Below are 127,021 nucleotides of genomic sequence, written 5' to 3' on the forward strand. Positions count from 1 at the left end.
CAGATCCTTTCCACCTAAATCACATTACAAAGCCCCTAATTGGCATCCAGCTTTGTACCCTAAAACTTCAGACACACCAGGAGCGTGGTGGAACATGCCTGTCTCTGTGGTCCTCTGTTAATGGAACAAGCTTGTCTGCATGAGACCGGTTAATTCAAGGCGCTGTGTGATAATTTCTTCTGGGTCTCTTTGGTGCCAGGCCAGCAGGTAAGGACTACACAGCCGGAGCATCCTGCCCCATTATCCAGAGACGACCTCGACTCTGGTTCCCACAACATTTTTTTTTTTTTTTTTTATAAATAATTTGGCTCATTTCTCAGAACTCCCTTCAAACATGCAGATTTGACTTGTTTTTGTGAAGAAACAGCTACATTTTGCAGACTTTACAGGCAGCCGTGAAGTAAGTTTTCAATGTTAATGATTTTTAAGTGTTTTGTATTTGCATTTTTGATTTTATTTAAGTTATTAAACATGAAGTTGCAGCAGCGTTTCAGCAGCAGATGTAGAAAACGTGACAGAGGTCATCAGCTGGAGTCAAACTCACCACTCCACCAGTACATGATAACAGTATGTGCTGAGCTAAGAAGAGAAAAAGGCCCTGAACCTTATAAACATCACTCAGCGTACTGCTACAGAACTGACGCTCTTTAGTGGAACTGAGGCACAAGCATCCCTCTCAGCGGGACAATGTGCTTGAGGATAATCAGCTCAATAAAAGTACATGCCTTTCACACTGCTGTATACTGGGACTGCACAGGGACACAATGTCCTGTTTTTTTTTTCATTTTATGTTTCTCTCCCCTTGACAAACAATTTCATGCTGGAGGATGAACATAAATCTATCCCTCTACATTTTCTCCTCTTTAAAATTATTTAAATGATTTTAGGAAATGTTCATTGCTGGGTTTATTAAAGGGAAACACCAACTGAATTTTAGAAGAAGTTGTTTTCATATTTCTCAACAGCCTTGTCTGTCTTACCTTTGTAAAATAATTTCATTGATTAACCTTAAATGGCTATAATCAATATTGTTATGTGACGTCGCTCATAGAGATGAATATACAAAGGACATATATCACATAAATCTGCAGCTCAGGTTTAAACTTGTGTTGAAATATGGTGAAGTGAGGAAACTAATAAGCTACAGTAATACTGTCACAGTGTTCATTTTCAAAGTAAGGCCATTGAATTTATAAAGCATGTTTGCATTAAAATGCAAACCACACTGAATAAAGAAAATACATTAACAAAAAAGAAAGAAGACAAGGAAATTTGACAACATACTGGAGCTTTCAGCCACATCTTGGCCTTTATCAGCAGACTCAACTCACCCTCGCTGCAGTAATATATTATCACATGACTGAAATTTCACACTCATGTCACGATAATCATAACTGATAATAACTGAACTGTCTTTATGACAACTGAGCAAATCCATGTCTGCTAATAAAGGCCCAGATGTTTGGCTGAGATCCAGGGAAAATTTCTAGTATGTGTATCTTGTGCTAAGACAGTTTTGTCAAATTGCAGTATTATATCAGCATTATTTGTTTTGCCACAGGTTACATCATATTGATTTCATGTTAAAAGAGCAATCTTGAAAATTTGAGTGTGTCAAACAAGTCTCAGTGCACTGCAGTGTTACTACAGTCTGTTCAGGGTAATTACTTTTTATAGACCTCTTGCTTAGAGACTGGTGTTGAAAAGTGAAGATTCAGCCCCTGCTATGGAGGATTTACTTCCTGTCTGTGTGTGTGTGTGTGTGTGTGTGTGTGTGTGTGTGTGTGTGTGTGTGTGTGTGTGTGTGTGTATGTATGTGTATGTGTGTGTGCTGCTTTGCCGAAAAACACTCTTCACTCCCATGCCTGTTGCTGCTTGTACTGCTGATCTCAATATGCGTCTCTGAATATGAGGAAAAAAAAAAAAAGAAAATGCCAAACACTATAATTTGTCAACTAATTTTTACAATCAAGCTCATTCAAAGTTATTGAATTAGCTCTGGCCAGACACACTGTCTTGACACAGAGGAGAATTATTTTACTGAATTATTTTTGGAGAAAGGTTTTATTTGGTGGAGAGCAAGTATCCATCAGCATGTGATGCTGCAGATGATGGGAGGAAGACTGGTGAAAAATGGTGTACAGAAGCCAGACTGAAACTCCTGGACTTCACCCACAGAAGAATAAGTAAGAATGAAAAAAAATGTTTAAAAAAAACCCTGAAGTGAGTGCCCAAGGCTGCCAAGGTGCCACTTGATGTCTGAAAAATTGCAAAGCCAGTTTTTTTTTTTTTTTCGTTTTTTTTATGAGGATCTGCAGCCAGTCAGGCAACTGAGGTTGAGATGGTTGGATCTTTGCAAACTTTTTTTTTTTTTTTTTTTGTATTAGACTTGTCCACTTTGTTCACTGTGGTCTAGTGTGTCAGCTCTGAATATAATGGTTAATATAAACATCTGAGCACAAAGGCCCTCTCAGAGTATTTAAAACAAGCTCAGTTATTTGATTATATAGCTGCAGACTAGATTATATAATTACACAACAGAAATGAGAAAGAACTTTTTGCTCGACTACTGTATATTTACACTCCACAGTAGTAATCCAGATGACACCACATATGAGGCTGCCAGACCTGTAACAATATTTTTGGGGTTTCCTGATTTTTGCAATGAAAAATATTTTAGTTCTCAGAAGCTAATTTTATCCATGAAAATACTGAACAAGTACATTTGGCAAGTATCTATTTATATGTTTTGCATTAAGCCCACTGCGGAAACTAACAATATTGGCTTCCCCAATTTTGTAAATTACATGGCAGAAAGTACAAGGTCTTAAATCTAAATTTGGTTGCTTTTGGCTTAGGTGAACATATATTGGCAGAACAAATTGTAATAGCTTGTTTTATGAAAACACTTTTTCAGGACACAGTGCCATGGGAGCAGAGACGAGCAAAGTAAGCTCACACTGTGTGGGCAGCAAAGGGCCAACCTCAGGGTGGGACAAAGGTCTGAATGTTTTCCTACATGGACCAGTCAAAGGAGTGTATGAAGTTTCATTTGTCATAAGACAGTGTCTTAACACAATCAGCTAATCAAATTATATTTATAGTCATGTTGATTTCCAGGACAACCAAACCAGACCATTGCTTTTTAGTGAGGTGCTGTCCACTGATCCAAAACTTTGAGCCAGACTGAAATGCCTTTACAACTATTGGATGGATTGCCATGACGACTTGTTAATTGCTAATACTTAAATACTTTTTTCTAGTACAACACTTTAGTTTTAGACCAAATACCTGCAAAACTAATAACATTCCCATCAGCGTCAGCTTTAGCGTTTAGTGCTGATTAGCATGCTAAACTATAATGAATATAGGAAACATTATAACTGCTAAACATCATTAGGTTTGAATTATCACCACATTTTAGCATGCTGACATACAGTTGTGTGTAAGTGTGTGTGGGATGGTTATAATGCAGTATGATCAAGCAATGAGAACTTAGAAAAATGTGGGGAAAAAAAAGAAGATACAAACTTGGCTGGCATCAACCTCTCAGCTCAAATGTTTCCAAATCTACGTTTCAGTACAGCCAACCAGGAGCTCGCCAAGGACACTGGACTTCAGTCTTCCTCACTGGGGGTTGAAAGGTCTTATAGCTTGTCATGCCACTAAACCCCTCCTGATGCCTGTAAAGTGATCAGGCATAAAAGTATGAACATGGTTTCCTTCAGTCATAAAATCTGGGCAAACACAGCAGGGTTTCTGGGATGCAAGCACAGTCTTTGGCCTTCTTGGAGTGTTGTGGGCATAATCAGTGAAACACTGGTGAAAGAGGGTGTCTGCCTGCCAAATCCATCCACTGTAGGTAAGTGAATGTTGCTGTAAACAGTAGTATTAAAAGATTTAAAAAGTGGCAGATTTTTTCTTATTCTTTCGCATGGTCCATCTGGACAAAGACTCCAACTTTGACTTTGAGCTCTGGCACACAAAGATCCTGTCCTGCATTTTGACCCATTTAAAATGATTCTTTATCTGGCTGTAACTGTAAAAGTCTGCATGCTTCTTCCTGTCCATGGTAGAACAGTGCAGCGTCTCATGTCCTTGGTCTCCCCAGGCCTGTAAGTTGCACCTGACCACTCCTCCCATCTGCCTGACCCCGTCTGTCTCCAGCTCGTCCCATGGTCGAAGCAGCCCACCCTCCGCCTGCCTCAGCTCTGCTGCCGAACAAGTCTGGATCTCGCCTGGGAGGAAGTGGAATGTTTTTACTGGGAAGTTTGGGATTAGACGACCATTGCAGGATTTTCATTCCGTCTCTCAGTAGTTGCGCTCCAAAGGAAGCCCCCATTTTTCTTACATAAGTGAGCCATCGCCAGTGTGGATTAATGAGCTTTATCCCATGCAGAAAAAGCAAACTAGAGTCTGTCCAAAAATTGCAGTACAGTGTGTCCATGACTGAATGGCCTGGGAAGAAAGGCTCTCTTCTCTCACTGCCCAGTGATTACCTACAATAAAACAATTTTGTAGTGAATTACAGTAGCCCTTTATTAAGCAGTGCAATTGGATCTGCCGGTGTTTATCCATTTCAGGCTGTGTAACCGTGTTATTTCTGTTACAGATTTGGCTTGTCACTCAACCTGTGGCAAAGCTCCTGTCTATGCTGGTGCTGGATATGGGGGTGTGAACATCCCAGTGCAGATATTATCTCCAGTTCCCGAGTTTACTGGTATTATCTTCGAACACCTACTGTGTAATCTACCCCTGAGCTCTTTCACGGCCCCCTTATCATGCAGTGTGTCTCTGTATGTAGCACTGAATACATGTGAGTTTGTGACAGGCAGGGAAAGATGGACATTTCTTTTCCATACAGGAGACCCCCGGGGAACTTCCTGTATTTTTGTAACCCAGATGAGAAGCTGTTGATAACATGAGTGTGTGTGCACCAGCAGGGAAGGTGACATTAGCGACAACTCAGAGGAAGAGGAAGTCAATCAGCAGAGTGAGAGGGAGGAGGACAATAGCGTGGCATGAGAGGAAAGCCAAGTGGGGAAAGTGGGAGTAAACACACATGCGAGGTATCTGTCTGCAGGTCAGGGGGAATGTGGGGCTGTGTCTACACGTGCACGCACGTGTGCTCATTTGGGCATGGCGTGTGTCTGTGTATTTAAGTGCATTTGCATGTGTGTGTATGCATGCCTGTGTGCACACACGTGTGGGAGTGTGTGTGTGGGAATCACACAATTGTCTGTTTCACACCTGGCCAGGCCAGAAGTGAGTCAGCAGTGAGAGGTTGAGTTGTATTCCCTGTCACACTGCTCAAAGTTGTGTTAACCTTTAAGACAAAAGACTGTGACGTGTGTGGGCCTCTGCTAATCCTGTGAGGGAAGCCATCTGAATGTCATGTATTCTTCTAGCAGCCATCAAAATCTGATTTAAAATGTGTGGTTGAGGTCTCTCGGGAAACCTTTCAGCAAGTTTAACTAAATTGTAAGGGTATTTTGGTCAATGTGAGTCTTCCTGCGAAATGTTGCCCTAATAACACTCCTATATTGTCATTTTTACTGGAGGCTTTCGCTTAAACTGCAGTGTAATTAGATGCACCCACAGCACACAGGAAATCAGAAGCTTTCAAAATGATCTGCTGCTGTTTGTCTTTCACTTTTAAATTTGACTAACACATGTGTTAGTAAAAAGCATTTGTTACCGGATATGAGGTTAAAAAAAGTCCTACTCATTTGTACTTTTAACATCTCTCTTAAATTCTCTTTAACTTCTCCGTTCATCATTTTTCTCAAGTCACATTGTAGAGTTTAAGGAAGACAAGACTGACAGCGTAAAAAATCTGAGGTTCTCCACAGATTTTGATAATGTGCTAAAATATCTATTGCCCTTGAGTTCACTGTCTGGCCAACAGCAGCTACAAAGCAAAAACACAATGAAAGCATGAAGCAGATCACTGAGGGCTCAGTTTTTGGTGGCAGTCTTTCTTTGTTCATTAACCTTGTCAAAGCATATTTCACATATGAAAGAGAAAAAACCCAAGAGTTTTTAAAGTTTCATTGCATAAGTGCATTTATTTGAAAGAGGTCAATAAGCTGGAGGCCACTACAGCACAAGTGTTGCGTAGGACAGTATTTCAACCCTGCTAAGTTTTTGGATGATGCGGTAAAAGAGAGCCATTACTAAGTGCTCAAGAAAACAGACAAAAAACAGAAGAATGACATTCTCAGAAGAGGGAAAAAACTTTAGTCAATTAATTTTATATTTTCAAAACACGCTTGCAGCATGGCTCTGGGGATGGTAATGTTGATCAGCTGGTCGGGTCACCTTAGTCCAAACTGAAATATCTCAAAAGGCGTGAGAGGGATTACCATGAAATTGTATACAGAAATGTGTGATCCCCTGTCAATCTATCCTAATGACTTTGGTGATCATCTGACTTTGGCATTTGTGCTTTTGAGCAAAATTGACGTTCGACTCGTCAGTTTTTGATCTAGCATTATCATTTGGTTAATATGTGTCCAATACCTTAGTTTTCAACTAAAATACCTGTAAAACTAATGACATTCCCATCAACTTCACCTGTACTTTGTGTTTGGTACCAATTAGTAAATGTTAAATGCCAAAATGCTGAGCTAAAATGGTGAAGATAATAAACATTAGTCCTGCTGAAGATTAGCATGTTAGTATTGTCACTGGGAGCATGCTGATTTAGTATATAGCTAAGTACAGTCACCGAGAGCTGCTAGCATGGCGGTAGAATTTTAGCCTTGTTTAAATAAATAAACATTTTTATTACAAATATATAAAAGAAAAAAGTAAATATTAAATCAATATGTTGCCTTTATATCAATTTATACTTCACAATCCTCTAAGTCTCTGAAAACATCACAGGTGACTCATAAAAACTTGCACAATAGAGTCATTTGAACAAACACGTGGCATATACGATCTTCTGTGTTTATTGTGTTTAACACTGTAGCTCATAGGACTACAAGGATGGAACAGAACTATCCATCAAATGCAAATCCGAGAGTTTTCCCTGGAAGAATAAAGGCTGCAGTGTGACGTGTGCTTTCCTGTCGAGTCGGTGACGTTACCTGGGCCGGATCATCAACACTGGCAACAACAGTAATTCTACACCTGAAAAAGCAGCCTTTCAAGCTGGCTGTGAACATGACAGCCTCTTTTTTTTCTCCTGTTTTTTCATGTGGCTCAGTCAACTCAGTGGGGAGGAAGTGATAAAGTTGCTGTAAGATGACTACATCAAAAGCCTGTAACCTGGTCCAACAGACCGCACAAGTCATGTACAAAGAGCAGCGGGGGTTAAAAAAAATGATTAGAAAGACGGGGTGGGTGAAAGATGAGTGTAATGTTTTGTCTAATGGTGACTCGTAGGCAGAAAAGTGAAGTCTGAAAACCCACAATACAGTGAATGTCAGCTACATTTGCTTGTATTTAGAAAGAAGGCTTCTATGGAAATCTTGCTAATAAATGTACTATAGGAAGGATGACCTGGGTACTCACTATTTCCACCCTCAAACTAATAGAGTTCCTCATGAATGTTTGGTCTAAATGGTGTGTTATGGTCTCAAGTGTGTGTATTTATAGAAAGCGAAACAAGAGGACAAACAAAAGTAGATTTCAGACTATGGATGCCGATCATCTAAAAGCAAATTTTGGACATGGTGTTGAAATAACGCTGATGACAGCCTAATAGGACACACAGACCTCAGATTTAACACAATTTAACTGAGGGTGTGTCCAAACTGATCAGTAAGTGAATTATGAAGACGTATTTGACCTCTGGGTGTGTAGACATAGATGTTTGAAAAAGATAGTGAAGTCAAGATGAGTAGAAAGTGGAAAAACGCCCAGAGTCACCTACTGTATTTGCACATACAGCTCATAATTCCCAGTTACGCCCGTCATGTGTACGCCAAAGACAATCAGTCCCCTAGCTCCTGCCATTGAAAGTACTCATTCACAGGGTGAGAAAAGGTCCTGGCTTTGCTTGGCTTGAGGTAAGTAGAAGCATCATAAATTCAATTTTGAAATAACAGAATCTAGGATATCCTGTGGTTAACCACCAAGGCACAGACATCCGATTGTCTAACCAAAAGGAGAACCCACGCCTGTAATCCTGTCGGCTCTGATAGATGGAATATGGATGTTTGAGTGGATTTCATGAAAACAAGAATGACTCCAGATGCCCTTTTGCCGTGAGGAAAATCACTTATTTAGCTTGCCGAATTGATTCTCGATAGCATTTACATGGTAAGTTTGTACTCAAATACAGCAGAACGTTTGTAGTTGATTCCTCTGGAACATTTATTACATTCATTGATTAAAACCGATCCCTTATACACTTGTATTTCGCTATGCATCTCACAACGCCGTCAGTGCAATACAAATTATTCGTAAGCGGGTGTGTGCACATGTATGTTTGTGTCATGACCCACACTGAAACCAGCCAGTGTTGTGACACGAGGTGAAACGTCAGCGGCAGCCCTGCAGGCCCAGCCTCGACTACACAATGAAGACATCCTTAGAGATGGCCTGTGTTTACTGGGTTGTCAGGGAGTCCTCCACAGTCAGGCAATAAGGAAGGGGATTATTTGCTTTGGCTGTTGAAGAAGGCTCTAATCACATCATTGTGACATGTGATCATGTTTGTCCTCAACGCCACCCAACTCTCTCCATCCCCGCGTAGTTTTCTTCACCTTTCACCTCCTCACCAGGGGTCTTCCTGTCTTTTTTGTACGAATGGCTTCTCAGGTTGTGTAACATGTCTGAGCGTGAGTGAAAACATGAATGACTCCCAGTGACTGCTCACTTATACACTCACTTATACACTTCTAATGTATTTGCTGTACATCAATCAGAACAAAATGGCTTAAAACGTCTGTCCTCCTCCACACTCAAAGAAAAACCTTTAATGTCTGTCACACTATAATCTTGACAGGCTGCATTTGTAATTGTTTTTTTTTTTCTCTCTCATTGGTTTGCCATTGTCTTCCCTACTACCCAGCATGTGAAAAAAAGGTACAAGATGAAGTAGATCGCTCACGTTGGGAGGAATCGTCATGGTTAATTGCCACATCTCGGTCTCTTATCTGATCTTGCAGGGCTGTTATTGTAATGAAACACCAGTGGAGACGAGCCAAGAAAGGTGAAGATTACACAGCGTGAGCGATTCATGGCACAATCCATCCCTTCATTGCTCTGGGTTTTCCACAGTCCCAGTCCAGGAAGTACAGTGGGGCATGTGAGGGCTGGATGTGGGCTCGCGGAGGATGGCAGGAGTGCTGAGGTAACCACTCTGATAAGTGATGCATCTCTGCACTGCATTGTGCATTGTGCTTCAACATGACAACCCCTTTGTGAAACAGCACGGTAGAGTTAGGATGCAACAAAGGACAATTATTTTCAGAGATAGAAAGGTCAGGTTCAATGTGAGGGTGATTTTTAGCTAGTGAGGATTTCAACACATCTTCAAGTGACAATAATTAATGATGGAGTACATTATTCCATCAGGTCTGTCCTGTGTGTCATGGCAAAATCAGTGACTTGCTTGGCTTTGTTGCACTCAGGTATTGCCCACTGTTACAGCTTTTTAAAGGCAAACTCTATGAAATCTTCCCATGGTCTGGTTTATAAGGCTGCCTTTTACTGCCCTGCCATGGTTTGAGTAGGTATTGCTGTACTTTATTTTTTCATCTCATAATTTTTAAACAACTGGAAACTTCTCTTAATTATGGTGTTTACTTTTAAACCAGTGTCAGTGGATGATTAGAAATAAAAAACTAATGCTGCCACATTTTCAAGTTGCAGAAAACAAACCTTTGTTATTTTCTAAACTTCAATTGAACTGAATCTCACAATCCCTTTCTCCAAAAGTAAGGTGGTTTAGTAATAATTTGGGTTGGCTAATGTCCAAACATCCTGGGTCTGGAACAGATGTCTGATGCATTTTTGTTCCAGTTCAGATTAAAGAAGGAATTAGTGGTTGAATTTATTGGAAAGTATCAACAATTGTTTGAATTATGGTTTGGACTGAATGAAGGCTGTCACTCATGCCTATTAAGTGTCGATTTGTTGACAGACACAACAATGCTCCATGTAAGACAAGCAATGGAGGCCACTCACTCTCATTCTGCCAAAAGAAATCCTTTTAATGACATACTGGATTAAATAGTGTGCTCAATAATCAGAGGTGATTTACTTCCTCTTTTAAGTGATGTAGTTGATCTGCTGCGTATTCTCAGTGATAACAGTTCACATCAACTTCATCTCTTAATTCGTCTCAGGCAGGAAGGCGTCTTTTGTTTGGTCCCTCACAGTTTTTAGGAAGGTCATGATACCAGAGCCACCGGTGCCCCTCTCCTCCAGTGCAGTGGGTGCTCTGCTGATCATCTCCTCCTCGAGGTCCCGGCTCTGGTCACGGAGTTGTCGTGCGCGGGCAGCAGGTACAGTGATGAAGCGGCTGACGACGTTGATGTGGTAGCTGCGCAAAGTCAACAGTCTTGTGACACAGAGTTGAAAAGCCTGGCTTAACCGCTCGTCGGCCTGCTGCTGGACAAAACTCCTCAGGGAGGGTTGCAACGAGATGTCCTGGATCAGCTGCTTGTGAGCAGGTGGCATGTAGTTCCTCATGCGGGTAAGAAAGGCACCTATAAAAAGGCATTATCCTCGCAGTGAGTGCTTTTTATTCCTCTCCAGCACTGATGCAATCATTCAAAGGACAAAACATTAGCCATCGTACCACTTTTTTCTTCATGTTTGACTCCGAGAAGTTCATCAAAGCAGTGCAGCAGGCTGCTCTGTGCAGCGCTCCCTCCTGAGTACTCCATCGCTTCTGTCTGGACCCCTTCATAAACCAAACCCTTTGGCATACTGGGGTTGTCTTTCCACCTATTTACAAGTACATGGAGACACACACACACACACACACACATGTGCACACATTTCAAAAACATGTTCCACTGTACAAATAAATGACTAAATAGATAACTAATGAAAGCAATATAAACAAAAGTTTCTGTACCCAGACAGGTAGATCCTCATGATGCCATAGAAGACTGCAGGCTCCACGTGCACTTAAGAAAAGTTGCATTGATCAAAAATATTTGTTAATAGGATAAATATCGATACATTTACGTTATATGTCTGAGTGACTACCTTGCATCAATTTGAGTGCATCTGTCATGTCTTCCATAGACTGGCTGATGTTCTCAAGAGCCCTGGCCACAGCCTCAGTGTCACCACACCCGACACCATTGACCACAGTAGGAATGCTCTGCAACAAAGGTCCAGTTACAGTGGCTTTGTCTTAAATTTCCTTGATTTATTTGTTTGTTTTAATGGAACTTTTATGCTCTTCAGTCGACAGCTCAGACACAAACACTCCTCTAGATAGTTTTTTTCACAAGTACACATTGTATGATTTGACTTATTTTTCACCCTCAGTGCAGGAACTGCTGCCAGCTCCACCAGCAGAGTGACCAAGAAGAAACCCCGCACACTGTCTCCTCCTGGGAGGCTGACCAGGAGCTCCAGGTTCCTGTGTGAGGTAAATAAACCAATACATTTTGCACACATCTAAATATTATCGTACATAATGAATAGAGGAACTGTATTAAAAGGAAAATGTACTCACTCCATGTCAAAAGGCCTGGAACAGGAGATACAAAGATGTACATGAAAAACTAGTAAAAACACTTATCAAGGACTTAATCAAACCACCTACGGATGAAAACTGGCCTCACCCCTCAGGGTCCCTCTTCCTCCAGTTAGCCAACACTCCATCAGCATGGGTGAAGATTGGGGGAAGTCCTAAACGCTGTGACACCTCCCAGAATGGAACAGCCAGATTACATGGCAGCGTCTTAATGGAAGATTATTAAAAAGGGAAAAGTATTCATATAAACTGTATGTTGTTGGGCAACTAATAGCAGTGCAGGAAGGAAGGAAGAGGGGAAAAAGTAAATATGACAACAATACAAACCGACAGACATAGAGTTACCTCAACTGTGTCATTCTCGCCCTCCTGCCAAACATAACCCATGGTCATCGCGCTGAGGGCCAGGTGGGCCAGCCGTAACTCACGGTGTTTCTGCAGAAACTTGCTGCTCAGCATCGGCATCTGAATAGAAAATGACACTGAACCATGGCTCAACAAACACAGTGAACTGTCCTTGCCAGTTTATTGTCCCTATTTACCTGGTTAATATGGGAGCGCAGCTCATGAGACTGCACAAGCTCTGGGACTCTCAGGGCAATATCCATCCATGGCTTGTAGTATGGTGGAAGGTCTTTCTTTGAATATGAAGTTGCAGCAATGTGTGCATCAGGAGAAAATGTTCAAAAGGAAATGAAACACAGCAGTGCACAGATGTGAATTTGCAAATGATGGAACAATCAGACACATTTTTAATTTGAATTTAAAGGCCCGTGAGCCTAGATTTCAATTTCATTTTATGTTGTTACGTGCACAGTGATCTTGGATTTGTAGAGGCAAATGTGATTTTGTAAACACATGCTGTCTGTAGGAATGAAGTTCAATACACAAAACAAACATGAAAAATGCCAAATTTCAACTTCTCTCAGTCAGCTGATCTCAATCAATAACATCAGCCACGAGTTCACAGTTTTATAACTGCTAAACTATCAGCACCATATTTGTGTCTTTGTCTATAAAGAATTCAGTATTATACTAATACTATATCAGTATTATTGGATTTTGCTTAATTAAAGTCCTATTTACAATATTATCCAGACCCTACAGTCTCCTGGCAGTCAGGTTTTTGGGACTGCCTGTGTAAAAAAAAAAATTTTTAAAAGTGAAAAAAAGCTTTTCCACCTACCAGAGGCTCAGGGAGAATGAAGCCGAGCTCCTCAGAGACATGGTAGGAGTCCAGAGAGAAAGGAGCTTTGGAGTCAGTTTCAACCGCAGCCATAGAGAAAGTAACAGAAACCCACAGACAGCAACAATCCTCTGACTATCTGAATAGTTCAAGAGACCCTCACCTGACTGGACTCTGGCACAGAGTTCACTTTACAGTTGTTGTCATCAATGGTTATAGCTTACACAACATTTATCCCTCACCTCTGCTGTTGCACAATTCCAAGTAAAATGTGGCAAATCATTGCGTACGCTTCACTTTGTGAATCATTAAGTAACAGACTGCAGCTGTTATACTACACTTTCACGAGCATCAAAGCTGAGAAAAGGCTTTGACCAGCACCTGCTGAATTATACTGAATTACAATCGTTTGGAGATTTTAATTCGTCTTAAATTGCTTTTAGGAAACTGTGAAGAAGTTAAAAGCCGCCAAATGCTACATATAAGCAGTAATGTGGACAGCCTGGTCCAATGAAAAGTGGCTGACTGAACATTAAAAAAACACCAATTCCCAGAAGAAGAGTAAAAGAGAAATGCCAAATGTTATCTAATCTGTCTTGTCCTATATGTCCGTGCTCTCTGCTCGCTGACACCAAATGTAGGGTTTCGTTTACTGTATGTCTCGTTTTTATGAATCAGGAAGAACCTGAAAAGAGGGAAACAGGGACAGGCTAAAACAAACAGCCATCACAACATATATTTATGTCTCAGTTGCTATTACTTCTGTTTCTCTGTTAATGCAAACTAACATTGGTTAATTGATTGACTACTTTAAAGTTAATAGAAGAGTCTTTCTTACAACAAAATTGCTATAAGAACTTTTCTTTTTATTTCTTTCATCTATTTTATTTTGAAGGAAAATATTCCAGCCTTTGCTCTCCGCTTATTATCAACTGCTTATTGCTGTGAATTAAGGGCAGGATGAAGGAAATGTAGACTGTCAGCCTCACCTGCTGGAGCAGACTGAACATTGCAGGAGTTGAATAAAACAGACTACATAGATAAAATATGTCACTCCTCTGCTTCGGTATCATCGAGTCCTCCAGAGCAACAGCAAAAGTACATTTCACTTTGTGAGTTGGCTGAGGTCATTTAGGAACATTAACATACGTTGTCCACTCAGACAAGTAACTCAATAAAATAAGAAAGGTAATAGTTTGTTGCAATCAGCTTACCAATTTGAAGCCTTTCTTTTACAACAACTGCAGGTTTGGACTTAATGCACTCTAAAAGTCGCGAGTATAAAGGTCAACTGTAATTTGATCCTCTTGGTCCTGGAACAAAGATGTACAAACACTGGATTGCATTGTTCGACTGTGTAACTTGAATGATGTGGTTGACGGCAGCAGAGAATGAGGGAGGAAAAACATACAATAACTCTTCCCTAAACTGCATCATCTGACGCTGCAGGGATGGAGTTACTGCATTGAACTGGAGTGGAAACAGCCACTATATCTCACTGACAGTGAAAACTCAGTGAAAACATGGCTGCTACCTGTGAATGGTAAGTAGCTTTTTGTTTATTCAGGAGCAATTGTGGTCAGTGATTTCTTTGCTCTGCATTGTTTGAGGTTATCTAGTAACTACATTGCCCCAAACTACAATAACTGAAGTGACTGCGTGTGTCATCGCTGTTAATGAGCCATTCTCCTAGTCATTAACACTGTACCATTAATTGTCTTGGATAAATATCATGATATATGTGAATGTAATGCACAGCAAGAAGATTCAACTCAGTAACCTGATCCTCATACGCTTTTTAGTAGAGAGAGCAGGTTTATGATTCATAGAGACTGCAAACACAGTAGCATTATTGGCCAAAACAATGATATGAGATTTTGGTAGAATACAAGAAATAACATTAAGGGGGAAAAAATTCAAACTGCCTGGTGATACTTCAATTTGATGAGGACAGAAATCCAGTTATGGTTGTTGATTGCAGTCAGTCAGGTTTATGCAATATATTTTAATCTATAATAAAAGAAGATCTACTGCAGCAGAGACAGCATTACAACAGCAAACTGGAGACTATACTTGACCTACTTCCTGTAGACGTCAAGATACCTCAGCTGCTACTTCAATAGGTCTCTAATATTTGTCTCTGTCCCCCAGCTGTATGAAAGTGCAGCACTATATCACTGGTGTAACAGCAACAAAGCTCAAAAAGGGACATCAATTTTGATCTCCTTTATGTACGCTCATTATGTTTTAATATACGAGAATTTATACATGCAAATTCACAATTATAAACAAACACTTTTAGTCTATATAATTTAACATCAATTTATTGAATACTTTTCTCCATAATGTACAGTGTAAAAGAGCCACAGAGCTCAACAGCTACTACAACTCATGCATTTTTCTTTTGAAACAGATTTGTTATTTGTGTGCTTGGCATCTGATTTCTTGGCATTCTTTTTTCTTAAACTGGTGTCATGTAGGCCAGCTGCCATGCATGTGACCACCATATGTGTAAATATAGACTATTTACTCTATGCAACGCGCGCACACACACACACACACACACACACACACACACACACACACACACACACACACACACGTTAATAACTAGTTCCTTTCAGCTGGATGAGTTCCACCTGTCCTAACTGAAAACATAGTGCAAACTCTCCTGGATACAACACTATCAATTATCGCTTAAGGGAAGTGATTTTTCATTCTGACGTCTGTACTGCAAAACTGTGCAAACTTTATGTAAGTCGGCCTGAGTGCATGATGGGTGTATGATGTATTTGATCAAACCCACAACATAAACAAGTGTGCAAAGTACGATCCAGATTCTTTTAAGGGAGAGATTTAGACAAGTGCTGGACTGCAGGCCAGTCTATCTAGGCTGCTTAGGAGACGTGGAATGGGATTTGTGCGACTTTAAAGTGGATCAGTGTTTTGTAATGAATGGGTTTTTTTTCGTCGGTGCGCCTGCCTATTATTAGCTACGGAGGCCTTACAGTAAGTGGAGGTGGTTCCATGACGGTCAGAGCTGCAGCTCTGCAACGCACCGACAGGCTCCAGATCAGCCTTCGTATTTTTGGCAATGCGATCGGACTTATCGCACTGATCCAGAGGACTTCTCCTGAAACATCTGCGGTCGGCCGCCTATTTTCAAGCCTCGTTCACCCTGCCTTGAAGATGAAGTTAAATACGAGCTGCCGTCAGGTGCAAGCCGCATCCGATGGAGCCCTGCTTTTTATCTCGTTCATCGACCAGCCCGATGCAGCACTTCCTTATGTTGCGGTAAGGGGGGGGGGGGGGAAATGACACATATCCTGCAGGGGAATCAAACTGGTTTTTTATTACCCATTCGCTGGTTTTGCGATGAACACTGAGCCAGATAAACAGGCTCAAGAGTCAGCGACGGGGTGTTACATAACGTGTAATGCAGCAGAGCCTCATGACTAGTGTCTCGGTGGTGGAGGGACTGTTCGGTCCTTCTGGTAGGATATGCACAATTTTATCATCTTTGTTATGGATGATAACTGAAGCTGCAAGCTTATTTAATGGCGATGTATGCAAGAGGATAGACCGAAGGCGCTGTAGGGCTTATATAGAATATCTGACCATATCAAAAATGATTAATTAATTCGATAGTTGCGCAGTGTAGACTGTAACGGGAATGAGCAATAGGCTATTAGAGGCGGTGTATCTCTATTGTGTCATACAGGCCCAGCCTAAGGTCAGACTGTCAGATGTTTATATATACATATATAAATAGATATAGCCTACTTATGTATATATATATATATATATATATACACCTAGCCTACAGGGATGCAGATAGGGGAGTCAATGAAAGATTGATTTCATGAATGGCTGCGAACTGCAAGTGACCGTTAGGGGGGAAAAAATCATCGTAGCCCGTGGTAGTAATCTTTAGATCACTGTATAAATCAGAATATAAGATTCTTGCTATAAGAGATAGATACTGTTTTCTCGTTGTGTCGCGTCATCAGAGAGTCAGACCTTTGGTTGTAGAGTAGGTGACCAATAGTGATGCTTTAGGAATCATAGTGAAAACAGGGGCAGTTGTGTCTTTCTAGTGGGGTCCTTGGGGTCCAGGCAGGCTCAGGGACACCAGGTTTAGCTGATCTCATTCATAAGAAGATTGCAGTGTCTGAGTTTATAAATATGAATGACTATTCTGATCAAAGGTTCCCAGTGCAGTAACTGTTTCAAGGGGAGGGGTGGAGATGCTGACGCAAAACTCAAATGGTGGTGTGGTATTTAAACACATAGGCTCTGGATCTGGGAGTCAAACAAGACGTGACTAAGTTTGGGACCCATGGATATTCAGTACACAGAGTTTGATGTCCTGTGTGCAGTGGTGGCACAAATTAGTAAAAGTGAAATAAGACAACTACACTAGTATGACATTTGATGACCACAGTGTCTACTATCATGTTTAAATGTTGCTGCTTTTTGTAGAATAAAATGAAAAATTGTTGTCAGTATAGTACATGAAAGATTTTCTGATACAGGCAGTGACACACAGAGACACAGACTACAGTTCCCAAGGAAACCAGCCCGGGTACCTAAATCATCAGCCACCATTTTCAAGAGACAGAAATAGTCCGTTTACCTATTCCCTCCATTTCATCTAATGAATTCGTATTTGTGCGTGTCAGTTTTCTAATATTCATTGCTATGAATAAGGGCTGTGTTGATTGAAGCTAAGCTTTAAGTCAGGGTTGTTAGGATTGTAATATAGGAACCGCAAACAGGGAAAAGTATTTTAGGTTTGCAGAAGGTGATGGGATTACAGAAATATGTGGATAGGATTGTATCAGCCTTGATTAACCCATAGAGGACAAACTGTTTATTTTGAAATGGGTAATTGTTTTGAAACCGGATGTGCTTTTCCCTTTTAAATTGAACTAAAGTGATGAAAATAGTTGTGTCATTTTGCAGTACAGGGCTGTTGTAAACTCCTTTTATTTTAAAGTGCCCCCTCTTTGTTTGCTTGTCCCTTTAAATTTTTTGCTATATCAGGAACAAGGACAGGGAACTTGTGAATGGGCACAGGGACGTCACGAGCCCATCCATTGATAGCTCTGCAGGCAGAAAAAGCAGTGCAGATGATAAGGAGTAGTCACAGTGTCTAATATCCATATCGATCCATGTTCCTGTACTGTTCAGGACAATAGTTTAGGATTTCTGGTGCTGATGAAGCTCTCCGTGCTCCTTTTTATTTGGACAGGTCCCAGTTGACAGATTCTGATATGGACTATGAGAGGCCAAACGTTGAAACTATCAAGTGTGTGGTGGTAGGAGACAATGCAGTTGGAAAGACCCGCCTTATCTGCGCCCGGGCCTGCAATGCCACACTGACTCAATACCAGTTACTCGCTACTCATGTGCCCACGGTTTGGGCAATTGATCAGTACAGAGTATGCCAGGAGGTGAGTATGCAAGCTCATAGCTTTACAAAGATTACCTGCATGTTTTTAAAAAATATGAAAATGTTTTTAAGGATTTAAATCACTGGTAGCTGGACTAGATTCAATTTATGAGTAAATCATATGTACCTTTTTAGCTTTGCAATCAATCACTAGCAATTTACAGAAACTGGTGGTTAAATATGCATGAATGTGTTATCTCTTCTTAGGTATTAGAGCGCTCCAGAGATGTAGTGGATGATGTCAGCGTGTCCCTTCGGCTCTGGGATACTTTTGGTGACCATCATAAGGATCGGCGTTTTGCATATGGCAGGTGAGATACTATAAGATTCTGTGTTAGTCTACCAGCACATGCTCTGGTGTTGTCAGAGTTCAGAGAATTTATTTGTCCTGCGTCGTCCCTTCAGGTCTGATGTGGTGGTACTGTGCTTCTCAATTGCCAATCCCAACTCTCTGTACCACGTGAAGACCATGTGGTACCCTGAGATTAAGCACTTCTGCCCCCGTGCTCCTGTCATCTTGGTGGGCTGTCAGCTGGACCTGCGCTATGCTGATCTGGAGGCAGTGAACAGGGCACGGAGGCCTTTAGCTAGGTAGTGGGACTTAAGTTTGAACGCAAGAATTTGAAATTTTCAAGAGATTGTTTGAGATTTGTTTTGATTCACTCTGAATTGCTTTTGATATCTTTTCTTCTTTTTCAGACCCATTAAATCGAATGAGATTCTTCCTCCAGAGAGAGGCCGGGAGGTGGCCAAAGAGTTGGGAGTGCCGTATTATGAAACCAGTGTTGTTGCTCAATTCGGAGTCAAGGACGTCTTTGATAATGCTATCCGAGCTGCGCTCATCTCTCGCCGCCACCTGCAGTTTTGGAAATCTCACCTCAGAAATGTGCAGCGGCCTCTCCTTCAGGCGCCCTTCCTGCCACCGAAACCTCCCCCACCTATAATCACTGTGCCTCCTCCCCCAACCACCACAGAGGAGCATCCAGTCGGCCTCCTGGAGGACCCACACTGTGCTGACGTCATTCTGGTTTTGCAGGAGCGACAGAAAATCTTTGCACACAAGATATACTTGGCGACATCCTCTTCAAAGTTCTACGACCTCTTTATTATGGACACGCAAACGGAGGAGACTGAAAGGCCCCCTCGTGGTCCTCTCTCTGGCCGAGAGCTGCTGATGCGTGCTGCTAGCTTTGATGTTTGCGAGAGTAGCGATGATGGAGACAGGGCCAACCTGAGGGCCTGCACTAGCGATGGGACCTTGAAAGACTCTGAGGGGGGCCGAAGGGGCAGGCTGCTCTCCTCGTGGAGCCGAGCCTTCGTTAGCATCCAGGAAGAGCTGGTAGATGACCCTCTAACATACAGCCCCAGGCCCATGACTGTAGTGCACATGGACCAGTCCATGCAGCTCGGTCCTTTCCGGGCAGTACTTCGCTACCTGTACACAGGTCAGCTAGACGAGAATGAGAAAGAGCTAATGCACATTGCACACATTGCTGAGCTGCTGGAGGTCTTTGACCTGCGGATGATGGTGGCAAACATACTTAACAATGAAGCCTTCATGAACCAAGAAATCACCAAAGCCTTCCATGTACGGCGCACAAACAGAGTCAAAGAGTGCTTGGCTAAAGGCACCTTTTCTGGTGAGTGGAAATCATTACACCATGTTTGTTCATGTGTTCTGCTTGAAATACACTGGATGCAGGTGTGAGTAAGGTGCTACCAGTGTCTCACCTCTGTATTGCAGATGTAATATTCAAGCTAGACGATGGGACGATCATGGCTCACAAGCCTCTACTCATCTCTAGTTGTGACTGGATGGCAGCTATGTTTGGCGGGCCTTTTGTGGAGAGCTGCACCAAAGAGGTAAGTCTCCTTACATCAGTGGTTTATTGGGGTGTGAAATAAAACCAACAGGGCTCAAGTACAGACCAAAGTCAGTGCTGGGTAAAACATTTATTCCACGTTGTTAATAATTTCCACTGGTGTTCTTATTGCCAGTCGATTTATAAAGCAGTAGCATTTAAAATGTAATTATTTTATAATTACACAAAGCACACTATTGTAGCAGAGATCAATACATCTACTGCCCCAAGGCGTGCACCAATGAACTACGTGGTCTGTGTACAGAGTATAATTTAATTAGAGGATTGCAGGTCTGTTGTAATACAATTACAGTGGCTTCTGTGATCCAAACATACTGTGGTTCTGTTAGCTCAGCTCCTTTTGCTTTTCTACCTTAATACTACCGAAAGATAATAAAATACTAATGCAGTTTGAGATTTAGATACTGTCATTTCAAATAATCGAAATCGTCATATGGTTCTACAAAGATAGATTTGAACTCATCAATTATCAGGCGCATGATGATTTTTCTGTTGTTGCTGTAGATTAAGTCGAAATTTTAAAAATAACCAAATTTTCTTTCATTTTATTTTCATTACATCATATAAACACAAAAGTGAAAAGTAGATTTCTTCTCACTTTTCTGTTAAATGCAAAACACAACAAACGCCTTGGGTCCAAAGACGTGACTGCCACATGTTCCTGTTTCTAAGGTGTTGTTTCCCAATACAACTCGCAGCTGTATGAGGGCTGTGCTAGAATATCTCTACACGGGGCGGTTTTGTTCTCGGCCTGACTTGGATGCAATGGAGCTTATTGTTCTTGCCAATCGTCTTTGCCTCCCCCACCTGGTTGCACTTACAGGTATTACATTTGATATAGTTATTACCCTGCAAACCACAGGATTGTATTACACAAAACCATTGTGTGTGTTTCTAAGTCAGTGCCTATAATGACCCCCTTTTATGTCTCTTTCAGAACTCTACACAGTAACAGTATTGACAGAGGCAGCGATGATGGGGGCCGACATTGATGGAGATGTGCTGGTGTACTTGGATATGGCCCAGGTAGCGTGACCTGTCAATCATCTCAAAACAAGGACAGCAAGTAAAGCACTCACATAATGCGTTGGTCAATTGTATTTTTATAATGAGGGCATTTCTCAGGGAGAACTGCTCTGGAGGCACTGAAGTGGAGAAGAGTCAGAAGTGCAGTCTCTCAGAGTGCAAGTCAGCTATTTGGCAAAATTAATGGCAAAGGATCTTTGAGGCATTGGACTTTTAGGACATAGGAGTCAGGTTCAGGACTATAGTGTATCTCATCATTCAGGCGCAGATGTGCTTCTGGTTCAGTAGTTTCACTTCAGCTCCAGCTCATCAGTGTCAAATGCAAGGCTGGATTACCAACCAAGCAAATATCCTCCGGGGGCTACATGCTCCTTTTGTAGCAGTTTGATTAATTACTAATTACATTGATTATATGCACAACTAAAGCACAAAAATCTAAATTGAAATGGAAAGGGCCTTTAGTTGTTTCCTTCATTTTTTATACTTAATCCTATAGAGGAGCCCAGTGTCTGGGGGACACCAGAGGCTTAGTACTGTGTCACCTTCAGCTGTACTTTCTCACTTTCTATGATAATGCCAAGTTTCTAAAATTAGCTACCTAAAATGTCAACTGTACTCTTATCAAATATAAATATAAAATTGAAATAAAAATAATTTATTTTTCATTTATGCATTAATGACTGTCGCTTTTTAGTGCTGCCCATTTCAGTTTCAAATAAAGAGACGTCTGCATCCAAACCAACAGTAAAAACCCCACAACAACGCTGGTCATGCACAAAAATGGTTCACAAACCAAAAAATGACAAATAATGATTTTGTATGTTGACAGTTCCATGGTGCCCAGCAGCTCACTGGCTGGTGTCTTCACCACATCTGCACCAACTACAACAGTGTCTGCCGCAAGTTTCCCCGAGACATGAAGTCCAAGTCTACAGGTAAAACACATGTGATACACTTGTTCATACTAAACACCAACCTGACATACAGTTTGGCAACAAAGTCCCTCAGGTGTTGCGTTACACGAAGACTTGTTTGTCTTGGAACACGGCAGCGTGAAATAAAAACCCAGTTTAATGGGCTTTAAAGACAGATGGTCAGTGGACCCATTCCACTGGAGTATGACTGATATTTAGTTTGTAGTGCTTCAGAAATAGTCAAGGATTCCCAAACACCATGGTTACTGCCTATGCTGGACTGGTTTGATCAATGAACAAAAAGAAGTAATTGTACTATAATGTTGCAGAATCAATAATTACCCACCTTTATCATTATGAATGCTGCTATTTAAGCTGTCGCACATGATGGGAATTAAGGTTGGGTTTCTATATTAAAGTATAATTTGAACAATCTATACAATATGTAAAATAAAATACTGTGGAAAATAAGCAAATATAACTTAAATCTTTTTGTTCCAACTGACATGTGCTGCCTTCTACATAGCATTTTCCTAAAACAGATTGTTCTGATGCAGAAAACCAAGAATACTTTGAGAAACATCGCTGGCCACCTGTGTGGTATCTTAAAGAGGATGACCACTACCAAAGAGCACGCAAAGAGCGCGACAAGGAGGACTACCTGTACCAGAGACGGCAATGTAAACGCAAGTGGCTCTTCTGGAACCTCCCTTCCTCCCCTAACTCAAACTCTCCTTCTTCTGGCTCATCCGCTGTCATCTGACCAAGTGGTAAGGCCAGGTCCACTCTGGAGTACATCAATGTGGATGCGAGTTGTAAAAGATACAAAAGAAGATAAGCACTGCTGACTAGGTACGCCCCAATTATTCAGGCACACAGTTTCTCCTCCTGTTTGTTTGCCTCTGCAGTCAAACGGCACTCCTCCAGGTTCGCAAGGTCAGCTCAATCTGGCAGTTACAGTCGAGTTTTGTTCCTTATATTTTTAGCTCGGTGTACATGAGACTCAAACCTCAGTGATATGAACCTCACTGACAAATGGCACAGTGTAACTGGCGCAAATAACAACTCACACTGATTGTTTATATGTTTCAACATCTGAGTTTTAAGTTTTAAAAGTAGGACTCTGCTGGCACAGAACTTTCCACCTATGATCATAATTATCATCAATAAACCTGAACTGATAACCAAGTGCTGCTTATCAGCTGCAACAACCAGCAATTCAACACAGAACTTAAGTCTCAGAGATATAACACTTTGCCCTTAAGTGTTTGTACAATCTACCAAACTATGTGTACAGTATGATCTCATCAACAGGATGTAACGATAGTATAGCCAGGAATCAATTACTGAAGTCATTCACTGTAACCATGCTGACTACGATCGTGTATGCATAAATGAAAATACTGGCAAGTTTTATTTTTGTACAGTCATTCTGTTTTTGAATGTTTGTGTACAGCTTGCACAGCTAAAAGTGACGTGAGTCTGAACACACTCCGCATTTAAGTATTGTGATCTTGTGATTTGTGGCCTCTTGTCACAAAAGGGCTTTAGTTTACATGAATGCATTCAGTGTCCTGAGACACAAGAGATCCCAAATCAAGGAAAATATCTGTATTTTCTGTAAAATGCCAGCAAAAACAAACCAGATCATATTATTTCCGATGTGTTGCTTGATGAGGCTTGTTGGCACACATGTTTCCTAAGTCTTTCAGATTTACATTGAATGGTCCCATTAGCATGTTCACTGTCATCCTGGAAAACTACACATCTCAGAACCAATAGCAGCATTTCCAGAGCTGAAGCGACGACATATACATTACCATTCCTCTGTGACGGTGGCGTTTGACGCATCTGTCACTGGTGATGATTTGGCCTTTAGAGATTTATCTTAGTTGATCAGAGGATGCCCCTTGACTGTCTGCAGTTGGCTGTGTGAGACTTGTACATGCAAGAGGCTTCCTCATGCCTGGGTGAAGTCATCCATATTCTCTTACACACCTCGAGCACTTTCTGGACTCTTCTCCACAGAGACACACACAAAAACCTCCAGTAGCAGGATCCTGGTGAACGGCACTAAAGACAGTATGGTGTCATGACACGCTGCCGCAAATTTTAAAAAAGGAACTGGGGAAGATACAAGACCATGATATTTAAGATGTTTAAAAAAAAAAAAAAAGAAAAAGTTGTGAGGAGGTTTAAATCAAATCATTTTCTTGATTTGTTTTGCACACCTCACAGTATATGTTCAAGATTGTCATCTACCTGATTGTAGGATGGACTGCAGCATTATTTGGATTTGTAAGCATGGTGCTCAGTGAAGATGGGTAGTATTGTAAATTGTAGAAAAAAATAGATGAACTGCAAGTAACTTGCATCACACTAATGTGCAGTTTCCTAATATTGTGCACTGCAGGCAGTGAGAAGACTCATACCGTATTACTGAGTAATACATATACTGAATATAGACTTGACTTATCCGACTTGCATTTAGTTACTGTGCAGCTACAAACTGTTGTTGAAAATAACTGAATACTCATCGTGCTGACCTCGAGTAACTTCTATTATATACTGTAGTATACATGCAAATTACAGGCAGTTCAAATGAATAGTTGACTAATAGTAAAATAGGATTACAGTGCAAAGTAGACACATGTTTATATAACTTACATTATAAAGACTTATGGTACATTCATAAACTCACCATTGTTATCAAAAGAGTAAATTCTGATTGCAGCATTTGCTTTGCAGCACATGTTAAAGAAAGGCTTGCTTTAATTCTGCATATGATTGGTTATACTTTTCCATACAGTTGTTGACTAGACAGATATTAGATAGAGCCCAACAAAGAGCTTCAAATGATTAAGTGGTATAAAACAATTCAGTGACAAAACCAATTTCTTGCTTGTAATAACTCCTGACCTAACTACACTGCATGAACAGGGCTCACGGCAAAATAGATGAAGTTGATTCATTGTCATTTAAAGTGTAAGCTATAGATAAGTGATGGTGCTGGTGCTCTAAGCAGTAGCAATTACATTAATTTTGTCTATTGCTAATGAAACATAGGAACTGTCATTCTGGATATCATAATAGTTCAAATCTTTTGGCATACATGGTCAGACATTAGGCAGAGGGATGAGCCAGCAGGAGCATGGCACTCTTTTAGAGTCAGCTTTATTCTAATTCTGAATGTTTTCATTTATTCATAAATTAATTTATTTATTTGATCTCACCAAATATATGTTTATTATAATAGTTTAACACCAGGTCTATATTGTTATAATTGTTATCATTTGCCTTGGTGGTGTGAATGACAAAGTTCATAGACATGCATTTCATTCCTCAGTGCATTGCATTTCTCACTGAATCTACTGCTGTTTTGCATCAACAACACCTCATGCCTTAATGTACAGTGTAGTGTATGGTATCGAATGTAAAGTAGTGTTACTATGGTTACTAGTTTGTTTGCTATATGTTAAGTTACCATGGTGCTCCCTAGGCTGTGTGTGTATTTGTAAATGTACATAATTCATAATTTGGATGTAAAGCAATCAGTCAGTGTGTGATTTGAGGAGTCCGATGATTGTGCTTCAGTTTGAACACTGCGTAGGGTTTATGTCGTTTTAAAGCCAAAACACAAAACTAATTAAAGACTCTGATCATCAAGGCCACATTAGACTAACACAATGACAAACCATCAATTTATGACATTAACTATGAAATGAATGCAGGGATTTCAATTTTGTTTTATTATTTTAAAGCTGCTTTATGCTAATAAACTCCATTTTTGGAGTCTGCATAGTTACAAAATGCTGAGACAGTGTGGCCATTGGAAGTTAGAGTCTAACTCAAACATGTAAATAAAAACTGTGGGATGACTTGCAAATCAGACTTGGCATAGCAATTGATACAAGCTATTGCATAGTTTAAGTAGGTACTGTTTTTGTACTATGCACACTGAAATGTCTGACTTTGAAACTACAAACTTGCACTGCTTTGTAGCACCAGGTTCTATTCAAATTGCATTAGATGGTATTGCAACATCATTAGTTAGGTAGACAACATCAGGTAAAAAAAAAAGAAAAAAAAAAAGATTAGATCATAAATTACAAAGTCACCGGGGCCCTTTTCCATACGTTTGGGTGCTAATATCACCGCTGCAGAGAAGCACAAACCAAAGGGAGCTTTAGCAGCACCAGGAATATATTATATATGCTGCACAATCACTACTGCATAGTTTAAGAGGCCTTGTTCAGAAATGGTTGAAAATTAAATAAAAAAACTATAAATGAAAAGAAAAAAAAACTTGAATGTTTTCTCAGTGTTCAAAGCCTAGATGACATTTTCCTTAGTCATCAGGTATTTTTGTTCTCAAGAGCTGTTTTTATTGTTTAGGAGCTGTAAATCTGAAATTCTGTAGCATGTGTTCTTGAAAATGTGTAAGTAATATTTACTAAATAAAAAAAAAAAAGGAGCAACGTGTGCAGTTTGGGTATGGCGCCAGTCTTTTTTTTTTTTTTAAACCTTTTATAGTTGTGTCATATGAAACTTTCGCAGCCTCATCTCATACTCAGTAGGATCCTCCACTGCGCAGAGGCGGCAGCAACGACAGCGTCTGAACCAGCTGAAGAAACCAGCTGAAAAACACAGGTGGACAACTTCTGAGATGGTAATATTAATGCAGTCTTCTACAGTTTTATTTAATGTCTGTTCACTTGACAAATTGTCGGCCACCATGTCGTCATGTAACCTAATACACTGCATAAATATAAACAAGCTAAAACAAGTGAAGGCTAAACTTATGCTTGTTACAAAAAAAAAAAATCTTCTAAAATGTCCTTCTCGTGTGAAATGGGTCACGTGTAATTTGTCATATATCCTGAAGTTTGAAAATAGTGACATGGCATAAAAGGTCTCTGGAACTTAGCCAAGTTACGTTTAAATATAGCACGTATGTAGCACGTACCACTCTTTTTTTGCAGTGTAGCGCGTGTCCTCCTATTTGTGTCACGCACGACAAAGATTTATATAGTGATTCAACTCAAGACCAGTGTTTTTTATCTTTTGATGGTGAATTAGGATTCTTCTCGTCATAAGCAGTGTCGTGTGTAGTGCTGCTGATGTGTCACCTGGTTCAACAGGTGTAGGCGGGGACAGGTGTATACATAAGCTCTGATTGGCCCACACTGAACAACAGGTGAAAAGACTTCATAGTCTCATAAGCAGGTCAAGTATTGAAATGTAACCAAACCTAAAGTAGCATAACATTTTCAGCCTAATGAAGTAAATACATCAAAGTACAGCTGAAATATTAGGGCACTCAACAGAAAATTGATCACTAATTATCCTGATAATTGCTTAATCATTTGTGTAATTTTTCAAGGAAAACTGTTTACAATATTCTGATTCCAGCCTCTCAAATGTTAAGGTTTCATCTTTTCTTTGTCTTACATTGTATTATTTTCAAAAACGTTTGGCTTTGAGTTCAGACAAGCTCCATGAAGGAGTCATCTTTTGTTCTAGGATCTTGTATCTAGTATTTTAAAGTATTTTCTGACATTTTATAGTCCAACAATTAGTCAATTTATCGACAACATATTTGACACATTGTTAATCATGAAACTGATTAATAGTTGCATGCCTACACTAGCGCTATAACTCATCACTTCAATAACAGATACTTTACATCACTGGCAAACACAATTTTTATTTACTGCTTGACAGATTAGAAATGAAATAGTGTGACACTCTTCTACCGGCCTGTCAGTATAGACAGGTCGACTACAGTATACTGCTTGGCAAAAGAACAATACTATTTGAATGTAACAGAGTCCAAAACTAAAACAATTCCTCAGCTTAATTTATTTGTTGAAAACAATTTCTTCATGCCTGACTAAGTGCTGTTCTCCTGCAGGCTGCACCAGTGTCATTTTTGATGTTACGTGCCTGCATTTTGGGGCTTTTCCATGTGGAAGCAACACCGGACACCCTGAGCTCCCTGGATTCTTCTTTCTGTCAGTAAGTAGATCATAATGCTTCAGAGAGCTGTAATCATAATCTAATGGCAATGGCAGGTAAACCGTACCACACGAAATCAACATGGCAGAGACAGAAGAACCTGATCTGAAGCTTGTTTTTCTCACTAAGTGTTGGCAGTATTTGAACATTTTTAGTAAGTTGACAATGTTTATATCAGGCTTTGAGCCTGTTGGTACAGAATGTACAGTACAGAATGTAATACAAAATTATGTAGAATGAGTTTCAGCTTTTATCTCTCTTAAATAAAGTGGGGGACTAGAAGTGATCTATCCGGAGCTGGACGTCGACGAATGCCTCATAATTCCAAAGGGCCGGGAAGTCAGAGAGAAAGTCAGCACAGTTTGGAAAGCCCCACAGATTTACTTCTCTGGAGCCGACAAGGTAAGAGATGTGTGTGTGTGTCAGTGATTTTATGTTGTTTGTTTGTTTTGGGGGTGTCAGAGTAATCAAATAGTACTATAGAGCCTGTACTGTAGAGTGCATTGATTATAATTCTATCTCTGCTGGTTATTAAAAAAGAATATTACCCACATTTTCTTTTTTAATAGTAAACTGAACCGTCACAGGGCACAAAAAACCTGACGTGCATCGGTACATCTGCACATTAAAGCTACATACTGATTTTAGGAAGTTTTCAATAGGAAATCCTCATCTCTTCGTATCAGCTTATCATTCCTCTACCCTTATTAAACAGAACTATATGTATTATACCTCAGAAAAAGGGATCTGAAATATGATATTTGGCAAACATGCACATGCTTATTTTTGACACTAGAGTGCAGTAATGGATTAAACAGACAGCATCTCAACCTCAACAGAGCAGGCCATGGGTTACTCTCACAAGAAACAAAGTGTTCACAGTATTTGGCAGAATATTAAACAAAAAAACAAAAAAACAACTAATCATTAACAATTTTAATGTCAGGTTACTCTTCAGTTTTAAGCGTCTTTGTCACCTTCTAGTATCTGCATTACCGGTACAGATTACTGGTTCACTGTAGTAATCTGTACCACCAGAGTGGGGTGCTAGCACATCATACTCATAAGCCACTCGATGAAAAATTGTGTTAAACCACAGTTATGTAGTATCTACATTTGTAGTTCATACTATTCAGAATGTCAGATAACATACATTGTAAAGTTTGTAATGCTGTCATTGGCATCCTTAATTCAGTAACTAATAATAGCCCAGGTTTGATGGGTAAAAACTCTAATCATACCGGTGACATTACAGACAATGAATCTCCAGCCTCAGTTTGGTGTCAGTTGCAGTTATTAGAATGAACTGCAGCAGACAGCAAACAAAGCAGTGCATGCTTCAGAGAATCAGTGTATGAAACACTTTTCTTTAATGGCAAACCAAGTTTAATAACAAAATAACTTTTACTCAAGTTTAAAATCACAGTAACTGTAAGACAAAGCAGAATGAGAAACATAGATCACTAGTTATGATTCATTTATCAAAATGACTGGAGGCTGAAATCCAAAGTAATACAATAAAACTACTGTTTAGAGTTTGAGCGTAGTGTTAAAATTTTAGATAAATTTGATGTAAAAGATTGCAAAAAAAAAAATTCAGTGTCAGAATGTTTTTAGCTGATGACATTAAAGGAGCACTGGAAATGCTTTTAAGAAGACTGTGGCTTTAACAGAACAGCCCCTAAATACCTTTGATGCTACATGAACTGAAAAGAGAAACAAGTTTGGAAGATGGGTTGACAGAACATGAAGTAGGGCTTGAATGTCTGTTCATCTAAATACTTGTGCCAGACATAGAATCATGACAGAGATTCATTCACATGATCCGTGTAGTATTCATTTATTTATATGTGTATGTCTCACTGAGCCATCTTCTGTGTAGTTTTATTGTTGAGCGACAGATTGAGAGAGATACACTTCCCAGTCCTCAGAACCCCTGCTGAAGTTGACAATGGAATCACACCAAATCTTATATCTGTAAATTGAAAACTAAAATTGAAAGCCACCTCGATTTAGGAGCTAGTTTATGAATTCCACAGCTAAGCAGTCTAGCTTGAACATGATCTATTGCCCTTCTCTTGCTCAAACTCCCTTTGATCTATGGTCGTATTATCTGTAATGCTGTCTTACATGATTCTCTTTTATTGCCAGAATCAGTGCTAGACAACAAAACAGATTACATGTTAGATTAAATCAATACAAACTTTATTTACTGGGCTTTGAAATGTAATTCTCCATTTCTCCTGACACTTAAGCAAACGCACTATTGAAGGCTCGGATTGTTGCCTGTGGTTCTGTGGCTGGTCTGCTGGTCCACCACGCTTTCTGTCACTGTGCCATGCTGCCAGTGTTGCTGCTATTCTTTGCCACTCAGCCCTTGTACCCAGTAGCAGGAATACAGAATAGTGGCCGTTCAGGCTCAAATCCACCCACTGTAACACCCACTTCATTACTGGGACGGGATGCATGCCTGCTGAGTAATTGTAATGGAGCGCAATGGGCAGTAGTCCCATAAAAACGCCTCTAAATAGGTGCTCATGACCAAAAACAAAAGCAAAGGGCCACAGAAACTGCAGATTTCTGTGTCCAAACTTCAGAGCAACGATTCACCACTTGAACTTATGTGTGAGTAAAACCTGGCACGTGTCTTAATGAAGCATTTTTAGAAGCCCTGATTACACTCAGATGCCTCAAGAGCATCTACAGTTCGATACAAGTGGGACATGTATTGGCTAACGTTACTAAACTGACTAAAAACATGACTTACTCTGATAAATGAAGTTAGTGTGAAGTGATAATAAAGACTGGAAATTAATGAGAACATGAGAACATGCATATGCGCATACATTCACCTCTGAACTCTAAAAGGAAAAACAGTAGATAATGAAACTGTCTTCAACTACATTTCCTGTGGAAGAAGTTTTTGAAATACCATAATTGTGCCATATACACTAAGAAAAGTTTTGACCTTAATGATAAAGCTATGCGTTTTGAGGGGAATGCATAACATAGGCGTGATTCCAGTTTTGTTCCACTAAATGTGATATTGTCTGAAACAACATTTAAATGGGTTGTACCAATGCAGAGCTACGAATAATCACCATCCTTGGAGTCCTACAGCTTTTCATGACTGTATAGGCCTAGTTGTAATATCCAAAATTACACAGTACAGTGACCTTATAATAAAGTCAAAATTTAGGACATTTCTTGTCTCAAAAAATCCTTTGCTTCTTGCTCCAGTCTCAGACTTCTGGATTTTTTTGGTAGCGACCACGAGCATCAGTTAACGTCAGCATTACCAAGAAAAAGTGTTAAAACAATCAAAATGACAGGCAGAAGACACTCGTATATAATTTGATTCAACTAAAATTCATATATTTGACATAGATGCTGTACGAATGACTCCCGACACATAAAGGTAATAATGATGTAGCAAAGAAGCTTTCATCCTTGTAAATGACATTCTCAGCAGTTCTAACATGAGAGCCAGGGCTGTGCTCTCATAACATCCTTACTGGTTTTCCAAACCAACTCTTACGTTTGATCTACAGTGACACCTTGCTGTATATAGTGTCTCAGGAGAATGATCTGAACAAAGACATCCTCAGAAGCAAGGAACCAAACCTGTAATTGGAACCAACTTCTTCTAGACTCAGAAGATTAATATCGTCACCTTCCTAAAATAATGGCCTAAGTCATGTTTTGACAAAAATGTTTTTTTTGCCTAAATCACCCCCTCATGATGCTGGCCACCTCTGGTAAAATCGCCTGAATCCTCAGTTGAGGGGAACATGCAATTCTACCCCCGGTTGTATAATGGCCTATGTCAAAAGTGTGACTCTTTTGTTGAGTTTTTTGTGTTTCCTGAAAAACCTGAAAAAATGACTTAGGCCATTATTTTAAGAGGGTGTCGATATGTAAAGTCAGAATCCAACTTTGTAAATCACATGTGTGTGCTGTGATAGATCCTGTCTTCGAGGTCAGCCTACAGCCCACAAATCTGCCCGTCATAGAACATTGTAAAATGTATCTTTTGGTCACATAGTGCTACCTGTACGTATGGACTGCATTTATATAGTGCTTTTCTAGTCTAGTCTTTGAATTATTTTATTTTGCAAACAGCGCGATTAGATTAGATTAATTTTAGCATGATTTACAAGACCAATAAAAAAAAGCATATAGTGTGACTTTGCTATGCAGCTGTTTTGAAATATATGTAGACAGACATATACGTATAGTATATATACATTAACATGCTCTATACATTATTTTATAACATGCACGTTCATTTTTCCTCGGTGTTCTTGGCATAAACAACACAGGCCACAGGAGCTATCTTTACCTCATAGTTGCTCCAAAAGTGGAGACAGTTTTGGAGTTGTTGTTTTCTTTTTTTCTTTTTTCAGTAAGGACCATAGCCACAGGGCACATTCTTAGACATGGGGGATTTCAAAGCCTTGTTTTTGGGTAGACATTTCTTGCATCTGGTGGATGGAATGAGGGTTTAAACCATTACTGCGATTAGAGCTGCCTCACTATGATCTCTTGAGCTTGCTTACTGCTGCTAATAGCTGTTTCCTCTCTATTTCCCTCTATCTTTTTCTTTTTCGCTTTCTCTCTCTCTGTGAATGATTTTTATGCTTCGCTAAAACATGTGGGGGCGTTGAGAGAGGATTTAAATGCAACGATCCCCCTCCTCTTTTTTTTTGGTGAATCTCAGCGTTCTTTTCTGCAAGCCTCTGATGACGACAGGGCAGCTTTAAGCCTGGCAGTGCCCACGGCAGGCTGCCGTCTCAGCGCTGCCCACTCTCCTCTGTGTTGGCATGCTGGAGAAAGCGAGGGTGGGGTTCCTCTCTAGCAGACCCTGTCATTCCTAGGAAAGCCTACATGTCCACCCATGCAGGATTCCTGATAGGTCTTCATGTTGGGGATGTGAGAGCGCAAAGATAGGGATTTTATTTTCAGTAGGCGAAGGTCTTTATTCAGTGAAGAGTCAAGGATGTATATTTAGATAAACAGACAAGGCACTTGCTTGAGCCTTTACATGACCGTGAGGGTCAACAAGTGAAGCATGTACTATAATATCCATCTAATTGCATATTCACTGTCATCAGGTGGGTGTTTTTGGCTCTGCTGGATTAAATCAGTGTGTTTGGCTGAGATTCAGAGAGTTTATTTCCTTAGCTAATGTTCCCCTTTGTCATTATAACACCATGTTAAGCTGACCCGTGTCCCGCTCCATTCAGTCATTGCCCATTACTACACAGCATATATGATTCATGCAAGCTTCTCAAGAGGAAAGAATTACAACCTTCTTCTACTAGTACGATTGATTATGCATATTCAGGGGAATGAAGAGAGGCAATAACCCTCTCAAGCCACAATCTCACACAGAAGAATAATTTGCGCCTCGAGAAGCATGTGTGGCATGCAGACGAGTACAGGTGCAAGCAGAACTATTCATTCAAACTGTAGCGCTGCAAGGTTTCAGTTTTGCCCTCACTTGGTAAGACTGAGGGCAAAAGGATATGTGCAAATGTCTTTCATGCATAAGTGAAACTGCACCTGACACATATATATCTCATGAGAAGTATTTGTTTTTTAAATTTTTCCTATAACTCTCACCTCCTTTTCCTGTCTTCTTCCTTCTACTCACCCATGCACTCATTTGAATACTGACAGTCTATTTTATTTTTTTGAAGCTACCGTTTTGTACCCTGTTGCTGCAGTAGCATGGTATTCCTTCACCTTACATTTGGTCTAAGCGCGTAGGCAGCAATACTTTTACTCTGTGGCTGTGAGTAAAATATGATTTCAATTACCATGAAAATGTATTGTATTATCAATGGGAGGATAAGAACAGATTAAGGAAGCTCTGGGATGCTCTTACAGATGACAATGGTCAGGTTTTCTAAGCAAGCAGTGGTATTGAAGAAAATGATTTTCACCGTTTGACAAAAGCTCTGAGAAAAGGAGGTGGTTCAACATGTAAAGCCGACTCAGACCCTGATATGTTGAGGTTATTAGCTTTCATACATAGGAACTTTTTGTATTGATTGAACATTATTTTGAAAGGTCAGCTTTTTTTTTTTTTTTTTACATCACAAACTACTCTAATAAAAAATACAAGAATCCATTGTTGGAAAAAATGTGCAAAAGTTAAAATTTAGATCCAAATTTGCAAACAAGCTTCAGCACAGAGGCAATAGCAAACACCTGGAGAAGCAGCGGGTCTTTAATAAAAATACCACCCGAACCTGTGCCTCCTGATTATTATTCAGTATTCACACAGAAATTCTATCTTGTCAGTTCATATACATTGACGGCAAGATCTGTTCAAACAGAGATTCATAATTTGCATGGGAAGTGCATCTGCTGCTGTGGATACTTAAACAAACACGCAAGATTAAATTTCTATTTATATGAGCCACAGAAACCTAACATTTGCCAGTGAATCATTGTAAGATCTGGAGACGACTCAGATGCACTTTGGCACAGTGAGAAACTTGTACATTTTCTTAATGTGATCTGTCCAGTAGGGACATGTCTGCAGCCTCATGACACCCAAAAACATCACATCATCATCATCATCACAGAAAAAAAAAAAGAAGAAATGAAGCTGCTCTGCGTAGTTCTCATTTTGTCTTCTTATCTTGTGTGTTGTATGATCTCAAAATATCTCTGGGCCACCCGTTTATGGATGTTAATATGCTTTTTTTGTGAGGAAGTTCACGACAGAAATTGAACTGTAAACTTTAATTTAGATCCTTAGTTGTAGAATTATTTATCTAAGATTCATTAAGTGTGAATACAGACACTCTTCATAACTTTACGTGCAGGATTTCTGTGGTACTTATACTTGAAACTGGGATAATTGACTTTTTCTCCTTTGACAGCCTCTTTTCTTTGAGAACTAAGTAATCACAAAGTTAAAAGTGATCATGTGAAGTTTACTTAAGACCCAGATGCTTGGCTTAGTGGCATGTTGCCCAAAATGTTTTGTGCTTCTCATTTATGGTCCGGCACAGGGTTTAGTTACAGTTGTGTCCCAATCCTCTGATTCACCTTCTTTAAGAACAGCTTCAGGGCTGCTCATAATGCTTAACTCTCCATAATGCCATCCCCTTCATCTCCCCAGTGGTCTTATTGTCTTAACTCTGGATGGAGAGACAGAGTGTTAAGAAAAAACAGGTTAATACACATTTGGCAAAGTGAAAGTAAAGTATCTTTTCAAAGATACTCTCTATTCAAGTGTTTTTTTAAAGAATGATTTTTCCTGTTTCTGTCAACTTGTTTAGATATCTTGCCAGTCTGTTTTACTGTTTTTTTTATTATCAGTATTATTTTATTAATTTTGCTTTTGACATTAAAAGGCTGCTAATGGTAACAGCGATCAGGTCCATTGATGTGTTGATTGATCTGAGAACAGGGGATGATAAAACTGCATTCCTTGTCATTTTTCTGATCCTGTAGTTTGGAAGCAGAGAAAATGTTATGCAAATGATTTGTTAATCCCTTTACATTATTTGTTCCATTTCTCCCTTCGTTTTCACACTCGATTTCTTGCACAGCGAGCTGACAGGCGGACACCCTCAGATTGCTAATTCTTAAGATAGAAAAAAAAAGTCAGCCATCCATCACATTTAGAATATAGTTGCTTCAATTAATTAATTTGACTTGAATGATTTACCTGAAAATGCACGAATAGACCCTGAAAGCCCCTCAACTACTTCACTTTAGAAACCTTCAACTTCAACCTCCTTCTTTTCTTTTATGTGTATTTTCTTAAATGCTTTCACCGGCAGATTAACAGTCTCTCGAGAAAAACATTGACCTGCACAATTAAGGATATAATATCAGCATAAGCAGGATAAGACAGCTGAGTCTAAGCCGAGAGAGCAGTGGCACATGAAACTGTGACCAGTGTTTTTTTTTTTCATAGTTTTGTTGTCCCAAAGGTTGGTGTTAAAAATAATAAGAAAGAGGTGGGATGGTCTTAGATTCAAGAAGCTTAAAATGCAAAATCTCAAATAAGCCCAATTTTCTCTAGCCAATCGCGTTGCATTTTGGTGGGTTTGTGTTGATCGTCTCAACTGACTCACATACCGCCCCTCCCCAAATAAAAACACTAGAGATTTACGTGGCTTTTCAAAAAATGTATCTAGACATTTATCCAGCTTAATCTTCTTAACATATTAAAGTGATTTGCTTTACCCTGAAGTGGCTGAAGCTGCAAGCTCACCGCCCCTCATGGCACTAAGACCTGAGAGGCATTGTGGACATCTTCCGCTCTTGAAAAAGAGAGAGGTGGGCAGAAGTCAACCTGCTTCTCAGCTGTGGAGCTGTGGCTGTCCCCACTGTGCGTCCATTTTATTTATTTTTTGTTCTGTTATTAGTCCAACTGTTGCACTCAGTCAGTGTTCTTAGGCACATGGCTCTGCCAGCACTGCCCACACTGTGGTGTGGAGGTTTGGAGCTCTCAGCTTTTGAGCTGAACTGAAAGAGCTCTCTCACAGAGTAGGTGTTGGCAGGATGCTTTGTTTCTTTCTGTGAATGTCATGAGAGGTATGGATAATGAGAAAACTGAAGCACAGTGATGGCATGATTTATTGGGGTGCCAACTTTATGCCTGACTGCAGATTTGGGCATTTTCATATATATGATGTGCTTAACCTTTTCTTCAGACGCGACACAAATCTGAGAATCAGTAGTGACGGTTACAGTGTGTTTTTCTTTAAAACACCACTTCACAGGCCGGGCAGCTAAAAGGTCTTGGTCAAACTCAAGTAGTGCCACTGTCTGGCATAATGCTCTATGGATGTTCCTCAGGGCATTCATTTTGCCAGATTGCATCAGCAGAACTGTAAGTTGACACTTGGAGACATTCATTGTAGCTGAAGCCTAAGTCCGTTTATTGTCTTCATGGTATTTAGCTTCATGTCTGTCACAGTTAAATCAAACATGATGGGGTCAAAGTAAATGTGGCCGTGCTACAAGTCTAATTTATTTAATTTGGATAAGAGTTTAAAGAGTTGCCTGAAATATAAAGACATTTCTGAAATGATCTTAAGAATTACTCTGCAAATTAGTTTTCAGTTGTTTTATTTCATGGATAAATGTTTTTTTATGTTAAATGGAGAAGGGTTTTGGTCAAGGACTGCTATATTAGTTTCCTGATTAAGACAGAAATCACTCTAGCCAAACCAAAAGCAGTGAAACACATTTGTGATGAGAACATTTGGAGTCTGACCATAGAACTCTTGAACTTGAACAGTCTACTCACAATATAGAGCAAAAGATTTCAATACTACGGCAATGAAAGCAAATATTTAATACATTGTGTATGTCTTTTGTAGAGCTGCAACTAATGATTATTTTCATTAATTTTGCTCATTGTTTTGTCTACAAATGATCAGTTTCCTAAAGCACAGGATATCATCTTTACATCCCTTGTTTTGTGTGACCAACAAACCAAAACCCGAAAATATTCCAAATACTATCACATAAGATAAAGAACAGCAACAAATCCTCGCAACTGAGAAGCTGGAACTGGAGAATGTTTTCCCGTCACAGGAAAACAAATAATTAGTTATCAAAATAGCTCATTCATTCTATGTCGATCGTATAATCAATTAATTGTTCCAGAACTCTAGTTTCTTACACTGACAGCAATTATGTGTACTGATTTAATTCATCTACCACGTTTCATCTCAGACGGTTTCTAAATTACCTGCATCAAAAGATGTAATGCTCTTGTCATCTGACTAAATAATGATAGCAGTTTACTATGAAACAAGTGAAATAGATTAAAATAAATCACATGCAATATGATTTCACTTCCTTTTTTTCTCTATGCAGAAAAGACATAGTGCAGTGTTTGTTATTATCTGTAATGTACCTGCGCTTAGAAGAAGATATCATTGACTCTGCAAGGCTAAGTTTGCATAACATACAAATGTGGTTTGCAGGAAATATATTTGCTGCTAACTAGACGAAACAATTTTAATTTAGGATTGTGACAGATATATTTGTAACAATGTATGCAGTTAACAACGTGCTAACAAGAAAGTGAACGCACACAATGATTTCTTGCTCTTACTCTTATGTGTGCTGTACCACAATGATTTAACTGTGATGTGTTTTTGTTAATGTGGCCACTTATTAGTTAGGACACCTGATGAGATGAAATTTTGTGTTTCACTCCATCTCTTCTCTTATTCAGACCGGCAGGTACTTGACCTCTTGTACTTGGAGGTAATGTCTGACAGGTGTTAAAATCATACAGTGAGGCTGTCCATAGAGAATGCTGTTGAACGTAACACAGCTCCACACAGACGAGCACTTCAAACAAACTATGAGTGGTTGCTTCTTTTCATATCAGAGAGAATAGGAGAAATTGATTGGAACTGGGAGGCTTAGGACTGGATTTTCCTCAACCATGATATTTTTTCTTTAACAACTGCAGCTTAAATTTAGATTTTTTTCTGGCTTTGTTTTTTATTTCTTTGTCCAAATCCTATCGAGTGGTGCTTCAGGTTTTTCCTTGAGTAAAAAGTTGATATTGTTGTGGGGAGGGAGAAAGGACTTCTTTTTTTTCATGTGTGCAGGAATGTAGATTTCTTCCCCCCGTGAAATCCTAATTGTGCCTTGGAGGGCTGGTAGGGTATCTCTGCTCGGCTCAGCTCAACAGGATTTGTGTCTGTGTATGTTAGAGTATGTCTCTTAGCTTGAATGCGGATATAACCCTTTCATTGCACAAGCTGCTGATTTTTCATATTTGCCGATAGGCTGATCCTGTGCATCCGTAGCTTTTTGTGGAAGACATTGAAAGTTTTTGTTATGGAAGCTTCCATATTACATTTTTTTGCTTAAATATTAGATTTTTTTTTTTGGAGTTAATGCAGATAACATGTGGCCCTCTTTATGGATCAACCATATTTGAAAATTAAGCTCCTGAGAGCAGGCCTTGTCAATAGTGTATGGTCAGATTGAGAATATATCTCAGGTCAAAACTACATCTGTCCCGTGTGCTTCTTGAATTATTGCTGTGCATTTATCTATGCAAATCCAGGATAAGATCCTATCTTCCTGCAGCGACATATCCCCCTGGATTTGGTCTATGGCAGGTTATGGTTGACAGTCAAAAAGGAATTGCACCAACATATACGCAAAGATTATTGCTGTAGTCATTAATTGTTGCTTGAAAGGGGATTAGGATTACCAGTCCTATAGAACACTCTAACACCTGTCCTTCCTCATATCTAACAATGTTACTTCAGTTTTCCTTATTTCCGTATCAGTTCAAGTTGGCAAAATAAAAAAGGCTGATTTATTCAAATGAATCATCAATGCTGGAAATGATTCAATATGTGCCACATTCAGATGGGTGATATATTATTCCCTTGGGGAGAGGCAAAGATGGAGCTGTGGAGCTGTTTTATTTGTGCTGTCTTTATCAGTGTGTCAGGCAGAGAGGCTGAGCTTGTTGTCTATGAATGGACAAGCCCTTGAACCATAAACCTGTACCTCCTCTGATAACAGTTTCTGCATTGTGATATAAGTGCCATTCTCTGTGATGTCCTCTCTGACAGCGCTAAATATATCAACATACACAAAATGATCTGTCAGACGAATTATTTTATTTCAACCAGTTCTCCAAAACTAAGGATTTTCATTGCTGTGTGTGCAGTGTGTGTTTTTGAAGACATATTGTCGATTTTGTTAAGGATTCAAAGCAAAGCGCAGCATTGTGGTTGCATTTCACCAGGCTTTGCTTTTCATACTGTTAGTGTTTTGCCTTTAGGTGAACATTTTTACTGTACTTTTTTGTCTGCCATACCTTATGCAGTGTGTCATTTAATGCTATTTCTGCTGCTGGGACCTCAGACTGCTCTGACGTCTGAGATTGCCACATCTTCTAAGGTGATAAGAGTGCTCCCTGAATTACTCAGAGCCCGTGTGATGACATGGCCCTGATTGTCAGACGGGTGGGCTGGTGACACTGGAACACAGACGGTGCTTGTCTGTTTGAAATATTCTGTTTCAAGCTTCCAAGCCCTGGGCAGTCCTCGCTCCCAGTCTCCCAACACCCAGCTTCGCCCACTGAAACAAGACTCTTCCATACTGGAAAATCCGGCCCTGTCAACTGGCAGTCTGGACTAGGTTCAGCCCACATGCCAAGCGCCCCCCACCACCACTTCCAACCCCTAATAGGCACTAGAGTTTGCCACCCCATGTAGATGCCTTTTGGTCGCCATCCATGGATGGCGTCAATAGCATCTTCCTACACAACAGTGACTGAACGGAGGGCACAAGAAAATGTGGGAATAATTTACACTTTCTCACTGTACTACCATCCGAAACCATAATTAATCATGATAGAAAAAATGTGGAAGCCATCTTGGCTGGTGAAACACACAGTGCCTGTGAACAGCCCTGACACCTTTAACAGCTCTGATGGCCAAATAGGAATGGGTGTCAGAGTGCTTACAACTAAGCTCCCTTCATGGCAGCATGTAACCCATCATCTTCAGAATTGTCTCTGCTGCATGATGGTTCTCCGTGAAGTGTAGCTGTTGTAAGCCTTTCATATATTTTGTTTAAATAAAATGCAATTATAGACAATTAAATAAATGCAATTATAGACAGTCTTGAGTCCTTCAAATGTGGCAGCAAGTGTCAAAATAGATGTAACAATAGCCAAAAAAAAAGGAAGAATTGGTTTCCATAAGAACAACATAGCTGCCAAAATAAAACGTGAAGACCCAGATAAAGTTAATCTGTAAAACATGTTAAATATGAGCTTAGGTTTTTACAGCTTTGAAATCTCATGTCATGCACTCTGTAAACTTGCTGTTTTCAGTTGCACATACACTAACTAAAATATCCACTAATCCCAGTAGATCTTTATTATTATACTTTTCATCATCCAAATTCCCCTAAGGGCATTTAGAATCAAAATAGTTGATTTAGATTCCCAAATCCTAGTGAAGTAATTAGAATGTGCTCACCATTAACTTTTATAGGCTGCACTTGCTGGTAAAATAGCAGATCTATGACTCGAAGTGTGTGACATGCTTGACAGACTAATTATGGATATGAGTCCAGTGCTGTAATTTGCCCTTTTTGATTGTGTTGTGTTCTCAGCAGCCAAACTACATGACAAAAATATTTCCCTCTTGCCTCATTTAGCACAGGCTGGATCTGAGGCTCATATCCCAGCGCCTGGCTGCATGTTACTTCAGAGTACCTGTTAGTGGTAGTTACTGTGTTAGTTAGAGCATGTGCATTTGCAGAAATGCTTTTATGGCAGTGAGTAGGTGTATGTGTGTAAAGCCACCACTAGAAAGTGTTGAAAGCCTCAGCTAGCAAGATCGCATCCAGGGTGACTAATAAGCTTAACATGAGCACGGCTGTGTTCGCAAGCATGGCGCGGTGAAAGAAGTCTTCAATGTTGAGAGAAATGCAGAAATGGTTCCCTAGGCTGCCACTAATTCCTTCACCCCCCTCAAGCTTCAATCAGACTGTGAACCATCTCACTGTTAGCTATGGCTTCATAGCAGCTCCAAACTGCACTGCGAAAGTACAAGGCTTTACAAACACAGTTCAGGACAGGCTGCATTTAAACATATAAAAGAGCTGTTCAAATAAAATGTGTTGTTCAGGAATTTTTAAGTGATTAATGTGCAGAATCTATAGGCAATAAATGATATAAGAAGAATATAGAACAAGAATATAGCATTGTAATACATATTTGTACATTCAAACAGAAAAAAGTGTTCATGTGATTATGTAATAATGTAAACTTGTGTTTGATATTCCACTGTGAGTCCTCTTGAACCGCTGCCTCCTCACAGCTCACTCACTCCTCTGTTTGGCTACCTAGTGGGGATCTAGTAGCAGTGTTGTCTTTGGGCCTTAAATATGCGTTTGTATCCACATGTGGCTTTCCTTTGACCATGTGGCTCCTCGAAGTGTGGATTTATAAGCCACTTCACACTCCACTCCTGTGTGGGAGGGAGGCTGAGTTAAAAATAGGCAGGTTTGGAGGTAGTGAGCAGCCTGCACTGTGTGAGGCACTTAAGAACACACTGAGGAGTATTGGCATTCTGTTTGCATATCATTTATATGTTTCAATAATCAATCTGAATTTTAAACCAGTAACTGTTGTTATTGTGACATTCACCAAATCATCTTGTGTAATAGTCTCAGAAGAATCATTAGCACTCATGTTGCACCAAAGTAGCAAGAAGCACTAACACTGTGTTTTTATGGAGTTTGATAATAGAGGGTAGTGAATTTTCTGCTGTAGTACAAGATCTAAGACGTCAAGTGGCTTCAATTATAAAACACCACCTTTAGCTCATGCGTGTCCACTGTGTTTCTTTAATATACCATCTTAAAGGGGCGTTCTGGATTCTGCATTTTGGGTGACTTGCAAGACACAGTTATAAAAATGTCAAAGATATCCTGAATTTTAGGCCATAGTTAGCACTGTCTCCTAGAATTTCCATTTACATACCACTAATTTGTTTTGCCAAATATGTTTTGAGGGAAGTGTAACTGCTGCCAGAATATGCTCAGTGTTCAACCTTTTTACCAGTAAAGGAAGTGCTGCCGTTTTGTACCACACACAAGTCTTGAGGTGGCAGAAGTGCAGGACTGTGACACTGGAGAGTGGGGTTAGTATCCACAGTACCTCGTGTGGTTAGGTTTACGCAGCAAAACAACTTAAGGTTAGGTTAGGGACAGTTTTAGTCAAATGTAAGGAAGTAAACAAGTCACTGTTGACCTTGAACTTTGCCTAAACTTAACCAAGTGCCTAAACATAATCTTAAAGGTACCCTGTGGATTTTTATTACCAGTACTTTTGCTACAGAGCAATGTTTTGTTTGTAAAGGGCGCTGGATTCACTTCCTGCCATCGGTTTCACACTCCGATGATTGACAGTTGGTGGTGGTAATGGTTCAACAACAAAGGCACTGAAGAAAAACCTTGCTAGCAAGGAAACATGGATGTAGACCATGCACATGTAAAAAAATAAACTTCAAACTGTTTATTGAAAAGGGAAATGCATTCAAAATGTTTGTTAAACCTTAGTGTGTTTTGGGGAAAAACCCTGAATGTAAACACAAATAAAATTAATATTGTCCTTATATTAAAACACTGCATTACACTTCCCATTATGCAACTCAATAATGTCTTTATGGACTGTAAAAGCCCATGTCTTTCAACCTCAGTTTGCTTTGTTAAGGATTTATAGTTTTCAGGCCCAAACTGATTTTACTCAAGTGACCATGTGAGTAATTATCTCAGACTTTAGAAAGCTCCATTCAAAGCCACAGATGATATAACTATAACTGTTTTCACAGGCTGAGTAGTTCTCCCAATCAATAGTAAATTGACTTTAGTGTGTAAAATAAGTGGAGCATTGTTTCCCATTGTTTTATTGGTACCTGAGAACTGCAGGCAAAGGATGGGTGAGAGTGGTCATGTGTGTATTTTAAAAAAGCCTACCTGCTCCCCACCTTTAGCACGACACCACCTGTGAAGCATAGTTGTTTTCAAATGTGCCTTATAAATAAATCTTTGCTTACTTGTGGATCATGGAACAGTTCCAGATATCCAAGCTGACGTTTGTATTCATATCTCTGAAGTCATAATTACACCTTTTAATAACTAGAATAATTAGATATTGTTTGAAAAGATTCCATGTTCGTCTGTGGCAGATTTCCAATCGGCCCATCATGATTTCCTATGAAGCAGGTTTTATAATGCGGCTTGTAGGGAGGAACAATGAGGTTTCCAAGCTTCAGCAGATCAGGGGGTGGGGGTGGGTGGGCTGTTATCAATGACAACGAGGACCTCCTCACCTGTAAAGGTTGGTGACCTCTAGGTGAGAGTGCTGTTGCCCCCCTTCTATAGCCATCTCATTTTTGGGTCTACGCCCCCCCACTCTCTGGTCGGGATTCAATTACTGCTGCCTTGCTGACCCCTGACCTCTCCTCCACCGGGATGAACCTCATCTTCTGACCCTGACAGTGGTTCCACTGTTAACCCCTATCACTTGTTCTTTTGCCTCTCTCCCTGCTATCCTGTCTCCAGAAAGAGACCTTATTACATTGTTCTTAGTATAAAAGTTCACACCTCTTTGCTCTGTTCACTTGATACTAGATTATATATTCAGTTTGATTTAAAATATTTTTTAATACTGTTTGGCTGCACAAACACTGAAATTGTAGCTGAGATTCGTTTTCTCCATCATTGGACAAATTTATTTCTACTGCCGTGTTTTAGAGTTTCTATTTTTCTGTATTTACAGATCGATCTTTCAACCTTGCTCTAAGCTGCAGTCGATGGTTGTTAAGCCATTGCTGTCTCTTAATCACAACACAGATACCTGTTAATTACCAAACGAGTTCAAGTGTTTTTGCTACTTAAACAGGGATTTGGGATCGATGCGTTGCTTTGCTCTGGGTCGAGCGGTGAGCACAGTTGACCATTTAATGAAACGTTGTGGGTTCTGTGCGCAGAGGCTGAAGGAGATGAAGAACAGGGAGGATAAAGCGATGGGTATATTAATAGGCAGCTGCATGGACGACACTGTTTGGTATTGGGTCAGGGATAAAGCATGAACTTGTAAACTCACAGAGGGGCCTCTCCTCCCTCCCTCCCTCCCTCTCGCTAACTCACTCGCCCTTCGTGGTGTCATCAGTTAGCAGAGCTGGGCTCGATAGCCCAGGCAGCTCTACGAGAGCAGCGATTAGACATCTCTCTGATTCTCAGCCCCAGCAGAGTTCACTCAAAGGTAAGCCAGTAGTTTACATCCTCAGAGACAACGGTCTTCCTCTGCCTTTGTTCTTTACCGTCTTCTGTTTTGCAAATACTGTATCTACTCGATGCTACTGGCTACTGGAGTGGGAGTTTCATGTCATCTCTTGAAAACACAACAATATAAAAATGTATTTCAAAAAACTAAACCCGCAGTTCTATAATATATAATCATGAAGAGGTCTAGAGTCCATATATTCTTAAGTAAAAGACCGTCCCCCTCATTCTCTATAGTTGTCACTGAAGAGAGCACCTCCCCCTTTCCTCTCTACCACTGACCAGTAGCCGTGACACAGACGCCCAGTCAGCTGCAGGGTTTATTCCAGCCGCCCAGCGTCTGAGGTGTGGTCCCAGTGGGCCGTTTTGCTGTGATCACAGCAGGCAGTGGGAGGTTAATCCCAAGAGAATACAGGCTCAATCTCCCCCCGCCTCCAGCCTGCACCCAGGAGCCTCACATCCCCTCCTGTATAATGGCCCGAGTTCTGTGGTCTGTAGCTGACACCTACCCAGATTTCACTTCCGCTCTGAGCTCGCAGATTATTCTGGCATTTCTAAAGTCCTTGTAGATACTGTTACAGAGCGTAACAGAGAAGGCAGCTGACTTCTCACCTCACTTACAATAATCTAAATTAAGTAGATAAAAGAGACTAAACACAGGAGCATTAAAACAATTGGAAGTTTTTACTGATAGCTTTGTTTGTCCTCCGAAATATAGACAATTAACTGTCATCAGTGACAGATTTGATTAGCTGAAGTGTAAAAGCAAATCTGAATTTTAAATTATCAGCAAGGCTCAAATGTTAAGTTTCCCCATAAGTATTAATGCGTAATGCTAATAACATAGAGCGCCAACATATTCTTGGAAAATGTGTGCCTTACAGTATCCAGCTATGAGAATTAGCGCTGTTTTGATATACATTTAGTTTGTTCGAGCCCTGATAAATTATTTCAGATGGCAGAATATGCATCTGTTTTTCCCTGGAGTCTTTCGCACATATCTGTGTGTAATTAATGTGGAATTGACAGATGGAGGAAAAAAAAATGTACTTGTAAGAGAGAAGGGTACATGCCACAATGTGTGAAGTGCAAGCACGGAGGGAGCTTCTTGTATTATTTGCTGCCCGTGCCAGCTGGACCAGCCAGATTCTTACAGGTAGAAATTCAAGCACTAAATATGTGCAGAAATCATTTAAAATTCAGTCCCCACTATAAATAGGCCATGATTTTGTTGTTACAGTTGGAAATGAATGTGAAATGTTCTTAATGTTGTTCTAAATTTGGCTTTAGGAAATCTACGCCTGTCCTATACAGTATATCTCTATCCATGGTAACTCTCATGAAATATCCGATAAAGTGCTATTTATTTCAATGATAATTGTGACTGGAGGTCATTTTTAATTTAAATGCTTAAATTGCATTTATCTGTGTCTGTCTGTGTGTGTGTGTGTGTGTGTGTGTGTGTGTGTGTGTGTGTGTGTGTTTGTGTGTGTGTGTGCGCGTGTGTGTGTGTCTGTGTGTGCACGCATGCTGTTGTTTGAAGCCATGTTATTTCTGAATGCATCAGGGTCTGACTTAAATATTAGTGTAACTACATTATCACAGTGTCTTTGCCTGGTAGCAAACATGTACAAATGAGGATTACAACTCTTGAGAAGGCAACAGGTCATGGTTGGTAAGCTGCCCGAGGGGGTCACTGATATAGAGTCACTTTTGACAGGCTGTGGAGGAGGCTCTATTGTTGCTGGTGTGTCTGGATGTTACCTGCAGGCACTATCACTGAGACTACAGTATTATCCTATTATTAGGCTTAGTTGTTTACGCTTATTACTGCTTGTCAGGTAGGCAGTGAATCCTTCTGAAAATGAGCATCTGCAGAAAAATACATGACTACTTCTTTATCTCATTCAAGTACATCGGCTTAATTTTCAGAGGCCTTTAAGAATGTGTTGATAGGACACAACAAACAGAAATTTAAGGTTTATGTTTACACGGGAGCATTTGATTCTATGAAATCTTTCACTGCACCACAGACAGCGTTGTTTGGCAGTCGGTGTAGGAATTTAAGAAACGATACATCTGTTTTATATGCATTAAAGCTGATAACATTATGGTCTTGCTTCAGTTAAAAGTACATACATACAGTGAGAGGACATTGTGGATCGAAACTGCCTCGATTAATGTCTCTGTTTGTAGAGGAAGCGAACAAAATCAAAAAAAAGCCCCATCATATGGTCTGGCAGATTTTGGGCACAGGACCAGGGATGACAAATGTGCTCTCGCAATAATTCAATCTGCTCTCATAATTCTCTAACTTTTAGGGACAGACAGAATGAACATTTTCCGGCAATTAAGCCGCCAAGTCAACGTCCAATAACTGTGATCAAGTGTTAGTTAAGATGCTTTTTCTCTCACTTTATCTATTGACAGATTGAGGGGTATAAAGATACTGGGTAAGTGGCAGAAAGTTACTGTGAATATGTTAACGAGAGGGATTGGTATCAGATCCAAGACGTTGTCATTTTTATTGATGTCACAGTAAATATATTAAGTTTAAGGAATAACAGAGAAGAGACGGAGATGTACTCTTTCTATAAAAATGAGCGTACTGCAGTTTGTGATTAGCACAGCCACAGTACGTATTCTCATGAGTGGTGTTGCCTTTTTAGGACAGTTTTATTTCATGCTTTTTATAACAATATTGTCTCCTGTTAATTTATTTCTAACATTTTAACATTTTAGCCTTGACAGCTGAAGGAAGACTGTGTTATAATCATGTGTCAAGCCAATAAAAAGGCAAACCCAGCCTTCTGGTATCAGCTAGCTTTGAGAGGTTTCTGTACTCAGCTGAGAATACAATCAGCTACTTAAAAAACAAACCACACATTTTATGAATAGAATAAAATTCCCACTTTACGGCATTTTTAAGTACAATAAGTTAAAGCTAAGAAAGTAAAGTGAAGCATCTGTTTTGAAATATTTAAACTAAGTATTGTTAGCTGCAGAGATGGCTGTCAAGCCTTGGGCAACGGGATGCACAAACAGCACATGGCTGCATTTAGAAAGCGAAAGGGATCAGGTACCGCTGTTCCTGGAACTGCCTCTGGGCCAATCACAATGTGTGTGGTGCTGTAGTAAAGTACTTTTCTCTATTAAAAGTAATGATATATGAATTTCCTTGTGTTTGCAGAAAAAGATGTATGTTCTGGTGATGGTTGATCCTGACGCTCCAAGCCGTACCAATCCAACTTCTGCTTACTGGAGGCACTGGCTGGTCGTGGACATACAGGTACAATACGTCTGCAATAACCTCTGCGCTCACTTAAAAACAGCCTTGTGTGTTTTGGTAAGGGTGACACGGACAGCATTTCTTATTGGATTAGGAGCTCATATGCTACAAATTTATGAAGTAGTGTCTGGAATTTTTTTTTCTTGAAAATTGTGCATTTTCATAATCTCGGGGTCTCACTTGGCATGTCTTGTGTTTACATCTGCACTGGGGCCGATTGCAAGGCTGAAAAATTATGAATGGTTTTTAAGCCTAACTTGGTGAAGAAAGGATGCCAAGTTCAAAAAATGTTAATTTTTCATATCATGTATCTTGTGCAATAAATGCCTGTGACAAAAGTGTGGGAGTAAGTCTTTCTAAATGGCTGTGAAAGTTTGCAAGGCCCTGTCAGCAGCAATTTCCCTCTGCTGCAGAGAGCCTGGGACGTGTCAATGCAGGCGTGTGAGACTGAGATTGAGGAGAGCAGGATGCGAGGCGCACACTCTTTCTCCCATAGAGCTCCAGTCCCTCAGCTCCCCCTCCAGTGGAGAGATCTTGGCAGAGTGTCCTCCCTTCATCTGTTCCCCCAGGCAGAGCAGCTCCCCCAATGATCCACACTTCTCCATATTTTACACCCCCGAAATGGGCACGGCTCCGATCCCCTTATTTCTCTTCATATTTCTCTCCTTTTTATCCATTCGTTTGTGTGTTTTCACATTCTTGCATTCTAACGCCAAATGCGTGTTGAGTTGTTGATTGCCTCAAATATTTGGAGGTTTGCAGACATTTTATAATCCCGCGGGGAACCGGGAGATCAACCCAGTAGATTAAGACTAGTGGTCTGAAAAACAAGCGCACAAAGACGCTTCAGCGATGTATCACTGCTCCCGTTTCATTTTATAAGGCGTTGTTGTACACTAAGTAAATGCCACATTGATTCAAAGATCCAAATGTGATGTATCTAGGATATATATTTTAGTAAACCTACAATAGGCATAAATTCAGAATTTTGTGATTCAGCTCATCTTTGCCGCACTTAAGAGATGATTTATGCAACGACATTCCTGCTTGCCTTTAAGAATATGTGAATATCATATCACTCACATACATCAATGATATACAAAAAAAAAAAAAAAACCCAAGTAATTTCCACTTTATAAAATTGCATTAGGCATCACCTTTGCTTCTTATTTTTAAGCCCATAAAGTCTGTCTGGCCGTGTGACCAGCTGTGAATAAACAAATGTCTTTCAAGTGCTCAGACAGACCACATTCTCTCTAGCAATTCAATTGCCTGTCACTTGTGTGGGTGTTGACCTGCGTTGCCCATGTAGGGATTGGCCAATGTGACGGGATGTTTTTCTGATTGTGACTGGTGGTTGGTCAGAAGGGTTAATGAGCCTTTTGAGTGATGCCAACCCATAGTGGGAGGTGTTTAATTGACCAGGGTGGCCAGGTGACATCACACAACCTCAGTTTTGTTTTTTCAAGTGTCGATGTGAATCTATTGGATTTTGTTTCAATGTAGTTGTGATTTTGACAGGAATGTAGTTGAATTTATGAATTAATGCACTTACACATAATTCAGCACAAAAAAAAGTGATTAAATATGATTTAGAAATTATTCATTTGTTATCTGTTTATAAGTTGGTTCCATCTGTATATAATGTAAACAAAGTGAATCTCAGGACAGTATCATGTTTGGCATTGAAATTGAGATTTCTGGCAATGTGTTAGACGGTAGATTGTTTTCTAAAGCAAAGTAGTTTCTTTAGCTGAAGTCAGGGGTCATGCTTTCGAATGTCAAACGGATCAGTGTTTTGATCCGCGCTCGTCAAACGGTGCGAGCTGCAGCAGCCATATTCTTTTCATATATATTCATTAGTCCAAGGTCATGCAGTCTTGCCCCAGTTTGTGGATGTTTCCATAATTAGTGTGTATTCTTTATCCATAGCCACAGCTATGAAGGTAAAAGATTTCCTTAATTCAGCCGAGAGTGAAGTGAGGTCAGGCTGGACTGAGCAACGAGGCACTGTAGATTTATTTAGCCGAGGTCTCATTAGAGAAGCAGTGGTAACAGAACAAGGACACATCGGACTACCCTGTGTATTATAGACACAATACTCACCTTGCTTTGAGTAGTTTCATCTTCACTCACCAAAACATGCGCTGAGGATCTCCTCACTGTGTGTCAGCCATGCCAAAACCCTCTTGAACCACAGAGAGAGGATTTTGAGAGTCTGATGTTTGTCACATGCTGCACAGTGCCTTACATACGTACAGTATTCATCCACACCTACAGGGTAGAGCCTTATAAGAAGCACACATAGCATTATAGGAACAGGAAGTTTGAATGGTCTCCCTGAAGAGAAAAGACTTTGTTTGTCACACTTGCTACAAGTTTCTGAAAACCTGTCGTTCATTTCTGATAAGTTCTTCTGTATGGATGGTTGTGTTTTAGGAAGAGAGCCTCTGTTGTGGCAGATTTTATGTGTCAAGCTTTGGACAGAAGACAGAACATTTTGTCTGTATTTTTATAGTATGTGTAAGAAGTTATGATCTTGTCTGACAAATCTGCCCTTAAGTTTTCAGGCTGACTGGACAAACTGAGTAACAGATGGACAGGATGTCATGCCTTCATTTTATGTCTTTTAGACTGATTATTTCACAACGAAAAATCATTGACAGACCATAGATAAGACCTTAAAACTGCACTCTAACATGGGAAACACAGTATCATCAACCACAATGTGTAATAACTTTGAAATTATATAATTAATAAATATGCGATTTAAAAGTAGCTTAACCACACCTACGTGAACTCCTCTCAGAGGGTGAGATGGCGGCTAATGCTACTCTGCTAAGCTAGGCTAGTTACCGTTAGCACGACCAATTCAGCTGTTCTTATTCTCCATGACTGGATTCGTCTTCTCTCTTATTTATGTGGGATAACAAACTAAATTACTGATTAAATTAAAACCTTTAAAACTAAAGGAAACACTAAACATAATTATTATATGTTAAATCGTTTCAAATAAGACTCTGGTCTTAACTACATTTTGACTAAACATGTAGTTACTGTATTTGTGTCCTTGTCAGCCATAAATGTTTTACCACTGCAACAATATTTTTGGCGTCTTATAAGTTCATGTGGGCTGGACTTTTGTACATGTATGACACAACAAATAATGTTGCTAACTAAGTGTGTAAGACAATCATAATTTAATGTGTATGTCAGGTGTCAAATCTTTTATTTAACTGGCTGTATCACTGATCACATCATTACTTTTGACAGTCAAGAACAATTTAATCCAGCAGTTAAGTGTAAACTGTGTGGGTGTCTCATCTTCTCCTACCAGCTGTCTACTTTCTTTTACAACTCACATTATTAGATGCTGTATATGCATTTTCATCACAACTGCCCATTTTCAATGACCTCTAGAGCTACAGAAACAGTAATTTAGAATCTCCTGCAACACTCTGTGTTTTACATCAATTATGGACAATTACCAAAATAACCATCAACAGATTGTTGTCAAGCTCTTGGAGTCAAATTCCAGATTGTGAGCCTCTCCCTCCCTCTCTCTCCTCTCCCAGAGTCTAAATCAATGCAGATGTTCCGATATGGTCTCACAGCAATAATTACTGTAACAAGCAAATCATTAGTATCTGAATAGAAGCAGGTTATATAAATACAGCACTGGGTGTTACTTTTAGTTGTTAATACTTATTCTCTCATTATAGTTTTGGCGGTTCGAGAGTCAACATGATGCAATATGAACTTGCAAAACAGTGCTACAGTTAATGCTCTTTTCTGCGCTGAGAAAAGCCAAGGTGTTCATTATCACTGTAAAATCCCATTTAAACAGAGATGTATAGCCTTAGGTTTTTATGGATTTTTTCTTACTTTTTATAATGTATGAAGTTTCTCTGCTGAGGGTTTGTCTCCATGAAAGGTATTAGTTGTCTGACATACTCAACTTTTTCTAATAATGTTCAGAAAAGTTAACATGAGGTTAGTTATTGGATATTCTGTGCTCAGATTGTTCTCATCTTTCGATGATTCTATAAACACTCACTTAAGAACATATTCAGACTGTATGCATATGTCCACCTGAAGCAAAAGCATTACGGCTATTAACTTTCTTATTGTTTAATTGGACTGAATAGCAGTTTTCTTACAGACAAGCTGCATGAAATACATTTTATACAAGAAAAGAGATTCATGGCCCCTTGTAACCTGTTCAGGCTGTGGTCACTTCTTCACTTCCAGATCCACTTCAAAACGGTCTGCAGATTGGAAGCCTTCAAATGTTTGTTAACTTCCTTTCCTCGGCTAATTGAGGGCCAGTTGGACAGTTCAGCACACTGCGTGCTGTGCTCATTATTATGATGCATGAGGGATATGCATGCTTTAACATCCATCTCTGTTTTAGCAGCTCCCAAAGAGGGACAGAGCCTGTGTTCTGCTGCTGGTCAGGCAAATACAAACAGTGAAGTATTGTGAGTGTGTCAGACCAGCTGGCTTTGTGTTTGTGAATTCTGTGGCCTGCAGAGATCGCCTGCTCCACACCTCAAGATGTCCTTTAACTATTAGGCGTGTAACTCCTTGCAGTATTTCATTCATTATTTGGCTCTTAAAAGGATAACACTGATGTTATTCTATCTTTTTGTTATTATCACCCATTCACCTTAACAGCCAACCACTCAAAAATGATTACCTTTTCATACCACTGTTTGTGCAGTAGTGATTGTAGCATTTGACTAGCATTTCATAGTTTTTAGAACAATAGTTCATGTCACAGAGGAGTAAGATACATCAGGTCGTAGCTGCACAGACAATACTTGAGAGATTTCTCTCATGATACAAGTGATGAAAATATAACAAGTTGCAACCAGCTTATCCTTCAAAAGTGCAGCCAGAACAGTCCTTTAGTCACGTATAGCATGTCCTCTTTGTCTTGTCACACAAACATTGCAGCATATACATTGACTAGAGAATATGTGTTTATCTTGTTGAGTTACAGTTGTATGTCAAGTTTTGTAAAAGTCTCAGTTGTAGATCAGCAGTATCTGACAGTATGATAGTACTGATAGTTCAGTTTTTACCTCTGCAATAGCCTGAGAGTTTGTTTTAGCAAAATACCTATCCAATATTGCAAATAAACATACATAATTGCATTGTTCTTTATCCTGTAATTATCCCTACTGTGGCATGTTATGATTTAAGCATTTATTTTTGACAGACAGGTGCCCCCATATGGAAGCCAAAAACAATTTCCCAAAGGCCAGGCAAACCATAGCTAGCTTCATTGTGAGAACAAAGAGCCATTGGTATTATTCATAATTAAACTCTTATTGTGTACGCTGCTGAATATTTCCATTCTTCTGCCTCTCTCCTGCTCACTCTCTTTTCCCCTCTCGGTACTTTGCACCTCGTGCTGGGAACATCTGTCTGGCGTCAGAGTGGAGCCTGGCTGTGCAGATTGGAGCAGGTAGAGGAGCACATTGTAGCCCAGCTAATGATGAGAGTGTCTGCCCTCTCTCTTGGAGGAGACGCAAGCTGCTGCTTCACGCTCGCTCACTCCACTCATACGCCCAGGGAAACAGATTTCCAAACATATGCAGTATGTTTTTAATCCAGTTGAGCACTTCATTTCCCAGCAAACACAAATAACCTTACGGGACATCCATATCTTATGACAAGGGGGTGGGCGCAAAGGAATTGAACAATTTTCCTTTTTAATGTGATTTTTTTTTTTTCCCTCCAAAGTTGCTAAACATGCTCATAACCCAGGTTAACAGTTTGCTTGTTTATGGTTTCACAAACTTTTACACAGAAGTGCCTCCTGGCTCCAAGTCATATGAAGCAACTTTATCTAATCTAAACTCCACTCTGTGCACCTGTTGTCATCCTTTGTTTAAACTTAAACTGACAGCATAAACACATTCACACTTTTTTGTGAAGTGCCTTAAAGAATTTGAACAGATTGTTGTCAATAATGTATATGTGAGGAGTAAGTAAACTGAGCACCTGCTACGTGATCAAGAGTCATCCCAGAACTCAATAAAATGTTTTAGGTTTTAAGATAGACCCTCCCAGATTCCAGTCAGTATACAGCTTGGATACGGTATTTTATATTGCAGTTTGAATTAGTTTGACCCCAACAAAGTTTACATGCAGGTCATTCATCTTTTTTCATAACTACCGAAACCTCCCTTGGTACAAGGCAACAATAGTCCTTCACATGGAAGCCCAGCTGGAGGTGCTTAACATTTAGAGCAGTGCTCATCCTGCTGTCAGCTACAGCCAGACAAATGTCAGAGGTGGTACTACATGGAGTTCAGCTTTTGGAAGTCATTCCCTCACTAAACCCCATCAGACTCTCCTCACAGCCTCTCCGCCAGATTGGGATGCTGGTGTTTAGTAGTTTTTTTTTTAGCTTTCTTTTTTTTCTTTTTTAGCTTTTTGAGTGTGACCTTTTTCAAAGTTGCACTTTCATGTGTGATTGTATGTTGTCTGCTGTCTGCGTGCAGGGATTTGTGTGTATGTGTGAGAGAGTTTGAAAGAGGCTAGCAGAGCAGGAATCGGTGCTTTGTGGGGTGACGTGCCAACTTCGTGCCTGAACTTGCTGTAACTGCGGCTTTGTCCCCTATTGTTCTGACACATCTGGACCTCCCTGGTCTTGTGTGCAAACACCCTGTAATAATCCTATCGATTTTATATCTTACAGCTTATTAACAAACAGGTTCTTCTTCAGTGTGGGCTGCTGCTCTCACTGTTCTCCGCCACCTAAAGGGAGAATTACATAAGAATCCTCCGCTCAATTGTCAGCTCCATCCCCCGTCCAGATAAAACAAACACACACACACACACACACACACACACACACACACACACACACACACACACACACACACACACACTTGTTCAATACTGTAGCTGATAACCTACCAAGCCTCTTGCCATCTCTATAACAACTGACCTCCCTGCTGTGGTTGCCGTGGTGAGATGATTGAGCAGGTTTCACTGCATGAAGAACGTGAACTGCTATGGTTTCCTATCTGAGTCGTGAATGCTTTTTGGACAGCGAGGGAATAACCATCCATAAATTACAGTTTTTACATGTTGCCCAATAGCTTTTTCTAGGAAACTAAATTCCTATTGATTGTACCACAAGGGTTGAGAGACTTTCTCAGGCAGAAAGAAATTCATATTACATCTCTTACACATTTGTTTTATTTAAAGAAGTAGGCCTACTATGTGTCGGTGTGCTACCTTAATTTCTACCCTGCACACTGTCCTGGATATATCACGATTACTCTCCAAGAAAACAAGGACAACCTGGAAAGCCCTCTTTGATCCAGTCTGTCACACTATAGCCTGGTAGGGAAAAAAAAGAACATATTGGACCTTCTCCATGCAAATGCAGTTTAAAAACCAGTAGCTGTGCACACATAAAGGCGCTTCTTTTAATATGTGCCCCCTTTCTTCACACCCACGACCATTGTGTATAAAATCCTGTTTTTCCTGAAAAGATTTCTAGTCGCAGCCGCAGACAATGTTCCCCCACACAAGCTGTCGTCTTTGTCATACCCCCCCCCCCCACCCTCCCCCCTCCCCTTCACTTCAGTCAGTAAAGCAGGATCTCTGGCAGTCTGCCCCACGTGCGAATTTGTGCGTTTCTGGGTACAGGTGGGGGGGCTTGCTGGAGTCTGCCTACCTGTTCCCTTGGTCAATCTTGACAGACATGGGGGGGGGGCAAGCAGACATGGAAACCAGAAGGAGGGAAAGAGGGGCGGATAAATGAACAAATGTCAGGGTTAGTGGGGGGTTACTGGGGCTGCGGCTGTGGAAAACGCTTCCTCATAGGGGGTGACTCCTGATAGGGTACGGTAAAGGGGAGTGAGGCATGCTGATAAAAACAACTCACTAACAATTATGCTCACCTAAAATAGCCCTTACTTAAGTATATAGCATGCTTGCCAGTTAATTGTACACAAAAACAAAGACTTCACAAAAGACCTCCTGCAGCCAATGTATTTTCTTGTATTTTGGCATGATAATTAAGTGTGACAGCTATGAATGCAAAGCTGGCAGATATTATAGTGGCCTGTCTAACTCTACATACTGATTATTATTGTTTGTATTCCAAAAGTTATACTAAACTATAAGATTAGAAAACTGCAGCATCGTGTATATTGTATGATGAACAAATACTTAGAACTGGTGTGACAGCTCACATCGTGTATAATAAAATAAACATCACTGGGTGAAGCTGGAATCTACCGTGAATATAAAAAGAAACAAAAAAACTGAGCACATGAGAGTTACCAAGGCTTAGTGATGGAGGTTTGACAATTATCTGTCGATGTCGATGGAAATCGTAGAACAAGAGTCTGGCTCTGTTTTACTGATATTAAATAAATATTCTGCCTGTTTTTTTCAGTACTTGACAATAACAAACATTGTACAGGAGGATGAGTCCATTCTGTGCAGATTACACCCCATATCTTTTCCTAACCAAGCAGCATGGGATTTAATGACAGCGTTCCTAATATTCTCAGGAGATAATGCTTTTCAGAATGGCAAACGAAAAGCCACTGTCAATACAATATGTTCAGCAGATGCCAATATTCTGTCCATGATACACTTGAATAATTTCCTCTGAATTGTTCTCTGGATTTGTTCAACTTGTTCTTATTGATATGCTGTAGGACTAACAACCATAAAATCTACTAAGACCTCTGATCTGTACTATTGACCATTATCATAGCCAAGAGGTTTGTTACAATGTGATATTTTTATGCTACAGTTGGTGTGAAACCTGTTTACATTCCAGGGTGCTGTATAGTTCACTTCTCTCCGCAGCTCAGTCGGATTCCAAAGCACTGTATAGATTTCTTTCAGCTGATGAAATTAAAAAGACAGCAGTGTGTGTGTGGTGTGCCTTCCAGCAACGCGATTTGCCTGCGAGTTCACGATACGGGTTGAGAGGGGAGTTCCTTTGGGGGGGATTAAATAGCTCCCTCTCTTCCTTCCCTCCTCCCCTGCCCTCCATACTTGCAGAACACAAACAGCTTGCAGGGCTGTACAGTAGTTGTACAACATGTTTGCCACAGTGCTGCTCACAGGTAACAATAAGTCAAGGTCAAAGGTTAAGAGGGATTGTGGAGCACGGATTCTTATGTGTTCCTCTGGCAAACATTGTGCGCACACAGGCACAGGAAATAGTGCCCATAGTATCGCTGGAAGAAAGAAAGAGTGAGAGACAGAGAGAGCGAGTTGGCTCGGTCGAGAGGGGGTATCAAAAAGAACAAGACTGGGGCCAGTTTCACAAAGATACGTTATACTGGTCTATAAGGTCAGGACAGTGTTCACTCCTAGACTAGTCTGATGCCAGTTAGACAGCTACTCAAAAATTAAGACTCATATTAAGCTTTAAAAAATGTGCTGATTGTAGAAATTGCACCTGCTGACAAATTACAGACTGTCCTCTCCGGAAAAAGGACAGCATTCAGGATTTGATCAAGCTGCATGAAAAGCCGCATGTTTGTGTAGCCGTTATATAGAAAGAATAAGAACCAAGTGTTAAAAGAGTGTTTGAATTCATCTGGTGTTTGTGCCCTTCCACAAACAGTCAACATAGGTCGCTTTTTTACCCTAAAAACACTCTTTCCCTAACATGAATGATAGAGTTTTAATTAGTGGTGAAAAGATGTATTCAAATGTTTTACTTAATTAAAAGTAGCAATACGACAATTTAACAATACTCCATTACGAGTAAAAAGCCTGTATTCAAAGTAAAATAAAAGTATAATATCACCTAATCAACAAACTGCACTTTTAAGTATCAAAAGTAAAAGTATTGTTTATGCAGCAGAGTTCTATTATTTCCCAAGTGGTCTCAGACTTTTGGTCCCCACTTTATGTATTATACAATATTAAGATATATTATTACCACAGGTACATTCACATGTAAGGAGCATTTTAATGTTGCACCTGGTCAGGTTGGATTTATTTCAACGACTTTATATACTGTTATATACTGATAATACATCATCATTTATAATTGATTATATGTTTCTTTGAAGACTCTTAATCTGAAACTAACTAGTAACAATAGCTGAAAAATAAATCTAGTGTAGAAAACAAAGTAGTACAATGTACAGTACAATGCCCTCTGAAATTTAGTGGAGTACAAATTTGAATTATCAGAAAATGAAAAAAAGTAGGAAAACACACAGACCTGAAAATTACATATAAGTACAGTAATTGAGTAAATGCACTTAGTTACACTCCATCACTCCTTGAGATGATGGAAACTTCATCTCTTAACTATAGTGTCAGAAGATCAGGGAACTGGTAGTTTCCCAATTCAGTGAAAAATTTTGGTACAAGGATTTTGTGGTAAAGTTACCGTTAATATCACATGCTGAGAAAAATGGGAGTTGTTGCAGATACTTGAAAAGTACATGTGTTGCTGCAAACTGCCCTCTGATTTGTTGAATTCTTCCATAAGGATTTCCATGTTTTTAATTTACAAGAGTTGCAATTTACTCGGATTTACTCAAACACAGAAAATTTGTTTTACCTAAGATTGTTGAAAACCACCCAGTTGGATGTCTGTCTGAACTCTGACTGTTGGTTAGATCTAAGCTGTAGTTAAAGTCTACCTTTGTGAAACCAGATTTCTGCCTCCGTCAAGCTCTTTGAAAGGGAAGGAGATTATCCATTTAATCTCTTAATCATGCACACTGTATACGTTGCTGGTCCTGTGCCTAAAACCACTGTCCTGATCAGATCCATCATCGCCACCTTTTGCAACGATTCCCTCGCTGACACTGTTACTCATGTTCCTCTCCACCTGTCAGTGTATTAAACCCTTGGTGCCCTGTTAAAATGAAACCCAGACCAAGGGTGCACAAAATGGAATGTGAAAATATGTAGATTTTAAAACACACCTTTTTAAAATTCCTCATTCCCACAAATGTATTCAGAATAAAGTTGTTTCATAACATGAATTAGGTTACTGTACATTTTACACAGTATATGTTCCCCAAAAGTAGGAATTAATAATGAAGATGCTTTTTGGCCTGAAATTGCTATTCAAACAATTATGTACTTAGTTTCTTCCAACAAATGCATTCCACATTATTGTTTTGCCTCATAGCAAAGCACCCAAAAGACTAAAACCTTTCATTCCAGCAAAGGCCGCTATTGGTCACCGTCAATAAAAGCATAAAAGCATTTATTTCCCACGTTTGTCAAATTAACAGCATACTCCATCTCCCATAGGACTTGTAAGGTTCATTAACCTTTCTGTGAAGTGGGACAGGTTTCCAGCAGTTACCATAACCTCTGTCTCGCTCCTACCTCAATTATAATAGAAGAATTAAACATCCAGCGATTCAAAACAGTAATGCTGCCTCTTAAATCCCTTTGTACCAGCTCTCAGTTGTTAATGACTAAAGACACTGAATGAACTATAGAGTTATCAACAGATATAACAGTGGACAGAAGCAAATGGCTACTCTCAACAGCGAGCATTACATGTACAGTTTTTGTTTGATGGCCAAATTTGACTGTTTCTAAAAATTATTATTCTGACTTTTAAATAGTGTGTTGCCTTGGTTTTCTATGAATAACACAATGTTGGATTAATGGTACTTAAAACTATTATTATTATTATTCATTGGGGAAACTGTGCCACACCTCTGTGGAAACACTTCTAGCTATTTATCAGTTTATTAATTATTGTAAATTTCAGGATAGTTCACCAAAATCCTGCCACCTTACTGCACGCCGGCTCACCGTCCTTCCAAAGTCAAAAGAACCGGCTAACCTTGAACTAATTAAGTGGTCAATTACACGCCTGTTGATCTCTTTTAATTTCTTAATAATTAAATTAATTGTGTGGGCAAAGAGTTCGTTCTCTTGTCCACCTACTCCTACTCCTTCTTCATCCTCCTCCTCTCCCTCTCACTTCTTTTTCTCCTCCTCCTCCACGCCGGGGCCCACAAGGTTTGAATACTCATTTATTTTGTGTCACTGTTCACACCTCAAAAACTATTTTAATTCTGTGCCTTTGACTGTTTAATAAGCTTAATCTTCCTCTTCCTCTCCCACCCCCTTACATCTCCCCCGTCCCTTCATGTGTTAATCAAAATCCAGCACGTGCCTGGATGTATTTGTAGGCATACCGCTCTATTATAATCTATCCATTTACTCTCCCATGGAGGCCTCATGTTTGTGTGTGCGTGTCTTCTGATGCTACTTGTAGGCAAGCTCAGGCTGGGATTTTCCAGTGCCACCCCCGTCAGTGGGAAGCCCTATATGGGGACATGTCAGCGCCTTGTTTGCTTGTGCTGATGAAGCTGGGGGTGGGGCGAGTGGGCAGCCTTGTTCAGGTTCCAGGATTCCCTTCAAATGAGTCAGCCAGCCCCCACTCAAACTGACTGTTACCTTGGGAACTCAGGCTTGGGCTTCCCTCAACAGTACTAAAAGTACAGACTCATCAGCACCCATACTCACAAACACGCACGCACACACACACGTACACACACACACACACACACACACACACAGTAGCTACAAGGGAAGCAGCACCCAGGTTGGATGAAATTAGCTTATTAAAACGCTCTCACTTTGGCCTGTACTCTGGCCTGTTAGGCCCAATCTGCTCCGTGAGAATGAGATGACCAACCCGACACGGCCACTTTGTAATGTATGCAAATTGGACTGAATAGATGGATGTGATAATGAGTTTGGGTGGCTAGTTTCTTAAGCCAGTGATTTGAGTAATAGTGTGCTTTCTTACTAATGAGCATGACCAAAGGCGTGTAGGCTTGGTACATCACAGTGTGTCGGGTGATGTCAGTGATGGCTGGAGTTCACTTAATAACTGGACTGTTTATGTTTCCAACTCAGTTCATTACCAAAGCCAAATGAGTTTCTTTACTAAAGCCATTAGTCCAGCAGGCTATTGTTAAGTGGGTTAATTTGTTGATGCACTGAAGCAGATCACGGGTGACTCCTCCACTGGCTTTCACCCTGTCCTGCTCAGCCAATGCGCTCTGCTCAGCTGATCACTGTTAGGATCCTCTACCAACCATTTATCCCAGAGTCAAGCCCATCAAGTTTTTACAGGCTCAAATACCTGTAAATAAGGTAATTATCATGCTAGTGGTTGATTTATAGGGACATTATTATCATTTTGTGTGCTTGTAGTAGTTTGTATTTAGCTGTTTATTTTGTATTATTCTTTTATTTCAAATTAGAACATGTTTATTATTTTTATTAATATAATAAAAAATTTACTGTTATATTTTATTGAAAATTTGAATTTAACCAATGCAGTGTTCTTTATTTTATGCATTCACTGATTCATTGAAGTTTAATTTATTGCTATTCTTGTATTTTCTGTTTTGTGATATTGGCGGCAGAGGGGGGAGCAACTACGTTTGCAAAACAGGAAAAAATAAAATAAAACATACCTCCCATATGATTTTACTGTCATAAACAGCAGCATCATGAATCATGACCATCTACCAGCTGCTCAGCCAGGAAGTAAAACTTGTTCACTATAAAATGACGGTTGGCATTGGCATACCTGGTCCCAGCTAACTGTGACCTGCACTGACCAGCTTTTGACGAGCAACAGGGAGGTTTCAGTAAAAATATGGTGTACCTTGGGTTTGCAGTGCATTTGAAAAGATGGAGCCATCTGTTAGCTCTAAAGCCATTCAAATATGTAAAAAGAAACTCTAGGAGGTCTGTGACCATGCAGCTTCTGTCCACAACGATGCCTTGGCCGCCATCGGTTCGATTACATGATGCCCAGGTGACCCTTGTGGGCCATGACAAGGACGCATGCTCGTCTGCAGCAGGCATCAGTGGTGAGTCACTGAGCTATGCACACTTCACTCCAGCATAACAGCTCATGTTGAACCCGACAGAAGTTGACTGTAGTTCTTCTGAGATCTTTGAGGGCCACCTGGAAAAGATAGAGCAAAGTTGGGAGACTTCAGGGACCCGCTCAAAGGAGGAGAGAGACTGCGTTCGGAGGGAGCATTACAGACCAGCAGTTAATCGTAAGTGGTCTACGCCTGGTGGCTGCAAGAGCTAAATAGTCGCAGGAGCTCACAGAGTGTGGCTGTGGAATTCCTCGCTCAATGTCTGGCTTCTGTCTGACCGCCAAATCCACAGCAATGTGTCAACTTGCTTAATTATGTCTGGCTCCAGCCTCTTCTGGAGGTCAGCGCAGACATTGTGCTGCAGTTTTATGGGGGGCAGCACAGGTGTGGTGCACCGGCTGGACGACCATATATATATATGTCAGGCTCAATGAGAGACTGATGGTTGAAGGCTGAGTCGCAGCCCAGATAATTGTTGCCGACTGTGTTAATTAACTAATTTAATTTAACTGTATAAATTAAAAAGGCTGTCATACAAGGAAATCTTTTCAACCGTGTCATTTTATGTGCGGAAGTTGCAGATTACCCTGAAATATTCTATTTCCAGCATTATTAGAATAGAAGAAATAAGGTTGTTATGAAGAGAAATTTAATGTGTTTCCTTCATCGACATAACCAAGTCCCCCAGTCAAGCAGTAATGTGATTCTCTCTTCCACTCTGCAAGAAAAACTATGTTTAACCTGTAAACTGGTAGGTTCCTTGTGAGACATAGACTTTTAATTCACAATAACCCTGCAAATGAATGGGCTGATTACTGAGGCGAAGATGAGGAGGCAGTCATAAGCACTTGGCTTGAGTGGAATAGGCGAGGGGGGGAGGGGTGGCTGTGGCGGTACAAGTCCAGCCTCAGAAATAGAGCTGTGAACACCATCTGTCATGCTCTCTCTCCCCGTCTGTTAGCCTGACTGCAAGTAAAAGGGAGAATGATGCTCTCAGAACTGCATTAGAAGGACGTGGGTGCTGATTGTCGTAGGTGTGGGTTTACAGGGTGTGCAAGGGAGGGGGAGGGAAGTGGTGGATATACAAGTAGGTGCATGAGTAACTCTTGCTGACAAAGGGAAGCACTCACCCACACAGAGAAGTAGAAGGGTTGTTGGGCAAGTGGGTATTCCTGGTGAAACCGCACCCCTGCACCCACCCACCTCCTCCTCACAGACTCCTACCTATTGGCTCTTGTCAGAGGATTCCTAGTGGAAGTTATGTAGACACATTATACAAACACATTGCTCATCTTCTCCTCTAAGGCCTACAGAAGTTAACAATTCATGTTTAATATCAAACTGCATTTCAAATATTGATTAAGTTTACCTTGGTGATGCCTGCAGTCGTTTTTGTTTGCCACTTTCAGACCCACGGGAAATGCATCAATGTCCCATCAGTTATAATTTTCAAGAATTTCATGAAAGTAATAACACTGCTATCAAATCTATTATCTGTATTATGATAAAATAGTTGCTCTGGATCACCTTGCTTGTGCTTCACTGAGAACAGAGACAAAGTTGTTGTTTTGCATATCGGCAGTTTGAGTGTCAGGCTATTACGTGACCCACAGAAAAAGATCTGCTGCATAGCTTTTTCCAGATTTTCAGAATTATTCATTGCTCATAACGTGTAGGTTGTTTGGGATCCTTTCTGCGTTTGTCTGAGTCAGAGTGTGAGATAGAGACACTAAAACATGAAGGCAAAGCTGGGCTACGATGAACAGCAGGCACAGTAGGATCGAGTGTCCGAAGCACCACATCTGGACTCACATTAGATGTGGTCTGGTATCTAAAGGGGTAAATGGCCCCTACATTTAAACAGAGCAGAAAAAACAATAAATTGTTTTTGTTTCTTTAACATATAGAAAACTAACGATGGACAATATATTTTTTATCACTTCTTGGTATGAGACTTTTTATGCTTAAAACCACGATGCTGTTTTCCATTACTTCTCTTCACAGGCAGATCAGAGGTCAGGGTCGATTATACAACAGCTTGTAGGGACTTTTCCATAGACCACTTACCAAGGCACACGTTTGCTGTTGTGGTGTCTTCAACTCAGGCCCCCTAAGCCTAACCCTGCTCACTGCCCTCTCTCCCACTCCTGTTCACTGCTCACTGGCTCTTGGTCTATTATAATTTACAGTATATTAATTCTCTCCAGTTGAAAGACTTCAACACATTTTTGCTTCAGAATTTTCTTATTCTTTTCTGCTAAACATGTAAAATAGTAAACGCTTGACGCTTTCAATGTTTACATCTCTGTCAGTTTCTGCTTCTCCCACACTGCTCAGTGTGTGATTCACTATCGCAGCTACACCAATGGGTATTCCCCTAGTACAAGAATGCAAAGTGTAGTCACATTTTCTTTGACTAAGTCTTAAATCAATTTGATCCAGATAATTTATTTCATGCTGTGTTTTTTTTTCATTAGTGTTGGAAAGAATTGCTTGACTTGTCCCTCAGTACAAATGTTTAGTTTCTTGATGGTATCTATGCATTAAATGATTTGAATATAAATTTAACAAAATGTCAAGGTTGTCATGCTGGATGACATTTTGATTAATTGTCAGGGTTTAATGTAATATGTAAGTTTTATACCTGTCACATAAGAAGTTTTAAAGTAAAAAAATAAAGTCTAAAGTATAGTAGTCAGATCAACGAATGATTGAACATAGAAGAAATTCTGTGAGTGATGTATGGTACTCATAAACATATATTTAAAATGTAATGCCTAGATAAGAAAATATTTACAGAGAAGCACTGATAGTGTACATCTTGGAAACTGCAGAGATAATGAAGCCAGTCCAAATCTTTTTCAACTTTCAGCAGCTGAAATGACACAACTTGCAAATTTCCAACAGTTGAAACACACTGCCACAGTGGCTGTGAGAACTCTATTGGGGTTTCTGGTAAATATACTAATTTTAATATTCTGCTGCTTTTCTAATCTGTTTCTAAAATTAAGCAAATTGCTTAAAATTTCTTTTTGGATGAATTAGCTGTGTGTTTCACATTTGGATTATGAGTAAACATATAGCACACAACAGTAGTCCAAACTACTGGTTTCTCTGACATCTGTATTATGTAATGTAACTTTTATCTTCAGCTTGAGGTCAGGACAGACAATCCAAAAATATAACTGTTTGTAGTTGGAGAACTTAGATATTGTACAGCAAAGGAGTTACACTGTTTATTCTCTGTGTATATGTGTATGAAGAACTTTCACATTTTTCAAAAGAGATGTACAATGTTTGGGCACCATAGTATATTATACTGGACGTTAAAGTATATAGGAAGCAACAAGGGCACAACGCACTTGCTTCACATCAGATTTTAATATAATGCCTTTATTACATAGTCCCCAAACTGTAATTTATCTATTATATATCTATTACCCATTATTTATAAATCTTCTTCATAATTTTCTCACATTATCCATCAGGTTAACTTTCATTCTTTTTGGCTGTGTCTAACAAGACATTTCATTCAGATTAACATGGTAATGCGTAGAGTCTATATTGTTCTTGCTTTTATTGGAGCTTTACAGTCTGGAGTGTCTGGGGTCCACAGTCTCAACGCTTTTAACTTTTCTAACCCTGAGCTCAGAGTAACATTGATCCAAGATTAACTTCATCAATGCACTATGTGGCTTTTGATTCCCTCTAACAAAGCAGTAATAGATTTACTATATGAAAAAGTTTGCCTGCTTCAAACAGGCATAACATCTGTCATCCATGCTGCAATACAAAATGAATTTAGTTGACTATAACTAAAATGAGAGACCTATGTAAGTGCTTGTTCACCAGCTGATTGTGGATAGAACACAACACACATTGTCTGATGAACCTTATAATTGTATTACACCCCTAATTTATGACATCACCACTTACAGATTTTGCATGGGTGGGGTTAATAAGAAAATCATTCAACTGGGTTGAGAGGCATTAGGTGAATTTAAGTAGGTGAAACTATGATGAATTCAAAATTGACCAATTCTGTTTGACTCATGTGAATCATCCTTTCAATTTTCAGTACTTTTACATGGCATTGTGGCATTTTGTTTTTGTCAATATGTTTAGCCGTACTAAATTACATTAATTAGAAGCTTTGCTGGTGTATTTCTAATTATATAAAATACTGAAAGAATAAAGTGATACACATGATAGACCATACAATTAACTGAGCATGCAGCTGTCAATCATTTAGTGGTCAGAACTGTACACGCTCTGTGCCCCACACCCACATCAGGGTCCCTGCGGGAGGCCGCCCACCATGTGAGAATGTCCTGTAGATTAGTGTGAGCGAGTCCCTCCCTCCCCAGTGAACATCAAGAGTCAGCAACCTCAACACTGTCCTGCCCTTTCACAACTACTGTGACAGCGGCTCTGCTCTGGAGTAGATAAACCACTATGACCACAAAACCGATCATTTTTAAGATCATGATATCTGGTGATTCTGTGTGAGTTCTGCATATGATTGACTTGTCTTTTATTATGTGGCTGAATTTCAATCCTGCATTCATTTGCTGTTGTTTTTACTCTATGTATTATAATGAAATTTAAAGGGCACAGGGTGCCATGGAGAGTGAGCGAGAACCGAACATTAAGATGTGGGAAAATATTTCACGCTCAAATGTTGACTACCTGTTGCTATGGCAATGGGTTTGGATCCTGCAGGCTGCAGGACTCTTGCTATTTCTAAATAAAGCTTTTTTTCTCACTGATCAGTGGATGAAGATACTCACAGTTGAAACTAATCTTCTGAATTGTATCAGTCTTAGTAAACACTGGTGCTGTGCACTCTAATACTTATTCCTAAACCTCCTAAACAGCATTTACAGGATTAGAGATAAGACAATGCAAAATAAGGGGCACATGCTTTACTGTTTTTTTTTTTTGTTGACATTTTTATAAATCATAAGACTTGAACAAATTAATAAATGTAATAATACAAATAATATAAGTGCATCTCAAGTATTTTGGCATAGAATTACAGATACAGTATATGCTTATGACCATAGTTAGTTGTAAAATTGTAACTGGCACTGTACCATGGTCATCATGTGAACAGCAGTTCATCGGCTGCCGGGTAACAGGTGCAGTATTTTCAAAAAACAGTCAGACTGTGATCGGTCGAGTGCCCTAGTCCTCTGTTCTACATATAACTAGAAATCAAATGAAACTTCCCTGTCAAGAAACACTAATATTGTAGTTATTTATTAGGTTGCTGAAATAGGGGGATCAAGTTGTCTCTCCAAAGGTGTAATGTGTTGACCCCCTCTTAAAAACTTAAAATGTTTCCACCATTCCCAAGATGAAGAAAAATATAGTCTACAAAATGCCATTGTTGCTGTTTGTACTATTTTCTGAGTTGGTTAAGTCCACATCCCTAAAGAGAAATGCAGCTTAATGTTATTATCCTACTGAAATTTGTATTTTATTTTCCAGCAAACTGAAATTTCTGTTTAAGGATCAAAGGAGGTTGTCCTTGTCTTTTGTCCTTGTATGCTGTCCAGTAACACAGTACCTTTGTCACCCTGTGGGGGGAGCCTGTGTGTGGAGAAAAGAGGACAGTAATAGGCGCTGAGACCAGATATTTGATGTCTGTGATGGGGACTTCCATGCTTACCTCAAGTGTGTTTTGGGCCATTTCACATACGAGATATTTAGTAATTTTCCTCCCACTCAAGGATGCAGCCGTCTTGCAGTAAGCAGCCAAGTCTATTAAACAAACATTCCTGTGTGCACAATTTGCAGTGTGAAGTCCCTGACTGTGTGCTTCCTGAGGATGAGGGAGTTTAACCTGACAAATATAGAGTAGAGAATGCTTTTGAAAAATATTGTTTAACATGATGTCTGTTTCGAGGAGACAGGTAGTTAATGTGTAATTAATAATACGGGAAATTGCCACCTGGAGATCCACTCAGTGGACAGCTCTTTTATCTTCAGATATTAATATAACAGATCTTTTATATATTTGACTTTGACATATTTTAACAAACTGTTTTGATGCAACCCTGTAGAGGAGCTAAATGTCAGCTGTTGTTTTTTTAAAAATCACAAGTGAAAAATGATTATCTGTCATCACCTAAACTTCAATGTTTATGGGATCTATATTTGCTAAAAATCACTCGCTACATCAAAATATTTCTGCTTTAGTCAAAATGAAGCAGGTTAGACTATAACAAAATTAGCTCCAAATAGAATTGGCGTGGGAATGAAATGGCCTCTCCATCCTCTCTCTAGTTGGTACAGTGGGTGCTAATTCAAGGACTGACCACTGAGCTAAGCAAGCGCAGAATATTTGGCTGTGAGAGCACATAACTAAGGGCTGTATTGTAGGAAGCAATGTAACGGCCCACTGTGCTGTCTTTCTTGTCAAATTATTGGTTTATGGTCATTTTTAAACAACTTGTTTGTCATAGAAGTGAACTGTCCTGACTGTCCTGTCCTGACTGACTTTGTGTCTGAATCAACAGGGAGATGCACTCAAGAAAGGACAAATACAAGGAACCACCCTCACTGGTAAGTATGGTTTTCAGTATACCATTCATTTTGTAGCCTTAGTTACTGTACTCATTACACCGTGCTTTACTTTAATTACACAAGTTTGCTCATTTATGTTGTGTAAGCTGTAAAATGTACTGAGGTAAATCAAATATTTTTTGTTTGGAATTGTTCTACAATATTATTTTGCACTGTTGCTGAATTACTTTTCATTATTATTAATTCAATAGTCTTTGTTTCACTATCACTTACAGCAATTTAACTTCACTATTTTTATCATGACTGCTTCTTTCTGGGTAATTTTACTTCCTACCTGCCTTTGTTTTGCAGCAGACATTTGTGCGTGTAACAGGTGAAACACGTGCAACAGTAGAGCTGAGAGTCAGATGTGAACACTGAAACAGGGAAGCTAGGTTTGCTTGCTGTCTTCTGGTTTTGGTGTTGATTAAAAAAGATTTATTCAAAGAAAAACAGTTGCCTGTTTATTACCCGAAACCCAAAGTGACTGAGGAACACTAGGAAATTCAGTTTTATAGATCCACAGCTACCACTGGTTTATTGTAATCTAAAAAACATAACCCGGATGCATGAGTCATAACTGTTATGAAACCTGATACAATGGAAACAGCTGGCGTATCAAAGATTTTGTCGGATTTTACTTGCATCATTCTGATAATCACATGTAATTCTATGTAATATCATCCACCAGCCTCAGCTCTCCTGATTCTGATTCTTTGTATGTCCATGCAGACTATCATCCACCAACCCCGCCACAGAAGTCTGGCTTTCATCGCTACCAGTTCATGTTGTTTGAGCAGCTTCCAGACGCACCAGTGTCGCTCACCGGGCAGGAAAAGTCGTCCCGTGGTAATGACTCAACTCACCCGTACCTTGGGTTCAGACCACTTTTGGCTGCTGCAGTATCATCTATCATATACCAACACTGATCAGCACTACTGCCAACAGCTAGTTGTTGAATCAGCAATAGAAAGATTACACAGAGGCATTGAAACTTGAGGCCCAAACATTTCCTCTCAAAATAATTACAGTATAGGTTTTTGTTGTTATAGGTTTTGTGTTTTAAGAACCTTTCTAGGCTGCTGCAGGTGTTTTTTATAAACATTAGCTAGATGATTATCAACTTCCTGGCATACAGTAGGAAGTTGTGTCATTTTGACAATATTAGACTGATTAACTTATTGCCTCATTTGTTTGAGTGGGCTTATTTAGGGTGAGGTTTACCATATTAGGTTTCAGCAAATATATCAGCGACACTCTTGAAGCTACCTTTATTGGCTCTGCGGCCAGACACCGTCTAACCATTTTTAAGTCCATGTTTTGGACTGTAGCTGTGTTTTCGCTCAGACAAATGTAATTTACACCCAATTCACAATCAATTATGAGCATTTAATCGAAGCATTTGGAGTTGCTTTAGGAACATCATCGTCTCAAAGTGCTTGACCTTGACAAAGGAAATGTTAATGAGGTCAGTGAGTAAGTTTGCTGCAGTGTTAATGCCTGCAGGGTCAAGTATTGTTGGCTCCCACGCATACCTGCACAAGTCTGCTTGACCACGTCTTGTTAACCTCTGCCAAACCTGAAATTCTTATCAACAATGACAATAGACATGCACGGTCAGTTCAGTTTTAACCCTGAATACTGCTGTTATTATTACCAGATCATTTTCTTAGTTTGTCTCTCAAAGGACGACCTTGTTTGTCTTGCAGAAAAGCAGAGTTATTGTTTTGTTTACACTTCAGGTTTTCTGACTTTTCCTCCCCCTGAAGAGAAGTCTCTTGAAGGTGGGCACCTGCACCTGGATGTAGAGTACAGTGCCTCACAGGGGGCGTGCCTGTCTGTCTGTTCTACTTGGGCCACGACCGGTGATTTGAGGGGAGATCAGGGCGTTTTGAGACTTCAAGCGCTGCGGCCGTGAATGAGTGGAGCTGCCAGTCTCTACTGTTTGAAGTTTTGACAGCTGTGTCAGCAAACAATCCAGGCACATTAGGCTGAGCAGTGTTTGATGTTGAAACCTCTGGAAAAAGAAATGTCAAAAGAGATGTACTTTGGAGTATTTTTTTGTATCCGAACTCACATTTGGGGAGGTTGAGATGAACTGTTATCACATTGTTAGAGTATTGACTGTGTCAGAAATGGTTAAGCTGAAGAAATAATAGCATGAATAATAACCTGCTATTTAGAATAATTTAATATACTTTTTGTGCAAAATAAACTGGCGCATACTAATTTTCTGCTACCAGCTCAAATACAGTAGTTTCCCCCACATTATGAAGCGATTGAGCTGAGTGGATCCACCCATCCTTAATCTACTGGATGACTTTAACTCGTGCTGTAGCACTTCCTCTCTCCTGCAAACTGTTCTCTCCATTCAAGGGAAATGAAATTAAGAAAATCCACTCTTGGATAATCAGATGTTTCATTTGATGGGTCAATTCTGGAGAGGATAACTGCCCTTGTGAAGAGGCTAATGGAAATAGACACGGTGTGACATATTAAGAATGAAAGCCTAGTCATGGTTTATGAATAGAAAAATATTTGATTTTACAGTCATTATTGGTTTTGGCTGGATTCAGTGGTGTACCTGCTGTATTATTATTGGCCTCCACTTGGCCATGAACACGGTATTCCCGCACAGGCAAGAGGAACAGAGGGAATCCCATGTCTCCCCACCTCCTCCGTTAAGTATGTTCACTTATTAGCGTCTGTCCTCCCTCCATGTGGTATGACACAGAGAGCATTTTTCATAGCCCATGACATTAATTGATGTGATTTGCGAAGGGAGAGCATTTAGTCGTGGGTGGGAGACTCCTAATGATCGTTTTCCACTTCCAGTAGCGCAGTCATTGACTCAATTTTATCGCAAATTTGTCGTCCTTTTTTCTTTTCATCTCTGACCATCACTTAAGTAATAAAGGGGGTGAACAATGAGAGGTGGAGCAGGTCTGTTGTGAGGAACCGTGGGAGTCTGGTGTGCCTCCTGTGTTAAGGTTATGAATGTGGGTCAGCGAACTGATGAAGACAGCTGGTTTGTTACACAAGGATCTACAGGGGGCTGCGCTCTTGGCACCGGGCACAGGGGCGTGATCATAGGGAATCCCCATTGCTCTGGCTCAGGAAGGCTGTCCCTGAATGGAGGCTGTCCCTGTGCCAGGGTAAGGGGCAAGCTTGGGCACACAGGCCCTCGTGATACTTGTCAGCCACTTGGCAAGCCCTCAATATGTCCTGCTACTGTTTAGTGCCGCCGAGTCAGTTTGTCAAGGGAAACAGTGTTACAGTGCTGAGGAAGGATATGCTGAGGCCTTGAGAGAGGCCATCTAGTGTTGTTTCAGCCTTCCTGGTAGTTTGCACATACACTGTTCACAAAGCCAGCACTCCAATAGATATTGTAGACTGATCAGACATAAAAAATGTGATAAAAACAAGAAGAACCTGAAAATTAAAAATTGATCAAAATCATCATTCTTGCTCATTTTTTCCTTTATTTTTTTCCTGATAAATTACCAGGGAGAGGATGTATGTGACGATCACGTTGTGTGAGTGAATGGATCACAGTGGAGTTAGCTGCTGGATGGTGCACGTTGCTCATCTTGCCTCCTAGAACCCCTACTGCCAGCTCAGCACACTCCACAGTAATTGAAGCCATTTGCAATGTTGCAGTGTGGTAATGGGCAGATCCATGTCTACCACCCACCCACAGCCTCTACCATTAATCAGAGCTGCGTGGAGTCAAGAGAGCCAGGATTTGGTTGCTACAGCAGGCCTGAGTTTCAGCCAGGAGTCGGTTGCCTTAAAGGAACACTTTGACGTTTTTTAATTTTAGCTATTTTTTTTGTTTTTTTTCAACAGACAGTTGTCGGGTTTAGGATAAAAGTTTTGGGGATTTCTTCTTCAACTTCACTCACTCAGGGTCCTAGTATTGTTAGAAATCACTGCTGTGATTAAATCATCAAAGTAGAGCTGAAACTATAAGTCAATCAGTCAATTAGTTGATCAACAGGAAAATAACTAATTAATCATTTACATGATTGTAAACAAACAATCTGAGATGAAACAAGGAATTTGATTATGTTACCTATTTTATTATGATGGGCACTTTCACATTAATTTTTTTACACTTCATTTTTTTTTTACACTAAATCATTGATTGTTAATTCAATCTAATCAACAACAATTCTCACAGCTGATTAATTGTTCAGGTTTTTTCTCAAACAAAATGCCAGTCCTCTGGTTACAGCTTCTCTGGTGTGAGGAGTTGTGGTTTTTCTCTTTCATATAAGCGTAAACTGAATTTCAGACATCTAAAGACGTCATCTTCAACTCTGGGAAACTGGGTTTAACATTTTTTACTATTTATTTGACATTTTATAGACAGGTAAATATATAGTCGGCAAATTAATCAATAGTTTTAATTGTTGTTAGTTGCAGCCCTTAATCAGTGGGACCTTGTAATTGACCAGAACAGGTATTCCAAGGGAAGTGAAAGACATTTTTCTTGCAATCTGACAGGACAAATCTTCACCGAATATAATTCAACGTTTGACTTATCCTTACTATCTTTGGGATTGAAGATGGAGTCTCCAGCAAGGTGACAGCATTTGGTAAAGATGTAGGCTGCTATATATTGACAGCAAGCTGTCAGCTGGGATCAGCAGCCAAACACTGTTTCTCAACCCAGGTCCCTCCACAGCAGGCATCTGCCTTGCTGAAGCATCTCTTAGGCGCTGTTCTGTGGTTAACCCCTGACCTCTGACGACCGCAAAGAATCCTGTTCCCCATGAAATTAGGATTGCATTAGTATTACTATGAATCTTATGTAAAGACGCTCAGTGAAGCTCTTCCCCTGATATGGCTCCTGTTACTCGACTGCAATGAACAGGATCACTTGCTTTTGAGCATTTCTGAGACACTATAAGAGGTTTAACAGGGACACCGCCCACACCACTAAATGTAGCAGTTCTGTGTCACCTCAGAGCAGTCCTGATCTTCCTGCCATACCCAGACAGAGAAGCAAGGTGGAAACAAAAGTGGAGGCAGGAAGACTTTAACATCGCCCTCAGGTCCCACACTATCTGTCCTTTCCATGAGCAGGCAGATGGGAGAGACGGAAACACGTCTCTGCACTACAAACAGACACCAGCCTATTTTAAGGTCACTTGTAAGTCTAGGCTTGTGCAGAGAACCAGCCAGCGTGATAGCACCAGATATTGTGAATTTGCCTCATTTTGGATTGCGCCCAATGATTGCACAGCTTTAGACAGGATTATGTGTGTAAAGCCTTACAAGCAGCGCCTGGTTTTGACTGTTCCTTTGATCGTTATTCTACAATAAAATGATCTTCAGTGTGACATTTTCCATTAGAAGAAATGTTGCCTAACACTATTGTGGGCTAGGTTCTCCCTATTAAAAGCGAAAGAGAAAGTCTGAGCAGTTTTCTCATACCTGTCGTGAGAGTCAAATTTGCCACATGACTCGTGAACTATAACCCAATATTCAGTGTAAAGTTTGTTGTCCCCCAGCTGCCTCACCCCTCTGCTTCCTTTAAAGTGCTACCTCTGAGGGGTGAGGGACCTTGTTTTGGACAGGCAGGGGATTCTGGGATCTGCAGAGGCGGTACATTATCTTCCACTAAACCACAGGCCAGAGGGGCCACCAGGCCATGACCTATCATACAGACAGGTCACTTGACTCCATTGCCCTCACTTGATTATTGGAGCCCTGTCTGCTGGCAATCCTCATTCACAGAAAGGACCTGACGAGGTTCAGGCACTCATCTACTCATCTCCCAGTTATTATTCACCATCTTCCCCAGCTGAGCTCCACCTGACGTGACCTCTTGGCTAACCCAGACACACTGAGGTGTTACTCTCATAAGCTAAACATGTGGGGAGGATCAGGAACAGTGTATGAGCCCCAAAATAGTTGAGTAATAATTTCGTAGTACTATCCTTTTTATGTTTAAATCTTTCCAATTTGCAAATTGGAATACAAATAAATACTCTACTTTAAGAATTGATAGGAGTTAAATACAATAATGTGTTCTTTAAAAAGCCTGAAATATCGCAGCCTTGAATAAGAAATTTTGTCTGAAATGTAAATGAAGCCTTCTGATTTGTTTCTGCATTGATGGTAGGTGAGTGCACTTGATGTGCGTGGCACCGGTAAAGCGTATTTCTTCTCCCAGATCTCCTCCAAGATGCCGGAGGATAGAAAATGTGGCTCCCTGATGGTGAAAACAGAGACAGCGAAGGCCTGTAAAGCAGCTGCAGCAAGAGGTCTAAAGCAGTAATGTTTCTATCCAGGCATAGTCAGATTCGACCCCTGACTGTGAGACCGTTCTCTCTACAGATTTGGACCATTTCAGTAGTTGGCTTTCTTTTCAAAAGATTAGCTTTCCTACGCAAAAATCTTCTTGAGCAGCTGTTAATGTAATTACTCCACATACGGAAATACCAGAATATCAGTGATTCCCTGGATTACGGAGCAAGGCATTGTCTTATGTACACCCAAACATGTGAGGACGCAAGTTTAAAGCCTGCAGGATTTTGTTGCCTTGGAATGATAATTGTGAATTTGTTTTTGTTTTTTTTTTTGTTTTTTTGTAAAGGGAGGGGAAGCTGCAGGGAATCAGCGGTTGTCAAAATCTAAGAAGTGATATTGTCATACCAGCCGGATGGCCGTCTGGTGTTTGTTTAAAAGGGGAGGGAAGAAAAAAAAAAAAACGTCCAGGCGATTGAATCATATCTTCTTGCCAATACGTCCTTGTGTTCCCACCTCCATCATTACAGCAACATGTTTTATTTTCAGCAGTGCTGTTCTCAGTGACTCACATCCCAGAGCCATGTGCTGCTCAGTTAGGCCTCAGATCCCTTAAACATGGACCGAGCGGTCATGAGAAATGCTCTAGCAATGCACCAGAGCCTGAACTTAGACTGTACTAAGTTTATGTAAGATATTGTTAGAATAAAAACATGTTGTCTAATAAACTTGTGAGGTTTAACTGTTTTAAGTTATACAATCTTGTGTCAGACTGAAAAGAAACCTGGATTTTAAGTAAATATGTGTAAATATGTGTAAATACTAATAAATATCTGTCTATGTGTCATCCTGCTCCCACAGGTAAATGGGATCTTCAGGACTTCATCACAAGGTTTGATTTGGGAGAGCCAGTGGCCACTTTGCAGTTTCTCACCCAAAACTACAAAGACTGAAGGATGGTCAGACACCTGAAAGAAAATGGGGAGGAAGAATCTGTTCGTACAATTATATAAAATAATGTTTCCCTACTTTTCCTGAATTGAACAGCATCATTTCTTCAAAGCTTGCAACAGGTCAGCCCTCTTTGCATTTATCTTATCACTGAGTTAGAAAGAGACTTCCTCTGTTCCTCTGTAGCACCAGCTGCTAGGTTTTGATGTTGCCCTGTATCTCTGTCTTGTGGTCTGGAGCGAAGGATTTGGGAGATTTTTGACCACACTGGGGATTTCTTATTAGTTTCCGAACACTGTCGACAAGAGAAGGAAGACGGCCTGATATCACAATTCAGTGTGGAAAGAGTTGATTCTAATTCAGGGGCGGAAACACGTCAGGGCCAAAAAAAGGAAGTGGGAGGTGAAACCGAGACCGCAACACAGCCGGATGCTGCAGTGGAACTTGAACCAAAATACTCTACAGAGTGACAGGACAGGGGGAGGGGCTGCAGGGAACTTACTGTTTGTGTAATTGTTTATCATATTTCCATTGACCACTGTCACCTCATCTGGAAACAATGAGCTACTTTCGGGTCCTTTATTGATTTTTCTGAAGTAAAAACGGCTCTATCTAAATGCTGAAGTGTCCTTGAATGAAACTTTGGAACACTGAACCCATTTTGAACTTTGGACAGTTGCATAAGTGGCCCACCTGGTAGGTCTGTAGAGGATGGTGTGAAAACTTAAACTTTTCAACCCTTTCACGAGGAGATACTTTTCAGACTTCACGGGTCTTTGTAGAGGGTGGGTCAGAGTACCCCCCATGAGGAATATTGGTTTCTAACCAGCAACTCTCCTCTGGGAGGGGTTTGTATCAATACCCCAGATGTCTGAAAAAGGCTGGATTTACATCAGGGACTTTGATGTTCCGATGATCAATCTTTAGTTGGTGGTTTCATTGACCCTAATTTGGTGTCTCATCAGTGGGCTAGGCAGGAGTAGGTAATGGAGGTTTTTGTTCCTTTGGTGGTTAAGCCAGCCTTGGTAAACCCCTATGTGCCCCCTCCGTGAACTCTGGGAGATCATTGATCAAATTGCCCTGCATCTGCTTTGTTTGCCTCCCCGACTTAGCAGTCAAAGCAGCCAGGTCCACAAACAAACAACCAAAACAATGCACATATGCTCAGAGTTAGTAAGAGAGTCCATTGCTTTTGAACAAATGTTAAGTATCCCTCACTTGGAATATCGCTCTTGACCTTGATTTACCCATCTTATTTGACTTATGAAATCACAGTTTTTAACAATTGGCAAGTGGAGTATAATTCCACACTCATTGTGAAGCATGCCAAGTGGGAGAGCATTCTTCCAAAAACCACCTACTTGAATCCATCAGTACACCATTAAAAGCCAAGATTTGTACTTCCAAATACACTGTGCATTTTTTTCTCCTTTATATCTTGGAGATATCCTGCCAAAACAGCTGGGTTTTGCCACTCAGCCTCCTTGAATGTGTTTATTTTTACTCCAAATATCAGGAGAGTTGAAATATTATGATTAAGAACAACTGACAGCTGTAGTTCAACGGTGCACAGTATATTGCCTTCTGTGAAAAAAATAACTTCTCACATCCCCTGATGATATGGGAAAGGCATTTAATATTTTCTTAATTTATTCAAACTTACATTAATTAAAAGGAATTTGTATAATCAATTCAGTTGCCTAACCGGCACTAAGTGATCTAATATGCATGATGACTTGAGTCTCCATTCTTCTTTTCTCTCTTTAGCTTAAGAAGTGCAGGAGATTCATTTCACTGGAGAATTTCTGCAGTGCATCACTCGCTGTGAGCAGTGGCGAAATGGATTTGAGTGTGACATCTGTTCAATGCATGTCAACAGTATGGTCCGCTGACCACTTTGCACATTTTTATTTACTGGGCGTTTGACCTCAACAGACTGGTATTGTTCTGCAAGACTGACTGCAAAGATTCAGTGTAGTTCACTCCAACTGGAGATTTGAGTCCTGCCTGTGAAGAAAATTCACATGAATACCCAGGTTTTTGGCTGTACTGAATACTCGTCTACACTCACCAACAAGGAATGCAGAATTTTAAAATGCACCTTTTGACCTCTAAAGATTTCTGCTGAGGTGTCTGCACTGGCCTTGTGTTTTCAATGTTTTTATCGCTCCTATTAACTGTGAAAACTAAAACTCTGTATATATACACAGATGGATAGCAGACTGATAATAGCTCAATGATGTTCAACTGGAACTAGGAATAGGAAATAGGAAACTCTATAAACATACCTTTACAAATGATATGATGATGAAAATGAATCAAAAAGCTTCTGCACATTTTTTTATTATCTGCTCCTCACAAAACGCACAATGTGTGAACAGATTTTTATTTTATAGTCAGGCATGTTGTCACAGCCTTCCCCTTACTTTTACTTCATTTCAACCACATATTGTCCACTGAGTAAAGTTGAAATTTGATGCTGCTCCTCGTCACTAAAAGGCTTTTAGTCTTTAAAAAAGCAATAGATTGGAAATATGAAGTCTTCATCTGACAGCAGTACTCGGGCAGTGGTAACAGCAGATTGGATTCCAGTATTAGAATATATTTCTAATGTCTTGCTGTAAGCACTGGAAGCTACACAATCATAATAACAACAGAAAAAGTGATGTAAAATAATGGATGTAAAGTTACTGTTGGTATAATTAGGAACACGTTATCTTTATAGCTCTTTAACTAACAGCAAGGAACAACAACAATTTTAGCCTTCCCCATGAAGCTTGGAAAAAACAAAACTAATTTGACTATACATCCACAGTGCCTGGGCAGTTTTCCACGGTGCTTTAAAATGAGCTGATGCTTCCATGGAATCCCCATATGCAAAGGAGCCGGGACACTGCAGTCAAAGAGCTCTATCGCCGCAAGCCATCAACAAACACTGCAGGCCTGCCCCATGTGACCCAGTTCACAGTCGAGGAAATAAGCCTGCAACAGGTAGGTGTTCCAGATGGGCTGGCCAACTTTCCAACCACAGAGCCACACAAACGCTTCCCCCGAGCAGAGACACTATAGTACAGTCAGTCCTCAGCCTGTCCTGAGGGGATCCTCTCATTGGTTTGGAGCCATAATCACGACAGTTGAGGCAGCATTTTCCACGGATCTCCCACTGCATTGATCAACCTGTCCAACTTCATAGTGTGGACAAAATAACAGGAACAACAGACAATATAATACAATTTGATGCAATAATCCTGAAATAAATACCTTCTTTTTTTAAGCTTCTAATATTCATTATGTTTAAACTGTAATTTACGAGGGCATAGGTCATGGCATTGTTTTGCATTATATCGTACTGTCAGGCGTTCCTGTTATCTAGTTTGGATTTAGCACACACAATCAATGCAGAAAAATAAGGTATGTGCCATAAGCAGACTGGTTTCAGAGGATATTTCACCATTTAACAGTGGAATATTAATTTGTTTCTGAAGCAGTTTGCGTGACAGAACTTTTAATACTCTGACCATAACAGTTGTGTCCCTTCTAAATTATGTTTTGTCTCTTTACATGAATTTATGTTGTAAATACATATATGTAGCACAACATTAAGAGCCTCTTATAAAACACATACATTAAACTGAATTTTAGACAGATTTGAAAGTCACTGTGTAACAAGCTACTGTATACACAGGGACAAAAATATTCACATACATATAAAATCACTGAATCAGTGTTTGGATAAGGCCCAGTATTAGCTGTACATACAGCATGCAGATAGACACCGTGCAACTTTTAGCCTCAACTCTGACAATACAAACACAAGACATGACAATTTTAACTTGTGTTGCCTTTTGACCTACACTAATGTGCAAAAAATGATGCAGAGAACAGGCTAAAGGAGTGAGTCAGTATGAGGCAGAGGATGAATTCAACATAAAAAATCTATCTTTGGTCAGACAAAAGAGATGTTGTTCAACTTTGAATCAAGTCCATCAGGAACATTGTTGTCTATTTCTCTGATTCAAGAGACAAGACTGGGAGAAAGGCACCCTGAGAGGACTCTGCTCTGCCCGCTGGTATGACTGCTACTCTTAAAACACACACAGACATACACACAGAGGACTTGCCTGTGGTAATGAGACACACAAGATCACTGGCTGCTCTGTTTGTCTAAGCCCCCTAAACACCGAGCATGATTCAGACTAATTCTCCCACACACTCTGTTTACACTTCTGGTTCATTGAGGTACTATTAATTTCTCAGGTCTGAATATTCAGGCACTGACATTTCATTCAGTATTTTCTGTGGATTTTGCAAAAGCCTGTGTTTTATATTGCCACAGCTTCGGCAGAAAATAGAAAATGTTCTTACCAAAACTAAGAAAAAGGAGTTCAGTGGGAGTGCAAAAGCTAATAAATATGATGTGATAGTGAAAGGCTTCATGTGAGATCAGTAAGTGACCCCAGAGGCTTTCAGTCTTTCTTGGATTTCTGTGTAATAAAACAAATAACAAGGCGTTTTATTTTTCAAATCGTTTTAAGGCAACCAGAGGTATTTTTTCACAAGTTGGTAAATTAGTGAAAAGAGAGCCATGACGCTTTGTCCACTGTCATCTCTTTAAACGTCTGTGGCTTCCGATCACTTTTCCACTACCACTTCACCCGGAACTCACATGTCCAAATAGAGACATGAAGGGGCGGGGCCGGACACTGCCTTATTTGGAGTTTCCACTTAAGCGATCAAGTTGAGTTCCAAGTCAAAGCAAGCCTCTGGATTTACTAAGCCCTTGCAATATTTACAAGCGATTAAGTCCGTCAATTAGTGTCTTTGTAAGACCGTATTGCTGCATGAAAAGGGGGGTTTGAACCGGTGTTCTGCAATATACAGGACATAAGGTGTGTGTGTGCGCGCGCGCGCGTGTGTGTCTGTCCATGTGTGTGTGTGTGTGTGTGTGTGTGTGTGTGTGTGTGTGTGTGTGTGTGTGTGTGTGTGTGTGTGTGTTCACCAAGAGCCAAGAACAAAATCAAAGCACTTGGGCTGCAAATTCATTTTTCTATCTGAGCTTCTTTGGAAAAAAGAAGCTTGAGTGTAAAGCCAAAAAATAAATATATTCCAATACCTAGTCAGTAATGGTGGACTATTAACAAACAGTATGTGGGCCTAACTTATGAAATAAAGTAGTCTGTTTTATGAGTAACACCCCCTGTAGCCACAACACACTCTCCTCACTCGCCCTCTCTCTCTCACACACACACACACACACACACACACACACACATACACACAGCCGCATAAAGAGCTTGCAATGTACCTGTTAGTCTATTAAAGACACCATAATGCCTGACAATAATAAAGATAACGTGCTGTTCAATCACTATAATGTTTTCCACAATGACAGAGAGAAAGGAGAACCCCCGGCTCATCCCGAAGAAGGACACAGCTGGAGGTGACATGTGGATTTTTGTAAACTTTGTAGCTACCTATCTGTCGGAGCCTTTTGCCTCCACAGTAGTTTCCACCGACTGACGCGCGGAGAGCCTGGTGCTGGGCGCTCTGTCCATATATGGTCATCTACGTCACGCAAATGTTCCATCCCCCTATTTAATACAGGCAGACTGGAGTCCCCTATCCAGCTCCAATAGAGCAAGTAGAGCCGCTCTTGTGCAACCAACACCACCACCTCCTCCATTGATTCACAGACTTCAAATGCCCCCACAAGCAGCCCATCAGCTTCCACAGTGATCAGATTAATAACAACAATAGCCTGTGATCACACAGGAGGAGATAACCGGCGCTGCTCGTCCTCCGCGGGATACTTGGATAGCTACAGCAACAGGATCCATCCCTGCTCCTCTCTGCTGTCTTTTTCACGTCTGATCTACACCTGTGTTTTCCACTTTGAGAACACCCGCTGTTTTTTTTTTGTGCAACTACTTGGATACCTGCGCGTTGTCCTTTATAAATGTCGGACTGAATATAACTGCTATGACAGGGAAACTAGCGGACAAGCTCCCTCTTACCATGAGCAGTTTAATAAACACGATCCCTGACAGTCTCTACCCAGAAGAGGACATCCCGACGTCTATGAATATTTTCACCAGTACGGAATCTATTAACCACTATTCACAAATGAACACAGGTAAGATTTTACTCTACTTTCGGTGTGTGTGTGTGTGTTTTGATTAAAGTGGTTCAAACTGCGTTGTGCGCGGAAGGCAACAGTTGTCTTGGGGCTTGGAGCACCTGTTTGCGCTCTGGCTGTTGCGCACAAAGGCAGATTCCCGTCCTGAATACTTTTTCGGGGTCAGGTGTAACACACCCCACTGTGAATTAGTTACACATTTGAAATAGGGAACTTTCAGTTCGGCCGTGAGATTTTTTTTTCCTATTTCTTTTTTCTTTTGTCCGTAGCCGAAATGTCAGGATTTCAAACACAATGCGAAAAGGGGCAACTGTAGGCTACTCGTTTCAAAACTTAAAAACAAAAACATGGGCATAGGATATTGTATTTAAGCAAACCTGCTGTATTTATAGTGATTCTGATTCTCCAAAGCTGAGGCGTATTTGAGGAAATGTCTGTGATGTGACTGGTTGTGGAAAAAGGCTGTTTTACGCACTGATCATTAAAACGCAAACGGCCAGTGATTTAAACTGAAATATGAGGAAATGTGTCTAATTAAAGGGGTTCAACTACTAATGTAATTTATTAATCTAACATCTATCGCAATGACGGCTCAACTTCTTTATACAATGACTTTCATTCACAACTCTATTAACATGTCACAGATTGGATTTTTGTAGGCGTGTGTAGCTGTTTTTTTTTCCTATATGAAACATGCTTAGACGCCAGGCCGGTGAACCATCTTATATTGAGTAAAAAGCGAGGCCGGAGGTATTGATAGATTTATTGCTTAGTCCAGAACATGTATTTCTGATGAATTCAGACGCCATCATGAAGCTGACTTGTTGGTTCGGCTCAGTGTTGTAGATTGGCATTAAATCAATCACTAATTGTCCAGACTCACCTTCAGAGGTGATGGGTCAAAGCTTCTCGAAAAACTCTAAATCTTTAGTTTCCTGATGTGGCTGAGAAGATCAGCACGTGATGCAGTGAACAAAGATTCACGTTCACCTTGTTGAGCTTTGTTCAGTTTTTATGTTTCAGTTTTTTTTTTGTTCACAAATTAAAACAACACCTGGGTTTGAATTAAAACCCGAAATATTCCCCCTGATTTAGCGAAGAAGTGTGCGTTTAAATGATCTCAGCGCCAGCTCTTAATAAAATAAACAGTATAGGCTATAATTATTTTTACCTATACGTATATATAGAGTCTCGATTAATTAAATATAAGCGACTATTAAGTTTATGACATTCATGTGTTATATTTCATTTTTCTATAAACATGGCAATTAAATGTATATTATGTGAGCTCTGACAGGAGATATTTAAACAAACGGGATGAATATGGGGAAAAAAAAGATGCTGCAGAGTACAACTGTGTGTTGCTGTTTTAATTATATCTGCTCTAGGTGAATTTCACATTAAAAACAGAATATATATATATATATACATACAATTTTTTCTGCACATATGCTTTTTTTGGAAATTATCACTGATATATTTTTGTTAAAAGTACCATGCTGTGATTTAACAGGTGGAGCAGGTGTGTGCTGGTCTCCTCAGTACTGAAGTATAAGAAAAGAGTGATGACTTTATTTCAGGCCCCTCATTCTGTTTAAATATCACACTACTCAGATGACCTCCAAAAGACTAAAGATTCAGACTAAAATGCATTCATGTCAGCTCTGACTTCTTTTCTTCATGTCATACACATAAACAAAATTATGTCATTGTGAATCATTGCTTGTGTGTTGAACAGTATTGTGCCATATACATAATTTTGGTTTTGTTTGTTTCATTATAATTTGCCTTTAACCAAATTCCAGCAGGCTGTAATTAGTGGGAGTGAATATATAAGCACCTTTGTGTATGAATTCCTGCAAATGAAAAGTGATGTCTATTTTAACTTATGTAAGAATTCTTATCAAATGTCTCACATTTAACCTTCAAAGCATGATCAGCACATAAATGTATCTCCGTTAAACACATCTGCACTTGATGCTTTTTATGGCGTCTTTGGAATAAGTTATAAGTGTGTGTGTGTGTGTGTGTGTGTGTGTGTGTGTGTGTGTGTGCGTGCGTGCGTGCGTGCATGTGTGTGTGTTTGGTGAGAAATGTAGGATCCTGTAGAAGTAAAATATCAGGTAAATTTGTTAAGCTAACTAAAGCAGAGATTGGATTGACACTTAAATTTTTCCCCCCGTTATTTGCAGATGTTCTTTGCTGCAAATGTGTTTTGAATCCTTGAGCATGATAGATGTGGCGTCTGCCTTATAATCCTCCCCGCTGTAAAGAAATCAGATCTTGCCATTCAGTTTGGCTGTACTCCTGAGGGACACAATGACTGGATCAAAGGGGGTGTTTAGGTCTTGATTTATGAGAGCTTGTGGGATCTGAGAGAGAGAGAGAGACACCACTGTCTCAGATGCAGCAGTCACTCACTTAACTTACAGGTCTGACAGCGCTCACATTTCTTTATGAACTGTGTTGGACTTCTTGTATTTTTGATCTCTTGTTGGCACACTATTGACAGAAATATGCAAAAGAGCTGAATTTCGGACAAACCCAGGACTGTCACTGCAACTTCACATAGGTTGACTAAGTGAATTTTCTAGACTTTTTTTTCATTACTTGTGCCACATGATCACTTTTACAGGCTTTTCTTCTCAACTGATTGCATTTCATATTCATGTTTGAACAACCATGTGGATGATTTGTTCATGATATCTGTTTTTTTATTTGCTTTATGTAGATAATATCATGGATCTGGGCATGGGAAGCGAGAAAGCAACCGCAGAGATTCAGTATGGATCCAGCTTCCAGTCCAACCGCAGCGGGCAGACTGTCACCTATCTGGGGAAGTTTGCCTTTGACACTCCTCCGTCAGGTGGCATTGGTGGCTCTGGCTGGTGCTCTGATAACAATATCATAAGTCTCGTCAGCGCAGGGATCCTGGGTGTTTCTCCATCACCCGGCACGGTAACAACGCAGACATCATCCTCCGCAGCCAGCATGGGCGGACAGACGTCAGATATGGAACAGGTATATGGTCCACCACTGCCTGCCTATTCCACATGCAGTGACCTGTACCAGGATCAGGTCTCCTTCCACCACAGCCCTGCCACCAGCACAGCTCTAGCCTACCCTGGCAATGACTATCACTCCACATCCAAAGCCTCCATGGATGGCAGCCTTTTCTCCATGATCCCTGACTACAACCTTTTCCATCATCAAGGGGAAGTTGGTGTGATGGAGCACAAGCCCTTCCAGACCATGGACCCTATCCGAGTCAACCCTCCACCCATCACACCCCTGGAGACCATCAGAGCGTTCAAAGACAAGCAGCAAATTCACCCAGGTTTCATCGGCGGGCAGCAGCACCCTCCTCAGCACCACCCACCACCACAGACTCTCACCCTGAAACCCATCCGACCACGGAAGTACCCCAACCGTCCCAGCAAAACCCCTGTCCATGAACGGCCGCATGCCTGTCCGGCAGAGAACTGTGACAGGCGCTTCTCACGCTCAGACGAGCTCACACGTCACCTTCGCATCCACACAGGTCACAAACCCTTCCAGTGCCGAATATGCATGCGCTCCTTCAGCCGGAGTGACCACCTGACCACACACATCCGCACACACACGGGCGAGAAACCCTTCTCCTGTGAGTTCTGTGGACGCAAGTTTGCCAGAAGTGACGAGCGAAAGAGACACGCAAAGGTTCACCTGAAACAGAAGGACAAGAAGCCAGCTGACAAGAGCAGTGGGGCAGCTGGGAGCCACAGCTCGCCACCCAGCTCCTGTGGGGGTCCAACAGTGGGAACATCATGACCGTCACTACGTGCACTTGGACTGAACCCTCACCATGCCCCATAAAGAGACTTAGGAAGAAGGGATCACGTCCACTATGAGATAAATAGGTGACTTTTTTTTCCCTCTCTTTTACATCCCCTGCTCCTTTCGGTTGTAGTCCTTCTATTTTGAGATGGATGCCTTTAGTTTAATTAAGAGGGGAAAGGCTGCTACGCCCTTCTCTTTCAAGCAACTCAGAGCCTCAGCTACTGTAACACAGTGCCAACACAAAGAAGGGCACCTTGGCACATTCTGTCCTAAAGGCCACTGTGTATCTATATCTTTATCTATAGTTTTAGGGCGGATACACTTTTGTAAATTTTACTGAGAATTTCTAAATTGGACGGAAGCCAGAATCCATCATAAGGGTCGAAACACACACAATTATAATGGAGCTTAGCTAAAAGATGAGCTGTCTGGGATGTATGCATTAATTTTATTAGGCTGTTTAAAAGTGCAATTGGTTATATTTGTGTACTGTCATGGATACCTTATTAGTGGCACTTGACTGTCTTTCTGTTGTTTTTGTTGAGGTGTAGTGTTTTTTTTATTTTCTATTTGAATGTTGTTTTCTGAAAAAGAATGTGCCAAATGTAATGTGGTGATACAGCCAACCTGGTTCATATTATTGTGCCTGACATTTGCCAAACATAAAAGTGATATCAGCTTAGCACACACGTTGAGTTCAAGGAAAGATCAGATTCAAACACCGTATATCTTAGATTTAGATTTACCTGAACAGTTTGGTTAAATCTAGATAATGACTGAATGGGTCACACAAAGCAAACCAATGTCTTGTCCTGTTACCTGTACTTATAAAAGGAAACATGCCTGCAGCAATCAATGCCTTTGCCAATACTTATTTATTTGTAGTCACTGAGAGACACTGTGTATATTTGTTGCCTTTTTATATGGTGGCTTTTGTGGTGTTACCAGATATAATTTCTGTTGCTTTTTTTTTTTAAAAGCTCACCAATACTGTTCATTCTTTCAGTTTTCTTGAGTTCTGCAATTATATGCAATATATTCATGACATGTGTCACCAACCCATAAATCAAATTAACTAAGAGCACAGTTAGACAGACTGAACTACTTAAATAAATGACACTGGGTTGAAAACCAGGAGTATATGAAAGCAAAGATGAATAAGGAAAAAGATGAATGAGGCCCCATGTCTGTGCTTCACAGTGTAAAAAGACTCAACTACTTGTTTAAATCAACAAAAGATGAGCAACATATGGTAGGAGAAAATTTAAAATTTCCAAATCCATGTTTACATCTTTTCTAATACAGAGAGACTGAGACTGAGTTGTAAACTAAGGACTTGTTTTTGTACAGTACAAATATGTATGCAGGTAGCTATAGTAGAAGTTTCACTTTTGTACTCAAATGTCAAATGCACCATAACTCAGTATTAAATTGTGCATATATGTGCATGCCTTCATGCACACTATGTAAATACAAATGTCTGCATAAACAAGAACTTTCAATTGACTGAATGCTTGTGCGGAATGTGTAAAGCTTTTAGTAATGTAGTTATAATACAAATATTTTGTTGTCATAGGTCATTGCAAAAATTTTTGTAGCACTAAAATAGTGCCAAATATGGTGTGTTATCTTCCATTTAAAAAGAAAGAATAATAGCATTTGCACCATCTGTACGCTTTAAAGTGGTAACTGGTTTAAGGAAGCACTAATGTGTTCTCTGAATAAATTACAAGATTTTTTACATTTCGTGTATCTCCATTATAGTTGCAATCAATTATTTCAATTAACACATCTTCCCCATTGTATAGAAAACAACGGTTGTTCCTCAGTAGATGTTCTCAGAGACTAAGTGATTGAATCCTTTCTTAAGCAAAATACACTACAGGGCACCGCAAATATTTTTCACATGTGGCTCCTTACTGATCTTTGTGCTGACAGAAGGGAATGCCTCATTTATCATTCAATGAGGCACTATGTATAGGCTCATCTCTGCCATTGGCATCTCTTGGGTCTTAAGTGTATTATAATTATATTGACAACAATTTTGATAAAACTTTTCTTTCTCTCCAAAATGTTGTTTTGCTTTACCTCTATAAAACCAGAAAGTTTTGTTTTTCAAGACTGTCTTATGGTTTTGAGGAGAAAAAAGTAATAATCGGGATATTAACATTGCATTTTCATCTCGTACTCTTTTGGTCAAAAACTGATTAAAAATAAGAAAAATGAATGAACAAAACTAATAATATATTGAGGTATGTACTTCTGTCAAGGCTAGCACAAAACACAGATGGCAAAAATATTGTTAGGGACCACACCAAACTCATTTGCATTTATTCCATTACTGTTTAAGGAGCAATAGCCTTGTCAGTGTAGTCAAATAATTTCAGATTCTATTATAATCTTTAAAGTCTTTAAGCCTGCTTTTAAAAGAAACATTCTTCTCTCCATCTAGTTTGACAGAGAGTATTTATGGTTATTGGCTGTGCTCTCTGACTATTAAGAAGTGTATTGTGTACGCGAGTTAAAGAATTTATATAAATATTGTTATCTGCTGGGATAAAAATATTGTACCGGTCAGCAGACATGGCAATAAAGAGAATATCGACTGAAAAATGCAAAGGCCAAAAGAGAGGTTCAGAAAAGCAGTGCCACAGAGAACACAGTGCATACAGAAATGAGTTTCCAAGGCCATGCTTTCCCTTTCCTGTAACAACCAGTTTTCACTGCTGTGCTTCCTGGCAAGTGTCCACTTATTTTCCAATTAATTTGGCCTCAGAGAGTCTTTTCTCAACTCATCTACATGGTTAAATGAACAAACCTCCTAGCACTTTTACAGATAGTTTAAAAGTTCACACACCCTGCAATATCTAACTGTAAATCAATAGTTTTGTATAAGAAAAAATACATCATTTTATTGCATAGATGGTCATTGACAAATGAAACATTTCTGAGCTTATCCCAATAAAATGCAACTGAAATGAAAACCGTAACTTATCAAACACTTGAAATGTGAACTTTTTACATATTACATTACACAGCATTATTTCGGATCCCAGGTAATTACCTCTAAAACATTAGATTGGGATTAGCCAGGTTAAATCTTGCAATGAGTGGTGGCCTCTATCTTTAACGTCCTTAAGATGTGCATGGAGTCAGCACAAAATAATATTTGTAGTAGATGAGGTAATAAGAAAAACAAAATGTTTATCTTTATAATGTTTACCTAGAATAATTTGCTGTTAGACACTTATCATTATAAACTCGATCATTTTGACTTTATTTGACCAAAAATTATGCTCTTGTGTGCTCTAGATTTGACACTTTGCTGGTGAGAATGTTTTTTTTTTGTTAAATTATAGCAGGCTATGTAGAATGTGGCCTCCTTTAAGAGAAAACTGTGTTTATGTTGCTTTGTGTTAAGGATTGATGCAGAGTAAGGCGGAGACTACACCAAACTATTTCCACATCTAAATGAAGCCATGTAATTACAACTTTGCAAACTCAATATTTCATCAGTCATATCATCTGACTCTGTCACTTTTCTTCTGTGACATTTTTGTAATGGACGGATAGATTTTGTAAAATTTGTATGATCCCATTCCCTCAATATAGTTTGGTGGTTGAACAACAATACAGGATGTTCCTCTGAACAATAATCCTTCTGTTAAATGTATGAATGCTATAAATATATGTCAGTGACTTGTTAAACAAACTCAAAAAACACCCCCTCCTAATAATGCTTCTCAAAGAATTATTTATTTTTATGTTTTTTATGTTTTACTGTCCAAAAGTGGGCAGCTGAACGCTCTGAAATTGGAATTTGCCTCATCCTCGTTCTCTGCTCCATGTTGGATCTGAGCCAACATCAGCAGCCATCTTTGTGCCAAACTGGGTTGCAGGGTTGGCTGATCAAAAACAATACGTGATGAGAACTCCACAGGAGCAACAAATCATAAATGTGACCTCAGTCTGCTTGCAGTTGAAGGCAGCCTTGTGCTAATGTTTGTGTTTAACTGTTTAATTTAATCTCCGTGAAGTTGGCCTTGGGCAAGGCAATAGGCTCGGGCTCACTCATGACACAATTAATAATTACAGGATTTCAAAAAAAAAGAAAAAAGAAAAAAAAAGAACAACTCACGTTTGAAGAGATTTCAATAATGTGTAGATATTATAGGCTACTCATGTCATCTTATGGACTACAGTGTGGCTTCAGGGATTTTGTGGTCTTCAACAGTGACACTATGGTGTTCAGATGGAGTCAATACTCACTGTTTTCTGTTGTGTTGTGTTTCCTTTTCATTACAGTATATCCTCATGTTTGCATGTGCACGGAAATGTTCCGAAGTGCTACCCTCAGATGCTGTCGGTGGTGCTCATTTCTTTATTATGCATGAAAATAAAAGTCACATTGGGTGAAATGGGATAAATCTAACAACTCAAGACAGACAATTGGAAACACACACTGGGATAACTGTTCTGTTGGCTTTTTTTTCATTTTTTATTTTTATTTTTTTAAGAAAACAAGGGGTCTTGTTTAAAATGTTGTGGATGTCTTTAGCCTATTTCATGTTTTTATTACCTTATAATAAGGTCCTTTTATGATGAGCTGATTATTGAAATGAATTTTACTATATCCTTGTGATGGGGAGATGTACTCCCCTGTTTACTTGGCACTTCAGTTTGTTGTAATGCAATTGTTTTGTTATTTCTATGTAAGTACTTGAATAAAGAAAAATATCACTTGCCTTCAGTTTACTTGGGTGCCCGCGTGCACGCGCTCGATCGCACGCCCGTGCGCGTACCCAACACAAACACACAGGCAAAATGAAACTAATAAACATTATTTACGAACGTTTTAGGAAAACGTTTCACACGTGAGCATTCACCGTCTGATATTATTATATTAGCACATGATAGTAACTATTCGCTCTGCTCGTTTCTGATAAAGAAAAAAAAAAACTCCTGAGAGGAAACACGAACTGCTAAGCTCCGGACTTCCTGTTCAATGCTCTACAGTTGACTGGTAGAAAGGGATGAGGTCCTCGGAAGATAATAAAACAACCCTATGAAACCGGAATAAAAGTTCACTCAAAATGAGCTGGTATGTATTCTGGTTACATCATTAAATTAAGGTACTAGCAAGATAGAAAAATATAATTAGAAAACGACACATTCATAATAACCTAAAACTGACGGCTCGTCGTCCGGGCTCCGACTATTTCCCGGAAGCGCTACACAAACAGTAGTAGAACAGGAGTTAGCGCTAGCTTGTTAAACTCACGGATGACGAAAAAAACATGTACATACTTTTCAAACATACTCGTTTTATAACATTTCATATGTTGATACTTTGCCCAAAAGTGGTGTGTGTTTTATGAAACAAAACAAAGCGGTTGCAAAGCGACCGTTGTTGCAAACTTCGACCTGTTTGGTAAAGTCTTCAGCCATCAGTGGCTAAGCTAGTCAACGATAGTTAGTTTGAAAGGCTGAAAACATTAATGAAGTCATCTCCAGAAATAAAATTAGCTACTAGCTGCTTGTTTATACTGTTTGGCTATAGCTAGGTTTATTATAAATAACACAATATAGTTAAATGTCAGGTCAGCAGGGTCAGCAGTGAAGCCATTTAAAGGGAAATGAAGTTGACAGCAGTCAGCTGTCTCTGGCTAACGTTAGCATTTTGAGAAGCACTTCTGTACCACTGAGGACGATTTCTGTTACTATTTCTACTCCTGTTTGGACATAGTACAGATGTGGTGGCATTGTATGGGCTATCATCTATGTAGCATACAGTAATGAAGAATTGATAGTATTTCCTTGAATTTAGGTAAATGTTTACTGCCACACATCTGTGGGTTTCATCCGGTATATTCTTGGTCACCCATGTATTTAAATGTGTAAAGAAATGGCTTTCTTCCTTCCTTATACATGCCTTAGGTTTGGGCTAACAAGACACATGTTTGAAGTTACTAACTGCTAATGTCAGGTTTTAAGGGCACAGTTGACATAGTTATGTCTGCAGACCCTGATTCTGACTTGTGTTTACTTGGAAGCACCTGTATTATTTGTCAGTCTAGCACGACAACTAAAGTCACTTTAATCAGTATTACAGTGGAGACAATTAGTCAATGGAACAACTACATGACACACAAAATCAATTGCAAAAAAGATTGATGACCAATTATTCATTTTTCAAACAAAAATGCCAATCATTCTCTGATTCCAGCGTCTCAAATGTGAGAATTTGGTGCTTTTCTTTGTCTTAAGTAATAATTTGGTCCAACTGGTTGGACAAAGCAATCAATTTCAAGATGTCACCTTTTGTTCTGATAGGCAGTTTTCACCATTTTGGTTGTTATTTCATAAAGATTAATAGAGAAAATAATTGGAAGATTATCCAATAATGATAATAATAGTTTCAAATCTAATCAGCAAGGAATATGAAAATGATTATCAGTTATTTGTGCAATATATATACATATATACACACACAGTACATACTTGGGTCCCTTTGAAGATTTGGACAGTGTTTACTGTCAGAAGACAATGAAATTAACTAAAGTGAATGACAACAAGTGGAGTGAACAGTTGGTCTTATGACATAGTCTGCATGGATGAGCTGCACATTTATTAGCTGAGTCCTTGAGTCTTGTAGTCAGAGATCTTCCTTCTAGCTTGCAACCTCCCTGAAAAGTGAACAAGAGCAAATGAGGCTGTGCTATCATTTTCAGCCAAATGGCAACAGGAAAAAAAAGTATTTGTTCACAACAGAATATGTTTTGTGCATTTCTGATTCGTGACTTCTCTCAGACAAGGTATGTTTATTTAGATAATGTTTCAACATGGCACACAATGTCTCAATTAGCTTTACAGGCCTACATCAGCACTAGTTCTGACTCTAGCCGAGTTTTCCCTGGAGACAAAGAAAAACTCCCAAAACCTTCGCTTGTAAGAAAAACTTTGCTCAAGGGTGTCTGAGAGTTTATTTATCATTGGCTCCACTGTTTCTCCTCATTTTGACTCTTTATGTAAATAGCTAGAGTCTTAGACTGTAACAATTGTACATACATCTGTACATTGTATTCTTTACTGTGGTAGGACTGTATTGTCTTGTCTTCTTTGGCAACAGGTTGTTTCATGTTTCCTGGGAAAGATTTGTTTTCTGTCACTGGGAAACAGGTTTCCCACCAGGTCCAACAAGGTGTGTAACCTATTCCCGTGTCAAATAGGGAGTGAAGTGTCATTGTCTTTGATAGCGTGTGTTAAGTGTTGATGAGTTGGAACCTTTTGGTTATTTGACAAAAATGTATGCAAAAAGATAGCCACTGTTACTGACAGTAATAGTTAAATTGGTATATCTTCCTGTCATTTTAGGCTTTCAAGCTATGCAGGCAATGAAGCTGGGCTTGGTCTCTACTACAACATCTAGGAAGTTTGCAACCCAACATCCACAATAGTTGTATTCTGTCTTTTCCTTTGGACAGCACGTTTTGAATTTCACTCTATTACTAAGGATTCAGCTATAACTATAATTGATTTATTTTTGAAGTATAGGAAAGTTTGTCATACCAGTCCTCAATTGTGCATGGCTGTTGAGTTTAAAAAGAGGTTTGCGTAAAGTCAGTGCTTGTTTCACACTATTCATGAATGCAGTTCAAGAGGAAATTACAAACTCCTTCAATACGCCTGTGTATGTGCATTAACTCGCTTTATAATAGGTTACACATTCATAGTGTCATTTTCAAGGAAAACCGTAATCAAGTAAGCAAGATTGCGTCACTCAGTTCAATCAGACAGTAAATAGCTGGCAAGGGATGCTTCCACCAGCACGCACTGCCAAACACAAGGTCAAGAGTGGGGTGCTCGACCAATGAAAAGAGTCTTTTATGGGCTCTGCTGACTGATGCATTCCAGCATGGCCTGCACACTTGCTTCTATGACGTGAGAGCTTTGACTTTGGGGTCATCATCTGAACAATTCCACTTCCCAACATCTTCAACCAGCCTTCTGTGCTCCATGGAATATCCAAGGTCGAATGATGCACTACCCCTCTAATGGCATACACATTGGCAGTTTTAGTGAAAAGCCATTGGTTCTTCCAGTCAGTGCATAATGTGTCCAGGATAAAAAAGACTGTTATGTCTTTGTTCATGCCTACGTGCTTGCTTGATGGCAGTGACGTGCAGCCTATTAAAGCAAAGATCAGATAGCTCTGTAAATGCAAGTTGACCAACTTGTTGATAATGACAGCAAATGTGTAACAGAGCAGTTTTTTTATGCATCTTGGACTCAAGTGGGCATTGATTGAATATTACCATTAACCTCTCAAGTTACTGTGATTCTCTAAAAAAAAAATCTAATTCCCGAAAACGTACATATTTATATATCTCTTGAGTTATTTGTTGGTATTTACTTGAGTCAATGGTTAAGTGACTCTTTGGATTCAAGTACTGTAACATTTAAAATATCAGCAGATTATATTAATCAAATTGTCCAAAATATTGAGTAGAAAGTACCAGGCCAGTGTTCAGCTGAACTACCCCACACCTGTCATCACTGGGCTTAGATTTCTTTTCATAAAAATTTGGACTTCAGTTTGTATAAAACACATGTTTTCTGTCTTGTGGCCGGGTCTCTGCCATGTCAGACACTAGTTCTGGGTTCACAGGACCTGATTTACCAATGTTTCTAAATGTGACAGCCCCTCCGAAAATATTGCTGTGTGAAGAAACATTAGAAATGATTCTCACAGTGACTACCATCCTCCCTCTGGTTGCCTGCTACATTTTCCCTCTCCCTCCCTGAAGCACACTTCACTCCATGTGTTTGCCAGTTCTCATGAGCAGTTGAAGAGACTGACCGCTTTCCTTTGGCTCTTTGTAGAAGTGGATATAATCTGAATCTATAACATTAAGGACTCTCTTCAGCATTTTTTTTCCAAGCAAATATAGCCTTTGGTACATTAAAGGGAAAATCCACCCATATATAGTTACACTTTGAGAGACTCTTGATGTCATCGTGAAACAAATCCTGTCAGGGCTAGCTCTGCCAAAATGTAGCAAAAGAGAACATTGAAAGCAAAAAAATAAATATATATTTTTAAATATATGTTTCATAATGCATTGAAGGCTGCTTGGAACACTGCAATGTTTATCCATAATGCTTCAATTGGGTATTAGCTGTGGATGTCATGATTTTCTCCCCGACACACCCACCAAATGAGAGGAAACAGCAAAAGCTGTTGCTGTGCAATGGTGGTAGAAAACCAATTGTCCATCCAGAGGGAAACAAATAGTAAAATGCAAAATTGCAAAATCACTTTGGATGCAATGCTGTTGCTCTCCAAAGACCAAATCAATAGTGAAGTGATAATGTACTCGTCAGTTATCTTGAAATACAAGAAAATTGGCTGTTTTAGCACTGTGCAGCCGCTATGTGTCCTCTTTTTACTTAGGAGTTCTGTTATATTCCCATAAATTTCCGTTATAAATTTGGTTATTGTTACAATGGACACACACACACACTGCTGTTTTACATATTTGTTTGTAAAGCTTTATTTATTCAACAATTTCACTCAGCAAAATCACTGTCAGTAATATGTCTCATCTTGTAAAACAGATCTTGATCTTAAGATTACTGACAATATATATCATAATAAGACAGTCACACAAAGCCATCATCACACACAGGCACATTAAAACAATCACAAATATTAGCAAAAAAACATTCAATGCCCCTCAGATTGAGTGAGTGTCATTCACTAGAATGAGTTCTTTCTAGGTTTACTGTGCACTGGTATCTATTAGTATATATGAGTCATGCATGTAGTAGTGTGTATTTGTAGTTTATAACAGAATTGCTGTTTCATCATTCACAATCACTGCAAAATGATGTGGTCATAAGGAGAAGGTGATCACCCACAGTGAAAGTGTTAATGGGATATATACTCAATACGAGAAACTAGTGTTAAGTCAGGCAAGTCATAAACTTTTAGTGATTATTTGTCTGACCAGGCTGAATTGATTCTGAAGTAGTTGTTTTCAGACTTAAATCTCACTGATAACCGCTCTTGCAAGATGAAGTCTGACTGTGTGAGGGTGCTAGTTCTCCTTATTTTAGCTTTGGGAGAACACAACCTAAGTTTACATCCAAAGAATTCTCCATTCAGTTATGCTGCTGTTTTGTTTTGGAAAAAGAATTCCCAAAAGTTTCAAAGACAGATATGTACGTACGTGTTGTATTTCATATGACGTTCTAGTGTGCTAATCAGGTAATCATAGAAAGGTGAGTCACATTCGATGGAGCTGAGTAAGTTCTGTGGTTATTTTCCGTGATGGCTCACCAAGAAGATGACACAGAGGGTGAAACTACTTTCCTGAGCCAAAAGCAACAAAATGTTCTTAGGCATTTGTAATAGGCTCAGATTTGGATGACTTGAGTTTGTCTTCAAATCTTCATTGAAAGCAAGGTCAAGACTATTGATACGTTATACAACCTAAAGAACAGAAACAACACAGAGCCACCAAATCAAATGAAATCTTTATTCCTGAGCCACTGGTGAAACCTGTGTTATTTATTTATTTGTTGTTCTTTCTTTTTTTTTTTTTTTTTTTTTTTTTTAAACTAGATTAATATTGCCGTTATTTGACCACGTTGAGTTTTGTGATTGAGCTGTCATCAAAAGGATCTTCCCAAAACATCAGTAGCATTCCCTGGTTGCACAACGAGGCCCTACATCACACCCTCTCTTTTCCATCTCATTATTCTACACACCTTTCTTTTGACGCAGCTGCTGCCTCACCCTGCCTGTCAGCAGCAACTGTCCATCATATAGCTTAGATTTCAGGCCATTAGTGCCACATCAATGACAACTTGCAGCCAAGCACATTGGCAAAGCAGTGTTTTCTGTCTCATGGATTCTCAAGGCACTCTGATGCTCTGTAGCAACTTATTAAGGCGTAGGCAAGGGTTTGAAATGGGGATAAAAGATTGTTTTAACTAAGAGGGAACAGGTCTCGTTTTCCTTTACCAAAACTATAGTTGCGATCCCTGTGTGTTTTTCTTTCAAGAGTGAGGAAAAGTTTGTATTTCATTCTGAAAATTAGGTGCAACTACTGCAGTTACACTAAACCTCATGATATGTTTTGATGTTTACCTTTTACAGGAAAGTCAGTGTCCTGGTTGTATCCTGTTAAGTCCCTATATATGATGGTGTCTACCTGACACTCTGAAATAGGTTTACTATTTTCCTTATATGCAGTATAGCGAGTTCATCTGTGTTTGAATGTGGGCTAGGGTCATGCAGGAAAGCCACATTGAGAAGAAACAACAACCACTTCTGTTTATAGATATCCGCTTGAAATGGGAGCCAGATTTTTCAGTGATGATGTGAAGTAAATGTACATGGCTTTGATTGCATACTTGAGAGGAGCAGGCATTAACAGCTTCACATTGTCTTTTTCAATGATCTTAGAGGCGCTTGCTCCCCTTAGTACCTGTAACGACCTCTAGTCAGCCATTGTGCAACCGATGACCATCTAAGCATTCATTAATTTCACCTTTTAGGTAGTTATTTGCCAGTTGCTTACGTCACCTACAATTTCTTTTTGTGCCATTTCAGGATTCCCTTCAAGATTGGACAACCAAAGAAGCAGATTGTCTCTAAAACTGTAAGTCACGAGACCAAACATATATTCATTTCACTCATTCACTCATCACCCAAAAAGATTTAGGACAGAAATTTCAAACAAGTGTGTGTAACTTTTAAAAGCTTGCTCTAATGGAGCATTTGTAAAAAGATGCTTTTGTGAAATTCTGTAGTTCTTAAGCTTCATGAATGATATACAACATGAATAGTAGTCCAAATAATGTCATCAGTGTGCCACAGTCAAAAGGGGGCAGAGGTGGTTACCTTGAAGTGACAATGAGTGGGTTCTCTCCTTGTTGAGAAAACCACTTCCACTGTAATAGGTCTGTGGCCCGGCAGTCACTGTCAGACTGTTTCCAGCTTCCTGTGCCATCCTAAGCAAAAACCAGGGAGTGGGTTAGAGGAAGCCCAGTTAGATGACCCGCTAGTGACAAAGTGTCAACTGCCTCCCTCAGAGTTTTGGCCTCTGTGTTTAAATCCAGGAACCCACAGAACCACAAGACAGGAACTCCTGTGGCGTCTGTAACCAGCTTGACATATTTTAGAGACATGGTTGGACAAGCTGTCATAGCCCTTGTTCACTCTGGGAACTTGATATATTTCACCTGCATTTCAGCCACTGGAACCCATCTCCAGCTATAGTTTGTTAGTTATTGTTTATACCCCTCAAAAAGTCCCAGAGAAAGGACATGACTCAGTAACTTTTCAAGTAAAGATAGTAGTATGTGTGGTCAGTGGTCAGCCTTGTGACTACAACAGCTTATATGCAGAATTTATTCAGACTACAAACCCGCAGTGGTTGTTGTGGGTATGTATTAGGTATGTATCTTAAACTATGTGATAACTATGTGATTACCATGTTCATTTGCCTTATCATTCTTCAGATAATGTGGAAATATAAACCGAAAATTTGTCCCCAAATCAGTGACAGACTTACATATTCTCAGGCTCCGTGTTTATTGTTATTTGCTTATTGTGTGTCCATGCCTATTGATTAATAATTTTCTATAATTAAACAAATGAGATGAACATACATGTTAAATAATGAATTTTACATGAAATGTGTTTTTGTTTTTTTAGGTTGAAAGAGACTTTGAGCGTGAATATGACAAACTCCAAAAGTAAGTTTTACATTTTGAACCAAGTTTATAATGTAATAACTATGATTATTAATATTACTAATATACTACTACCACTTGTGTGTTGGAGGTCCATGTATGCATGTGTGTAAAACTGTGTTTTGGTGCCGTCAGTTTGGTGAAACATGATTTCTCCTACACTATATCTGTGCCCACATAATGCATTTTCAAATTTTTCTCAGAGGTCTCCTTGTGCCAAAAATTAATTAATATTCTATTTTTAGCTTATTTAGAGGTAAAATGAAACAAGAGAAATAGTCTAATGAAAAGTGTTTTTATATAAAACTGAAATTGTAGTATAATAGATTTCTGTAACTTCTACTATGATGGGTATTTACTAGCCTGGTGCTGTGTTAAGAACAATGTGGGTTGCATGAGGCAATTTCCCCTTGTATTCCTTTGTTAAGTATTACAATAAGAAGTATGAAAGAAGTAAGAAGTATGTACCCCCAACAATGCAATAAAGATGTTGAAACATTGGGAGATCTTTTCACAAAAGTGTGTATGTTAATCCAAAATTAGGTTGTTGTAGTTGTTGTTGTTGTTGTTGTGTGGTGTGCAATTGCTGTATAATTTTACCTACGATGTTGGTATTTTGGCTTTACATGTTTACAAAGCACTCTGAGAAACTCACACTTAACTTGCTCCTCATTGTACAGTACAGTTTCTTTGTCCCACACAATGTGTCAATCCCTGCTGTGTTTGGTCACTTTCTTTTCTCAACGTTGAACTGTGAAAGAACCCGCATTTGAGCTATGGTGGAAATTAGAAATTGGGAAAGAGAGCTTATTTTCCATCAGATATTTCTCTCAACCTCGGATAAACCTCGCTTTAAACTAAAAGTTATAATCTTACGAAATTTCCTGTAATTGTATCATTAGTGTTCACAAATTCAGAAAAAGCTTAAATTTCCAAGTATTTGATTAATTTGCACACAGTCATTCTCAAAGCTCTTTATGGGTAACTAAGACACCTAAAATAAAAAGTAAATACATCAGCTGTTAACTATTTAACAACCCTCTTTGAAATAAGCAACGTCAGTGTTTCCTTGAAACAAACGTGAGGGGGTTTCAGAGCATTTAAGAACCCAAGGCCTAAAAAATCAGTACATCCGGGCCTTGTCTTACTGTGAGGCAGAGGTTATAGAAACTCCCCGAGGGCCCTGCAGAATGAGTGGGAGCACTATTTTCCTCTCAGGTTTTGTTGAGTAGGAGGGCCCTTTATCGGGAAGGTGTGGTGCCAATAGACCTTATAGATGAGTCAGAGCAGCAGGCATGTACAGACATTTAGGTTCTCCACCCTAGAGATCCACATCAATGCATCATGGTCTATCTGTGGCCCAAATATACTTGATAGGCCTAAACCATGATACCTGCTTTTGCATTCTGTCCACCTAACTAAAAACATGAAGTGTAATTTGTCTTGTGTGTATTGATCATATTGAATCTAAAACAAATATAATAACCATGAGCTTCTCTTAGCTCATAGAAACACACAAAAGAAAAACATGCAATTAGTATGTGACAAGTCACAGACTGAATGCTAACCGTCTCTTTGACCATCAGTTTCTTTGCCTATTGGGGGTATCCAACCAACTATTCTGATTGATGCACACATGCCAGGTTGTGTAAATATTGCAGTGGTCAGATTAATTGTACCAAAACAAAAGAATTCTAGGTATTAAATAGGTTTACTCAAGGTCTGGTATAATTTTTTTGGTTTTAGCCGTGATATAGTGCCTGACTTGGTTCTTGTGTGAATGGCATTAACCAGGTATTTACCCAAAAGGGAGAATGTGGTGTGAGCAGTCAAACATGGTTGAATGCCTGTTCATTATCTAGTGTCATACAAAGGCTTTGTGTGTGAAAGTCATGTAAAATGCTGAAGGGTCTTTCCAGTTTTCAATAGGCGATGTGGATAGATGATTGTGGCTGCACAGGCCCAACATTAGGGCACTGGAGCAAGGAGCAGCAGCTGTTCCACTATGTCGCTCTATTAGCACCTTTTGGAAAGAGACTCCAGGCTCACCTGGCACTTATCCAGAATGGCTCTTTCACTGTCAGTGCTGACAGAAGATACAACAGCATTGTGTAATCTATTTTGAAGTAGGAGGTACTATCCGGAACATGAGTTTCACATGCACAAACAAGCTCTACAAGACCACATCTCGAGTGTATAGGCATTGGTCTCAGAGCATGTTAGTTTGTTTACATAGTGAGATGCTTTCACCCACTATCCTGCAAAAACCGATGTCCATGACTGGCAAGGTTTTACTGTTATACTGTTATTTTCCTCATCTCATATTTGCCTCCTTTCATTACTCTCAAGTGTTAATTGTGTCAGCCAATTTACAAGACACTATTTTTGTTTCAGTTTGTTTTACATGATGGCCTCCATTAATTATACTGGCATTCAGAATTGCGTTCAAAACAAAGTCTAGTTATGTAGTATGATTTCTCAACCGCTTCTGCTTGCTGCCATCACAAAGCCAGAAATGACAAAAGTGGCCACATATCAGTATTTCCAGATGTTTATAACAATGTCAGAAGCAATTTTCTAGCTGCAGGTGTGATTCAGAACAGAATTGTAATATGATAGCTGCATGGAAATATTGTCTCTTAGGTCAGCTTTTAAATGCTCTTTCAAATAATACAGAAAAACTGTTCCGAAATCTTCACATTCAGCTTATTGTCCTGGTCTACATGCACACTGAAAAATGTATTCACTGAGAATCCTATGAAAACAGGAAGGAGCCCTCTAATTATTAGATACTGACTAAATCCTGCCTGAAGTATTGCTGATAATATTGACTATAATGTGTGTAGCATCTGTTGCAATTAGAAATGCCTATTTCTGAATATCTGAAATGTAAGTGTACAGTTTGATTACTTTAGAGGAAGGCTAATATGGCGTATGAGAACCAGTTACATCTAATTGGTGAGAGGGATACAAGAAGTTACTGTGGAGATTGTTCTGACAGAATGTTTTTTTCCTGTGGCGTGAACAATAAGGGATGAAGTTACATCATTTACTGCAAATGACATTTTTGGAACAACCTCCATCTGGTCGGTGGCGATTCAGTATAAAATCCTAAAAAACGTCAAGGAAAACAAAAGCATGTAGACGGCAAGTTATGATAGAAAATAATTAATGATTTTTATTTACCCTTGGACCGTACATCCTCAGAGTCTGCTTGCACTTTGTTATGGAAACAAACACAAATAAATGAAATTGCAAAAACAGATCATGATCTAAAAACAAACCCGCTATATGTCCAGTCTGACATATGGTTAATACCACTAAATGTTTTTAGGTTTTTACCACTGAGATTTCCAGGACTCCACGCACTATTTTGTGACATGTATGAAATGCCTATTGTTATGATGACAAGTTTAGAAATGGCTGGCATTTTGTTATTTGCTTCTAAACTCTTGTGAAGATGCTGCACAAGTTATTTGGGGTAATTAATGATAACAAAGTATGTTGTCCATTGTTATAAAATAAGTAATAATAATAACTAATACTGCTTTGAGGTGCATTAAGATTTTGACACCCTACTCCTTGGGTTTAACAGTGTTAACAGCGAGTGTCAGGGCAGCAGAGAAACAGTCACATTTATGTTTGGTTCATGCACCTATGGCAATATTGGAGTAACCTTCTGTTTGTTTTCCACTGCAACAATAAAAGAAACTGCATTTGGAGGAAGCTTACTTTCATTTTTGGTTTTCAGTTCTCAAATAGACATGTGTCATGATACCAATGTTGTTTCCTCTTGTGGCCAGTGGCCATAGTGCCCCCACCAGAAGTCCTATGGGATTACACATCTATTGTCTTCCTAGTTAATATAATCCCTCAAAGCAATGATGGAAATGAAACCCCACCACATTCCCCTTTTCAACAAACCAGGAGAAGTGATATGAAAGCAGTCTCAGGGGACGTTCTAAACCCCTCATTTGCCTTAATTGATATAATGAATGGCATGTGTTTTCAGCCTCCATAGTCTGGTAATTGCCATTTTTAACACCCATCAATGGAATATGTGCAGTGGAATGATTGAAGACATTAATGCTTTTGAGCGCAAATGTAGTTGACAGCAACAAGAAGTATTCCCTGTATTGTTAATTAGCTAACAGATGTTATAATAACATTTTATGTGGAATCAATGAAATGTGTAATTCCTTCTTGAACCATGTTTTTATACACTCATTCATTTTCAGGGTTTTTGGTTTGGTGCTTTCTTTGTCCATGTCAACATGTATTGAGTGAATTAAATTGAATTTGAATTATGTATAGATTATTTGTAAATATGTACTTTTTTCACAGTTTTTCCTATTCTGTTTCTGTCTAATGCAAGTGTTTGTTATATATTTCAGTTCATATTTCGCATTGCTGTCAGTACTACTGATGCCTTACTGTATTACAAAACCAGAAGCCGGCTGATAATCATTCCTCTTTTGTCCTACAGGCTGGAGGATCAGACGAAAAAGCTTCACAAGGACATGAAGAAAAGCACTGAGGCTGATTTAGGTGTGTTCTGCCACCAACCTATGTGTTACCGCCTGGTGTGCCATTGATCTCCACTTGTTCACCAACATACTTGATGTTGTATGGCAGGTTTTTTCAGGGCCAGAAAGATGTGTAGATGTCCTGGTTTGTTTGGTTGTGCGTCAGCTCTCCGAAATGAGACAACTGACAATTGAGAGGAGAGACTGCGAGCGTTTGCCTTAATCTTCTTTTATAGGTTTTTCTAGGCTAACATAGTGTGTGTGTTTTGGATTTATGAGTGTATCTTTTTGTGCAATGTTCAGTTAGGGCTTGATTTGTCTACCATCTCTGCTTACATTTAATCATGCATTTTTCGGCCACAGAAACCATGTTTACCTACTTTTTATTTGCTTATTTGTTGGTTTTGGAGTTGTGTATTTAGGAAGTAGCACTAGACATGGCCTGTGGTAAGTAGTCAGTTGTGGGGGTGGAGGAGCGGGGACGGATGGAGGAGCGAGAGGCTTCTTCATTTCCTCTCCTTTGTGCTCTGGAATATGGATGTCTGCATCATCAAAGTGTCATAGCTGTCAGGCCCTCATTATCGTTAATGGATTCCATCTGTCACACAGGTCCTGTCTCCACCAACTGCTACCAAACAAAGAACTGGACCTACTCTGCATGTCAGCACTACGTTTAATACACTGCTTTCTATATTGGCCACCATTTATCAAGTCAATAGCGGTGATATGCAAAAGTCTATTGAACTCACTTACAATTAGCTGGTGAGGGACAAAAATATCTTTTAAGGGCAGCTCCTGTTCACAATTTCAATTAGGCTAAGTAAAAAAGTGGCAGGTAGGCAGGCAGATAACTGCTTTTCTAACTGAGAACTTATTTATCTTTTCTCAGGTGATGACAAAGGACACAAGTTTCACTTATTTGCACACCACTACTACAAATAATAAAATCGCTACCCTCATGTCACCTTTTGATTTTCATAACCTTATAATCAACATGTCTCTCAGTCATGTCAGACAAGGTCAAATCAAGCAATTTGTTACTTGTCAAAAAAAAAAGAGATGCAAAAACACTATACAACAATAATTGATTGGTTGAAAATTGGTCTTGAGAGAATCCCAACGGAGTGCGAAAAGAGACCAATGATTGTTCTAGATCTCCATGAAGCCCATTTTCACCACAGCCTCTCCTCTCAGCATGTGTCTCCTCAGTGCAGCTCATTTATTTTGACAGTGAAGCCATAATCTGATATGTGCTCTGTGTCTAAACAAAGTGGCATGAGTGCAGATTAACAGTAATTGGTGCTGTCAGTGCAGAAACATTGCAAAGATTCTTGGTGCACTGGTGAATATTCAACACGGCAGGCAGCCCCACCACCCCCTCAGATTTTTACAATGGGGGGAAGCACTGTGCCATTCTGCTTTTGCTCTTTATTTCTTTCCCAAAAGCTCACTTTTGAAGACCCTACCACATAGAAACACATATACTGATGAAACGCTTAAAGCCTTAACGTAATCCACAGAAATTGCCCCCATGGTTTAAGAAAAATGTAAAAATCTGGCTTTTAATTGGATTAGAATGTGTAGATGAGGACATTTTCAGAAAGATTTAAATGGGCTGTAATTAACATGACAGTCTTTTCACAAAGTTATTTAAGTTTTAACAGGATGCTCTGCTTTGTGTGTGTGTGTGTGTTTGTTAGCCATGTCCAAAGCAGCGGTGAAGATCTCTGCTGACCTGCTGAGTAACCCGCTGTGTGAGCAGGACCAGGCCTTCCTGGAGTCCATGACTGCTTTAGATACAGCCATGAAAAGAATGGATTCCTTCAACCAGGAGAAGGTCAGACTCGTTCCCACAGTCTTCCACTCTTAAAATATATAGTGTGGTATCGCACTCTTTTACTGTCTTTTTTTACTTTGTTTTCTCAGCACTTGCCATTAGATTGGTATCAGAGGAAATGTCTTTCCTCAGACATACAAAGTAGGAAACTAGATGAGTTTTTGTTGAAAATGCATGTTTTCGTATTTGTCAATATTGTGCAGCCTGTGGACTAAAAACTATCCGTATGTCTTTCCTTCTGCTGCTTTTCAAAAGCATCTGTGGCATCATCCTCTATAAGCTCAAGCTACTGGTTATCAGCTGTGAAAACTGATGCATTTGTGACTCACTGGTGTCTAAAATAACTCATACAATGGAAAGGCCTTTTCTCAACAGGAAAATATCCCCTACCACAAAGTCCACACAAGTAACTCTGTTCACAGCCTGTGTAGTAGACAAGTCTATTGTATTGCTTACATTTCTAGTTGAAACAAACATTTGGTTTCAGTTCAGTTTTAGTTTGACAATGATGGTTCACACCAAATAATCTGGAAAGGTTGTAGCAAAATGTTTGTTGTTAGAGCAGCTGCAATCCTCTTGAATTTATACTTCCATCACTCCTCAAATCCCACCTGCAGCATTGCATTTCTGTTGGTAACACTTGATGAAAGAAGAAGCAGGGAATCACCTAAGTTTCAGACCATGCCAACACGGCCAGTCATAAAACACGGTCCATCACAACCTTCACCTACATTTCCTCTGTTGTTGCATGTTTTGTGTATTTTGATATGTAGAGTATTTGTTGATTTGGAGAGTGTTTCTTGTAATGTTTGTGCTTTTCACTCTTGTATTTTGTCCTAAGGGGCAACCATAGATATGCAGGCATTTCTTTACAGAGCTGTAACAAGTACAGCATACTGTTGTCCGCTCTCACATAGCTGTACTTTGTTAAGATCTCTTCTTTGGCTGTCAGGCCTCCTCAGATTATTTGCCGGGTGCACTTCGGTTTTTGATTAGAATCATTGCCACAGGTAGTTATAATGTGAATCATAGTGGCACCGCATGTGTGCATCCTCAAGGCACTACGCTGTGAAGGGTAGACTTTTAAAGAGGGAAAAAATACAGGAGTGAACACAGGAGATCACACTAAGGCATATACCGATTGACTTTTTTCCATCTGTGTTTTCTTGACTCATTGCCCTGCTGTTAGGTGTTCTGGGCTTTTCACATTTGTTGCCTTAAAATATTCCTCTTTCTTTTCACATTTTGTTGTGAACCAGAATGATTTCATAACCTTTTCCTCAACAACATTCTAACAAGGTGGAGAAAATGAATACCTTTGTAAAAAAGAAAAAAGAAAAGTGGTCGGTTTTTTTTATTCCATAGTAAAATTCTAGTGTAGTATCTCAGGAATGGCAAACCATCTGGAAATGTACATATTAGGTTGAGAAGAGTCGATTTATATTTTCTGTGAAACCTCATGAACTAGACTCAATTTCCATAGAAAATCAAACCGTGACCTTTTCACCAGTATATGTGAGTGAAGCAGTGTCCATGGTATCTCACAGAAGTGTTTTGAAGTCCTCTTTTGAAAGAGGAGCTTATTGTCAAACTAAGTAGTGCGAGTAAGAATCCGAATGAGTCTCACCACAAAGGAAGTTGAATACTATGTTTGTATTTTAGGCACAATGTCCTGTCAAGAACCTTCTTTCTACTTTGATAGAAAATGACTCAAATGTCACACAGAGTAGGAAGATTATTGTATTGATTATAAAATATACTAAACATGTGAGAAGAAGTTTTGAGTAACTGTACTGTAGAAGTCACTTTTGTTTCTTTCCTTTCTTCTTCAGCTTTAACATACCAGTCTTTCAGACTGGCTTTGCTCACAACTCATCAAATTTTACAGGAGCCATTTTGAGTGACCAGACAAAGTAGAATGTGGGTTGGACTGAGCGTGTGGGTTTGTGACCCCGGGTGCGTATGTTCCAGGACTTGGCTTGGTCGGGTGCCCAGGAGAGCACTCCTGCCAGTTTGACTGTTTTCAGGATAGAGCAAGTTTTACATTCTTCAGATTTTATACAATATCAAATTTGTTTTTTTTTCTCATTTTCACTCTCATTGAATTTGGAAATGAAGAGAAATTTTAACCAGTGCTGCCTTGCACATTTGACTGTCAATGGAAATGTTGGGTACACTAAATCCTCCTCTTTCTTACCACATAATTTGAAGACCATAGTTTGACGGTTGACGGCATCAAAGTCTTCCTTTTTCCTGCTGGTTATAGTTGTCATCTTCATCTCAGGCCAGGTTGTCCTCAGTACCCTAACCAACTCAGTCATCTCTCATTTTAATGTGATTTTGTAGTGGTAGTAGCAAAAGACACAGCTTGTTTATATAGTGTATAGTAGTGGATCTGTTTTCTGGCTCCATGGTGTGTAGTTTTCCTGTTTGGCTCTGTGACTGGGATGTGTTTGACAGTGATTCAGCCAGGCACTTTGATCCCAGCACAGTTTCTCACTTGTGGAGGACAACAGTCACCAACTGTATTGACGTGGTTGTATTTTTTTTTTTTAACATACTTTGATCCAGAGTGGATTTTGACAGCTAGGTCACACCTGATTTTCTCTGCACTTCTTTCAGTCTTTCTAAATAAAAATCCTTGTGCTTGAACACAATGCTCAGTTCCAGGGTTGGGCTGGGTTGTGTGGCTCCTTTTGCAGAGTGGCTAAAAGTGAGCTCAAGGCAAAATAGTGAGTGTGCGCACTTTTTGGTCAGTGTGCTATGTGGAATATCACCAAGGGCTTGCTAGGTGTTTAAAATCCAGCACAGCTCACTCAAACACTACTCGAGCTTCTCCCTTCAAGCCGACTGTTGATTCTGACGGCACCAACAGCAAACCCTATTGCTCCAGCAAAACAGACACAAAAGCATCCACCCTTTGCTCTTCTCCGTGTTGAGACGAGATGTTCTGCCGCAGGGCTCACAAGTGAGAGAGCCAGCAGATAAAACGTGCAGCGATAATGAAGGCAGCAGTGGCCCAGGTCTGTGTGTTTATTTCTGGGGCTGAGGAGGGCGCACAGACCCGCCGGCACACTGCTGCCGAAGCTGAGCCCCAGTGTAGATGGCGGCAGCACAGTAGAGGATGCTCCGTTTGGAGGGATATTGATTTCCTCTGCGATCTGTGTGTATTTTTGGGAGGCCTGTGTGCCGGGATGGCCTCTGCCCCGTGACTCACTGATGGAGACTGCTGCTTGAGCGCCAGCCTCAGGCTCTGCAGGGCCTCCAAGGAATAGCTCCCCCCCTCTCTGTGGGAAGGGGCAGAGGGTAGAGGGCACCAGCATGCTTAAGCAAATCTGCCGCTGTTGTTCTCCCTCCTCGCTGCATGCTCTCACCTTAGAAGCAGCAGCGCAGCTCAAGTCGTGGAGAGGGGGGGGTGGTGGTGGTGTGAATATGTAAAACAAAGAATATGTGAATTCCCATGTATATATATTTGTTATTGGTTCTCTGTTTTCCCTCAAACCACAATCAACCATTTTGTACTTGGAAATCTGCCCGTGTGAAGCAGTGAGTGTTGCTGTATGTTCTCATAGATGGTCAGGGCATTTTTTACAAAGCACAGCTGCGATCTTGCTTCCTTGTTGTTGTGTGATTGACTGTCCTTCCAATAGCGAGTGAACATATGATTAGTGGAGCTTCTCACTGTTCTCATGCAGCTGTCACTTCGTATCTCGCTGCTTTAAATTCTCCTTTGCTGCTCTTAGCGTTTACTCTTCACTTGACTCGATTGCCTGGTTAACTTCAGCATTCTGTTATGCTAGGAGATCCAGTAGTAAAAGTCATTTTGAATCTGCAATGTAAATGATGCTGGAAACTTTATTAATTGTGTGCCAACTTCTGTCAATGAGACTTGGTGCCGGGGCTGGAGGCCTCAAGATGAGATGTTCATTTACTTCCATTTAACACCCCCCTTCCCCTCTTTCCCTCCCCTGTCAGTTCTGGCAACCAGAAGGAGAATGCAGGAAAATATAAACTGTTATTGTTAAAATGTTTGTTTGCAAAGAACTTTCATCTTGTAAGGCAGCCCACCCTCCACAGGATTTGAAATCAGTTGGGCTTTGCTTTCATGTCCGTCCCCTGACAGTTCCATCCTTTTGTATCGCAAGCTCAATGAATATTCAGGGGTTTCTCCTCAGGGCTTGTGTACAATAAAAGAGTCAACGTCATGAAAGTTTCTTTGCAAACCCCCCTCCCCTTTTTTTCTTGAGTACTCTGTTTGAAATAACACGATTGTTGATGTTTGTGCAGTGGCATTACTTTGCAGCTAATGAGCGAGAGGTGTAGAAGCTGTTTTGTTCGTGGTTTAACTTTGATGTAACTCAATTTGACAGTGAATAACAATTCATAATGTCTCTTCCTTAATATATAGGGGCTGATTGCTTACATTAACAATTGTTCTTTTCATTACAGGTCAACCAGATCCAGAAGACCGTTATTGACCCTCTGAAAAAGTAAGTGCCCATCTTGATTTCTCATCCTCTTGAATTGTTTTCTTACTACTGTATTTTAAAGGTTGACTTTAAACGGTCTCTACACCAGACCAAAGTCAAATAGCTGTCAATAAGTTTAACGTTTGTTTGGACTAGATGCATTGCAAAATCACAGGAAAGTCTTGTAAAAGCAATTTAGTTTAGTTTTGTGGCTTAATATTCCTGATGTGGTAAATACATATGACACTCTGGGCAGACTAAGTCCAGTGCCCCATAACATTTTTATTATTTGACCTTGCTCTGCTCTTCGCACCAGTAGGGTGGAAAGTACAGCTGCAGTGCATGACCACAGGAAGGCCTGCAGTGTAGTAATACAGATTGTAAAAATGAACTGTGGAGTGAGCTGTGCTGCTGCGGTGATAGTGTGTCTGGAAGAAAGTTTATTTGGTTCTCATTCCTAATACTCGCCCCCATTGAGCAGGCAGTGAGTGCTATTCCATTCCTTAAGCCTCACTTTTTCTAACACGCACGCGCACACACACACACACACACACACACACACACCACACCACACCACACCACACCACACCACACATAGTGTGCACACGTACATGCAAAGCAGAGGTACTGGAGGGAGTGGTTGGACTATCCCACCCGTCTTCCGGAGCGCTTGTTAAGGTTTTGCTTCCTCCACCCGGCTCCTCCCAGGAGATTAAACATATGCTTTGTAAGAGAACACTGCATATGTTTCTATTGAAAATTTATGTTGAACTTTCTTACCCATAAACTTGTCATTTTTTTAAGTAATCAATGTGAACAGATTCCTCTGTAAAACATGAAAAGGTTAGGTCAGTGTCTGTGTTTGTGAGTGTGTGTTAAGCCCTCTCTTCCCTGTGTGCTATGGTGGCGGAGCAATGACAGGATGGAATGGTTCTAATTTCCTCTTCCTGGTGGGCGGCAGGCGGACGTGTGGGCAGGCTCAGAATATGGCAAAGGGCCCAGCTTCCTGGGCCCAGAGCCGTGGATTGGTTGAGGAGGAGAGCTGTCTCAGGACAGTGCACACTCTCACACAAACATACATACAGATACACAAACACCAACCCAGATTTTGGAGGGGGCACGGTCTCACAAAGTTGGTATTTTAGACCATAAAGTTAGGCATTTACATGATTCTGAAATAGAGCAGAGGAAGTAAGTTCATAAATGAGTTTTAAAGCCAAGCTAAACTGACCTCATCATTAACTTTTTTCCCCTCATTTAAAATACAGCACTATTATTTGTTAGTTTATCAAAGTGTCTTGTATAGAAAACTGAAACACAAAAGCTACTGTACTTTAAAGCTTCCATTAAGATTCCATTAGTCCTTCACTAATGAATATTTTTCATTTACTTAGTCTCAAAATACTCTATTGGTGATCTTGTGTCATTCTAAGGAAAATTAGAGAAAGAACGTTAATGTTAATGGAAGACCTTGAATGGGTTTTGTGTGTGTGTATGTGTGTTCAGTATGTGATTGAAGTGTCCAAGTGTGATTGCTATTTAAAATTTTGGCATCCATCCTTAATACTTAGTGTGGTAAAATGTACTATAAACACATGAAAAAGACCCCCCCCCATCTATTTCTCTCTCTCAGGCCCAGACGTGAATTTCATCCACTCAGCGGGGTCACTGAATGACATCACTGTGTTTATGTGAGGGGAGGGGAGTGCGTGGGCATTGTGGAATTTGTGTTATCTAGGCCTCCTAACCTAGCCCTTTCTGCTCGATTGCTCTTTTGGGTGAGACAGAAGTCAAGCCTGTTTTGAGACCTCTGCCCTGGGTTCAGCTATGGCTGGACAAGCTACCTTCACCCCTCTCGATCAGAGGGAGACCCTGCCCCTGGAGCAGGTTGTGAGGCCTGAAGCTGACAGTTGTATCTCGCCTTAGCTGGGGGGCTTGGTGTAATTTTGGGGTGGGAGCACTGATTCAATATGTTGTTAAATTTTAGAATCAAAGTTTTTCATTGTAGCCAGGATGTTTGTTATGAAGTTATCTATCTGTTTTCCCGTCTTATCTGGTGTATCGTGTATCCAGGCTGCGTGAGTTGTCGGAGTTTTGATCAACAAAGCGCAAGGCAAGTTGCAGCAGATCAGACTCCTTCTGCTGAGACAAAGGAGGTTCGGCATGTACGTCACACGCACACACACGTTCCCATGGCCCACTGCTCTTAAACCATTTATACAACAGGTGGTAGTTATTTTAAATTCACAGCAAGCATATTTGATCAAGACTTGCCACATGATGTAAACTTGTCTGACTCTCTTAAGTCTTCATCTCAGACTGTGACACATTGGAGGTGGTTATTTGCACATAAACAATTCCCTTTCCTATATTTTTAGTGGTTTGCTGTGTGTGTTTTGCAGTAGTGGGTTATGTGACAGTGATAGTCAAGAGGAACAGCCAGCCTCCTAGACTGAGGGTGTCTAGACCAGACTTGGGCTTGGCTGACGGGTCAGACTGGCCTGTCTGTGGATTGGCAGCTGCTCATAAACACACTCTCTGGTCCAGATGCTATTTCTATTCAGCCTGTTTACCACACCCTGACCTGTCACATGGACAGTGGTGTGCCCTTGGCCCCCGTGCAGCCCTCAACCAGCGTAAGACCTCATTCAGGCGAGGCTGACCGCAAATTCAGAACTAGATGACTGACCGGTAGCTGTCCAGCCAAGGCCAGGACATCGAGGGAAATGTCCAGTGTCTGGACAGTTATAGACCAAACTATCATTGCAAAGGATGTATAGTCACTTTCAACCATGGTCATATTCTGCTGCATATTTTTTGTGTGGGAGCATTTGACACAGCTGAGTCACTGTAACTTGTAGAGCCCTGAATGTAACAGTGAGACATCAGCATCCAGCATGGAAAGGACAGGAATGGGTTAACAAGCAATTGGCTTTGTGTCTAGCTCTTCCTGATTCTTCCACACCAGGAGAGCAGTGGCCCTTAAGTCTCTCAGTGTGCTGAAACATGGCAGTTGCTGGCAGTGTTGTGCCACTTTAGAGGAGTACACCGTCATGATGTGTCATGAGGAAATTGCATCGTTCTGTCAGGTGAAATATGCAGGTGAGAATGTGATCAGCCTTTGTGTCGTCTGAAAGTTGGCTTGCTGCTGCGCTGTCAACAGCCAATAGGATTGTGCTGGAGAGCAGTCATGCCTAGGGGGCAGTTACATAATCCCTTGGCACTTGAAGTATGTGTACACTGGAGCAGATAGTAGACTTGAGGATCGGCATCCACCCCTGCCATAAACTGGGCCAAAGTGGTATTTTATAAATAGTGGTAGAGCGTGGGCCGTGGGGCTGGGCTGAGCTGAGCTCTGTGATGTCACTCAAACGCTACAAGACCACTCCTTGCTTAACTTCCTGTCGGAAACAAGCCCTGCTTGTCTGAGGCTGAGCCTCAGTTCACATAATTTTCTACCCCCCACCCCCACTCTCTGGTAAGGTGCACAGGCAGACACAACCGTAATCTAGGATTTCACAATCAGTCCACAGGTTCTCTGTGCCTCCCTCATCTGCTGCAGGGAGCAGGGCACGGGTTGGCATGGAGAGGAACGTAAACCATGAAGCCCACACATTTTGTGGCTAATAACACTATAGGCAGAGACACACATTAAAACTATTGTAGTAGTGTGCCTACACACTTGATGAAATGCTTTAAATGAGTCATTCAAAAAAGCTGCATCTGACTCTTCATTACAATTGTTTTTATTTCTGACTCACTTTTAGCAGACACCTGTGTGAATAATATTGTGGCCTGCATTATAAAAACACTGCCACTGGTTTGTGTTTGTCAGAAAGGCCAAAACTTAGTTTCTTAATTGTCATTGTCATTATGCTTATTTTGCTTGCTATTCATTTGTTAAAGACTGCTGGGATTTTAATAACAGCTTTCTGGTGTCTTAGTTCCCCTTCACACTGTGCTGTATTATTTGTTGTATATTGTTTGTCTTTTAAAACTAATGAAAACAAAACAGAACTACCTCAGTTTAAAGAAATAATATTGGGCACTTACTACATACTATATATTAATGCTGCATACATTCGAAGATACTTTAATCTTTTTATTAAATATTATTAGGTTGAATATAATACTGTATTACAGTATTCCTGCTTCCCATTAAAAGCAACCACAAAACCAGTGCAACAAGTCCCAGGATGAAGCTCAGACTCCTGTTGCTAAGTTACAGATGAATGTTTTCCTATTTTTAGTGCTGAAGACTAGGATTCTCGTTGCAAGAATATATTTTCATTTGGAATATGATAATTGTCACAAAATGAATTGTTTCATGCCATTTTGAACTACAGTAATTAGATAATAGATTAGAGGAGGCTTAATGCAGAGCTGTCCTCTGGGGTTTGAGAGTACCTCTACAATAAGATGTTGAGGAGAGGGATTTTATTAATTCATAATGACTGCTATTAAGATGGGATGCAATGCGAATGCATGCCTACATATTTCATAGAGCAAGGAAAGCTGTTTTAATGATTTCAGTAATTTTGGTTTCTTTGATAGTCTTATTTTTTTCCTAACCATTTGAGTGCTCTGAAGTGTGTGTGTGTGTGTGTGTGTGTGTGTGTGTGTGTGTGTGTGTGTGTGTGTGTGTGTGTGTGTGTGAGACTTTGTGTCTTGTTGTTTGTATCAGAGATGTCTAAGGTTGTCTTTACCTGTCTTGCAGGTACAGTGGCGTCTTCCCCAGCCTCAACATGGCAGTGAAACGTCGGGAACAGGCACTGCAGGACTACAAACGGCTGCAGTCCAAAGTGGAGAAGTATGAAGAGAAAGAAAAAACCGGGCCCGTTATGGTCAAACTACATCAGGTACTGTGGTTTAAAGCTTGGATCGGTGCACGTGTTGGTCCACTCGAATGCTCCCTCTATCTGCAGAGGAGCAAAGTTCACTTGCTCTTACATGTTGCACGTATTGTGAATTGAGCACAATAAGTGGAAAAAGACAAATGCTGACTGGATATGAACAAAAATAGTTGAGCACATGCATACTGTACATGTGCGCTCCTTCACCCACGCAAGCTACCAGGCTCTCAAGTAGTGCCTTTTCAAAAAGGCAGTGCTGCACATCTACAGGCACGTAATTGAGAATTGTAGACACACACTCATACGCGCACACACACCATGAGGCCAATACAGAAGCGTACACATTCACAGATAGCGCTGCAGTGTTGCCTATGCTATTGCCTCTAACACATCCTCACATGGCGAGCCACCCACACACATTGAGAAAAGCACTGTCAGGGGAACAAAGCCTTGAAGAGGCCCCTACATCCCTGCCCTTTGAATCCCAGTGCACTTAAAGAAATGATCTTGACAAAACACTCGTATGCCATTTCAACTGGCATGTGTAAAGAAAACCAACTAAGGTGAAGAGACCATACCATTATGCAGCAGATAAACAATATGTTGTAGTTTGAATGTAGCAACTCCCCCCTTCCCCTTAATAAAAAATTCTCACCCTCTCACACATATTCATTGTGCATTCCATAACTCCATGCCTACAGTAGACTACCCACTAATACATTCACACACAGATCAGTGGTGCTGGAGTCCACTCACAGCCAAGTCTGCCCACATTACCCACTCCTCCTCACTGTTGTCGTGATTACAGCCTTTTTTTTGCACTGCTTCTTCGTGGGAATTAGGCAAATATCATTCTGAACAATAAGAAAAAGGACACTAATGATGGCTCACTGCTGAATTTACCTTCAACTAACTTGTTTTTCTCCAGTCTTTAGATCCTTGTACCTTGTGGAAGAATTGTCAATGTGTAGTGTTAATCATAACATGAACTGACATGAGTGAAAAGAGGGAGGATCTGTAAAGTCAAAACTTAATAGTGACCACTGGTGGCCTGTTCTTTTTTTTTCCTCTCTCCCCTCCACACCCCAGGCCAGAGAAGAGCTCCGACCAGTCAGGGAAGACTTCGAGGCCAAAAACAAGCAGCTGCTGGATGAGATGCCCAAGTTCTACCACAGCCGGATCGACTACTTCCAGCCCAGCTTTGAGGCTCTCATCCGGGCGCAGGTTAGTTACCCCCCTCCCTGGAGATGAACACACAATGAGGCGCTCACGCATGCAGGCGCACACATCCACCCCAAAGTGTGCTGTTACGCCCTGTGAGCACTGGTTAAACAGTGGATAAAGTGTTTGATGGAAGGGAGTGTATAATCCTGGCAGTCTGTCTCCCTCCACGCTGTCCTAATGTGATTAACCCCCAATGCCGGCCCACACTACTGTGTTTAGCCCAGGAAGGCCTCATTTGTCTGGCTCCACTGCTGCCCTGCAAGCCTTCCTCTAACCTGAAGCTTCTCTTAAAGCAGCTGGGTGTCTCAAGTTAGCGCCACCATGTCCCCCTCCCCCACCCCAGACCTGCCTGGCCATGTCATTTCCTCCTCGGGACAGCCACTGGCACACTCCTAATTAGTAAACTAGATTATCCCAGACCTAATGACAATTATGGAGGTTCTATGATGTACTTTGAACTTAAAATTAGCAAACGGAGCTATTAGCTATAACCAACATAAAATATTTCCACAAATCTAAGCTCAGATCTTTCTCTTTTGAGGTTGCATCACATTTTTACCTTTTACCTGAGTTTGTATGATGCAAGCGCTCCTATTAGTCACACTAGCTATTTACATCATCATCTTTATTCATGTAGCTCACACACTTGAATGAGCGTTTACACACATATACACACACACACACACACACAGCCACACGTGGGTGGCCAGTGGACCAGTGGACCTCATCCCCAGCCCTGCTGCATGTGATCGGTTTCATCCTCCACTCCCTTCTCTCCCAGCCGCTTGTTGCTGTTCAGCTCCCAGCGGCAGCAGGAAAAGGCACAAAGGCTGCCTTTGTTGTGAGCCTTCAGCTTCACTACCACAAGTCCTGTCCAGCGACTGTCAATGGGACACACAGCCTGACCTGTCCACCTGTACAGATGTTGATGAATTGAGACATTGTCTTGATATTTTTTCCCCCCTCAATTTTGAATTCTCTGTTGCATGTGTTCATTTTAAAAAATACTTAAAAGATTACTTTCTTTGTCTATTTTTTCCAGTTGATTCTCTTTGTCTCCAGAAACAGTGGTCATTCATTCTTTAAGGACTTACTGGATTTACTTATTTTTGTAGGTGTAACCTCTGTATAAACATTAAGCAGCTGGGACTATGGTATGTTAAAATGCTTAGACAGAAGTCATGTAAATTAAAGCTCTGCTTTACCCAAAGGCTCTTTTTTGTATTGTAGGTGGTCACAGTTGTGTGAGGCTGCGTTTACTCCTCGTGGTGACTCAACTAATTGGAACAGTAGTGTGTCTTTGCTACAGAAGGCACCCAGACACTGATCTGGTGTACATTATCATCACTGGTCATATGAACATTTCCGATGGCCATTTCAACAAGCCACTTTTGGTATAAAAAAAAAAAAAAAATATCCGCTTTACCCCCACAAACCACAGTAACCCAATACTTATGGCCCACTCATGTGGCTTAGGTGGCAAATATTGGTATAAACATACAAATGTCTTTCAGACTGAGAACTTAAATAAAGGTTTAAAAAACTTGACTTTTTTCCCTTTGGCTGACAGTGTCAAATGCTACTCTTTACAGAGGGAGATAAATTTTATTCCTATTTAAGAGATTTTTACTTCATTTCCAACTTGACCTAGCCCTCATTCTGCTGTGACCCTTAGCGAACACTGGTATCTTGGTTGGTCTTGCTGTTTCGGCCTACAATAGGACACACATGCAATTTCTGAGAAGCCAGCGATGCCCCCTTAAGAGCATGGTATCGTATCCATCGTTGTGTGAATAAATATTGAGATGTGTGTGTGGGTTTCAAGGGGTTGTATTTCCCAGTACTTTTATTCTCTGCCTACTCTTCTGGAGTCTTGTAATGTGATTAAAGTCTATTAATCATCAAAGCAACTCTCTAGGGAGCCTGACTCATGAACTAAGGGGAAGAAGCAGGGGTGGGAAGTGTCAAAAAAGCTTTCAGTGAACACTCTCTATCTCTTGTTCAGATCGGGAGAGAAAAGCAGGGTCACTACCCACTGAAGTGCTGGGTTTTTGGGGCTTTGTTGGAGTTGTTTGATATCTGTGGGCTCCCTCTTCTCCTCTCGAATCAGTTCTCATTAGCGAGGTTGAAGAGGTATGAGACCAGCAGCTTCAGACTTGTTTAAGTAAAAGCAAGGTTAGATTGTGCAAGTGGAGCAGTTTGGACATGAATTTGGAGTTTTTCCTGAGAAGCATCTAAGAAAGGTCTCTGGATTGACAATGTCTTTACATCAGAGGACAGACAGGACTATTTTTTCTGGTATGACAGCTTTTTCCTTTTTCCTTCCTGCCCCCTCAGGTGGTCTATTTCACCGAAATGTACAAGATCTTCAGCGAGTTAACAGACCAGATCGACCAGGCAGGGTTGACTGATGAGCAGAGGGAGAGGGAGACCGAGGCCAAGCTCAGCGAGTTGCGTGCACTGTCCATTGTCGCCGACGACTGAGGGAGGAAAGCCGAAAACCGGGAAGGGCTCCTTTCATGCCTCTCTGAATGGATTGCACTCTTTTCAGGCTCCTCCGCGCAGTTCAAACGGACAGCAATGGCCTTAACCTGATTATCAGTTTGTTTCCTTGCGGCCTCATCACCCCCCCATTCCTCTTGCACTAAACTCCCATGTTTCATTCTCTGTACAAAAACTCTCTGCAACTCAGAGCAGCTAAAATGCCACATTAACAAAGCCATCAGCCAAGTGCAACATTATAAGCCAATATGTTTTTTTTGTTATTTTTAGTTTTTTATTTTAGTAAAGGAATCAAACAGCTCTCGTCAGAACTAATTAACAGGGTTACACTTCTTGGTTTCAGTCTATAAGTGTTTCTTTCTAAAGTAGGAAAGGAAACAAGGAAATGTTTTTATTCATTTCTGCTTTGTTACCTACAAACTGTGAAACATCGTTTTTATTGCCCGACTTTGAAATTACAAACACTACAGAGTGAATGTTATGTAAGGTACTGTAGGTTAACAGCAAGAAAATATCTTTCTGTATTCTGGCCTTTGTTGGTTATCTCTAAGTTTAGCTCTGTGCCATGGTGTGTGAGGGCTTTTGATGGGGATTTACAGGATGCTACTGGTAACATCACCTGTGCATTATCTGCCTACATTGTCCTGACTGTGGATGTAACATGAAAACTAAGTTGTGTGAAGTGAGATTGTGCCTGTGCAGCAGTGTTGAAACATCGACCACTCGGGCTGCGGAGAAAACAAGTCGCCATTGAAATCAAATTGCTGTCCAAAACAAAGGCTGGTGCTCCCTCTAGTGGGAAATACCGATCATGACACACAATTTCCTTTTATTCACACCATCCATCCTTTGTTCTATTGTTGGTGGTTCAGTTCATCTGTTAGCAAAGAACCTCACACATTGTTGGCAGTCTAGAAAAAGTCCTTTCTCTGTTCCCTGTTCACCAGGGTTGGAAGCCAAATGTTTCTGGCTTTCCTTGATTTTGGACCAAATCATACTGTCATTGCACTCCTTTGTTTCCACCTTTATCATCAGGGACAGCTTCAGTATGATGACCATGCTCTGGTTAATGGGGCTATATGGTAACATACACACACTGATTGCTCCCATATCACATAAGTGGATTTTTGGTGATGTCATACCAAGAAGTTGACTATTTATTCTTCAACAGTCCTGTTTTGATTGTGTAATTATTTCTTTGTGTCCTGCAATGTGTAACTGTTAAGAGTTACATGGAAAAAAGTGTATTAATGAAGGTTTTTTTCTAAATGAGTAAGTTGTAGTACAGGTTGATTTTTTTTTTTTTTTTTTTAACATACCTAAATGAATAACATTAGTGTTGGTTTTTTTAGGTTTTAAATGTATTAATACCAGAATCTGTTAAAAGACAGTGTTTTCAGCTGTCGTCTCAATGTATACTCAATCATGAAATAAATTAATGGTGACAATAGCAACCATGTCTACAATCTGCATTGTTAACCTGTTACTATTATATTGTTGCCTTGATTACTTGATGTTTGATTATCCACTGCATATCTCTCAGGGTGAGTGCAGGAGTCGTGTCCGAGTGCCTTGCGGGGAATCAAATGTGCTGTAATTTAATCACACAAAAGAGTTATCAGTTACTAATCTTTATTTCTGTTCAGTTTTGCTTTACTGGAATTAGTCAGTAGTGTCCGGTCGACAAATCTCAATATAAGCAGTATTTACAGTACAGTCTCCTCTTTTTTTTTTTTTCTTTTTTTTTTTTTACACAAATCATTGCTGGTTGAAATCCTCATTAGTTGCAATGGTTTAACATCAGGTGAAGGATTACATGCTCACACTGGCTTAGGAAATCTTCCAGAACCAATTAGAAAAATATGACCATCGAGCTAGGATCCAGGATGTTCATGAAATGCTTACATGGTGACCCATCAACCCTTAAAATACACACCTACAATTAATGCAAGTTCTAACGGCCCCACAAGTAGTTTCCCTTTAAAATTCCTTGCTTGGGAAAAGAACAGGCCAGTGTAAATAAAATATCTAACTTAGTGTCTGTGCAGATTGCTTCCTAATAACATCTGTGATTCTTCTCTCTACAGCTACACAATAATTTACATAACAGTAAAATCTCCCATTGAATCAACATTGAATTAGTGACAAAGACAACATAGAGAGAAATAAAATGGTTTGGGCCCATTCTGTGTTATTTTTCATGTGAAGAGTTAATGCATTACACAATGTGGACGGAGGTGGATGTAAATTAAAACTTCTTTGAAGCAAAATACCAATATTCCAAAATATATCCAATTGTATATTTTAGATGAGGCACTGCTGGACGTTAATTTAATTTTTTTCTCCCCCAGGTTCCCGCACTTATTATTTTTCCCTTATTGTACACCAGTAACCCTTGGGTGTTGTGTGTGAATTACTGAGTAGAGTCTTTTAAATGGCTGTTTTACTGTACATGCTTGATATCTGTTCCTGAAAGACTCTACGGATGTCGGCACGTCTACTTTTCAGGGTGGGTGTGAGGAGGCCGTTGGCGACACTGAACGTCTCTGGATGCAAGTGAAGGTCCTTCACCTGAAAGGAAGAAGGAGAAAGGAGAAGATATGACACACAACCACAATGTAAGTCAGTATTGGGAGGTTTGTAGCTTCTGAATTTTAACCGTGAGCAGAGATTGCTCACTTGTTCAAATGACTTCAGCCCTGCTTCTTTCCCCACGGCTTTCATGTCCTCTAATACTGCATTCTTTACATCCTGTAGGAAGACAGATAGCCAAGTACATCTTTTAGAATCCATACAGTAGTGTGAAGTAGTGATATTAAAGAGATGTTTGGAGATTTGACATACAGGATTCTGGCACAGCTCCTCATAGGACCCCACAAATCCCCGCTCTTTAGCCCAGTCAACAAACACCTCAGGGTCAGGCACGACTATGCCTATGAGATAAGACTGGTAACAGGAAATACAAGAGAAAAATCGATTATTTAACTCGCACTGCGGCAGATGTTTTTGTATATAGATCAAATGAATAGGAATCGCATCATATTAGCATTGTACCTGTAAACTATCTCCATGCACGAACACCTGGAGCACAGGAACACAACGCATGTAGACGTTTTCTATCTTCTCCGGAGCGATGTACTCTCCCTGGGACAACTTGAAGATGTGCTTCTTTCTGTCAATGATGCGTAGTGTCCCGTTCTGACAGAAGAGAAATACAAACACAGACATTTGCTCACTTACAAGAAACAATATATGTGTTTATATGTCACTCTGATTATACTGTCTAATCTTACTGGAAGCCACTGGCCCACATCCCCGCTGTGCAGCCAGCCGTCGCTGTCCAAGGCGTCAGCTGTCCTTTCCGGGTCCCTCAAGTAGCCTCTGAACACACTGGGGCCACGGATGCAGATCTGATGCAGGATAAAGCCGTGAGAAGTGTCAGCAGGAAGCACATTGTCTGGTAATATGTTTAGCATGACCACATGTTTAGACTCACCTCTCCCTCTCCATTCTTTGCATAGTATTTCATGTCAGGAATGTCAACCAGCTTCACCATGGCGCAGGGTAAAGGAGCACCAACGTGACCTAACAGACACACAAACATACCTGCTGAGGACAGGAGGAACCAGCACGGGCACAAACGCACAAGCAACCAAGAGAGAGAAAAAAAAAAAAAGGTAACGCATCAGTTTCTTACCTGCGCTCCAGTCTCCCGGCATAGAGAAAGTGCAGCCTGCAGTGCACTCTGTCTGACCATAACCCTCAAATATCAGACAGCCCAGAGTGGCTCTGAGGAAGGACAGCACTGTGGGGGAGATGGGTGCTGAAGCGGTCAGAGCAAAGCGTAGATTACCTCCTAAACTGGCCTGAAACAGAGGTAGTGCAGGCAGTATTTGTGTAAAATATCTCAAACACTATCATATTGTAAAATTTCCATTTTAACCATTTTCAACCTCGGTCATATTTCCCATCTGCATTGACAATACTGAGCCAGAATCTTTCAGCTCTTGTTTGCCTGTGTGCGCACTTCTCCAATACACTCCCACAGGGCCAATATGCTCTGCGTGATTTTGGCACTCGTTGCTGGAATAGTTGTGCTTCTCTTGTAAAGTTTGGATACAAATTTGTTGTTTGAAGGGCTGCCGGTACCACTGTGTTAACTACTACAAAACATAAATAGTTACATCCTGATTTACAGAAAAGATGTCAATTAAGACTGAAAATCAATGTCCAGTAGGTCTTTACTAGGGACACATATGAATGTACAGCACTGCAAAGCAATGGAAAACAAAAAAACTCAATTGCAACAACATGGGAAAATATGATTCAGGCAGAAATAAAATGGAGCTTGCAGAAACTGACCTGAATCCTGTTGAACACCAGTTTGTCCCACAGACTGTTGTTACGTACAACACCGCTGCTGAGCTCCGCCTGCTTTCTCCTCACGGCGTAGTGAAGCAAAGCGCGTCGCAACGGAGACGTCACAGAACCCAGGATCTTTACAGGAATCAGTGAAAATGGACATAAACATAAAGCCAGGTTTAAAATATAACCGACCAAGAGTTATCCCTTCTAAATACCGTTTAAATGACAAGATGTGGATATATTCGCTGACCTTGTCATAGATGCGATTGAGTAATCGAGGCACAACAGGAAAGAAGGTGGGTTTGAGAGTTTTAATGTCATCCATAAGAAGAGAAATGTCCCCTTGGTAGAATCCTACTCTGGCCCCATGGCAGAACATAGAGACCTGTTGCAGAAATAGACTTAATTTAGGGTTTACACATAAACACACACTAGAAAAAAAAATATATATCTGAGAAGATCAACTACCTGAATCATCCTCTCAAACATGTGGGCAAGCGGCAGGTACGAGATCGACACATCCTCTTGCTGGATCACAAACGAACCCTGAGAGGAAACGAGACATAAAAATGAGCAAAGCACCAGGGAGAGATAAAGTTCAGGCAGCAGCATACGGTAAAGCCTCGCAGGCAATCAAACATGCTGTATGGCTTTTCCAGCAGCAGTTAAGATAGCTGAATCTTTATACGGGGGCAATTAGTTAAAGTACCTTGCAGCGACAGGGGCAATCAAACACCCAATTAATCATACCATTAGACACAGCAGGGAGAGGGACAGCTTTGAGATACAGAGACACAAGCAGATGGGAAGTGATGCAAGCTATGAGGCTGTTCTCAATTAGACAAGGAGGTGGAAGTGTAGACAGACCTCCAGGATCTTAATGACAGAGGAAGTGTTGGAGGCGATGTTGCCGTGGGTGATCATGGCTCCCTTGGGCTTCCCTGGATAAATAAACAAGACATTATTGCAGTGCTCTGCACAGCAAAGGAAACTATAGCGGTGCCACAATGAGAGGTTGTTAGTGGGCACTGAAGGACACTTCTCTAATGATGTGAGTGAAGGATAATTATGGAGAGACTTATGAGATCAGACGATACCTGTGGTTCCACTGGTGAAGCAAACCACGGCCAGATCCTGGGGCTGGGGCGGCTACAGCAGGCAGCAATAAAATATGAGAATATGACAACGGGCTTCCTCCACTCTTAATTTAAGCCCTGTTTACAAGTGAATGTTAATGATATCTTATGGGACAGGAGCAACAATAAAACTGTCAACCTAGCATTTAGAGGGGGATTAGGTATTTACTGGAACCAGTTTGATGCGGTGACACAGCAGCTGAGAGACGATAAACTCACCACAGGATCTTTGAGGTTCTGCCTTCCCAGGTCCTACGATGTGGACAAAGATGAGTCACTCATATCAATTTACACATCAGCATTGATTAAAGGGGAGAAATTTAAATGAGTCTGCATTATAGGGATTTAGTCTTTCCACCCTGCTCACCATGAGCTGCTCCAGTTTCAAAACCTCCACCTCGCTGGCCTTCGCCCTCTCCACAAAGGCTTCACTGAAGTTGTTAAAGAGAACCAGGCAAGAGAGCTTCGGCGTCACGCCTTTCTCCTTGTTCTCTAACAGAGACGCTGCCTTCTCCTCCCGGTCACAGATCACCAGAGAGATCTCCGCTGAGAATGCACCACGACACACAGATGGGATAAACTTTACTGACCCCACGCAGGAAAAATCAAGTGTGATTGCAGCAGAGGTACAACAGCTGATATGTTGATTTGAATAGTATATACATTATTAAATACCTTTTACTACTATCTATCTACTATATATAAATTAAATATGAACAAAATTTAAATAAAAAAGCTACTAAATACTATATACAGTAATTATGGAAAGTAAGTAAGTACATTTACTCTTGTATGTATCACTTTCTCCTACTTTGTTTTTACTCCACTCAGACACTGTGTATCTGACAGCCATGCTATTTTCTGTGATTTTGTAGATTTGAAAAGAAAAGATTATAAATTTGAATACATTGTCAAAGATTAAATCAGTGGTTCATCATAACCTTTTGGGGTTTTATTCCCTTACAAAAAGTGTCTGAGAGTTGAGCAGTTGAGAGAAGTTTAAAAAAAGAATGTGAATTAGTTTTTTGCAGAACCAGCATATTTACTTCATTATTCAAGGACATTTAGCTCTTAATAGTGTACTTTCATTAAATAATTTAATAATTTACAAATACTCGACCTTAAGTAAAGAGTCTGAGAACATAATGCACATGTAAACATCTCCTATAGTTTTTTAGATCATATATTTGCTATATGTCAGTTACACATACAGTACCAGTCAAAAGTTTGGACACACTTTCCCATTCACATAAGTGTGTCAAAACTTTTGATTGGTACTGTCTGGTAATAGTCTCTAGAACAATATTGTGTGAGGGCGGTCACTGTGCATTAACCACCACAATGGTCTTTCATACAATCAAATCCGATTTGATACAGGAGGCTGGAAGACCAATAAAGACCACATTTATATTTTGTGCACTATTCCTTTAAATATTGATAAAATCTCATCAACATTGTTTTTTTTTTTTTTTTTTACATGAAGGTTGTCTCACCCAGGTTGAGTATGTGGACCATGGCCTCCAGCCCCAGGGTGTCATAGAGAGGCACCACCGCCATGGAGTAAGTGTAGCAGGCCAGTTCTGAGATTATCCACTGTCACCAGCAGAGGGAGACAGAGCAGGACTGTTACTCATTTCCAAACTTCACTCATCACTGTGTCCTTGTTGTGTCAGATATCTAAACATTAGACACTACATTACATTACATGCATTTCATATTTACAAAAGAAATAAAACTACATAAATAAAAACACCAGCCAGTGTGTAGATCGGTCTGATCATAAAATTGTGTTTCATCTTCAGTCTACACGGGAATGCCAAAAAAAGGCTTTGCCTAATGGATATGATAAAAATGAATTTGGGAGCAGACATGTTCCAATATTAGCTGCCCTGGAGACCCACTTTCACCACCAGCACTTTGCTCTCAATACGAATAGAGGAAAACACACTTTCAGGACAAAGACAAACACAAATCATATTTTCAATTTGAAAACTCATTAAAAGAAAAAGAAGAAAAAAGAAAATGTGATCCTGGGCTCCAAGGGTATGATAACAACCCTCTATGGAGATGTGTGTATGAGAATATATTAAGTTTTAACCTGGTGAAATAATATTTTGAATTATAGGTCTGTTGAGAGGTTTAAGGATCAATAATCTTGATTAGAGGCGAGAACAGTTTGTGTCTTAGAAGTTATCTAACCGACTCTGAAGCTCACAGGTGATCCACCAGTGCGGGAACACATTTTACACTACAAGACAGTGATGAGTTCATACCTCTGGTCTGTTTTGTGCAAATATCCCGACAAACTGCTGCGGGTTCGGCTGGCAGCCTTTAGCCAACAGCCCAGAGCCCAGCACCTGCGCCTGCTCTGCCACCTGAAGGATCGGAGACACACAGAGTCACATAACAGAAAAGCGTGACGGCCGGAGGATAAAAAAATACAAAAATGTCAGACCTCAGTGTAGGAGATCCACTGGTAGGGCTGGCCCGGCTTCCTGAAGCCAAGGCACGGGCCATTTCCTGAAGGACACAAGACAGCAGTGTCACACCAGTGCAAACATATATACCATTTATAGCATGGTGTCTGTGATAGCTTTCTTTTTTCTTTTTTAACTAGGGACCAAGAACAAGTTTTACTTATGATACATCAGTAAATTATATTGTGAATGAAATGTGTTGTAATAGAGGTGCCAGGTGTCATCACCTGAGATCTTCAGGCCTCTCTGGAACATGTCATAAGCCGTCTTGGTGTCATCATAGTAAAACTCCAGCAGTGAGTCATCTTTAAGAAGAGCCGATCGCCTGCAGCTTGGATCTCCCTACGACAAACGCCACTATCAAACACCTTAAAACACTCCTTCCATAATGATGCATGTCATTTATACAAGTTTAAACACAATCATACCAGCGGTGACCATGATCCACTCACATTTACGGCTACAGACTGGGCTTGCAGATCACAGGGAGGACGCATGGGTCGAGGACGGGTCACCAGCCAGTACGCAGTGAGAGAGGCCAGGGCTCCTAAACCCAGCAGAGAGGAGGACGATAGAGACAGGGAGGACAGGGAGAAGGAGGACAGAGGCAGAGACGGCAGAAGACTCCAGAGGTCCTCTGATTCAGAACCTTTGAGACCCGCACTGGAGCGAAGTGACCGTAACCACTCCTGGAAATGCATAGCTGAGGGAAGAGGACAGGAAAAAAAATACCCAGTGAAACAGAAGGAAATTACATGGTGCCTTTACATCACAAACATTTCTTTGTGCAGCATCTCCTGCACGAAGCACCGCAACAGCAAACGCGTGGCAGGCAACAGATTCAGTGCCCAGCTCATTTTTAAAATACACTTTTCTTGCTGAAGCATTTTTAATAATGTTTTATAATGAGGACAGTGTTTGTGTTATTTTTCTGATAAATTCATTACTTTCCCCCCACCCCCACCC

General features: G+C 40.2%; 6 protein-coding genes across 9 annotated transcripts in view; 4 read left to right on the forward strand and 2 right to left on the reverse strand.

The window, feature by feature from the left end:
• Window positions 1–10,148: 10,148 nt before the first annotated feature.
• Window positions 10,149–13,127, reverse strand: ido1 (indoleamine 2,3-dioxygenase 1). Of its 2 annotated transcripts, none has more exons than XM_023418203.2 (10): window positions 12,861–13,127; window positions 12,217–12,312; window positions 12,020–12,139; window positions 11,763–11,881; window positions 11,654–11,668; window positions 11,458–11,557; window positions 11,176–11,293; window positions 11,042–11,093; window positions 10,760–10,908; window positions 10,149–10,667 (listed from the first exon to the last, which is right to left on the reverse strand). In XM_023418203.2, exons 1-10 carry the CDS (start codon window positions 12,951–12,953, stop codon window positions 10,291–10,293), a joined length of 1,239 nt encoding a protein of 412 aa, XP_023273971.1. In that variant the 5' UTR covers window positions 12,954–13,127; the 3' UTR covers window positions 10,149–10,290. The 2 variants fall into 2 exon arrangements, with proteins under 2 accessions (XP_023273971.1, XP_087033239.1); XM_087177113.1 differs by having other exon boundaries at window positions 12,217–12,308; window positions 12,861–13,014.
• A 2,513-nt stretch (window positions 13,128–15,640) lies between these two features.
• On the forward strand, window positions 15,641–26,614 carry rhobtb2a (Rho related BTB domain containing 2a). Of its 2 annotated transcripts, none has more exons than XM_023418345.2 (10): window positions 15,641–16,154; window positions 18,115–18,316; window positions 18,523–18,626; window positions 18,721–18,906; window positions 19,015–19,955; window positions 20,060–20,178; window positions 20,871–21,021; window positions 21,136–21,224; window positions 22,054–22,159; window positions 22,696–26,614. In XM_023418345.2, the coding sequence occupies exons 1-10, from the start codon at window positions 16,093–16,095 to the stop codon at window positions 22,899–22,901; spliced, it is 2,166 nt and encodes a 721-aa protein (XP_023274113.1). In that variant the 5' UTR covers window positions 15,641–16,092; the 3' UTR covers window positions 22,902–26,614. The 2 variants fall into 2 exon arrangements, with proteins under 2 accessions (XP_023274113.1, XP_087033240.1); XM_087177114.1 differs by lacking the exon at window positions 15,641–16,154 and adding an exon at window positions 16,238–16,354.
• Window positions 26,615–26,700: 86 nt separating this feature from the next.
• On the forward strand, window positions 26,701–77,354 carry pebp4 (phosphatidylethanolamine binding protein 4). Its single transcript, XM_023418180.2, has 7 exons — window positions 26,701–26,807; window positions 28,053–28,156; window positions 28,426–28,558; window positions 48,174–48,272; window positions 68,692–68,737; window positions 69,470–69,586; window positions 75,857–77,354. Exons 1-7 carry the CDS (start codon window positions 26,805–26,807, stop codon window positions 75,946–75,948), a joined length of 594 nt encoding a protein of 197 aa, XP_023273948.1. The 5' UTR covers window positions 26,701–26,804; the 3' UTR covers window positions 75,949–77,354.
• Window positions 77,355–81,564: 4,210 nt separating this feature from the next.
• Window positions 81,565–87,642, forward strand: egr3 (early growth response 3). Its single transcript, XM_023418142.2, has 2 exons — window positions 81,565–82,079; window positions 84,814–87,642. Exons 1-2 carry the CDS (start codon window positions 81,926–81,928, stop codon window positions 85,890–85,892), a joined length of 1,233 nt encoding a protein of 410 aa, XP_023273910.1. The 5' UTR covers window positions 81,565–81,925; the 3' UTR covers window positions 85,893–87,642.
• A 3,208-nt stretch (window positions 87,643–90,850) lies between these two features.
• On the forward strand, window positions 90,851–119,531 carry bin3 (bridging integrator 3). Its single transcript, XM_023418273.2, has 9 exons — window positions 90,851–91,002; window positions 97,522–97,570; window positions 98,629–98,669; window positions 103,153–103,214; window positions 104,893–105,029; window positions 109,479–109,519; window positions 114,216–114,357; window positions 115,441–115,575; window positions 117,913–119,531. The coding sequence occupies exons 1-9, from the start codon at window positions 90,995–90,997 to the stop codon at window positions 118,057–118,059; spliced, it is 762 nt and encodes a 253-aa protein (XP_023274041.1). The 5' UTR covers window positions 90,851–90,994; the 3' UTR covers window positions 118,060–119,531.
• Window positions 119,532–119,692: 161 nt separating this feature from the next.
• acsl2 (acyl-CoA synthetase long chain family member 2) overlaps window positions 119,693–127,021 on the reverse strand; it is an 11,046-nt gene continuing 3,717 nt past the window's right edge. The window contains exons 2-20 of one of the 2 annotated variants that reach the window (XM_023418271.2): window positions 126,508–126,758; window positions 126,283–126,397; window positions 126,034–126,098; window positions 125,852–125,953; window positions 125,072–125,171; window positions 123,946–124,124; window positions 123,798–123,830; window positions 123,540–123,591; window positions 123,310–123,383; window positions 122,911–122,988; window positions 122,693–122,827; window positions 122,440–122,574; window positions 121,775–121,943; window positions 121,574–121,662; window positions 121,371–121,487; window positions 121,132–121,275; window positions 120,922–121,023; window positions 120,757–120,828; window positions 119,693–120,648 (exon numbers count right to left, since the gene is read on the reverse strand). In XM_023418271.2, coding sequence (XP_023274039.1) covers window positions 120,508–120,648; window positions 120,757–120,828; window positions 120,922–121,023; window positions 121,132–121,275; window positions 121,371–121,487; window positions 121,574–121,662; window positions 121,775–121,943; window positions 122,440–122,574; window positions 122,693–122,827; window positions 122,911–122,988; window positions 123,310–123,383; window positions 123,540–123,591; window positions 123,798–123,830; window positions 123,946–124,124; window positions 125,072–125,171; window positions 125,852–125,953; window positions 126,034–126,098; window positions 126,283–126,397; window positions 126,508–126,756 — 2,151 coding nt within the window. In that variant the 5' untranslated portion in view covers window positions 126,757–126,758 and the 3' untranslated portion in view covers window positions 119,693–120,507. Of the gene's footprint in view, window positions 120,649–120,756; window positions 120,829–120,921; window positions 121,024–121,131; window positions 121,276–121,370; window positions 121,488–121,573; window positions 121,663–121,774; window positions 121,944–122,439; window positions 122,575–122,692; window positions 122,828–122,910; window positions 122,989–123,309; window positions 123,384–123,539; window positions 123,592–123,797; window positions 123,831–123,945; window positions 124,125–125,071; window positions 125,172–125,851; window positions 125,954–126,033; window positions 126,099–126,282; window positions 126,398–126,483; window positions 126,759–127,021 lie in introns of both variants that reach the window. The other variant, XM_087177115.1, reaches the window with a different exon arrangement.

The sequence above is a fragment of the Seriola lalandi genome, unplaced genomic scaffold (assembly GCF_002814215.2).
Source record: "Seriola lalandi dorsalis isolate HSWRI2012SDOR001 ecotype SW California unplaced genomic scaffold, Sedor1 jcf7180002054581, whole genome shotgun sequence".
NCBI lineage: Eukaryota > Metazoa > Chordata > Actinopteri > Carangiformes > Carangidae > Seriola > Seriola lalandi.

Bases quoted from the DNA above. Each gene is read 5' to 3' on its own strand.
- ido1 (XM_023418203.2), bottom strand. From the start codon at position 12,953: ATGGCTGCGGTTGAAACTGACTCCAAAGCTCCTTTCTCTCTGGACTCC. The intron at 11,294-11,457 runs GTGAAAAATAAG...CCTTTGTTGCAG, and splicing joins CAGCAGTTCCTGCACTGAGG to AGCATTCCTACTGTGGTCAA. The intron at 11,094-11,175 runs GTAGTCACTCAG...ACTTTTCTTAAG, and splicing joins TGCACTCAAATTGATGCAAG to TGCACGTGGAGCCTGCAGTC.
- rhobtb2a (XM_023418345.2), top strand. From the start codon at position 16,093: ATGGAGCCCTGCTTTTTATCTCGTTCATCGACCAGCCCGATGCAGCAC. The intron at 18,627-18,720 runs GTGAGATACTAT...TCGTCCCTTCAG, and splicing joins CGGCGTTTTGCATATGGCAG to GTCTGATGTGGTGGTACTGT. The intron at 21,022-21,135 runs GTATTACATTTG...TGTCTCTTTCAG, and splicing joins CCACCTGGTTGCACTTACAG to AACTCTACACAGTAACAGTA.
- pebp4 (XM_023418180.2), top strand. The intron at 28,157-28,425 runs GTAAGTAGATCA...TCTTAAATAAAG, and splicing joins CTGGATTCTTCTTTCTGTCA to TGGGGGACTAGAAGTGATCT. The intron at 28,559-48,173 runs GTAAGAGATGTG...TTGTGTTTGCAG, and splicing joins ACTTCTCTGGAGCCGACAAG to AAAAAGATGTATGTTCTGGT.
- egr3 (XM_023418142.2), top strand. From the start codon at position 81,926: ATGACAGGGAAACTAGCGGACAAGCTCCCTCTTACCATGAGCAGTTTA. The intron at 82,080-84,813 runs GTAAGATTTTAC...TGCTTTATGTAG, and splicing joins CTATTCACAAATGAACACAG to ATAATATCATGGATCTGGGC.
- bin3 (XM_023418273.2), top strand. The intron at 97,571-98,628 runs GTAAGTCACGAG...TTGTTTTTTTAG, and splicing joins AGCAGATTGTCTCTAAAACT to GTTGAAAGAGACTTTGAGCG. The intron at 114,358-115,440 runs GTACTGTGGTTT...TCCACACCCCAG, and splicing joins TTATGGTCAAACTACATCAG to GCCAGAGAAGAGCTCCGACC.